Source organism: Lonchura striata, chromosome 30 (assembly GCF_046129695.1).
Source record: "Lonchura striata isolate bLonStr1 chromosome 30, bLonStr1.mat, whole genome shotgun sequence".
Taxonomy (NCBI): Eukaryota; Metazoa; Chordata; class Aves; order Passeriformes; family Estrildidae; genus Lonchura; species Lonchura striata.
In genome coordinates this window covers 3,977,539-4,102,501 of record NC_134632.1, presented here as the reverse complement: position 1 = coordinate 4,102,501, position 124,963 = coordinate 3,977,539, and the positions used below count along the sequence as shown (strand labels likewise).

General features: G+C 56.7%; 7 protein-coding genes across 8 annotated transcripts in view; 5 read left to right on the top strand and 2 right to left on the bottom strand.

The window, feature by feature from the left end:
* Positions 1–3,742: 3,742 nt before the first annotated feature.
* LOC110473425 (green-sensitive opsin) lies at positions 3,743–6,960 on the bottom strand. The gene is made up of 5 exons (XM_021535959.3): positions 6,600–6,960; positions 4,814–4,982; positions 4,377–4,542; positions 4,032–4,271; positions 3,743–3,874 (listed from the first exon to the last, which is right to left on the bottom strand). The coding sequence occupies exons 1-5, from the start codon at positions 6,958–6,960 to the stop codon at positions 3,743–3,745; spliced, it is 1,068 nt and encodes a 355-aa protein (XP_021391634.1).
* An 11,532-nt stretch (positions 6,961–18,492) lies between these two features.
* MLN (motilin) lies at positions 18,493–23,198 on the top strand. Its single transcript, XM_077789020.1, has 5 exons — positions 18,493–18,533; positions 18,948–19,073; positions 20,980–21,102; positions 22,243–22,528; positions 23,122–23,198. Exons 1-5 carry the CDS (start codon positions 18,531–18,533, stop codon positions 23,196–23,198), a joined length of 615 nt encoding a protein of 204 aa, XP_077645146.1. The 5' UTR covers positions 18,493–18,530.
* A 4,812-nt stretch (positions 23,199–28,010) lies between these two features.
* LEMD2 (LEM domain nuclear envelope protein 2) lies at positions 28,011–39,794 on the top strand. The gene is made up of 9 exons (XM_021542648.3): positions 28,011–29,394; positions 30,532–30,572; positions 31,703–31,778; positions 32,991–33,067; positions 33,712–33,791; positions 35,502–35,647; positions 36,569–36,670; positions 36,753–36,855; positions 37,901–39,794. Exons 1-9 carry the CDS (start codon positions 28,029–28,031, stop codon positions 38,049–38,051), a joined length of 2,142 nt encoding a protein of 713 aa, XP_021398323.3. The 5' UTR covers positions 28,011–28,028; the 3' UTR covers positions 38,052–39,794.
* Positions 39,795–42,374: 2,580 nt separating this feature from the next.
* Positions 42,375–56,907, top strand: IP6K3 (inositol hexakisphosphate kinase 3). Its single transcript, XM_021542618.3, has 6 exons — positions 42,375–42,487; positions 46,899–47,231; positions 51,869–52,049; positions 53,465–53,637; positions 54,260–54,435; positions 55,834–56,907. The coding sequence occupies exons 2-6, from the start codon at positions 47,045–47,047 to the stop codon at positions 56,284–56,286; spliced, it is 1,170 nt and encodes a 389-aa protein (XP_021398293.3). The 5' UTR covers positions 42,375–42,487; positions 46,899–47,044; the 3' UTR covers positions 56,287–56,907.
* Positions 56,908–59,119: 2,212 nt separating this feature from the next.
* On the top strand, positions 59,120–62,952 carry UQCC2 (ubiquinol-cytochrome c reductase complex assembly factor 2). The gene is made up of 4 exons (XM_021542617.3): positions 59,120–59,287; positions 61,622–61,696; positions 62,003–62,072; positions 62,775–62,952. Exons 1-4 carry the CDS (start codon positions 59,150–59,152, stop codon positions 62,867–62,869), a joined length of 378 nt encoding a protein of 125 aa, XP_021398292.1. The 5' UTR covers positions 59,120–59,149; the 3' UTR covers positions 62,870–62,952.
* Positions 62,953–63,880: 928 nt separating this feature from the next.
* Positions 63,881–101,384, bottom strand: ITPR3 (inositol 1,4,5-trisphosphate receptor type 3). 2 transcript variants are annotated; one of them, XM_021542647.2, is made up of 58 exons: positions 100,919–101,384; positions 94,980–95,050; positions 91,441–91,562; positions 88,781–88,867; positions 88,495–88,653; positions 88,285–88,383; positions 88,115–88,198; positions 86,937–87,083; positions 86,757–86,852; positions 85,741–85,791; positions 85,145–85,287; positions 84,913–85,012; positions 84,470–84,630; positions 83,665–83,806; positions 83,297–83,458; positions 83,042–83,214; positions 82,837–82,956; positions 82,269–82,451; positions 81,933–82,184; positions 81,562–81,706; positions 81,267–81,414; positions 80,776–80,972; positions 80,518–80,647; positions 80,207–80,264; positions 79,868–80,033; positions 79,563–79,727; positions 79,313–79,381; positions 78,836–78,961; positions 78,584–78,706; positions 78,221–78,421; positions 77,579–77,830; positions 77,358–77,483; positions 77,024–77,149; positions 76,804–76,924; positions 75,955–76,139; positions 75,699–75,847; positions 75,413–75,521; positions 75,181–75,271; positions 74,807–74,976; positions 74,202–74,376; positions 73,928–74,112; positions 73,131–73,331; positions 72,672–72,782; positions 72,239–72,334; positions 71,961–72,062; positions 71,647–71,733; positions 70,966–71,076; positions 70,369–70,561; positions 69,493–69,618; positions 68,903–69,075; positions 68,646–68,810; positions 67,967–68,159; positions 67,533–67,628; positions 67,078–67,202; positions 66,708–66,873; positions 65,642–65,802; positions 65,055–65,216; positions 63,881–64,761 (listed from the first exon to the last, which is right to left on the bottom strand). In XM_021542647.2, exons 1-58 carry the CDS (start codon positions 101,005–101,007, stop codon positions 64,693–64,695), a joined length of 7,995 nt encoding a protein of 2,664 aa, XP_021398322.1. In that variant the 5' UTR covers positions 101,008–101,384; the 3' UTR covers positions 63,881–64,692. The 2 variants fall into 2 exon arrangements, with proteins under 2 accessions (XP_021398322.1, XP_077645204.1); XM_077789078.1 differs by having other exon boundaries at positions 67,078–67,199.
* A 19,873-nt stretch (positions 101,385–121,257) lies between these two features.
* The window catches only part of BAK1 (BCL2 antagonist/killer 1), an 8,000-nt gene continuing 4,294 nt past the window's right edge, over positions 121,258–124,963 (top strand). The window contains exon 1 of the mRNA XM_077789033.1: positions 121,258–121,396. Within this exon, the coding sequence (XP_077645159.1) occupies positions 121,321–121,396 (76 nt within the window). The 5' untranslated portion in view covers positions 121,258–121,320. The remainder of the gene's footprint in view (positions 121,397–124,963) is intronic.

The following is a 124,963-nucleotide window of genomic DNA, read 5'->3' as shown; positions in this document are numbered from 1 at the left end:
CACTGATGGGATAAAAACGGCCTGGGAGAAATCCAGGCAGTGCCATTCCAGCCTGGAGAGATCAGCCCTGGGCAGGATGAGGGTTGTGGGGAACAGCACTGGGCCAGGACCCTGCTTTGTCCCTTTTTGGGGGCTTCTGTCTTGTGGAAATCCAGGGCTTCCCTCTGGCTGCCCTGGGACCCTGGCTGGGGTCAGGAACCCCCTGGACAGAGCCCCCAGAGACACTGGCTGTGATCTCTGCCCATGGAAAAGAGTTTTCAATCTTACAGGATCAATTACCAGCTCTGAGGGTTTGATATAAGTCATAATTAAGTGTGGCACGGGTGCAAAAGTAAAATTTTAGGGTTCTAGATGAGGGGTCCAAAGGGGACAAGCTGGAGGAAATTGGGTGTGCCTTGTCCTTTTTCTCCTTCTTCATGCCCTCCGTGTCTCACTGTGGTGTTGGCATTTTTCTGTTGGTTCAGGCTGGCGACACACTGTCCAACGTAGGTGACAGATATTGGCACGTTATTGTAAATGCAGCCCAGGGAGTTTCTGGTATTTAATGTTTGTCACATCCCACTGAGGGCAGAGCCCCACACGCTGCCCTGCAGGACAGAGCTGGGCAGGGCAGCAGAACATGTGAGAGATCAACAGAATAAACAACCTGGAAACCAGCACAGACCAATTATGGCTTCTGCTTTGGCAGGGGGCTGACAGACAGAGACTTTTACAATCTCAAAATCATCAATACCACGGATTCTGACACTGTCTGTGCCCAGGGCTGTGGGGCAAAGACCAAGCCCACCTCACTGAGATTTCCCCTCATCCCCGTGGATGTTCCCAATCAGGACGTTGTTAACTCCGAGCTGCTTCTCCCCGAGTGCTGCTTGTACAAATGAGAACTGATTTAAAATGAATTGAGCCAATTACTGCAGTTTTCCTAAACCAGCTGACAGCAGTGCTGGGATGAGGGGGAACAGTCCCAGCTGCAGAAAGATGGGAGTCAGACACTGAAATGCCCTTTGGGCTCGAGATTCCAGCTGTCTCCATTCTCTGGAAGGGTCTGGCTGCTTTCCTCAGATTGCATCTGAATTTAGGTGGCAGCAGTGCCAGGCCAGCGGCGCTGGAGCAGCTGGTGGTGCCTGCTCTGAGTGGGTGATGCCAGGATGGTCCCTGCTGGTTGCAAATGCAGTGCCTGGATAAATCCATGTATTTATGGAAAAGAGGAAGGAAAGAACTCCTGGATGATTTTTCAAGGGGAACTTTGGAATAAGATGCTTTCTGCCATGGGAGGGTTGGGTCTGTTGGGCTGGGTGAGGTTTGGGTTTTTGGTTGTTTGGTGGCTGCTGCTCCCCTGCCCCCATGGTTTGAAGAAATCAGTTCTGGGCTTGGATATGGGCTGGGCTTGGGGCTTTGTAGGGAAGGAAAAAAGGCTCCTGGGTTGGGCAGAGTGGCCACGAATCACCCAGTGTCGAAATCTGAGGTATTGATTATCCTGAGATTGTAAAAGTCTCTGTCAGCCTCGCTGCCAAAGCAGAAGCCATAATTGGTCTGTGCTGTTTCCAGGTTGTTTATTCTGTTTATCTCTCACATGTTCTGCTGCCCTGCCCAGCTCTGTCCTGCAGGGCAGCGTGTGGGGCTCTGCCCTCAGTGGGATGTGACAAACATTAAATACCAGAAACTCCCTGGGCTGCATTTACAAGAACGTGCCAATATCTGTCACCTACGTTGGACAGTGTGTCCCCAGCCTGAACCAACAGAAAAATGCCAACACCACAGTGAGACACGGAGGGCATGAAGAAGGAGAAAAAGGACAAGGCACACCCAATTTCCTCCACCTTGTCCCCTTTGGACCCCTCATCTAGAATCCTAAAATTTTACTTTTGCACCCATGCCACACTTAATTATTACTGATATCAAACCCTCAGAGCTGGTAATTGATCCTGTGAGATTGAAAACTCTTTTCCATGGCCAGAGATCACAGCCAGTGTCTCTGGGGGCTCTGTCCAGGGGGTTCCTGAGCCCTGCCAGGGTCCCAGTGCAGCCAGAGGGAAGCTCTGGGTTCTGACAACCCAGCACAGCAGGAGTGGTGTGGGAGCTGCTCCAGGGCAATCCTGGCCAGGAGCCCCGAATTTGGGTGGGTGCAGAGACAGGAGGGTGCCTGGAGAGCAGGGCTGGGGCTGGGGCTGCATCCTTCCCCTCCCAGGCCTGCTCTTTTGGGGCAAAAAGTCCTTCCTATCCCTGCCTTCCCATGCCAGGGATGAGCCTGGGACTGCCCGCTGGTTTTGGTGGCTTTGGACCCAAAAATGAGGAAAAACACCGGAGAGGGGAGGTGTGAGCTGGGCAGGGAGGGGAGGAGGGCGAGGTTCTGGCAGCGATGGCACCGGGATCGCTCTCCAGCAGCTCCTGAATGAATTCACTGACACAGGGAACAACTTCTCCCTGATTCTGCCAATTCTGCCAATTTTTCCCTGATTCTGCCAATTCTGTCACGACGCTGCCTGCAAGGGTCCCGCAGGAAGGGGAGCTTGATCTCTGCGAGAAGCTCTCAGCTGAAGATTTATTTAAGGCTACATGGGGAAATCTTAAATATTAAACTACAAAAGTCCCTGGTTTGGCAGTGAGGGCTGTGCCCTGTGTGTCTCTTTTTGCCTCTAAATACCTCCAGTGCTCCAGCTAACGGGGCTGTCACCCTGTGGGGATGGTGTCACCCACAGATCACCCTTCCCATGGATTTTGGGACAGCTGCAGGCTTGTGTCTCCAAGAGCAGCTCATGTTCCCCCAGCTGGCCACCAGCATCTTGTCCCCACAGCCCAAGAGAAAGGACAATTACTGAGCATCTGTGTTTTTCTCTGTGCTGCTTCTGTTTATTTCTTATTATTTTAAATCCCTACTCCTTGGCTGCAGACATCCTTGTGCTGGCATGAGATTATTTATTTATAAAATATGTACAGGAAAGCGCTCGGGTCCCGGCCCCACCCTCCAAGGTTGGCTGTGCCTGTCCAGCCAGAGCAGAGGTGGAAGGGGAATTTCTCTGCTTCGGAGTGGGGAAGAGAAGGAGAAAGGAAAGGGCTGAGAGAGATAAAGATTTCAAAGGACATGAGCAAATATTTACAGGTTCCAAGACAAAAAAATGTATCTACAGTGTTGTCTTGGGGATAGAGGGAGCCGAGCTGGAAGCGGAGCCGCTCGTGGCTGCGTTTGTTATGTTGATTTATAGAGACTGCAGGAATTGATTCCTGGTGGGAATCCCGGCGGGAGCCTGGCTCCAGAGAGCCCCGGGCTCAGGCCCTGCTGAGGGGCAGGTGGGGCCACCCCAGCCACGGGGTCCTGCTCCTGGGGATTGCCAGAATATTTAGATTTTTGCAAATGAGGCTTGGATGCTCCTGTGATGCTGCTGGGAGCACAGGGAAGGGCGATGCTGGCCAGGAATGGGATTCAGGCAGGAAAAGGTTTGGGGTCCCCACCAACCACTGCTGTTTGAACTCGATGGGGACAGGGAGGGTGTCACCCCCAGAGGTGACGAGCTCCTGGGAGCTGGGGCACGGCCCTGGGCTCCCTGGGCTCGGAGTGGCAGAGCTCCGAGTGCCACGCGTGGGTCCCCGTGGGTGCGTGGGGTGGGGTCTGCACAGCTATGGCAGGACGGGCACAGCTAAATTCCCCTGCAGGGGAGGGGGCCTGGGCACGAGGGAATGGCTGTGGGGCGTCTGTCTGGGTCCCCGAGCTCGAAAGGTCACCCCAGTTCAAACTGTCCGTGCTCTACGCGGGTGATACTTGGCTGGAGGAGACGGAGGAGACCTCGGTCTTGCTCTGGGATACGGTGGAGGAGGTTTCTTCATCCCCAAAGGGGTTCTTGCCGCAGCAGATGGTGGTGATCATGCAGTTACGGAACTGGGGAAGGGAGAGAAATGACAATGGTGGCACTGGGGGGCCAGCAGGGATGTGCTGCAGGCCCAGGAGTCCCTGCATGGACTGAGATCCCTTCTGGGAAGGAGCAACGTGCCCGTGGAGCCCCCAGACGTGCTGCCCAGCCCCGGGGGCGTCTCACCTGTTTGTTCATGAGCACGTAGATGATGGGGTTGTAGAGGGAGGAGCTCTTGGAGAAGAAGGCAGGCACTGCCATCAGCGTGGCCGTGAAGTCGGCGCCCTTGTTGGTGAAGATCCAGAACGCCACCACGGCGTAGGGCGTCCAGGCCAGCATGAAGCCCAGCACCATGAGGATCACCATCCGCGTCACCTCCTTCTCCGCCTTCTGGGTGGTGGCCGACTCCTGCTGCTGGGCAGCTGCCTGTGCACACAGAGGCTGGTGAGGGGCAGCTCCTCACCCCCAGCCCACGTCCCCCATCCTGCCCGAGCCACCCCCCTGTCCCCAGGAGTCCCATCCGGCCGTTACCTCCCGGACTTTGCAAACGAGGCGTCCGTAGGAGAAGAAGATGATGACGACGGGGATGATGAAGTGGATGACGAACATGTAGAGCACGTAGGACTCGTTGTGGAAGTCGGGGTTGTGGGTGTAGTAGTCGGGCCCGCAGGAGCACTGCATCCCCTCCGGGATGTACCTGGCAGGGAGAGAGGTGGGAATCTGCTCCAGGACCCCACTTGGGGGCAACAGGGATGGAATTCCCTGAGGATGGGGGATGCTGGAAGGTGGCACGCGTGGTTTGGGCGCACTCGGGCACGCAGTGTCAGCTTGCTGTGACACTCCCTCCCTCCCACAGGCACAGGACATTCATTTCCCTCCTCCAAGGCCAAGCACTTCCCTGTGGGAGCCACCTGCTCTCCCTGCATGGCCGGAGGGATCCGGGAGCTGCTGGGGATCCTCGGGCTCACCTGGACCAGCCGAAGAGCGGCGGGGCGGCGCAGGAGATGGCCATGACCCAGGTGAAAGCGATGCCCATCAAGGCGTGGCTGGCGGAGAAGCGGAAGTTGCCCATGGGCTTGCAGATGACAATGTAGCGCTCGATGGCCAGGACAACCAGGGACCACAGGGCGACCTGGCCTGCGGGGAGGAGAGGGAGAGCCCACCGAGTGGTCAGTGCCCCTCTGGGCTCCACCTTCCCTTGGTGCTCCCAGAGGAGAGCAGAGGGAGCTGGGATCAGCGTGGGATAAGCAGCATCCTGCTAGAAAACAAGGAATCCTCCACCCGTAACGTGCAGAAGCTCTGGGAGCTGAGGGGATGCTGGGGGCAGAGGGGTTTTAATAATAAATTAAGAATCAAGGGAGTGAATCCCACCTAGGCATGGGGAAACACAATTCCTGGCAATGCTGCCAGATGCCTCCAAACCTGTTGATTCCTTTAAATGTGCATTTCACCAGCCTTCTGCTGGTGCTGGATCAGGGGGAAGTGCGGGGAGGGGGGACTGTGTGGGTGGGAAATGTGCACATGTATTTATGAGGGATAATTAAACTTCAGGGGATTTGGGAGCGTTTAGTCGGTGCTGTAAGCCTGCTAATGCCCCCAGCTGTGATAAGCTGCTGATAACGACACCCTGTGCTGGGATTCGCTGGGGACCTGCTGCTCAAACAGCCGCTGCTTCCCAGCCAACTTCCTTCCCTGGGAACAGGAGCCTCCTCCTCCTCCTCCTCCTCTGAGCTACAAACATTGGGAAGGCAAACTAACGCTGCCCAAGGCTCAGTGAGCAGGGATGGAGCAGACTTTGGGGTCTTCTGATGCCAAACCCAAGCTTTTCCTTGATTCTTGGCTTGGATCAGGACATTCAGCTGTGCCTTTGGCAGAATATCCGTATTTTTAAAATGTGTATTTTCAGAGCAGCTTCACTGTGGGAAATGGCATTGTTTAGGGGAAGGAAAGCAAAGTCCCTGTGGTGGCTCTGGGTGTCTCCAGCAAGGACTGGCGGCTGTCAGATCCATCACGAGGTGTGGCGTGGGCAGGGCTGGCTGCGTGGGCTCCGGCTGCCGAGTGAATTCTCCCCGGTTTTCCGCAGGGCAAAGCGTTGGCAGCACTTGTGTGTGTCCCTGAGAAATGCCTCAAGAAAAATCCCAAGGGCGCCCAAATCTGGTGCAGCTGGGACAGAGCTGAGCTATCCCTGTGGAACCTGAGAACCACCCTGGATCCTCCTCCTGAGCCTTCTCATCTCTCTACGCCTCTAGCTCTTCCGTGGGGTTCCCCTCCTGAGGGATTTCTCCTCCCCTTCTAAACACTGCATTTCCCCAAAAAGGGAAGCCTTTGGGCAAAGGAACAATCATGGAATCGTGAAGGTTGGGAAAAGACCTCTAAGGTGATCAACTCCGAGCCTGTGCTTGGTCCGAGCTGCTTGGTGTTGTTTCGGGAACACGCTGTGGTCATCCTGACAGGTCTCTGGTAACCACCTTGGCATCACACCCCCAGTGACCAGCAGGTCCTGGTGACCTCAGGCTGGACCCTGCGAACAAGGATCCCTTCCCAAACTTCCCTTCCTCGCCACCATGCCATGGAGGCTCCTTGCTATCAAGGTCAAACACGCAGAAATCTCTTTTCCTCCCCTGTTTTAAGCGCAGGGCGAGCGCCACATGAGGGGAAACGATGCTGCACATGCCAACAGTGCCATGAAGAGATGGAACCAGACTCCCAAAGCCCCGGAGAAGAAAGCCCCAAGCCCCCATTCCCATCCCTTACCTCCCAGCGTGGCAAAGAATCCCTCCACGGCGCAGCCGATGGGGCCGAACACGAAGTAGCCGTTCCAGGCGGTGTAGAAGGTGACGGTGAAACCAAAGCAGGCCATGCACAGATCAGCCACCGCCAGGTTGACCAGGATGTAGTTGAGGGGCTGCCGGAGCTTCTTGTGCTTGAAGGTGACCAGGAGGGTGAGGAAGTTGATGGGGAAGCCGGTGGAGATGAGGAAGAAGATGTAGCAGCACACCAGGCGGTATTTCCAGGGCTCGGCCAGGTAGTACTGCGGGTACTCGAAGGGGCTCCGCACCACCCCCGTCTTGTTGGACATAGGCACGTAAAAATTGATCCCCTCCGTCCCGTTCATCCTGCCCTGGCTACGGGAGCTGCTCTGCCGGAGGGGTTTTCTGCAATGAATCGCGTTCCGACCCTGATTAATTAAAAAAGGGAAGCCCCACCCCTCCCAACGCGGAAAGCGCGCAGCGAGAGGATTCCCCTCCAACCCAAAGAGTGAAGGAATTGCAAGGAGCGGCAGAAGTTGAGGGGATGGAGGTGGTGCCCTGCCCTGTGCCGCGCTGGGGGCTGGCGCTGCCACGCCTGGGGTGGTTTTATACCCTCCGGCCTCCTCCAGGGAGGGGGGAGGCTGACGAGGGGCTCGGCTAACTTTGTATGACAAGGCCAACGGGATTGAGAGGGGTTGATGGTTTAAGCACCCTCTAAGCAGCCAGTTGGCCCCAAAACCTGCATTAAAGAGTATTAATTGCCATTAAGTGTTTAATGTTTGGGGGCAGGAAGGGATGGGGTGGGGGGAGCTTGGAAAGAGGGGCAAAGGTGGGAGGAGCAGTGGGGAGTTTGGGAGTGGCCGATGTGTAAATGGGCTGCTCTGGGGTCCACAGTGTGTCACAGGTTTGGGGTGTCCCTGGGTGGCTGAAGGACCCCGTGAGACCACCTGAGGACTGGGGAGTGGCCAGCTCTGCCCCACTGACCTTGGGGAGGTCACTGGGGGAAGACTGGACTGGGCTTTGTGGTCTGAGCTGCTGGCTAGGCTCTGTTTCGGGTGCCTGGTTCAGTGTGGGGGCTGCTGGGGTCTGCATCCCAAATCCAGGCTCTGCTGACACAGCCAAGGGCCTGGAGCTGGGCAAAAGGTAGGAGGGGAAGCCCCTTCCCATCCCACAGGTAATGCAGTTGATAATTTTTTGGTAAATGTAGCATTTTGGGGCAGGGCTCTTGGCTGTGTGACCCTAATCCCACCCCTGGTTGTGCCACAGGGCAAAGGGCAGCAAAAATGTCCTGAGGTCCCTGAAGAGAATGTGGAGAGACCAGCGTAGCCTGGGAGAACCAGAGGGATGGAAGGGAGCTTTTCCCAGCTCCCAGCACGGAATGTGGGAGCTTTTCCCAGGATCCCAGCACAGAATGTGGGAGTTTTTCCCAGGATCCCAGTACAGAGTGTAGAAGCTTTTCCCAGGCTCCCAGCACGAAATGTGGGAGCTTTCCCCAGGATCCCAGCACAGAGTGTGGGAGCTTTTCCCAGGATCCCAGCACAGAGTGTGGGAGCTTTTCCCAGGATCCCAGCACAGAATGTGGGAGCTTTTCCCAGGATCCCAGGACAGAATGTGGGAGTTTTTCCCAGGATCCCAGCACAGAGTGTAGGAGCTTTTCCCAGGATCCCAGCACAGAATGTGGGAGCTTTTCCCAGGATCCCAGGACAGAATGTGGGAGTTTTTCCCAGGATCCCAGCACAGAATGTGGGAGTTTTCCCCAGGATCCCAACACACATGAGCCTGGGAAACCACTCCCAGCAGGGCCAGCACCAATGCTCCATCTCACCCAAGTTCTTCTTCCCCATTTCTTCCTTTTGGGTCATGGGTGCTCCTTCTCCAGGGGAGCTGCCTAAGGCGCCTTAGGGAAGCTCTTCCATTAATCCTGGGGATGTGGGGCGTTAAGGGAGCTGATCGGATAACGAGGTAAGCTGGGCCTCCTCCTCCTCCTCCTCCTCCTCTTCAAGGCACGGCCCATGGAAAAAGTCACCGCTGTCCCGTGGGATGAATGAGGTCTCCTGCACGCCTGGAGCATCTCCGAGCTGGAGGTCGGGAGCGGAAGGCTAAGGGGGAGCTGGGGTGGATGGTGTCCTAATCCCTGATCCGTGGGAGCAGAAGTAGGACGAGGTGCAGGGAACTGGGTCAGGTCAGCCTCAGGTGCCCCGGGAAGAAGGCTCCCCACGGGATGGATGTGCCTCTTGGAATCAGGCACCAAATTCCTGCTCCAGGTCTTCCCTGAGGAGATGAGGGGAAAGTGGAGGAGTCCCATGGCCCTGCTTCTCACAGAGCTTTCCCTGGAGGAATTTCCCGCCTCTTCTGGCCATAGTCAGGCTCCAGATGTAAAAAAATTTGGCACAGAGTTGCAGAATGAGTTGAATATCAAAGGAGATCCCAGAAATTCTAATCCACAAAAACAGCTGTGCATCCATCTCAGTTCCAAGTGTGCACCTCCCAGCTCCCATGGGAGAAAGCAACTCTCTCCAGCTCCAATATTTCACTGTGGTGACCCACCTTCAAAAGAAGAAAGCAAGTCTTCAGCTCCAATATTTCACTTCAAAAACACTTATGCCTCGCTGCCAGTGCCAGCAGAATCCCAAAGCTCTGGTGTTTCTCCAAGGTTTTGCATGTGGACACCACGGGTAGCCCATGGGAAAGTTGTCACCTCCCATCCCTTCCTGGCACCCCTTTGAGGTGTCCTGCCCTCTTCTAAAGTCAAGAGTGGTGCAAAGGAAGCTGTGGGGGGAAGAAGGATGCTGAGTCTGGGTGCTGGGGGAACACTCAGCTGCACTTTTTGGGAGAGGGACCTTTCCTGGCTCAGCAGATCCTCTCCACTCACCCTGGCAGCTGAACGTGGAGGAGATTTGGCTTCATGGGTGGCCCCCAGACACCTTTCAAAGGGACAAGAGAGATTTGAAAGAGGACTGGACTGCACTGAGAGGGTTTCAGCCAACCAGGACCAGGCAAGGCTGAGCCACCTGTGTTTTGTGAGAGCGCTGTCCCCTCCCAGCTGTGTCCCCTGGGGTCACTGCCCCGAGGCTGGTGGATTTAGAGCTCCGGGCAGGTCAGCACAGCCGGAGCAATGGCCAAGGCCTCGAGTAAACCCAGAGCAGGGAAATGACACCGCTGAGGGTGGCTGGTCCCTCCAGGACGTGTCCTGAATGCAACCTCGGCTCCTGTTGCAGCCCTGCCACAGAGATGGCTTTAATTTGCTGTCTCTTAGCAGGGAAAGTTTATGAGCCGCTCTCTCTCCAGGAGAGCTCCCAGTTGTTTTCTGTGCTGACTCTACAGCAGCAGCAAATTCCAGGCCCTGCCTAATGTGGGAGATTTGCTGCTCTGTGTTTGTGCTCAAGAAAAGGCTTTTCGTGCCCCTTGCAGGTTTTCCTGCTTTGAGCTGGGATTGTCTCTCGCTCGTTGTTTGTTGGCGCGCGGCGTGACGGGGCCCTGGGCTGCTCTGGGCTTTCATGTCCTGTGTCAAGCAAGAGATGATAATTATAATCAAATAACCGGCTTGCACAGAGCCGACACGCCTGGTTCACAGGGATCAGCGACAGGCAGAGCTCACACGGAGGAGCTGGGCTCCCCCTTTGTGGTGCCCATCCCCAGCCCTGCTGGGCACAGGAGCCGCTTGCCCGGGGGTGCCCAGGGAACACCTGGCAGAGCAAGGTGGAGGGAAATGCAAAAGCACAACAAATCAGTCATGAAGGGAACACCTGCGCTGAGCTCCTGCTGCTGGGCTGTGCCGGCTGTGAGCACGGCTCTGACTGCACGGCTGAGCTCTCTCCTGTGCTTCTGGCTGGTTTTGTAACCAGTGCTGCCCTGAATCTCCCTCCCGTGGGGGCTCATTCCTCCCCGGTGGGCAGGAAAAGAGGGAGGAATTGCCTCTGGGTGCCCTGGGAAGACCCCGTTTCCCGTATCACATAGCAGCCACCCCGGGCTGCGGCGCTGAGCCGCTTAGGCCGGGCTTGTGAGCTCCCTCACCAGGAAAGGGGTTAAGGCAAGATAAAGCCACAGCGTTATAGAGACCATATGGAGGGGAAGAAAACCCTTTATCCTGTAATTGGATTCGCTCTGCGCTGGAGGTGAGGCTGAGTGGAGCTGACAGGCCGTGATGGGCGAGGCGCTGCCAGCCGCCCGTCCAAAGCAGGATGTGTGTGCACAAACTTGTAGATCAATCCATTAGAGTGGATCAAATAGATTTAAACGTGTGGCAGGGAGAAGGAGGACACTGATGTATTTACAATTGAGTTCACTGGGCTGGCCTTCCCCCAGCAGGGATTACCTGGCCATGGCTGGTGGCTCTGTGGCCGTGCCCTGGAAACCCACTCAGGACAGGGGCTGGGTGTGGATGGGGAGGTGACCTTGCTTTTGTCCTAAAAAATGAGTGCACAGCAGGCTGTCTTTTGTCTTTCAAGCACAAAATTTGAGCTGGAGAGACCCCAGCTCCCGTTTTCCATGCAGGTTCTCCATCTCCATCCTGCTCAGGCTCTCCCCCCAAGGCGTAAAGCAGCTGGGGTGTGGGGAGAGCTCCCCAACGCCAACCTCTTCTCCTGGTATCTGCACTCTCTGTCAGCTCCCAGCCTTTTCTTCCCAGGCTGCAGGAATTTCCTTGGAGAGACAGGCACGCTTTGGGCCCTGTCATTTCCCTGCCAAGGAGCTGAGCAATCCCGGCTCAGCTGCGAACCTGCTCCGCTCCGTGTGGTGCTGTCAACACTTCTCCCTCGGTGACAACCCGGGGCTGTGGCAGAGTGGGCAGGTGTGCAAGACATTCCCCCGGCCCCGCAGCGAGGAGCAGCCGGCACAGCCGGCAGATCCCGGCAGCTCCGGCAGATCCCAAAAGATCCTGGCAGCTCCGGCAGATCCCAGCAGCTCCAGTAGATCCCAGCAGCTCTGGTAGATCCCAACAGATCCCGGCAGCTCCAGCAGATCCCGGCAGTTCTGGTAGATCCCAAAATATCCTGGCAGCTCCAGAAGATCCAGGCAGCTCCGGTCGATCCCAAAAGATCCCGGCAGCTCCAGCAGATCCTGGCAGCTCTGGTAGATCCCAAAAGATCCCGGCAGCTCCAGCAGATCCTGGCAGCTCTGATAGATCCCAAAAGATCCCGGCAGCTCCAGCAGATCCTGGCAGCTCTGATAGATCCTGGCAGATCCCAGCAGATCCAGCAGATCCCGGCAGCTCCGGCAGCGCTCCCGCAGCTGCGCCCAGAGCGAGTCGTGCTCTGCCGGGGTGATGGCAAAAACGCTGCTCTGATCTTCCAGCCTGGCAAACTGGAACCAGTCTGGATTTCGGTGTGGTTTCTGGGCTCTCGGTGGGGTTGGACAGGAGTTACCAGGGCAGTTACCAGGGATCTGTGTCCAGCTCTTCTCCTTTGCCTGACACCGGGCAGGTGCTTGACTGCAAAGTCAGAGGGGCAAAGGAAAGGCTTTTCCCAAATTCCCAAGGGATCCACGTGCATTCACCCCTCCCCACCCTGTAGCGTCCACTGGAGGCTGGCTGAGCAGCCAGGAAAGGGGGTTCAGGCACACAGAAATAATCCAGCTCTTTTATTTTAAATTTGTAAATCTCATTTGAAGTGGAATCCTGTTACTCCCAGGGGCCTTGTTGTGGCTGCTCATGGGCTTCCACAGCGGTGCCGTGAACGTGCTGCTTCGTTTTGTCATAACTGGGTCATTTTATTTTTTTTTTTTTCCCTCTTTCTAATACAAGCCCTTAGTTTTCTCAGTGGAAGTCTGGAGCCTGCTGTGACACGGGCAGCTGGGTTATAATCTTATGGGAATCAGCACAGAGGAAATTTGGGGGTTGCCTGCTTGCTTCCTCTTTCCAGCAGGGCTGTTCCCTGCCGCCTGGCTGGGCTGGCTCCTCGCTCCAACATCCCCAGGAGCAGCCAAACTGGTGTCCCAGCTCCCAGAAGAACCACATCCTGGCAGTGCTCCTCCCTCAGCCAGGAGCAGAGCCCCATTCCTGCCTCCTGCCCCATTCCAAGGCCCCAGCTCTTCTCGGTGGTGGCCGCGTGTCCCGCACCATGATTCGTTCCTCTTGCCATCCCTGCTATAAAGATTTTTAGGGATTTGCTCCAGACCAAACGTGTCCATCCTCTCCCTGTGCCCTTCATCCTGTAATTGGATTCATTTCCTCCATCCAGGCTGGGCTGCTCTCCATCCCTTTATGTAACAGCGCCGCTCTGACCCGCAGCCACTGACACCAGCGCAGGCTTGCTGCACATTGAATCCCATTATTGGCCCTTTTTTTGGGCAGTCCCTGCTCTCTTTTCCCTCTCCCGTGGGATGTGGGCTCTCTCCAGGCTCTGTGTGGCTCGTGCTGCAGCTCCATCCCAGCACGATCCCTCCGAGCTCGTGCAGCTCCCGCTCCAGAGAGCCAAAACCCAACAGCCCCGGGCAGGGGAGCACGGGCGGGGTTGTCTGGAGAAATGATGCATTTTCCCACCCCTTTAATTAATATTTATTCTCCTTAATTCCCAATCTTTACTGTTTAGCCCTCTAAAGCCTTTGTGGTTGAGAGGCTTTCGCTGAGGTTGCTATTCCACGCCTAAGCAAAACATCCACGGATTAAACGGGCATTTTATCAAAAGTGAGCCCTGGGTGGGATCAGGCCTGGCTGCACAGGCCCCGAGGCTCTGCAGATCTTTCTGCTGCTGTCACCATTTTCCATTCTGCTTTTCCCACATCCCAGCTGGGATGGATGTGCTGCTGTTCCTTCTCCCCAGTCTCTCCGGGGATTCCTCACCTGGGAGCTCACTGACCTGCCACACGTGAGTCTCTTTTTCACCCTGAAGCCATCCAGCTCTGCCTCCTTGCTCCTCCCAGGATGAATTGGTGCCTTGAGAGCCACAACCCTTCTCCTCTGTGGCAGATAAATGGCCACTGATTGCTGAGAGGTGCTGGGATGAACGGGGAGACTCCAGTGAGAGCACCAATAAATCCTGGGAATCTGGCATCATCCAGTCTTGGGAAATCTGCTGGCAGCTGGCACTGCTGAGCACAACGATGCTGGACCCCTTCTGTCCCTCTTCTTACTTCTTTATCTCCTTTTATTCTCCTCCCTCAATTATTTTCCCTGGTCTTCTTTCCCTCTCTTCTTTTTTTTCCCCTCTTCTTTCCCCACAATTGTTTTTCCTGCCCATCTTTCCCTCCTTTTTTCTTTCTTTTCCTCCTCTTCTTCCTTCTGCTTGTTTTCCCTGCTCTTCTTTCCCTCTTTTCCCCCCGCCTTCTTTTCTTTCCCCTCAAATGTTTTCCCTGCTCTTCTTCCTCTTTTTTCCCCTCCTTTTTCCCCATCCCAGCACCCCAAAAGGACAGTGGGGTGCCCAGGGACACCACCCAGCCCCATGGGACATCCTTTCCCTGGGTGTGGGGCTGCATTTTGTACCATTCCTAAAAATATTCCTGATCCCTCAAGTGAAAACCGGGTGGCTTGGATTTGAAAACCGAAATGGGAACAGCTGAGCTGCATCCCATCGTGATTTCTCACCTCCTCTCCTTTCTCTCTTCGCTCCTTCCAGATCGGGGAGAGGGTGGCAAAGGAGTGACCAAAAATTAGAGAAACAAGGCAAGGAAACATTTTTCTCCTGTTTATTTCTTTCCTTATTTGAGAGTAGAGAAAGTTTTTATAAGCCCAGACATTTATTTTACTAGAAAAAGGGATTTTTGAAACTGTTTGGGTGTTTTTTTCAGTGACAGAGTGAAATCCAGTGACAGAGGATTGTTATGGGATAGGATGTTTTGGTCAGTGCCTGTCCCCTCCAGCACTTGTAGAGGAGCCAAATCCACCCAGGCTCTGTCCAGAAAATCATTTTCCCTCTCTTTTATTCTTTCATGGAAAACTGAGGCAACAGGCAGAATTTCCCCAGTTTTGGGGTGTGCAGGTCACCTCAGAGCTGGTTTCCAGAAGGGGCTGGGTGTGCTGCTGGCACGGGCAGCTCGTTCTGCCCCTTGTTCCTTGGCACTGCTGCCAGGCCCACTGGACTGCACTCCACTGCCAGTTTCCTGGGAAAACGACTCCCAGTTGTGCCAAACGTTTAACTTTCAGAACGAGCAGAGCTGCACTCAAACCCATCCTGCACATCATGTTTCTGTTGAGCCTCTAACCTCTGCTGCCACTTGGCACCGCAGCCCAAAGGGGAGTTTTGGGAACTGCACGGTGCAAACTGTGCCAGGGATGCAGCAGGATGGAATTTTGGAATTACAGAGCTGGCAGGGAGACCTCCAGCTGGGATTTTTTTTATTTTATTTTCATTTATCCTTGTTTTGCAGCCAGGATGTGCCAAAAGCTGCATTTATGGACTGAGCCAAGCCAGAACCAGGAGATGCCTGTTGCTCCCACCTGCCCCGGCACTTCCAGAGCTGGAGTCAGATCCTTTATTTTCAGCTCCACAATTCCTTCCTGTCAGAGCACTCTTGCATAATTAAGAGGTGAAGCTGGCAAGCTGCATGCAGCTAATACAGATATGATTAATTTTCATCCCTCTGTTTGATTTGGAAGGTTGTCCTTCCCCAGGCAGAAGGCTCCATCCCAGATGGATGGAAAGCTGCCAGCCAGACACGTCTTGGAGGGACAGTGGGACAAGACACGGGAAAGTTTAGTGCTTTGGAAAAGTGACCTTTCTTGGTAACTAATTTGTCACTTCCCAGCACCATCTGCTGACTCGTCAGCTGCATCCATCATAACCATGTGAAGAAAAGGACTGGAAAAGTCGATTAAAATGGGAATCGGATGGGGTTTGTGCAAATTGTTTAGTGAAGGGAGGGGAAAACCCCACACTGGGTGGGTGACATCCTGCCCACCACCCGCAGCCGCGTTCCCAGGGAGGTTTCCAGGGAGCAAAGCTGCTCTGGAGTCTCTGGGAGCTTTCCACTGCCCAGGGGTTGGTAAGCTGGGAGGATGCCCAGGGACCCGGGGAGCAGCTCAATGCTGGACATGAGGTTTTTCAGGAGGGCTCTGTCCCAAATCGAGTGTCACTGACAGCTGGGACAGCAGCAGGTCCCTGGTGTGCCCCTGTCCTATTGACTGGCTGCCGTGGGGCCTGGTGACAAAAGCCATTCCCCGTGACAAATGGAATTCCCAGATGACAAATACCATTCCCAGGTGACAAAAGCCATTCCCGGGTTACAAATGGAATTCCCAGATGACAAATACCATTCCCAGGTGACAAACGCAATTCCTAAGTGACAAATGCCATTCCCAGGTTACAAATGCCATTCCCAGGTGACAAACAGCATTCTCAGGTGACAAATGCCACTCCCAGGTGACAATCGCCATTCCCAGGTAACAAACACCGTTCCTAAGTGACAAACGCCATTCCCAGGTGACAAATGCCATTCCCAAGTTACAAATGCCATTCCCAGGTGACAAATGCCATTCCCAGGTGACCATTGCCATTCCCAGGTGACCATCACCATTCCCAGGTGACAAACGCCATTCCTAAGTGACAAACGCCATTCCTAAGTGACAAACGCCATTCCCAGGTGACAAACACCATTCCGAGGTCACAAATGCTACTCCCAGGTGACAAATAGCATTCCCAGGTAACAATCGCCATTCCCAGGTCACAAATGCTATTCCCAGGTGACAAACGCCATTCCCAGGTGACAAACGCCATTCCCAGGTCACAAATGGAATTCCCAGATGACAAGTGCCATTCCCAGGTGACAAACGCCATTCCCAGGTGACAAACACCATTCCCAGGTCACAAATGGAATTCCCAGATGACAAGTGCCATTCCCAGGTGACAAACGCCATTCCCGGGTGGGCAATCGCCATTCCCCATCTCCCTCCCCAGGCAGGCAATGCTGCTGCTCCCCGCTCTGCCAGCCCACGGAGCCCGTGGATGCAGGAGGATTTCCCAGCTCGTTTTTCCCTCCTGCTCCTCGCCTGGCTGCTCCCAGACTCCCTCAGGAGCAGCACCAGGAGGTGCCTGGCCTGATCCCAAACCCTCTGGCATCAGCTCCTGGCTGATGGTCCCGGGAGAGCTCGGATGAGTTCTTGCACAATTCCCTCCCTCTCTCAGCACCTCGTTTGTCTGGAGAGGGATGACAGTGCAGGATTTGTGTTCCCGAGGGGGATCAGCGTGCCAGGCTCAGCGAGGATGGGAGAAGGAGCCACTTGAACACTCAAAGTGGCAATTTTGATATTATTGTGATTTGCAATTACAGTAGAAAGATAATTGACACAGGTGTCATTGTAGTGCTGGGACATTCACATCCTAAAATCCTTCTCTCGGTGCCTAGAAACACAAGCCAGGAGAGAGGGATTTCTCCAAATTAGAGATGGAGAAACTGAGGCAGCCTCAGCTGTGGGGCCACCAGGAACAGCTGAAGAACCTGGGGAGGGAGAAGAGGGGATCTGCCTGGAAACGAGAAACTCAGAAAACTCCAGTGCAGATAACAACATTCCCTGCCTGGGAAAGCCGTTTCCATGCAGGCCAGGCAGCCGGGCAGGGTCACAGGTGAGTGCCTGCAGTGCCTGGGTGGGTTTATAAAGGGAGGAGAAGCAGCAGGAGCACCCAGGTGTGTCAGGAGGGAGAAGAGCTCCGACCGCCAGTGTCCCGTGGCTGCACTCCCAGGTAGGTCTTGGCACCTCTTGGCCACAGAAGAACCAGCTCAGAGGAGGAGGAAGGAACAAAATCGATGCTGAAACAAGGGGGAAGTTGCTTTTCCCTCATCCCCATCTCAGGAGCACCAATTCCAGCAGCTCCTACCTCCTGTGGGCATCTGGCACTGCCACAGAGCTGTGCCCTCTGAGCATGGGGAGCTGCTCTGAGCAGGCAGAAAATGACTCTCAGACAAGTCCTAGAGCCAGGAATGGCTGGATTTTTTGGGAACAGCTCAGTAGGTGAGTGTCCTGTCCTGTTGCTGTGCCAGCTGCCCACCCCTCCTGCCCCCACACTGGCACTTGGCTGGGTTTTGGGGGGTGAGCAGAGCTGTGTGCCCACAGTGCTGATGCTGAACTCGGGATCCTCCTGCTTTTTTCTTTTCCCTTTGGAGCTGGGAAGCAAATCCACCGAGTGCTCCCTGCCTGGAGAGGTGCTGAGCTGGAGCTCTCAGGGCTGGAATGCAGGTCCTGCTTGCCAAGCAAGGGAGGGCTTTCAGCAGGGACGTTTCTGAGTGGAGAGGTCTGTGTGGGTGTTTTTCTGGGAGAAGAGGGAGACAATCAATTCCCAGTGGGATTAGCCAAGAGGAGATGAAGGAAGTGACTGGGTGTATTTTCTTTGTATTCAGCAGTATTTTATTTATTTATATATTTACTGCAGGGATAGAATAAATGAAAAAGCGCCAAAGATTGATGCTGCTGAGGTTGCATTGCAAGGGCAGAGCCTGAGAATTCCTGCTTGGAGCCCTGCAGGAAACAGGGCTGGGACACCCTGGGACATCCCAGGGCAGGAGGTGGCTCTGCTGGTCCAGTCTGGGTGGGCAGGGGGAGGTGGCACCAGTGCAGTGCCCAGGGAAGGGAGAGGAGAGGATGTGACTGACAGGGGCTATGGAAAGGGAATATTTATTAACTTCCACTGGCCCTTGGTTCAATCCCAGCTGATATTTATGGGAAATCTAATTCAGGAGTCAAATCTAACTTAACAATGTCTTCTCAAGAATGTCCAAACCAAGAGGTTGCTGAAACTAATTAAGGATCCAGCTCCAATCAGGTGAAGAAGTTAAGCTGTAGGACCAGACTTCATTAAGTCTGTCCAGAGAGACTATTTTAATATTTAAAGAGAACATTCAATGTTTACATAAGTCCTTTCCTGATGTGAAGCCATAGTTAGATCACTTCAGAGGTGGTTTTTAAAGCCTTTTATTCCAGGCTCAGAGCCAGGCTGGAAAACGCCTTTCCCATTTCCCTTGGACTCAATGAGGCTTCTTAAAAGATCCAGTCCACCCAGGAAGGTTTCCAATGGTGAGGAAAATCAACCCAAAAATTAAAGAACCGTCTGTGTGAAGGTTTTTCTCTTTGCAGCATCTCTGTCTGCCGTGCTGGCGTTGGGATTGATGGGTTTGTTCTGGATGTGTTCAGGTCTTAAACCAACACAGCTGCAGGGCTGAGGCTCGAGAACTCGGGGAGGTGGAGCAGGGCTGGGCTTGAAATCCCTGGAGATGTTACTCGAGAACAAATCTGTTTACACAAACAGCTTTGAGAAGGGAATTGCCAGTCAAGGCACTTCTATTCTCAGCTCAGGAGCAACTGCAAGAGTAAATATCCCTGAGGTGGGCTGGGGCTGAGCTGGGTTGCAGCTGGTGTGGAGCCAAAGGCGTTTCATGTCAAAGCTCCATCTCCATCTTGCCCTGATGTCTCCTTTCCCGTGTTGTCCAGGCTCTCGGGATGGTTTCGAGGAAGGTGGTGGCCAGTTTGCTGCTGGTGTCCCTGCTGTCCGTGCTGGCTGAGCAGACCCAAGGCTTCATGCCCTTTTTCACCCAGAGCGACTTCCAGAAAATGCAGGTAACCCCTCCGGAATGAATAAATCAGGAAAGGTTTCTCCTGCCCTCATCCCCCAAACTGCAGTGACACTCTGACATCCTTCTCCCAAAATCCACGCCTTTGGGAGGAGGCAGAGGGAATTTTTAAGGTGTGAGGTAGAAAGGAAGAGCCTGGACGCCCCTGCCAAAGGTCTGCCACTCCTGTGGGGGCGTCACCTGCAGCCCCTGCGGGTCCTTTCCCTTTCCTCGGTGCTGGAATTCTTCCAGAGCAGCTGCAGCCTCCCATCAGTTCAGTGATGGCTCTTTTGTTGTAACAAATAATTAACCATCCCCCGGCTGGTTGTCACCTCTGGGACGTGCCGAGAGAACGTTTTTTCCTTTTGAAGTGAAACAAATACCGTTGAAAGGTGTCAGGCAGGCTCAGAGCCGGCAGCTTCTGAAACACAGCCCGGTGAGCTTCCCCCGCACTGCCGAGCCCCTGGATACCGGGAGAAATCCCATTTCCAACACCCACCCCTGGATAACAATTGCTTTTTGTGGGCAGCACAGGCATTCCTCAATGTCCTTGAGGAGGATGGGGACCCACGTGGGCTGTGTTTGTACTCCACAGCCCTTGTAGCTCCGTGTCTGCCAGGGACTGGGGTTTTGGGATGAGCAAAGGGGAAATCTGTCCCCAAAGGCTGTCCCTGCCCCTCCTGTGCTCACACGCTGGGCACTGAGCACGGCCTGTGCCACGTTTGACACGTCCTGCTGTGTCTGTCCTATTCCAAAGCACCTTTGGCTTTTTCCAGAGGGTTCTGAAGGCAACTGAATAAATGGAGATGGGCTGACATTACAGACCTGCAGAACGGCTGGGAAAACGTGACCGCTCTGCACATGCAGGGTTCAATTTCCTCACAGTGCTCCAGCACAGAGCCAGGCCAAGTTCTGTGGGACAGCTGGGGCAGGTCCTGGTGCTGTCAGTCCTGCGGGCAGGTCCCGGTGTTGTCAGCTCCCATGGACAGGTCCCGGTGCTGTCAGTCCCGTGGGCAGGTCCCGGTGCTGTCAGTCCCATGGGCAGGTCCCGGTGTTGTCAGTCCCATGGGCAGGTCCCGGTGCTGTCAGTCCCGTGGGCAGGTCCCGGTGCTGTCAGTCCTGTGGGCAGGTCCCGGTGCTGTCAGTCCCATGGACAGGTCCAGGTGTTGTCAGCTCCCATGGACAGGTCCCGGTGCTGTCAGTCCCGCGGTCAGGTCCCGGTGTTGTCAGTCCCATGGACAGGTCCCAGTGCTGTCAGTCCCATAGACAGGTCCCAGTGTTGTCAGTCCTGCAGGCAGGTCCCGGTGCTGTCAGTCCTGCGGGCAGGTCCCGGTGCTGTCAGTCCCGTGGTCAGGTCCCGGTGCTGTCAGTCCCATGGACAGGTCCCGGTGTTGTCAGTCCCGTGGGCAGGTCCCGGTGCTGTCAGTCCCTGGGCAGGTCCAGGTGCTGTCAGTCCCGTGGACAGGTCCCAGTGTTGTCAGTCCCGTGGACAGGTCCCGGTGCTGTCAGTCCCGTGGACAGGTCCCGGTGTTGTCAGCTCCCGTGGTCAGGTCCCAGTGTTGTCAGTCCCGTGGTCCGGTCCCGGTGTTGTCAGTCCCGTGGACAGGTCCCGGTGCTGTCAGCTCCCACGTCCTGCTGACAGAGTTCCCCCACCACACGTGGCTCCTGTTCACTGCAGACCTTCACACCCTGCCCCATAACCTGACCTGACCTCGCCCGCAGCACTGCTGAATTTCAGTCCCCAAAGGCCACTCAGGTCACAGCTGATGGGCCCTTCCCAGCAGGATTCAGCATCCTGCTGGTTCTGTGCCCAGCACCGTGGGTTCCTGGCTGTTGGGACAGCACAGAGTTTGGGTTTAGGTTTGCTGCAGTCCCAGCATCACCAACTGCCCCCTCTGCTCTCTGCCCCGAAGCTGCAGGAAAAGGAGAGGAACAAGGCAGGGCAGAAGAAATCCCTGAGCTCGCTGCAGCAGCTGGAGGAGGAAGGTTTCTCTGAGCAATCTGGTGTGGATGTCAATGCAGCCAAGACCCTCCAGGTATGTGGAGCCATTTGACTCTGAGAAGCCCACGAGGACGTGCAGGGGACGAGGAGTCCAAGAGGCGTCCTCTGCCAGCCTGCCTGCTTACATCAGAGAGAAGTTTTAGCTCCATCCCAAATTATCTTGGTCGTTCAGCAGCCAGGTCACCCCTGAGACCCAACAGCTTCTCCCTGAGGAAGGTGGGAACGGCTCGAGGTCTCTTTGGCAGGCAGTGAAGCCCAGCCAGGTGCAAGGCAGGAACTCCCAGTTCTGCTTCAGCTCCTGCTTGGTGGCACCTCTGACCCCACAGTTCTCTGCACTGGCAAAGCCTTATTTAAAATCTTGGCCTCGAAGTTTGTACACAGAGCAGAAAATGGGCAATTTGAGGGATTGAAGTGCCAGGCTAAGCCCTCAAAGGCAGACTTAACTGGTGAGCCAAGTCTGAAAATTGTGCTTTGCCACTTGAGCACAGGCAACTTTTTCCAGTGTGGGCAGCCACTCCTGCAGGGAGCTTGGCTGTGCTCTGCCTGCAAAAGGAGGGTGCAGATCCCCCAAAACAGGGACAGATCCCGTGGGACAGGCAGCAGGATCAGCCAGGCTGGAATTTGTCCAAGGCACAGCTTCATGTGCAGCTCCTCCTGCACTCGTGATGCTCCAGCACTCGGTAACAGGATTTAAACAGCAAAATGCCCAGTTCAAAGTGTGAAATACCCAGCACATCCCCACGGCTGGCCAGCACCAGAACAGAGCTCCTTGCTTCAGGCACAGCTGGCTCCGAGTGCAGCAGGCTGGAGCAGGACCACAGCTCGTCCTCAGCTGTTGCTAGGGCAGGAGCTCTGCAGGCTCAGGCTGGAAGGGTCCATGTGCCACACAGTGGAGGATTAGAAGGTTCAGAAATTATTTTCTTTGCAGTCCCTGCTGCCAGGAGGTGCCTTTATCTGGATTTCTGAGCCAGCCCACGGGTTATGCAACAGCACTGTGAACGACTCAAGAGTGTGCCGCCTTCAAAATGTTGCTTTTCCCCATATGAGGCTCATCTTCTTCCCTCCAAACCCTAAACCTTCCACTAATTCGATCCAAGTGGGGTCAAAGCACCCCAACCTCCCCCCCTCTGCTCCCTCACCTTTTTTGTTTTGACTTCTCTGGTTTCCTCCACAGCAGGCCCTTCCTGTCAGAGCTTGGCTTACCCCAAGGCAGCTGGAAAAATACCAAGATGTCCTGGAGAAACTGCTGGCAGAGCTGTTACAGGACACCCCAGATGGTACTGTCAGAGGGTTGATTTCTGCCTTGGGAATTCTGCCTTTCCTTCTTCTCACCAGCTCATCAGCACAGAGATATTTATATTCCCCAGAAGGGTTTTTGTGTCATGTTTGCTCACTTGTGGAGCCCTCAGATCCCAACCGCTCCCGTGTGCACCCTTCTGGGAAGGTTATTCCCTTGTCAGGTGCTGCCTGTGCCCCAGAGCTGGTATTGACTGGAAGCAGCACCACAACCCTTCCCAACAGCTCTGTTTGCCACTTCCCTGCTCCTCCTCCTCCCCAAAAAGTCCTCAGTCTCCAGGGAACAATTTCCAGCAGAGTTTATAACAGCAATGGTACCTGCGAGGCAGCTCAGCATGTGCAGCCAGCTTGGAACACCTCGCTGCCTGCACGGGGGCTTAACACTGACACTTAATTACACTGCAATTTGCTGCAAATCCTCCTTTTCCTTTGGGAGATCGTGTGTGGGAATTGCAGCAGCAAATATCCAGGGGCAGGCTGTTGTGCAGCTCTTCCTGCCTGCAGGATGAGGGATGGTGGGATGGGGCTGTCCCCGTGCCTTTGCCTTTTCTGGGATGTTTAAGCCCAGGAAAGGGGGTCCCACTCTCCCTGTGGGATTGCTCTGCTCTGCCTGTGCTCATCCCAGTTTGCCTCTGAGCTTTCAGCCGGGGAGCTGAGGAGGAGGAAACAACACATAAAGCTCTGGAAAGACTGAATGCCAGATTTAAGGACACTTGTGCTTTTCTCTCTTTTCTATTTAGCTGACTGATATCTGCAGGATCAGAAGCGAAAGCGCTGGAGCTGCTCAAGCTGAAAGACTCCACTTATGTAAATGAAATTTGTCAGAGAGATTAACGAAATCTGAGGTGAGATAATAAATATGCAGCGTAATTAAAAAGTAGGATTTGTGTCTTCTGTCCTGCAAGCTTCTCAAACAGATGGGGAGTGCCCAGTGTGGGAAAGAAGAGACAGGAAAGGCTCCAGGTTTTGGTGAACATCCCTGTTTTCCTGAGCACTGCTCTGAGAGTCCTGTGAGGAGCTGAGGGAGCTGGGCAGGGGCTCAGCCTGGAGCAAAGGAGGCTCAGGGGGAATTTCTGGCTCTGCACAACTCCTGACAGGAGGGGACAGGGATCCAGGGGGATTTGGGATCCAGGGGGATTTGGGATCTCATCTCAGGGAACAGGGACAGGAGGAGAGGGAACAGCCTCAGGCTGTGCTGGGGAGGCTCAGGTTGGACACCAGCAGGAATTTCCTCATGGGAAGGGTTGGAAGGGGCTGCCAGGGGGGTTTGGAGTGCCCATCCCTGGAGGTGGCACCTGGAGGTGGCACTGAGTGTTCAGGGTGGGGATTGGGCACAGCCTGGACTCAATGATCCCACAGGGATTTTCCAACCTCAGGTATTCTGCGATTCTATGAAAGTACGTGGAAAAGCCCAGGAAATCAATCTTTGAGGAGGATTAAGTCTTATCCCTCCATTTTAGCAATGAGGGAAACTGAGGCAAACCTTTACCAGATCTCCTGGCAGAACTGGTGAGACAAGTGGGGGGACCTGGGTGTCCCTAACCCAGTTCCCTGCTCCAGGAGGGTGCTCTGGCACACTCCCACACTGCTGGAGAATGCAGGAGCCCTGATGGGCAGCCCCTCTCTGTACCCAACCCCTCCTGTCAGCCTGGAGCTATAAATCCACCAGCACAGTGAGGAGCAGCTGTGCCAGGCACAGTGTGAGGGAACTCACTCTGCCCTTTCTCCTGCCTTTCAAACACACCCCGAGGTGAAATCCTAATTCCACTTGAACATCCTGCTCTCCATTTCCATACCTTTGGCTTGTCTGAGAGCTACTCCTCTCTGCTGGCAGCAGGAAATCCAACATATGTAAAGTAGGGATGGATGAGATCAATGGTATGTACGTGAATATATCCAATTCCAATCCAATTTTATCCTCTCAACCTAACAGGACTTCTGTTCTCACTGAGCTCATTCCAAGAGCTCTGTTTGTGCTGGAACAACACCCCTCGGAGCACTCTGCCATAAGCAGCCCTGGGGAGAGGAGAAAGCTCCCAATGGGTAATGGAACAGGCAGCGTGCAGTGGATTACAGCTCTAATGTTTGATCCAAAGGCACACTCCTTGTCCAGGGACTGATCAGCTCCGGGAAGCTCCCAGTATTGCTGAGGCAGTGTGAGCTCTGGAAGCTCTGTAATGACTCTGAGTGGGAGGGAGATGGGAAATAACACATTCCATTAGGCTGGGAGTGAGAGCAGTCTGGGCTGCAGGAGCTCCATCTGCACAGGGGCGATATCCATGGAAGAGCTGGCATGGGACTCGCAGGAGGAGCTGTGCCACATTTGGGACATTTACACCAGTGTGCAGCAAGGTCAGAGGCTTGCTGGCTTCAGAGGGCACCTCTTGCCTTGTTACTTCACAGACACCCAAACCTTTACTCCAGGTTTGATTTTGCCACATGGAAACAAAAGAGAATTCCCCCTCGAGGGGTAAACTACCCCCAAACCCCCTCCATAAGCTCCAATGCAGGTCAGAGCTGTCCCCCCAGTGTGCCCTTTCCCCAGCTCCTTCTCTCCCAGGAGAACACCTCCCCTGTGCCACCTAGGAAGGAAGGTTTTCCAATGATGGAAAGAAAGAAAGTGAACATGAGCCTCTTGGATTTGCTCCCTGGACCATTTCCCACTGGGGTGATGGTGGGGCTGACACGGTGGAAAATTCCAGAGGGAGATCCACCAGCAGGACTCTGCTCCTACCCTTGGACCCAGACAAGCTGCATCAGCAAGGGCCAGTCTTGAACCCAGCCATGGATTCTACCAGTGGCTTGTCCCAGTTGTCCCAGTTATAAATGAGCTTGGGATGTAATGGCTGGTTGTGACAGAGACCACAGGAATAATTCCTGTCCTCTCCTGCAGCACCAACTGTGGTGTCCAAACAGGCACCAAAGTACACCTTCAACTTTTGGGAGTAAATTCCTTCCACCATCAGGGACCTGAGCAGGAGAAGCAGAAACGTTTCCACTGGAAAGAGATGGAGGGACCCCAACCAGGCCCCTCCAGGCTGCCCAAGCTCTGGCTTTGGGTAAGAAGGAAGTGGTCTCCAGGTTTCAGGGCAGATCTCCATTTTCCCCTGCCCTGGAAGGTGCTTTGGCAGCCAACAGCACCCAGGTCACACCTGCTGGCAGGCAGGAGGAATCTGCTGCTCCAGAAACCAAACAAGAATTTCATGGTGGGATGAGCAGCCCAATAGCTGGGGAGAAGAGGAGGGAAGGGAATGGAGTCACCTCTGACTTCCTAAGGAACCGGGCAGGCGGCTGAGGGCTCTTGGGTCACACCTGTGCTGTGGCTGTCAGTGACAGGGTGACAAACAGGCACAGCGGGCTCCCAAGAAAGCCCTGACACTTCCCTGGGTGCCATGCGCAGGGCTGTCACCCAAAAGCCACGGCTAAGGAGGTGGCTGGGGACACGGGGTTTCAGCAGCCCATCAGTCAGCGGTGGAAGGGTTCAGCTGCGGGGTTTGGGGTGCAGCCATTCCCTGCTCCGGCACGGATCCCTTCCCAGGGCTCTGCTCACGCCAGCCCTGTCCCCAGGCTGCCAGAACCGGAGCGGGCGTCTGCTCCTCTGGCACAGGAGCCGCTGCCAGCAGCTCTGAGGCAGCTTCTGGGTGCGCAGGGAAGGTGGAGGCTGTCCCCCCGTGCTGTCCCAGCTTCCCACAGCCAGCTCCGGCTGTTTCCAGCCAAGAAACGCTTTTTGCCGAGCCCATCTGCAGCCTCGGCACCGCTTGGTGCTCCCAGAGCCACGAGGATGATGAAGGGGCTGCAAAAATAGAAAATACACTGTCAAATTCAGCATTGGCACTGTGGGCAGGGGATGGGAACAAAGATTGCCCGTGGGGGATATAGGGTCTGACACGTCTGTTCCTGCTGCCTTCCCTGTGGGGGCCAAATGCCTTCCAGGGAAGGCAGAGATTCTCCCATGGGGAGGAAGGCAAGGGGTGGTGGATTTCTCTCCACAAAAAATAGGCACCTGATCCTGCTGAGCTTTGCTGCTGCCAACCTCCTTCTGAGGAGGAATCACAGCTTTTCCCCCATCCTCCAGTTGTCCAACACCAATCCCATGTCCTCCCCTCCAAAGATTGTGCAATGGGGCTGCTGGGCCTGGGGTAATTCCCACGATGGGCAGAGCCACAAGTTGAAAGGATAGGTTTGGGCTTTTGTTGCTGTTTTCTCCAGAAAAAGGTGAGTTCATGTAATTCCAGGTTTGCACCAGCTCAGCCAGCGTGCAGCTGCATGCCCAGGCAGAGCTTCTGCAAAGTGAGAGCTGTGAGCTCACAGGATCTGTGTGATAGGAGCAAATTGGAATTTTTTATTTACTTTAGACCCCTCTCCACATCATGAGCTGGCAGAGGAGCACAGAGGAAGCTCAGCTTAGCGCGTTCACACTTCCCAGCACAGCTGAGTTTGCTCTTTTAATGGGCTCCCTGGCCTCTGCTGAGGATGTATTTGCTGTTGCCAACCTGATGAACAAATCTCAGCATCTCGTTGCTGCTTTCTTGGATAAATTGGGAAGAGTGATGTGAGCTTTGGGGACCTGCTAAGGAGGAGAGTTCCTGAAAGAAGGAATAGGGACAGGACAGGATGCTCATGCTGTGCCAGGGGAAGGTCAGGTTGGACATCAGGAGGAATTTCTCTGTGGAAAGGGCTGTTAGCATTGCTCAGGGAGGTTTGGAGTCCCCATCCCTGGGGTGTCCGAGGAAGTTTGGACATGACACTCAGGTGGAGATTGGTCACAGCTTCGACTTGATGGTGTTGGACGGATTTCTCAGCCTCACTGACTGGGATTCTGTGATTTATGTCGGGAAGAGCTTAGCTCCTTCAGCTTCGTGCTCCTCTGGAGCCTCCTTCTCCCCACAGGTGCCATTCCCAAGGGACCACGGCGTGTCCCCCACGCCAGTGTCACACATCCATCACCAAACCCGCGGCACACAGCCAGCCCTCAGCACCTCCAGCACCGCTGCTCCACTACCTTTCATTAAATTCCAACATGACGCCACCATATTTCAGCCGCTTTCATCGCTTTCTTTAGCGGCGGCAGCAGGAAAAAGCAATTACTGTTCATCACAGCTGTGCCAAAATAAATTTGCAAGTCAACGCTTGGGTTTGCTGTTTTAGGTGTGGGGTGTGGAGAGATCCCCCCTTTCCCGGGAAATATTTCATGGATCTGGATCCTGGTCCTGCCTGAAGTTCTGGCAGAGCTCAGCAACTGGGCAGCGATGATGGAAACGCGTGTGGGGGTGGCAGTGGCTGGGAAAGGGACGTTTTGTAGGAGAATGGCCCTAAAAGTGTTAGAACATGGGGGTGAGCGAAGCGGGACTCACTCCCACACGGGAGCAGCCGCACACAGCGATGGGGGACAACCCCTCGTCGACACCGGCTCGTCCCGCAGATGAAGCAGCTTTCGCCTTTTGCTTTCCCCGTTTTTTCCGTTTTTTCCTGAGGGAGCAGCGCGGAGCGGGAGCGGCTCCCCCAGCACACGGAGCCCGCGCCCCGCTCGCCCTTCCCAACATGGCGCCCGCCCCGCGCCGTTCCCCACACGCCCTCCCCAACATGGCGGCGCCGCCGGCTCCTCCCAAGATGGCGGCGGCGCTTCCCGCCCGCGGGGCGCTTCCGGCGGGGCCTGGCGCGGCCATGGCGGAGCTGACGGACGCGGAGCTCCGCAAGGAGCTGCTGGCGCTCGGCTACCGCCCGGGGCCCATCACCGCCACCACCCGCAAGGTCTACATCAAGAAGCTGGGCTGCCTGCGGGCCGAAGTGGCGGCGGACCGGCGCAGCGGCCGCACCGCGCCGCCCAGCCCCGGCCGCTCCTCCGCCAGGCCGCCGCAGGCCTCGCCCTCGCGGCAGCGCTCCGGCTTCACCGGCGGGGCCGCCCGGGAGAGTGAGGAGGAGGAGGAGGAAGAGGAGGAGGAAGAGGAGGAGGAAGTGGGGCGGCCGCCCACGTCCCGCTGGGGGGCGTCGGGAGAGAGCGGCGGGCAGGCCTGGGGAGACCCGCGGGGGTCCCCGCCGGGCCGGGCCGGAGCCAGCAGGGTTGAGGGCGGCTCCTCCCGGGACAGCCTCGGGAGGCTGAGCCCTTCGGAGCAGTGGGGCACGACTGTGGAGAGAGGTGGCGGTGGGCTGGGAACATCCCTGGCCGGGCACGGGGGGCTCAGTTCGCCCTCGCAGTGGTACACGTCCATAGAGAGGAGCGGCGGCCTCGGGGCGGACAGGGCCGGGGCGTCCCGCTGGGAGACATCCAGAGATGTGGCAGAGGGGCTGGGGGCGACCCTGGATGGGTTTCGGGGCTCCTCACTGCAGTCGGGCGCTTCAGACAGGAGTGGGGGGCTCAGCAGTGGCCTGAGACCCACCCTGGACAGGTTCCGGGGGTCAAACTCCACATCCCAGTGGAGCCCCTCGGCAGAGAGGAGCGGGGGGCTCGGCAGCCGGGCTGACTCGGGCTTGGATGAGGTTGGGGGGCTGAGCTCCACACCCTACTGGGGCTCCTCGGCAGCCTCCAAACCCATTCCCAGAGAGGAGAAATCCAGGAGCCATTGGTGGACATCGGCAGGGGGAATTGGGGCGCAGAGCTCCCGGGCTGCCTGGGACACAGCCGGGGAGAGGAGGGGGCTCTCCTCCGACAGCTGGTGGAGCCGGGAGAGCGAGGTGACCCCCAGCACCCAGTGGGGCTCCTCGGCGGCCCCCGGGAGGTTCAGCAGCCTGTTCAGGAGAGGGAAGGAGGACTCGGCTTCCAGCGTAGAGCGGGACGCGGGCGGCAGGGCTGGGGGGCTGATCCGGCGCTTCCCGTGGCGGGCGGGCAGCGATGGGGGGCACGGAGTGACCCCGCGTGCCGCCCTGCTGCGCTCGGCGCCCCGGCAGCAGCCCGAGCGCAAGGGCAAAGGCCTGGAGTATTACCTGTCCCAGTTCCTCTGCCTCGCCAGCTTGGTGCTGCTGCTGATCTTTCTGGGCATCCTCATGGTGAAGATGGCTGGGTCAGGCTGGTTGGACGGGAGAGAGGAGAGCTGTACGTGCATTGGTTTAATTCTCATTTCAATGTTATTCCTCACCTGTCTGCCTGCTTTCTCTTTATTGCTTCCATTCCCATCACATTTATCATTCTCATTGCCATAACCTGACATCTCTTGTTTCTGTCCCTTTCCCCTGTTCCTGTGGGGACCCTTGTTAGCCATGGGAATCCAAACAAAAGTTTGCTTTTTCCAAACGAGTTTGGCCTTCAGTCCCTCAGAACCATGGGGTTTATGTGGAGTGCCATTCCTGCTGGGCCAAGGATGGATTTTATGGTGTGACACGAGGTCTCCGTAGTACCTGGGGTGTGTTTTTGATGTTCCCTCTGCCAGCACGGCCCTTCCCAGTCTTTGTTCTGTCAAGGGGGAAGTGCAGAGATCAATTCAGCACTTCAGGTGTGGCAGAGTGTGTCTCTCTCTTTTGTGACAAATGAAAAGGAGTTTCCCCAGCAACTGGCTTTTAAGGCAGAGTTCCCCAGCTGGAACAGTTGGAAATGGGGATATTTCAGGCTTTGAGCTGAACAAAGAAGGGTTTGAGGACTGTTTTGGGAAGGTGCTGGTCCTGGGCACACTGTGCCCGTGGTGTGGGCTAGGAAAGCTGCTGCATTCCCAAAGCCAGGGTAAAGCTGCCCATTGTCACTGGTTTGTCCTGTTCCAGCTGTGACAGGAGCTCTGCAGGCAGGAATGTTGCCCAGGTTTGAGTTGTGCCACAGGTGCCAGGAGCTGTTCAAGCCCTGCAGAGCCCAGAGCAGCAATCAGCCCTCCAAGGGGGGGTTCATTTTCCTCCCTGGCTGTGCTGGGATATTTCAGGTGACCCTGGTGGGCAGCAAGAGCCAGCACTGGGGTGCAAAGATCAGCATGAAGCTTCTCCTCAAACAGGAGCTGTTCAAACATCCAGCCCCACTTTTCACCCCCCAGCTGAACACATTCATCAGCTCCATCACTGGTGTGTTCTTCCTCAGGGCTGCTCCCAAAGCAGCTCCTGGAGGGGCTCTTTGCACCTCCAGGTGCTGCCAGGGGGAGATGAACAATAGCAGAACCAGGCTTTAAGTTGAGCCCGCTTTTAAAAAGATAATTATTTTCTTGATCAAAGCTCTTGTTTGCAGACAGCTAACTCACCCTCTTCTCTCTCCTAGTTAATCTCTTGCCTGTGGATTGTGAGAAAAGAACGGATGATGTAAGCATTTATTTATTTTTCCTCAATCTTGTGAGCTCTCACAGAACAGTGATTATTCTAGGTAGTCGATTCTACCCATAACAGTATCACTGTAAAATGATTAGTTCTGTCGTTTTACAGAAAAATTGGGACTTGATGAGATGGAATTAATGGGCCAGATTAAGTTAGGAGTGTGTATGAGACTCTGAATGATAAAAATTTAAATTCCCAATTATGTGAATCAATTTCTTTCTTAACAGTTGTACCAGCAGTGGTATTGGTTTGCAATAAAGCTGTTTTCAGCTTTAACAGTCTAAGATTTAATCCAGCTAATTCCCTGAGCTCCACTGTGCAGTGCCTGCACAGCCCTGCTCCCTCTGTCAGGATGGATTTTGGGAAAAGCTGGGGCTGCTCCATCCCTGGGAGTGCCCAAGGCTGGGTTGGATAGTGGATAAATGGCAACCTGGGATAATGCCAGGTGTCCCTGCCCAGGGGATTGGATGATCTTTTCCAACCCACACCATTCCAGGATTCCATATGCTGGTTTGGATGGGATATTGGGAATAAATCCTTTCCTGGGAGGGTGGGGAGGGGCTGGGATGGAATTCCCAAAGAAGCTGTGGCTGGAATTCCCAGAGAAGCTGTGGCTCCCCATCCCTGGGAATGCCCAAGGCCAGGGCTTGGAGCAGCCTGGGATAGGGGAACGTGTCTGGGATGGAACTGGGTGAACTTTAGAGGTCCCTTCCAATCCAAATACTCCATGATTAGGAGGGAGAAGGTTTCCTGTTGGGTTCTGAGTTCTGGTGTGTGGGAAGTTCTGGAGGTGATGCATCCATCTGTGGTGGGTCCGAGGCTGGTGCTGCAGGCTGGGCTGTGGGTTGGTGGCACTTCCGAGAATCCCAGAATCCCAGACTGGTTTGGACTGGAAGGGACCTTAAAACTCATCCAGGTCCTCTGGGCAGGGACTTCCAGAAGATGCTCAGGATCAGTTGTGCTGGAATGTTCCCCTGCTCAGGAGATTTGGCTGGAGCTGGTGGTGCAGGACTGAGCCAGACTCCAGTGCTGTGGTTCTGCCTGGTGCCTGGAGCTGCACTCCCACTGTCCCCGTGCCAGTGCTGACGTGTGTCCCTGTCCCTGTCTGTGCCCTGCAGTTCTGCCAGGCCAAGCACAAGGATGCGACCATGGCTGTGCTGCACGAGCTCTACAGTTACCTGTCCGTGCAGGCAGGTGAGTGCCAGCACATCCCCACCCCTGCTGAGCCTGCAGGAGCTGCCTCTCCCAGCTCCTGCTCACTTCTGTCCCACTCTGGAGGGGTTTATGGAACAGGCAGTTCCCTCTGAGGAGTTCTGAGGCAGGCAGGGAATAGGAAAACAGGGGAAGGTGGGTTTATTTTTGTTCTGAGTGGTGCTTGGCTAATGCACTCCTGTCACCCTGCCTGGGTGAGTGGGCCTTGTTTGTACTTGAAGTGTTGGAAGATTCAGGTAGGATTGGTTGGGTTTGTTATTCTTTTCTACCAACAGCTTGAAATTGTCATCAGGATAGAGGCAGGAGTGTAAACTGATGTGTTCTTACACATGAAGTGTCCTAAGAAATTGTCATTTCTGCTGAAATGTGGCGGCAGACGTGTGAGTGCCTCTCCTTTTCCTCACCACAGAATGGGACAGGCTCTCTGAGATGAGGAGCTGACCCAGCACAGTCCCTGCTCCAGGAGTAAATCCAGCTCATCACTGTATTTTGGGATGGAGTAGGCTGCTAGAAATCCACTCTTTGAGCAGGGACTTGTTCAGCAAGATTCACAGCAGTGGTAATCAGTACAAGGGTTTCAGTTCCATTTTCTGCATTTCAGACCTCAAGGCTGGAGCCTTTGGATACTGAAGCTGCACAGAATTCCTAAATCTTTTCAAATCTGTCTTTGGATTTCCACCAGATTTACTTAGCACATTTGTTTAGTCAACTCGGTGAGGCAAGATTTAGAGGATTTAGTGCCTCGCCAGCATTTCTCTGCCTGGGTTGGAGGCAGAGCTGTGATTTCAGCTCCTTGGAGGCATTTTGAACACTAATCATTAGCTCCACACCTGATACCTGGTGGCAGCTGTGGTTCTGTGCTCTGCAAGGGGCAGGAGCAATACTCTCCCCCTCATTGTGTGTTCAGCAGCTCTGAAGTGTCAGCTTTGATTGCCCTTATCCAGCAGCAGCTCTGAAGTGAGAGGTTTGATTACCCTTATCCAACCTCTGTGCAGTGGCTGAGCATTTTATTAATAGTCATCTGATCTGCCTGCAGTATAAATCTCACCCTGGAATCATTTTGCTGAGGGCTGGGGCTGATTGGAAAGGAGAGCATTTCTTGGTGTGCGTTCAGAGCCTGGTTCTGAGCTGTTCAAGGGCTTTTTTTTTTTTTTTTTTACAAACATGATTTTTCTGTTTGACTTTTCTTACCAGGTAATTTTGAATGTGGAAACCCTGAGAACCTAAAAAGCAAATGCATTTGGGTTAGTGAGGTGAAGGATCACGTGCTGGTGAGTGGGCTCTGAGCAGCTTTGTTACAACCCAGTGCTTAGTCTCTTATAAAGCAATAAATAATAGACACTAAAACAATTCACCATCCATTTTGCTTCCTCATCCTGCTTTGATTCTCTCCAATATCTCTCACTTCCCCTTTGGCCAGTCCTGTTCTCAGCAGTTCTTTTGAAAATAATTTTCTCCTCCATCTCTGATTCACCCCCTGTAAATCTTAATGGTTTGTTGTTTCACTGGAGCCATCAGTCATGTGCAACCAGAAATTTCCCAGGATTGAGGGCTGGGCAGAAGAAGGATTTTCCTCTGCTGCAGAGTGTCAGGAGACAGACTGCTCTGATCCAGCATTCCATTTCTTTCCTGGTAACCTGTCAGTAAGATTATGTTGTATTTAGTGGTTAGCCCTAACAGTCTGGGATGGTGTTATTTCACAGAGTGCTTCATGCATCATCTACCCAGTCAGAAGATTTTAGGCCAGGCAGATCTTCAGGCTTAGTTCTCCTCCCTCCAGTTTGCAGAATCCTGATAAGAATTAACCTGGGGGCAGCCCCTATGAAATTAATTGCCCCACTGCTGTAATGAAATCATGTTGGTCAGTATTTTAAATGAATGGAGGGCTAATCTCCTTATGGCTTCCTTTGCACAGAATGTAACTGGCAGCTCCTCACAGAAGTTTGAAGCTGCCCTGCACTGGATACTGAACAGCAACAAGGATTTGGGAATTTGGTGAGCAGAAACCCCCTGTGTCAAAGTTAGGGATCTGCTGGTATGAACAGTAGCAGGGATTTGGGATTTGGGTGGGCAGGAGCCCACTGTGCCAAAGCTGGGGATCCGGGTGTTGGCTGGGGTGGAATTCGACAAGGTCAGTGGTGCTCGTTGGGCTGGGATTGGCTGTGGCTGGGCTTGCTGGGCAAATTTCCAAAGGAAAAGTACAGCCCAGGCTGTGGGACACTGTCCAGGGATGTGTTGCAGGTGAGATGGGCCTGGGAGGTCAGGGCTCCCTGTGGCCATCAGTGGTTGTGTTGTGCCTCCTGTGGCGTGGTCCTGGTGTCCTGCCCATGGTCCTGTGCCTGCAGCTCTTCCTTAACTTGCCCAGGTGGTCACTTTTCCCAGAGTCAGCAGCCATCATCACCTTCCTCTAGGAAGCGTGGGCTGCCTCCAGTCTGCTCTGACTCTAAAGCCTTAACAGTTGTTTGCATTTTCACGTTGCTAAATGTGTCTCTGATGAAGTGAATTGCAGCAGTTGTGGTGCTGGGGTTGGTGGGCAAGCTTGTTGGAATTCCCACTGCTCCATTTGCTCTTAAATATTCCTGCAGCTGCTGCTGTGATCCACGGATCAGACAGCATCTGCTGCTTTGATTCCTGGGCTGTGCAAATTCCCAGGACAGGGCACGGCTTCTTTAGGGGCAGGGCTGGATTTGTAGGTGGGCTGGGATGCAGAGTTTTCAAATTTTGTATTTTTATACTCCAGCACTTTTCCAGTCAGAAGCTGTGGTATACAATATCCTCCCACTTTTTATTTTGTTAAATAGCAGCTCTGCTGGCTGGTCCCCAAACTGCTGCACTTCCCCGGAGCCAGCGTGGCAGCATCCCCAAAACCCTGCCCCTGGCATTTTTAGCTACGTGAGATTATTTTTTAGTTGCTAGTCTGAGAGGCAGGACTGAAAATGAGCTTTGCACTGGGTGATTCTGCTGTGTGTTTGAAATATTTCTGTGGAATTTGGGTTGTAAATAAGAACAGGGGGGTGGGATCCAACCGTGTGTGTGCAGCTCCTGCAGAGCCCAGACCTGCCCGAGCTCTCTGCAGTTTGTGAGCTGAGCACCTGTAAATTGAGCAAACCTCTTTGTCTAACGGGCTGTTCATAATTAGGAGCTTAAAAAAGTACAATCCCCTTTGTTCCAGCTCCCCTGGATCTGCTGGCTGTCCTTTGGACCCCTCAGTGCCTGGGCTCTCTGGGAATGGCTCAGCATGGAGCGAGCCTGGGCTTGGGAGCAGCAGCGCTGCAGGGAGGGGAGCTGGGGGCTCTGCAGGGCTCTGTGCTGCTGCTCTGTCGCTCTTGGAGCTGCTCCTGCTCCCAGCCTGGGTCCCCCAGCTCCCACTGCCAGGGCTCTGACTCAGGGAACGTTTCCATGTCCGTGCTGGGAGGTGGGAATCCAATTCCCAGTTGAGAGGGGACCAAACCCTGGCTGAGAGGGGCTGTCAGAGAGGCAGTGCAGGGATGCTCAGCGTGCCAGTGGGAGCTGCAGCCCTGCTGCCTTCCTGGAGCCACATCCATCCCTGGCTAAGCAGCCAGTCCCCAAATGTTCTGGCAGGAGGCTGTTCCTGGGTGTGGGGGCATTTCCTGCAGCCGCAGTCTGCTCGTTCTCCCGGCCTTGATGAAAGACTGCAGTTGCAGCCTGCTCTCTTCAGTGAGTTTTGCTTCCTCTTCCCATCAGGTTGAAAGGCAGGGACCTGTCGGAGCCAGTTTCCAGCGTGGAGGAAGTGTTCTGCCTGGAATCTGCCCACCCCCAGATGGGGCTGGGCTGCCGCTTCCGCCGGGCCGTGGTCACGGCCATCACCAACCTCTTCTTGTTCTTCTGGGGTAAGTGGCTCTTGGGGCTCGGCTGCAGGGATGAAGCCCCTGTGATCACACATTCCTCAGCTACAGGAAACACCTAGCAGAGGTGAAATAAATCTGCTGATGAGTTAATGTCTAATTAACCTTTGTTCTGGCAGCAGAGGAGAGCCACATCCCTCCTCTTGTGCTGTGAGTGCTTAAAAGTTGCTTTAAATCAGGCAGCTGATGAGCTCTCTGGGTTTTCCTCAAGTGCCCATTATTATGGGCTGCAGAATAAGTGTGTTAACTTACCTTAAGGAGTCAATTTTTCTTTTTTTCTTGCTCTAAGCTCCCAAGTCCTCCAGCCTCTTTAATAATGACTTGTAGCATTTCAGGGTTGGAGGTTTTATTGGAATAGTCTGTCACGCCTCAGCTGAGACAGGGGTTTTACCCAGGGAGGTGATAACGAGAGCTGTGTGACTGCAGGAGTTTCTAATCCAACCTGACAGGGAGGGGGTGACAAGGGACAGTTCTGTTTATTGCAGACACTGAAGTTCTACTGGGGGCATTGTAACTGCTAAACCTTCCATACACATCTCCTTCATTTTGGGCTGCCACTGGAGCCCCAGGCTTTATTTCTCTATCCAGCAGCTCTCCAGTGAAACCTGACAGTCTTCCAGAGTGATCCTTGTAGGGGAGGCCTCTGGCAAAGCCTCCTCTGGGATTTGCAGACATGGGGCCCTGTAGTTGTGCTGAGGCTTCCCCACCACCTCATCCCACATCCACAGGTGCTGCAGGGGGGGAGCACCAAGGGGTTTTTGGGGTGCAGCTGCTGTGGGGAACGAAAGGAATCACTGGGATTCAGTTCCAAGCAGGCCTGGGTCACACTGTGAGATCTAAAACAGCATCCAGCAAGCACACAGCAAGCTGCCAGTTCCTGAGTCCCCTTTGTTTTTATTCTCCCAGGTCTGATAACCCTTTGGGGCATCCTGCTCTACCTCCGCTATCGCTGGCGGAAGATGGAGGAGGAGGAGCAAGCCATGTATGACATGGTGAAGAAGATCATAGGTAGGAGCTGTGGGAGCACAGGGGAGCCCTGCTCTGCTCCTGCAGGGTTGAGTTCTCACTGCTGTGTCCTCCTGTCCTCCAGCTGTTGTCCAGGACCACTACAAGGAATGGGAGCGGAATTTGGAGCGTTACCCCTACGTTGGCATCTACCACGTCCGGGACAGCCTGATCCCTCCTCAGAGCAGGTGAGCTGCTCTGGGCACTGCAAGCAGCAGGATGGGATTCAGCACAGCTCCAAAATGCATCCCTGGAGCTGCTCTGCAGGAGGAAGATGGAGCCTTTGGGTTGGGAGAGGCTTGGGCACAGCTCAGGCTGGTGCAGATCAGTGTGGCAGCCCCAGGGTTGTCACTTGTGCAGTGCCACAGTTGTGTTGTCCTTGTTCTGTCCAGCAGTACCTGGGTTTGGTTTGCTTGGACCTGGAGCATCAGGTGTCCTCTGCTTCATCTGCTGGGTGTCTGGTGCTGTCCCCTTTCCCAGCCATCCTACCTGGCTCTCCAGACCAGAGCAATTCCCATGAGCTGAGCAGGATATTGGGGCTCCTCTGCAGTGATTGTGTGCCTGGAAAGAGGCCAGTTGGAGTTGTGCAGCTGGGAAGGGAGCTGGAGTGAGATGATTTGGTTTGGGGCATTCTCAGGTTGGGTTTGGGGCACTCTCAGACAGGAATTGTTGTCAAGGTCGTTGCTGTGTGGGTGGTGGGGCTGAAAGGCTGCAGGGCTGGATCCTCATGTTTTGCTCCTTTTCTGCAGGGTTATTTATTTCTTGTGTTTTGGTTAAATGGAGCTGCTTTGTCCTCCTGTGAAGTGTTAAACATCCTCCCTCTGTATCAGAAACAGGATTCCTTTTCCTACAAGGGATGACTGCAGCTGTTAGAGCCATCCCTGGCTGTGAGATGCTCAGGACAGCTGGATCCAAAGCTGGGGTGAACATTGGGGTGTTCCCCTGGCTGAGATCTCTGTGTGCAGGATGGGGGAGGGTGATTTGCTCAGTGAGTCCCTTTGCAGCACAAATTGAGGCAGAAATTCAGGGCACTGCCAGAGCCTCTCATCTTCCCCCCAGGCAGGATTTGTGTGGCCATGCCCTGGTCTGCAGTCTCTAACCCAGGGTTTGTTTGATGCCCTTTTCTGCCTGCACAGGAAACAGCAGGCAGCCAGATCCACGGGCACACTTGCTGTAGGCACAGAAGCACAACCAGCTTGGGATTCTCATTTATTTTCTCGCTGTTCCTTGCAGGAAGAAGATGAAACGGGTGTGGGAGAGAGCCGTGGATTTCCTGGCCTCCAACGAGTCCAGGATCCAGACAGAATCCCACAGGGTGGCAGGGGAGGACATGCTGGTGTGGAGGTGGACTAAGCCCTCGTACCTGTCGGACTCGGAGCACTGAGGGCAGCAGAGGAGCAGCCCTGGAGCCGGGTGGGACACGGAGCCTGTGCAGCCCTCGGGGCCCTCGCTGCTGCTGGGAGGAGCAGGGCCTGGCCCAGGGTTGCTCTCACTGCTGAAACTCTCCAAACACACACGTTCGGGGCAATACTGGCTTGGAAAGAAGATGGGCTTGAGCTGGTGGGGAGCTGGGATTGCACCAAAATGAGCCTTCCACAGAGACCTGGCTGCCCTGGCAAGCAAACAACCTGCCAAGGATAACTGCACCCCCCTCTCCAGGGCTGGGGGGCTCTGCCAGAGCCTGGGGGTGCAAAATTTGACCTCAATTCTGCAAAGGCCAACTGGTGGCAGAGTCCATCAGGGAATGTACTGAAAGATAACATTTCCCATGGAAACATTAGGGTGGCAGTTGCAGGCGTGTCTTTGCGTTTGTTTTTATCAGTGCAGAGACAGTGAGGAAGCACTCGCTGCTTCCCAGCAAGGAAAATGTTTTGTGCTGGCTTCATCCATCCAAAACTGGGGAGAGGGGGAATTGGGGAAGGTGGGCTTGGAGAGAGGGGGGAGCCTGACGTGCCTTGGTGGTTTGGGCTGGGCTGGGGGTGGTGGAGGAGAGTTTGTGATCCTGTTGCATTTTTAAGTCTGCAGTCTGTGTGCTTTATTATTTTCTGGGGGCGTGGGGGGGAATTTGGGTGGAAAATAAAGGATATAGGAAGCTTCTAAAGGTGTTTTCCTGGGGCTGCTGCCCAGGACTGCTCTGTGGCTGTTACAGAGCAGCTTTGGGAGGGCTCTGAGGGCTCAGTGTTTGTGGCTGAGCTGGGCAGCTGCAGTGTCTGTGTTGGTGTCAGAGCAGGAGGTGCCAGCTCTGGGGCTGGCACTGTTCCTGCAGCCCCCCACGGGTCCCAGGAGCAGCCTGGCTCTGTCCCAGCCCTGCTGCATCCTGTCTCATGTCTGTAATCACTTGGTTGCTTCAGTTTCTGTTCTGTGAAGGAACGTTTCTTTCCCAGGAAATGGCACCAGTGCTCGGCAGAGGAGCTGCTCTGCTCCTCCCAGGGCTCTGCAGCAGCTGCTGGGCCTGCAGGACCCAAATCCTTTGCTGGCCTGGCAGGAGGAGTCACGGAGTGAAGCCAGCAGTGATTTGAGCCCCTGGATGTTGCTCTCCCCGAGGACATCCTGGGGCTGGGTGCTGGGATTGCTCCTGCCCCGGGCCCTGGGTGGCTCAGGGCGCAGCCCTGGGCAGCTGATGCCACCCCAGGTGTGTTCCTTGTGCCTGCTCACCTGGCAGAGCCTGCACCTCTCCCCACGGGGGTGGAGCAGAGCTCTCCAGGAGCAAAACCAGCAGATCTTTCCCGTTAAATGGGGAATATCCTGCATGGAGGTGGCTCTTACCCCAAATTTTTGGGTGTGGGTGTTTGGGCAGGAGACTCAACAGCTCTCTTAGGCAAGGACCAGCTCCTTGCACTGCAATAAATTGGGAATAAAGGCAACTTGATTTTTCCCACATGTATCATCAGTGCTGCCAGAGAAGATCTCTCAAACACCGGTGCCTCTGTTCTTAAACCTTTTTAAACTCTTGGTGGGGTTTGGGTGAGCTTTTTTAACCATCCAGAAGCAAAGAGTCAGGCATTGCTGTCATCCTTTTGTATTAAACCTGGTTTTGTAGAACAAACTTCAATGGCTTGGTGCTGTTTCTATGTTCCATTTAGCTCTGTAAAAAAATCAATATCCAAAATAAATTTATTACCAATAATTTACTACTTTTATTTGTGCTGAGACATCACAGACTGTCCCGAGTGCTTTTGCTTGGATCGAGTCCCAGCTCTCTGGGGTGTGGCAGGAGTGGTTCCCCACCACTGTGACCTCTGTGGAAAGGGGTGACTCAGTTGGGGTGAATTCATCTCCTCCTGTGGCTCTGGGTGCCAGAGGGGATTTCCAGTGGCACAGGAAGGGAGTGGCACCCTGGCCAGCAGGAGCTGCCTCCTCCTGGCTGTGGTTGTTGCTGAGATTTGGGAACAAAGGGGAGGGAATCAGTGCAAGGCTGATTCTCCTCAGGCCCCACATTCCTGGTGCGATGCTTTTATTGAGGAAAGGCTGCTGAATTCCAGCTGGAATCCGTTCCAGGTTAGGAAATGGTGCTGTTTGGAGCCACTCCATGTGCCAGGGGCTGTTGCTGTCTGATGGTGGCTGTGAGTGTCACCCACCGTGTCCCCTGTTCCATCTCCTCTCTCCAGGTGGAGCAGCCCCATTCCATGCCAGACTGGACTGGAATTCTGGCAGTTTTCCTGGGAAAAGCAGGTTGTGCCCCCCTGCCCTGCTCCCCTCCCAGCCCCCACTGCCAACCAGAGCTGCTGAGGGCCTTTTCCCACTTTTTTGCAAAGTAAATTTGTATAATGAACCACATTTCTATAAATAACACCCACTGGAGCTGCTGCACCCCTCCCTGTCAGGGAGGCAAACATGGCCCAGGGAGGCTCTGAAATGAACCCAGCTCTTCATCTTTTCCTTTCCTGCTTCCATTTAGGGCCCTTCCCACGGGATGTTTTTGCTGCTGCTGGCACCAGGGCTGATGCTGCAGGAGTCAGGGCATGGGGCCAGATCTGGAAAGATCCAGGGGAGCTGGGGAGCCAGGCCTTGGCAACCTGGGTCTTCCTTTCATCCGTGTCTTCCATCTCAGCCTCTGCCCTCGCCACCATTCCATCCCTCTGCTCGAGCCTGCTGTCTCCCCTCCAGTTCGTGGGCATTTCCACATCCACCTGAGATAGGGTAAAAATTTAACGGGGTAGAAATCCATTTGGATTTAGGTGAAATGTGCCACCTTGAGCTTGCTAAATGTGCTGCTTAGTCTGGTGACTGCAGCCCTAGCAAAACTACCCCAGCTAAAGAGAAAGAATGCAAATTTCCACACTAAAAGATAAGATAAAAAAGACTCCTCAGACCTTAAAACGGACAGGGCAGAGTGACCCAAGAGTTCTTTCTGTACTTTCTGACAAAAACTGAGTACAAGTGTAACTAGCTATACGTGTAATGCAAAATCAGCAAAATAAATATACCTATTGTGAAATTCTATGCATATAGAAATCAGTAAGGGTAATTCATCCGTGTTTCACACTGATCCTTATCCCCCAGCTGTGAGGTTTTCTTCCCCAGCATTTCCCCCATGGCATCCCTGGGGACCCCAGGCCTGGGCATGGCTGTGCTGAAGTCCTCAAGTTCCTGGGGTGAGCGTGGGCACCGTCCCCTCCTTGTCCTGGGTGCTGCCCAGGCTGGGTGTTCCCTGTGATTCCCTGAAAAACACATGGATCCCATTCCCTGTGATTCCCTGAAAAACGCATGGATCCCATTCCTCGTGATTCCCTGAAAAACGCATGGATCCCATTCCCTGTGATTCCCTGAAAAACGCATGGATCCCATTCCCTGTGATCCCTGAAAAACGCATGGATCCCATTCCCTGTGATTCCCTGAAAAACGCATGGATCCCATTCCCTGTGATCCCTGAAAAACGCATGGATCCCATTCCTTGTGATTCCCTGAAAAACGCATGGATCCCATTCCCTGTGATTCCCTGAAAAACGCATGGATCCCATTCCCTGTGATTCCCTGAAAAACGCATGGATCCCATTCCCTGTGATTCCCTGAAAAACGCATGGATCCCATTCCCTGTGATTCCCTGAAAAACGCATGGATCCCATTCCTTGTGATCCCTGAAAAACGCATGGATCCCATTTGTTGGGGGTGCAGGGGCTGGCAGGAGCCCTTGGCACTGGCTGCGGCGGCAGCGAGGCCTGGGGGGACACGCTGTCCTTGAGCAGTGGCTGCAGGGGACAGCGTGGCCCTGGCAAGAAGCTCCCTGGGACTTTTCCATTCCCATCACAGCTCTCGGCTCTGACGCTTCTCCCTCCCCGTTGGCAGGGCTGCAGCTCTGGATCCACTCATCTCCTGCCCAGCTTCGGACAAACCCTGGCCTTGCCCACACCCTTCCCTTGCCACCAAGGAGGATTTGGTGTCCCCCAGCCCGTGTCACCCCCCTGTGCCTCTCCTCCCCATCTCCCTGGGCCGTTCTTCCCGGTGCTTTGGGAGCTCTGGGAAGCTCCATCCCTCCGCCAGTGTCAGCCCACTGTGCAGGGAGGTGACAAACTCGAGCTGAGGGGGGAGTTCCGTGGAAAGCAGATGGACAAATGCCCAGCTGTTTTCCTGGAGAGCCGATTTCCCAAGGCGGCCGGAGCGCACGGCCGGCTCCTCTCGTTCTGTTCCCTGTCCCGGCCAGGCCGCTCCTGCTGGAATGTCAGCTGGGCATTCCGGGCTCCTGCCAGCGCCGACGCACTCGGGCCATGCCCAAATGTTCCCTCACTGCTGCCTCTGGAGCTGCAGCGAGAGGCAGCGAGGAGCCCGGCCCCGGCAGCGCCCCGAGCTTCCGCAGCCCCCGGCGCTCTCCTGCACCCCCGGGTGAGCTCCCGGGGCAGGGTGGGCACGGCTCTGGAGGTGGCTGGGATGTTGGCAGGGATGGGAGCAGCAGGGACGGCGCTCGGGGCTGCTGGCAATCTCTGCAGTCGCCCTGGAGCTGGTGGCTCTCGGTTCTCCATCGTGCTGGTGGCATGGCTGGAAAGCGTTGGGCTGGGAGGAGGGGAGGGAGGTGCTGTGGAGGGCAGAAAGTGGGCAGGGGGGTGAGGGAACCTGTGCCCTTTTCTGCAGGGTGTGGTGGCACTGGGTCTGTGGTGGCACCGTGCCCGTGGTGCCACTGGGACCCTGGTGGCACTGGGTCTGTGGTGGCACCATGTCCGTAGTGGCACTGGGTCTGTGATGGCACCGGGTTCTGTGCTGGTAGCTGGTCTGTGGTGACACTGGGTCCTTGGTGGCACTGTGCCTGTGGTGGCACTCAGTCTGTGGTGGCACCGTGTCCCTGGTGGCACTGGATCTGTGATGGCACTGGGCTCTGTGGTGGCATCTGGTCTGTGGTGGCACTGGGTTCTCTGGTGTTACTGGGTCCCTTGTGGCACTGTGTCCGTGTTGGCATTGTGCCTGTGGTGGCACTGGGTCCCTGGTGGCACCATGTCCGTGGTGGCACCATGTCCGTGGTGGCACTGGGTCCCTGGTGGCACTGGGTCTGTGGTGACACACAGTCTGTGGTGGCACTGTGCCCGTGGTGGCACTGTGCCCATGGTGGCACTCAGTCTATGGTGGCACTGGGTCTGTGGTGGCACTGGGTCCCTGGTGGCACTGTGCCCGTGGTGACACTGGGTCTGTGGTGACACTGGGTCCCTTGTGGCACTGTGCCTGTGGTGCCACTGTGTCTGTGGTGGCACCGTGTCCCTGGTGGCAGCAGGTCCCAGCTCCGGGGCTCCGGGCAGGGCTGCCTGGCTCCGGGTGAGCTGCAGCCCCGGGAGCTGTGCCCGCACACATCTCAGCCACGTCCTCTTCTTGCCTTTCTATGGAGCGAAGAATCCGCGGGGAACCCGACCTCGGAGCCCTGGGATGCTCCTGGAGCGGGGAGGTGACCACGAGGGGACCCCGAGAGCACCGGGCTGTCACAGAGCTCTGCTTTGTAGAGGGATTTTGCATTTTAACATTCCTGGCTGTTCCTGCCACAAGGACTCAGCTCAGCTGTGCATTCCCATCGGGGGGAGTCGATGGGATGGGATGGGATGGGATGGGATGGGATGGGATGGGATGGGATGGGATGGGATAGGAGTAGGTGCCATTCAAAAATTAGCGAATGGAACCTGCCCAGTTCCTTCTGGCTCGGTTTGGAGTCGGGATGCACAACCCCTTTCACTGAGCCTGCTTTGACACTTGGCCCTGCCTGGGAGCAGGGTGGGAGGTGACGGTGCCAGGGGAGCAGCGCTGTCCCCAGCACTGGGGCAGAACTCACCCAGCTCCAGCCCTGCCAGGAGCAGGGACACCTCCCATGCTTTCTGCAAAGCCCCATCCCCTTCCTGGAGAATGGAATATTTCTCTTCTATGCAGAGGAATGTTCTCCACATCCTCCTTCCCCAACATTTCCTGGCTCACCTCCACCTGCACCACCTGAGCTGCTTTTCCTGTAGCTGGGGAAAAAACACTGACAGATTCTGGTTTTTCTTGGAGGGTCTTGATTTATCTGCAATTCCGTGTATTTTTAGTGACATAAATATCTCCTGGCATTTGCGATACCTTGAGCCAGTGGAAGTGATTTATTTCCAGTGTCTTGTTTCAGGGGAGCTCAGTGTTCACAGGAACATTTATCTGCTCCGAATGGATGAGCAGAAACTCCCAGAAAAGAACCTCCTTCTCCTACTGCAAATCCTGCTCCGAGTTTTGCTTGGGAGAAAACATTCGGGAGCTTTATCAAGCTGTGGATGCTTTTCCCCCAGTTCCCTCTGCAATGCTAAGGTTGCCAGAGCTGTCAGGGGGTTGAGGCAGCTGAGTCTGAGCCTTGGACTGTCTCAGAAGCACGAAAAGGATTTAAGTCGTGTTGTTCCCTGCTCCAAAGAGGTGTTATGACAAATCCGCTTGCTTTTGGCTTTTCTCCTTCTTTTTAAGGATGGAAGGAAAGGGGGGAGGGCAAAGCCACACAAAACAAACCACAACAAACCTGCGGCTCCTGAGGCAGAAAATCCTCTTTTTAAAATGCCACAACTTAACAAAATGCTTTTATTAACGCCCAGGAAAGCTCCGAGGAGCCGCTTTCTTCCCGGCTGGAAAGCGCTCGGCTCGGGGGCCTGGCTTTGTTCCTCCGGGAAAGGTAATTGTAGAGCAGGAATTCCTCTCCGAGGAGGAATAATTGGAGGGGGAAAACCCCACCCTGGCGGGGATAAAGGAGCGTTCGGAGGTGGGAGCGGCTCTTCCCTGCCTTCAGCCCGCTCCATCCCTCCGCTCCAGGTGGGAAACCAAGCAGCGCCTCCGCCGGGTGCTTCTCCCTCGGGGGTTAATCCCAGCAGGAGGGGCAGGCTTGGTTTGAGCATCACAGAATATCCCGAGTTGGGAAGGACCCAGAAGGATCCAACTCCTGAGCTCTGATCCTTCCTGCAGGATGGGGAATGGTCAAAGCCCTTCCCGCAGAGCCCTCGCCCACCGTGGGGAGCTCCAGGTGCCTCCAGGAGCTGCCAGCACCCCTCTGCTGTTCCCTGTGTTATGAATGACAATTTGTCCAAATTAATATGAACAAATAAAATATTTATTTTGCAATCCAATTCTATCTAGGCAGACACAAGGAAAGAACAGAGCCGAGCCCGGGGTCAGCCCTGGGTGTGCCACAAGGAGTCAGCCCCAGCAGAGGTTTCCTCCATGCCCACACCTCCATCCTGGCACAAGCGGTTTTTATAGGGAAAATTCCGCCTGAGGCCAAGATTTCGGCAGTCAGTCTTTTCTTCCATTCAGAGCCCATAGGTTAATAAGATTTTCTTTTTTGGTGATGAGGAAGAACAATTCAGTGTCAGGAGTTGGTGAATCCCTTGATGAAATTTATGGGAATGCTGCATTCACATGGATCTGCCCGAGGATTTCCATGAGATCCATCTCGGGATCTTCCCGAGGATTTCCATGAGATCCATCTCGGGTCCTTCACGTGATGATCAGTTCCTGGAGTCCCTGTATCTCTCCAGATATGGCCCATCCCTGGCCTAGTTGCACCTCCTTACTTGTAAATCAGTTTCCAAAATACACCCGGTCTCGCCGGGGGGGTGGAGGGACTCCTAATCAAAGTGTATACTCCAACAAATATTCAATATCGCATCTATCATATTGGAAATGGTGTGAATTATATCTCCTGCACAGAGCACCTGGCTCCTGCACAAGGAGGGGTGACAGCGCTGCCTGGGTCTCACCTGCCCCGTGGGGCTGCCGGGGGGGCAGCTGCTCACCTGGAGGCTCTCCTGGCAGAACTGGGTCTTGCAAAGGCATCGTTGTCCCTGGCACTGGGGTTCTGCAACCCTCCCCAGGCTGTGCTGAAGCTGGAGCAATCAGGAGAAAGGGCCTCTGCTGCCATGGACCCGTCCTCAAATGATGATTTTAATCTTTTTCTCCCCATCCTGTCCTCAAATGATGATTTTAATCTTTTTCTCCCCATCCTGTCCTCAAATGATGATTTTAATCTTTTTCTCCCCATCCCTGTGAGTCTGGCATGTGCAGTGTCCATCTCTGGTGTGAAGCCAGGCTGCTCCAGCACCAACATCAGCTCCTTTTCGTCATCCTTGGTGCCTGTGGGATTAAATTCCTGATGTCCACGAGCCATCCGTGGGTTTCCTGTGAGGGATGGGGGAAGGAGCAGGTGTTGGTGGCTGCTGCTGGGGATGCACCACGGATGTGCTCCGTGATTTTCCTACACTGCTGCTTTGGAGTTGGGCCTTGCTGCTGTCAGAATCAAGGAGGAATTTCTGGAATCAGGGGTCAGGGTGAAAAGCTGGGTGTGAGCCCTGTGGGTGCTGCTGTGACACATCCACATCCCCCTGGTTGTGTGTGTCACTTTGGGAATGAAATGCTGCTGCTGCTGCTCCGGTGTTCAGTGACAGGGAATGTCCCAGGCTGAGGTTTCTTTGGAAGGTTCAGGAATTGTTGTAGAGCAAGGGAGTGCCTGGGGACTTGCAGGGGCTTTGCAGCAACGCTGCTGTGCAGGGGAAGTCCAAGGGAAGGACTGGGACAGGCTGGGGGTGTTTCACAGCATCGGTGCAGTGTGTTAATCCTGCTGCATCGATGAGGCCACGGCTTTAATTCACAGCTCTTCCGATCTCTGTCTCTTGTCCCCAGCAGATCAAAACTGGGCCTTTCCTGGACTCTGTGTCAGGCTGGGGCTCCCTGCCAGCCCCTGAGCGCTGACAGACTCATCCCACCCAGCTGCTGGGTGACCCTTCTCCTCTAACTCCTTCACCCCTCTGTTTTGCAGATTCCCTTAGCGCAAGGCCAGCGCGGAGGAAAACCCAGCGCGGGGGAAACACCAGAGTGGGTGAAAAGCGGCCCGGCCCTGCCCGTGCCAGGCTGCGTGTCCCAGCTCCGTGTGCTGCTGGAGCCCCCCGGGCTGTGCCTGGCACCATGGTGGGGCAGACTGCGGAGCCCAGGGCCGCCGTGCTCCTGCAGCCCTTCGTGCACCAGGTGGGCGGCCACAGCAGCATGCTGACCTACGACGAGCACACCGTCTGCAAGCCCCTGGTGTCGCAGGAGCTGAGCTTCTACGAGTCCCTGCCCCTGGCCATGAGGCAGTTCACGCCTCAGTACAAAGGTAAGGGGAGCTACAGAGCTCTCAGCTCCCTAAAAAGCATCCCCAGCTGCTGCAGGTGAGGCTTTGCCAGGCACAGAGGGATTTTCCTGCTTGCCCCATCCCTGACTCCCATTCCCAGCTGAATCTCTCGGCCCCTGGAAAGCAGCACTGGGAGAGCAGCACCAGCGTTTTTTAAGACATCCTCCCTCCCTTCTCTTTCTTATTCCTTCAGTATTTCCTGCTTTTACTGCCAGGCTTGTGCTGCTCATAAAGCTCCCGACCCTGGCTTTTGGGGGAGGCGAGAAGCTCGGTTGTCACGTAAAAACTTAAAATATCTCTTGGTCCTTCGGCGTTACAGCAAAGAGCTCAGTCAGCCACGGCTCCAATGTGCTTCCAGCCCAATCTCTCCCTTTCCCAGAAAGTCAGGGGCCTCTGCAGATTTATGGGACAATATTAAAAATATGCTTAAGGGAGAAAAGTTTCCTCGGAGCGGTTTCCTCTGGCAGGAGCTGGGGTTTGGTGCTGCAGCACCGGGCCCTCACTGATAAAACCATTAAACAGTCCCAGTTTAACCAGGCCAGGGGTGCCCTTGTTATTCAAACCTTTGTGTCTTTTCTTCTCCTATTTCAAATCCCAGAGAATTTTATGATGGAGGGTAATTAAATAGCAATTCTCCAATCTGGCATTGGGCTCAGATGTTTATTCCTCTCCTGGCTGTCCCAGCCCTGCTGCCAGGTAATTAAAGAGCTGGAACACTTTCCTGTGAGGATGATGAGGGGGATGATCCTGGTGGCTCCATCCACACGTAGCCACGTAGCTCATCTCTATTTCTGGGCTGTGGGAACAGCCCTGGGACCGTTACATAATGATGACATTCTGTGCAATGGTGACACTGTGCAATGGTGACACCCGTGCAATAACCATGGCATTCTCCACAATGGGGATCAAATATCATTCAAGCCTCACCCCGAGCCCGTGGCTTTTGCTGCTCACCTCGCCCACATCAGGCATTTTGGTGACCTTGGGACTGACTTTTATCCCCTCTGAAGGCCCTGCCGTGTCCCAGTTGAGCTCCCAGCGGGATGCTGGGCTTGTTTTCCAGCCCAGTTGTGCTCAGGCTCCCAGCGCCCCGGGCAGTAGAGATGAATGTGCTTGTAAACACCAAAATAAACCCACGAGGGCAGAGTTACAGAATGAAACCTCCTGAGAGCCTCTGGGATGACTCCAGCGTGGTGACAGCACCCAGAAATACCCTCTGGCTCCTGGCTGGTGGCAGCAGGAGGGGCGCTGGGGTGTCAGTGACACCAAAGGCAGCTCAGACAGGCACCCAAAGCCTTTGGAGAGATGCAGCACAGGAGCAGCTCTGGGGGTTATCTGCCACACACAGGTCACGGCAGGACACCTGCAAACCCCTGTGGGATCCCCCCAGCAAACAAAAAAAAACACATTTCAGGCTGATTTGTAGGTTTTTTGAGAGCTGAATTTCCAGCTGGGAGGAGGGAGAGGATCACATTCCCTTCCAATTTAACGCTCGGTTCTCGCCTTTGAAAATCTCCCCATTAATTTTCATATTAATGGCTGATATTTAACAATTCTTACTTTCACGCTATATATAAGTTTTTTGGGGCCAGCCTGTCAGCACTATGCAAATGAGCACAGCCCTGCTGACTGCAGGCAGGAACTGGGACAGTTTTTAAGGTTATGGTGTTTACAATCAAGGGCTCTGGTTGCCTCCCAGTGACTTTTTTAAATGAAAAATGCTTTGATTTAGGGAAAAGACACGCTGGCGCTTTTTTTTTTTTTTTTTTTTTTTTTTCATGTCTACATCCCCTGAAAATGTGAAGCAGTCATCCAGGCTGAGAGGAGATCTGTTTGCTCTCAGAAATATGGATTTTTTTAAGAATAGGACTCAGGGAAAAGGTAATGCTGGAGCCTGAGCAAGATGGAACTCCCTGAGCTCACCACAGAGGGTTGGGAGGGATGCAAATATTGCTTTTTCCCCTAGTGAAGGTTTGCAGCCCCTCAGCAGAGCAGCCTGGGTAGATCCCCCCCATCTCTGTGTACAGCCAGCCCATTTAACCCAGCCTGTTCACAATAATGCTGATTGTACAGCAGAAGGGACCAGGAATGGCTGTGGGGAGGGAAAAGCATCCAACCCCGAGGTTTTGGGGCGCAGGGCCCGGGGAGGGATGGGCACCCCAGTCCAATGGGGTGGCTGCAGGGACAGTTCAGGTGGGGAAATCCCTGAGGCAGCAGAACCTGGCAGGCGCAGGAGGCAAAGCCTCTGCTCCATGTTTGCTCACTGGAATTGCACTTGAAATGGAGAGGAGGGGCTTTGCACCTTTTTTGGCTTTGGCACCTCTGCCTGGGAGAGCAGGACTGTTTGTGGAGCTGCTGAGATCATCTCCCCACATGCCCAGAACACCCGTGAGGATGCCCTGGGCACAGCTGGATCCAGCCCAGCTCCCCATGCCCCCAGCTGGGCTCTTCCTGCTGGTCCCACTGCCCTGTCCTTGTTCCCTGTCCTTGGTCCCTGTCCTCATTCCCTGTCCTTGGCCCCTGTCCTTGTTCCCTGTCCTTGGACCCTGTCCTTGGTCCCTGTCCTTGGTCCCTGTCCTCATTCCCTGTCCTTGGTCCCTGTCCTCATTCCCTGTCCTTGGCCCTTGTCTTTGGTCCCTGTCCTCGTTCCCTGTCCTCATTCCCTGTCCTTGTTCCCTCTTCTCGTTCCCTGTCCTTGGCCCCTGTCCTTGGCCCCTGTCCTTGGTCCCTCTCCTCGTTCCCTGTCCTCGATCCCTCTCCTTGGTCCCTGTCCTTGGTCCCTGTCCTCTCTGGGAGCTGGCAGCCCCCCAGCCCCAAATCACAGAATGAACCAGGCTGGAACAGAGCTTTGAGATCACCACGAGCTGACCTGACACCTCCTCATCAGCTAAACCACGGCACCGAGTGCCACGTCCAGGGTTTTTTACTCACATCCAGGCACGGTGACTCCGCAGCAGCTCTGGCCACAGAGAGCAGGCACAGACTTCTCCAGGCATTTTCCTGGGGAAGGCTGTGAGAAGATCAGAGAAAAGAATGAGAAACAATTCTTATCTTATCTCCACTTGTTGCACCTGCTTACCGAAGGGTGATTTCTTAATTGGACACTGGATGGTGTTTAGATGGATTAACCAATTACGTCCAAGCTGGATCAGTCTGGCTGTAAGGGTTACTAATTTTCTTAATAATAAATATAGTATAACATAGTATAAGATGATATAATAAACCAATTAATCAATTTTGCAATCATAAAGTCAATGCAAATTATTCCCTACAGTGACACACCACCTCCGTGGGCAGACAACTGCAGTGTCCAGCCACTCTTTCAGCGAATAATTGTTTTTTTTTTTAAATATTTAACCTAAACTTCCCATGGTGCAGCCTCAGGCTGTGCTCTGAGGAGGCTCAGGGAGCCGTGGCAGAGCTGTGGGAGCGGGCTGGCGTTATCAGCCTTTCCCAGAAAGGGCAGAGCCGGCGGCAGTGAGCTCCGTGGCCATTCCTGCGCTGTCACTTGAGACCAGCACACAGCCGGCCCCGTGCCAGGGATGGGCTCGTGTTGGGCTAAATCCGTGCTGGACTGGCTGGCATTTGAACCCTGTGATTCCTGTCAGAGTCAGGGAAAATTGCGATGTTCAAATGCAGAATGGTGTTTTAAGCACTCAGGGTGGAAAAAAATAACCTCCGGTCACAGTCCTGGTCCCTGTCGGGTACAAACATGGATGTGTGACACTCCAGCCCCCCATGGGATATTTAGGAGCTGGTTCTTGGTGCTGGGGGAAGGGCACAACCATGACAATGTGTGGGCAGCGCTGCCAGCCCATGGCCACATCCCTGCCCTGCTCCTGGGGCTCTCCAACTAAAAGAAGCTGTTGGCACGCTGGGTGTCCTTGGAAAACGCCTTGTCCCCAACCCTGTCTTTGCTTCCTGCCAATGAAAAGTGTTTCCAGCCATGTGCTGTCTTTAAAAAGCACTTAAATCCCATGTGACAAATAAGCTGAGAGCTCCTAGGCTTCTCTGGGTCACAGCAGAACTCAGAGGGGTGGGGGACAAAGGAATGTGGGGTTCAGAGGAGGCAGGTTTCAAACTGAGCCTTGAGAGGGGGAGCACTTGAAAATGCTGAGAGTGTTTCCCCAGGTCTCAGCCTAATGATGCTTTATTGGGCTTGAAATCAGAGTGGGATCAGTAAAAGGCCACCAAAACATCAGGTGGTGGCCAGGTGGTGGCCAGGCTGTGAAGGCAAGGTGACCTGGTTTTGAGGAACAGCACGGCAGCCCGGCCTCGCCCGGCCACTCGGGCCACCGACACGCACAGACACCAACGTGGTGGACGGTGAAATGGTGTTTATTATCTTATCTCATGGGGTTAAATAGTCAAGGGGGACTTTGCTACATCAAAGGAAGGAGGTAGGGTCTTCTGGGATTAGTAAGGAGTGGAAAACTACTGGGTTAGGTGGGGTTACATGTCTTGGGGGTAATGGATCACATATTACAGGGTGAGGGGGAAGAGTCTTACTTTCCGTCACATCCCGAGATCTTCCATTCACCTGTCCCTATCTACTGCACCAGGCCTCGGTGATACCCCACGGGCTCATCTCTGTCTCGTTTGTTTTCCCCTCTGTCCAGGCATCGTGTCCGTGCACCTCAAGAAGGACAGCCTGGGCAACCTGACCCTGATTGCGAGCCCTGGCCTGGGCCAGCCGGACGGCTGCGGCCGCCTGGACAGCGCCGGCGGCGACCCCGCCGTCACCCTGTGGCACAGGTGCAAGTGGAGCCACACCCAGGTCACCAAGACCTTCAAAGACAGGTGAGGGTCGGTCACTCCCTGCCACCCTCCTGGCTGGCATCTGCCACGTGGGTGGGGTTGGGATGGGTTGGGATGGGTTTGGGATGGGGTTGGGATGGGTTGGGATGGGGTTGGGATGGGTTGGGATGGGGTTGGGATGGGTTGGGATGGGATGGGATGGGTTGGGATGGGGTTGGGATGGGTTGGGATGGGATGGGATGGGTTTGGTGGTCCAGCTGTGAGTTTAGGGCAAAAGTAGGAGCCACCCAAGGTGAAGAACAGCAGAGCCAAGCCCTGTGTGTGTGGTTCTGCTCTTCCCCAGTTTGGGGACAGAGTGAGGTGGATCTGGGATGTTGTTGCTCAAATATCTGCCTCAAGTTCTGCTCTAAACCCCATTCCTTGGAGCACAGCAGGCTCCAGGAGAGGGAGAACACTCATTGAGCACAGAATGTCCCTTTGCTGGCAGCAGAGGGGCTTCAGTGCCATCCCATCCCATCCCATCCCATCCCATCCCATCCCATCCCATCCCATCCCATCCCAGCCCATCCCATCCCAGCCCAGCCCAGCCCAGCCCATCCCATCCCATCCCATCCCATCCCATCCCATCCCATCCCATCCCATCCCATCCCATCCCATCCCATCCCATCCCATCCCATCCCAGCCCATCCCATCCCATCCCATCCCATCCCATCCCATCCCATCCCAGCCCATCCCATCCCATCCCATCCCATCCCAGCCCATCCCATCCCATCCCATCCCATCCCATCCCAGCCCATCCCATCCCAGCCCAGCCCAGCCCAGCCCAGCCCAGCCCAGCCCAGGGAAGAGCTCTCCCAGGAAGGCCCCCAGTGCTCCCAGCACCTCTGCCTCACAGAGGTTTTCTGCAGGACATCCTTCATCCCAAACTGGCTCAGAGCAGCCCTGGGCCACCTGGGACTGGAGGTGGAATATTCCTGCTGCCTTTGGAGAGATGGGAGTGGTGGAGTTGGGATGAGCAAGACCAAAGAATGACCACCCAAGGAGAACAGATCTTCTCATCAATCTTTCCCTCCCTCCCCTGCTTGGAGCCAGCCCTTCCAAATTGGGAATCATTCCCATTGTTGGAGCATTTGCCTGTGCTGTGCCCATTAGTTGGATAAATAGAGATCCCTGGCAGCTGGGGCTGTGAATGACTTTTTAAGGGAGCCAGCACACTTTAAATTATAATGAAAAAAAAAAAGTATTGGCAGGCAGCAATAGCTGGCTTTCTGAAAATTACTGTTATGGAGTAACAAAGGATCTCTGCAGGTTGGACATGATCAATATGGTTCCTTTGAGAGTCCCTGAAAATCCACCTTATCAAGTTTAAGGCTCTACAGGAAAAAATAAAATGGGGAAGAGAATATTCTCCTCTGGAGCTCATAAACCTGATGTGTCCCTTTGTGTGCTTTGTCTAGCTGCCCTGGGAAGATGCTTTTGAGGACAGACCTTCAGTACCACACAGATTCCCTTCTGGAAGATGCAAATGGGAAGCAGGCAGAAAGGAAGAGCTACAACCCCTGGGGACTGCACTGTCACCGGCAGCACCTGAACCGCATGTCCTCCAAGCACAATGAGAACAAACTTCATCGTATCCTTTCTCCTCTCTCCCCTCCAGCACAGTCCTGGCCACAGATAACAGCTGGGAATCAGTGTAGGGTTTATTGCAGCGGGATGCATCCCCTCCTCTGCACAGACTCTGGGAAAATAGGGAATATTCTCTGTTATCTTCTATAAAAAAATAAAAGAGAAAGAATAAAAAAAAACATTTCCCATAAAGAGTTCTCAGCAGAAGTCAAAGATCCCCTTGGCGTACATTTAAAAACACAACTATACAGGAATTAGCAGCTGCCTCGCCTTTTATTTTCCTATTACACTTCATTACCCACCAGTCATGTGAGTAATAGAGTTTAACAACTTCCCCCACCCACCGGAGCGAGCTCAGCACCTAGGGAAGGTGTCAGAGTGACAGCCCAGGGCTACGGTGTCACTGGAGAATGGAGCTGCCGGGGCTTTAATTGGTAGGGCTGTAGTACAGTAAATTAACTGGAATTGGCAGCAGGAGGCCCATAGCAATGACACGTCGGAGAAATTGGCTGAGAAAGTCTCATTACAGTTGTGAGCTGTTATGGAGAGTGTCAGCAGTTGCTTTGATTTAAGGCCTCTTTCAATTAGAATATAAAAGTCTTGGGTTTGCCTTCACTCGCGCTCAGAGTTTCTCCTGCTGGAGAACGTGGTGTCCAAGTACAGCTATCCCTGCATCCTGGACCTGAAGATGGGCACTCGGCAGCACGGGGATGACGCCTCGGAGGAGAAGAAAGCCCGGCACATCAAGAAGTGTGAGCAGAGCACCTCGGCGTCGCTGGGCGTGCGCATCTGTGGGATGCAGGTAAAGCCTCCATCCCCTCGGGATTTAAGTGCTTTTTGTTGTTGTTGTTGTTGTTGTTGGTTCCCCCCTTGGTTCTTCCCTTGGAAGCAAGCTGGAATCTCCAGGGGTTCTTGGCTGATGTGAATTGAAGCAGTTTTATTCTCTTTTCCCCTCAAAAACGGGCTGTAAAAAGTGGCCACTTGTGGGAATTGTTAAAATCAGAAGGTTTTGGAAAAGCTGCGAAAGACACACCTCAGAAACAGCAGAACTGCTGTTAGAGTTAAGCAGTAGCCTTAAGATTTGTCAGAAGAAAAATTATTTAAGAAGTAGAAATTGGGGACAAATAGAACAATGGTCTGTGTATTAACCCTTGGATAGAATAACTCCCTAACTACAGAAAAGTGTATCTAGCAAAATATTAGGAAGAACCCTCTGATTTTAAGGATTCTCACAGCTGCTCGGCTCTGTGTCCTCTCAGAGAGGGTGTCAAAAGTGGCACATTTAGGGTGACCCTTTCTCTATGCCACTGCCACCCGTGTGAGCAGCTGGAACCCTTCACCCCATCTGAGAAGCTGCTTTTACACACAGATTCCTGCTCAGCTCTTGGCTGCTGCATGGAAAAACCCCAAAGCACCACATTGCCTCACTTGTGCTTTCACTGAGCTGTGAGAGCCAGGGGTTCATTTTGAACTAAATTTCTCCTGCTGGAAATCCCCATCCTTCCTCCTGGAAACCCAAACCACACGTTTCCCTCTCTCATTATTTCTCAAACAGGTTTCAAAACCCTGCCTGAAGAATAATTTGACAGTAATGAGAATAGAATATAAAGCAAAATATATAAAGTCAAACCCCATGTCTTTTTCTGATCTCTGGTATCCTCAAACAGACAGAGTTGAACTTCAGTGGTCATATTGATCCTTGGAGTGGCTACCTAGAACAGAGGCTAGACAGAGTTAAGAGAATAAAGTGGGTATTTATTAAAATTAATAGATACACCTTGGGCAGCCAGAAGCCTCCCAAAGGCTACACCCAAGATAGAAGATGGTCACAAACTTTTCAGACAGATATGAGTTTGGTCTATTTGCATATCAGGGGTTAATTCTCCAATTACAGCTTCAGTTAATCAAGTCATAGACCCTCAGTTTGCTCCTCCCCAACTCACTTTTGTTTATACTTTTCAGGGCCTGAGGCTGTAGGATGTCCTTGGGTTCCAGGCCCGGGGGAATTGTTTTGTCTGACCAAAGTGTGTCAGTGCCAAGTGTTAACTACCAAAGTAGTTATATGAAGTTTAAAGTTATGCACTAATACAGCGCAGGATTTGAAAAATATAGATGCTAAAATCTTTATCTCTAGGGCATCATTTGTGAATCCCTCACAACTCAGGATGATTTTATGGATTATTCCTCTGTTCCCTTCCAGGTTTACCAGGCAGACACGGGTCATTTCTTGTGCAAAGACAAATACTACGGGAGGAAGCTCTCTGCGGAGGGGTTCCGGCAGACGCTGCGGCAGTTCCTGTGCAACGGGAACCAGCTGAGGACCGACCTGCTGGAGCCCATCATCCTGCGCCTCAAGGCCCTGCTGGCGGTGATCAGGAAGCAAAGCTCCTACAGGTTCTACTCCAGCTCCCTCCTCATCATTTACGATGGGCAGGAGCACAAGGAGAGTGCGGATCAACACCTCTCCTTCCCAAAAACTCAGGGCACGAACCCCTCCAGGGTGGATGTGAGGATGATAGACTTTGCCCACACCACCTTCAAAGGCTCCAAAAGCAACCCCAACCCCACCCCGCATGATGGGCCGGACCATGGTTACATTTTTGGCTTGGAGAACCTCATCAAAATCCTTCAGAACCTGTTGGAAGGGAAGTGAGAATTTCTGTGAAACGGCCTGGATTTCCTAATGACTGATAGCCCTGAAAATCCCACCTGGGATCAGCTGTGTGGGACCCTCCGGCCGCTGGATGTGGCACAGAAAAATCGGGAAGTGCTGAAAACTCTCCATGTGTTGTCACTGAACTGAAGCGTGGAAAGCAGAGAGCTGGAAGAATCTGCTCTCTCTGCCATCCAGCAGAAGATATATTTTGCTTTCTGGTTTTACTGCTGTCCTTGATTATTTGTGAGCCAAAGAAAGCATTGCTTGGGAAGAGTCTTAATGATAAACCAGGAGATGCTCGCCCCACAGCCGAGCGGGAGGAGGGGGTTTGAGGCAGGAATGAACAGATGGAGCTTCCCTTTGGAGCTTCCCTTCCTGCTCCTGCTCAGGTGGGAGGGAAAAACACCCTCCAACATTCCCAGTGCCCTGCTCGGGATTCTCTGTGCACGTGTTCAGAGCAAGAGCCGCACCTCACCGAGCTTTAACATCCCTGTGGGGTTATAACAGGGAATTTTCCACGCATTTTCTAGGAGAGAGGCTCCACTGGACTGGAAGTGTGGGAATGAGATGACTCTGTCAGGTATCAGCCACAAAAAGCATTCACATCAAGGGATTTTTGCTTAAAAAAAAAAAAAAAACCAAGAAAAAAAGAAAAAAAAATGTGAGTTTGAGTCAGGGACTGGACGTCAAAGGTCACCCAGAAATTCTTTGATACAAAAACTGTGTGTGTGTGCGTGTGTGTGTGTGTGTGTGTGTGTTTGAAGGAGACAGTAACAAAAGACTCTAAAAAATAATGTTTACAGCTTTTGTGGACAGATTTTATTATTATGATGGAACAAACACAATTCCTTCCTGCATGGTGTGGGAAATCTGAAGGAGAAATCCTTGCACAAGGAATAGAGCTACAGAACTCCACTACTGGGGAGAGGGGATATAAATAAAATTGTGAAAGTAACTCCCACCCTTGTCCATCTCTTTTTCCTTCCCACAGCATCCTTGAGGTGCATTATCCTTTGTTTAAGCCCATCATTTTTTACGAGAGCCGTTATTGCCATGGGTTTAAACACCAGATCCCGAGGGAGACACTTTGCTTGGATTTACAGCAGAAAGCTGGGGAACTGCTGCAATTTATAGCTGGAAAATTTCAGACATCTGGCCCAGTTGTGTGTTTGGTTTGGCCCGGAGTCCACCTGGGAAGACTCTTGTTCACAGTGCTGGGTTATTGCTTGACCACAAACTATATAAAAATAAAAGCCACAAACACCCAATTTTAGTAGGGGTTGAGCCACAGATTGTCCTGGCTCACACCAGAAGTCTGTGATAAGATTTTGTGGATGAGTTTTACAGAGCCACCTGAGCATTCTCAGGGTGCACGGCAGGACACGGGTGGGGTGAGGGATGGATGAGAAGAGTCTGAGCGTGACACCAATGCCAGAGCGCCTCATTGGGCAGCCCCTCGCTCCTCATTGCTGCACAGAAAACAACTTTTGGCCGAAAAATTAGAAAAATCTCCATGTGCCCTCCCTTTTCACCCCTCATACACCTGCACGGTGTGGCTGCCCCATCCCTGGCAGTGTCCTAGGGCAGGTTGGACGGGGCTTGGAGCAACCTGGGATAGCGGGAGGTGTCCTTGCCACGGCAGGGGCTGGGATGAGACGGGATTTAACTAAAACCTTCAACTAAAACCATCGTAAATCCTGTGAGGAGTGGCTGAGGGAGCTGGGAAGGGTCAGGAGCACCAGGAGAAGCAGAGGGAGCCAGGAAGGGTCTGGAGCAGCAGGAAAGGCTGAAAGAAATGGGAAAGGTCTGGAAGAGGATGAATAAGCTGGGAAGGGTCTGGAGCACCAGGAAAAGGGGAAGGAGCCAGGAAGGGTCTGGAGCACCGGGAAAAGGGGAAGGAGCCAGGAAGGGTCTGGAGCACCTGGAAAGGATGAGGGGGCTCGGAAAGATCTGGAGAAGCAGGAGAGGCTGAAGAAGCTGGGAAGGGTCTGGAGTACCAGGAGAGGCGGAGGGAGCCGGGAAAGGGGCTCAGCCGGGAGAAAAGGGGGATCAGGAGGGATCTTCTGGCTCTGCACAACTCCCTGACAAGAGGGAACAGCCGGAGGGGGTCATGCTCTGCTCTCAACGGAAAAACGCCCTCAAGCTGAGCCAGGGGAGGTTCAGGTTGGAACTCCCTCACGGAAAGGGCGGTCAGGCTTTGGAAGGGGTTACGTGGGGCAGTCCCCATCGCCGGAGGTGCAGCGCTCGGCGCCCCGGGCTGCCCTCAGGGCGGACGCCGAGCGCTCCCCGCCCCGCCGCCCCTCAGGGGCTTTTCCCCCTCAGAGGCTTTTCCCCCTTAGAGCCTTTTCCCCCTCAGGGGCTTTTCCCCCTCAGGGGCTTTTCCCCCTCAGAGACTTTTCCCCCTCAAGGGCTTTTCCCCCTCAGGGGCTTTTCCCCCTCAGAGGCTTTTCCCCCTCAGGGGCTTTTCCCCCTCAGGGGCTTTTCCCCCTCAGGGCCTTTTCCCCCTCAGGGGCTTTTCCCCCTCAGAGCCTTTTCCCCCTCAGGGGCTTTTCCCCCTCAGAGCCTTTTCCCCCTCAGAGGCTTTTCCCCCTCAAGTGCTTTTCCCCCTCAGGGGCTTTTCCCCCTCAGAGCCTTTTCCCCCTCAGAGGCTTTTCCCCCTCAAGTGCTTTTCCCCCTCAGGGGCTTTTTTCCCCCTCAGGGGCTTTTCCCCCTCAGGGGCTTTTCCCCCTCAGAGCCTTTTCCCCCTCAGAGGCTTTTCCCCCTCAAGTGCTTTTCCCCCTCAGAGCCTTTTCCCCCTCAGGCGTTCCCGCCCAGCCGCGCCCGCACGTGACCCGGCGGCGGCGCCACGTGACCCGGCGCCATGGCCGCCAGCCGCTACCGGCGCTTCCTGCGGCTCTGCGAGGAATGGCCGGTGGAGGAGACCAAGCAGCAGCGGGACCTGGGCTCGTTCCTGCGGCAGCGGGTGGCACAGGCCTTCCGCGAGGGCGAGAACACGCCGGTGAGGGGAGGCAGGGCGGCACCGCCGCGGCGCCGGCCTGGGAGGGCGCGGGGAGCGGCGCGGCGGTGGCTCTGAGGGAACTCTGAGGGGGATGAGGGGCTCTGAGGGGCTCTGAGGGGGATGAGGGGCTGTGAGGGAGCTCTGAGGGAGCTCTGAGGGGCTCTGATGGAGCTCTGAGAGAGCTCTGAGGGGGATGAGGGGATCTGAGGGGCCAGGGCAGAGCACGGGGCTCGGGGCTCCCTGGTGCTTCACGGGCATCCTGAGCCCCAGGGGTGATGGAGTCCTGCTGCTCCCAGCTCCTCCCGGGCACTCAGCAGCCTTTGGAGAACACATCCCGGGAATACCGGCCACAAGCTTGTGCTTCCATGGGGCAAAGTGTACCTGGGACACATGACTGGTACCCAGGACAGCAGGTTTGTATCCGGGACCACCTGGTTTGTACCCTTGACAGCGGGTTTGTGACCAGGATAACAGGTCTGTGCCTAGGATAAATGGTTTATGCCCAGGACACTGAGTTAGGTACCCAGAATAAATGTTTGTGCCCAGGACACCTGGCTGGTGCTCACGACAGTTTGCACCCAGGACACCTGGTTGGTGCCCTGGACAAATGGACACTGGATTTTGTACCCAGGATAAATGGTTGGTGCCCAGGACACTGGGTTTGGTACCCAGGATAAATGTTTATGCCCAGGACACTGGGTTTGGTACCCAGGACAGTTTGTGACCAGGACACCTGGTTGGTGCCCTGGACAAATGGTTTGTGCTCAGCAGGCCTGGTTGGACCCAGGACAGCTGTTTGATCCTCAGGATAACTGCTCTATGCCCAGTTCTTGCACCCTTTACGCCGTGTTCTTTGGTGAACCCCGTTCCTGTGCTTATGGGAGCGGGGTGCAGGGCTTTGGGAATGTGTCAGCTGTGCTGGAATCCAGTTAATTCCTGTGATCTCCTTACCCCGGGGGTGGGATGATGGGATGCTGCAGCACTGCCTGACACTGATGGAATGCAGCGGTTGTACAATTGAATTCCGCCTCCAGCTGTAATTCTGTTGGAGTTTAGGCTTTGCTGCTGAAATAAATTAGGGAATCCAATGCCTGACTTGGCTGCAGACCTTCCCAGGCATGGAGGTGTTGCTGCAGAATGCAAATGTGCCCTTTCTTAGCATAAAAACATTGTTCCAGAGATGCATTTTCAACCTCAAGGGGCCATTAGAGGCTCCTAATCCTGTACTGGTGACCAGAATAGTCTGCAGCCCACATTTTGGGAAGGGTTTTATTGCTTTTCCATATGCTCAGGACAGCTTAATATGTTGCACCAGTTGGCTCCAAGATCCCAAAGCTGCCACTGATCCTGGAAATCTGAATTGATGCCTGCAGCAGTGGTAGCAATTTGTGTGTAGAGAGGTTGAATGTGCTGGCAGGAGGAGCTTCTAAGAGGGGAACTAGAGCCACAGGGCTTCTTTAGCCATCTAATGGGATGAGATTTGCTGGATTTCCAGGGGAGGGATGGTGTTTGTGCCACCCTTTTAATGGCTGGATCTGCTGGAGCCTTGGCAGGGCCTGTTTGGGCTGCAGGACAGAGGTGGGGATCACCTGCAGGGGGATGTGGCTGTCCCTGTGTCCTCTCTCCTGCAGAGACCTTTTCCTTACTCTTCCTATTTCATCCTGACACCTTTCTCTTGGTGTTATATTTACTCTTGACCTGTTTTAACCATTTGTGGACCAACATTGAGTTCTGGGGTGAGCTGGTCTCAATGTACCACAAAAAAAACCCAAAAAACCCAAAAAAACCCCACACAGACCAAAAAAATTAACAGGGAAAACAGGGAAAACAGCTGAGCAGGGGCTGTTCCAGGCAGACACCAGGGTGAGCTGGATCTTCCAGCTGAAAGAGAAATCCAGTTACCCCTCAAGCTGTTCCTTGTCATTGGTGCTGATTTCCCTAATCAATTACAGGCTATTTTTAGCTCCCTACAGGGAGTCCTGGCACCTTGTCCTGGGTGATTCCCTACCACGAGGCGGGTGACAGAAGCAGCCTCGCAGCAGGAAGGGCCACAGATTTCACAGCACCAGCCAATAACGTTCTCTGAGGCCGAGTATTCACTGCCAGATCTTGCTGATGCAGAGTTTCAGATCCAGTCTGGAAATCTCAGGTGTTGTTATTCCTGCAGCCTGAGCTGGAGAGGAAAAACTTGGAGCAGGACAGCAGATGGACAATATCCAGCAGTGCACTGGGAATTCTGAGCTGCTCCTTCGTGGCCATTGTCCCTTGGAACAAGGAGGATTTTTGCTGTGGAGGTGTAAAACCAGATTTGTGTGACATTTGTGTCCCCTGCAGATCTCTGACCCCGAGGCCTGTGACCAAATGTACGAAAGCTTAGTCAGGATCCACACCAACTTCTACAAAAACAAGGTGAGAGCTGTGGCACTGGCCACTGCCCCTCTCTTTGGAGGGGAGCCACCACCTGCTGCAGGATTCCTGGGAAATGGCAGAATTCCTGGAATGCCTGAGGGACAGCTGAGGGGTGGATGCAGCCGTGCCTGTGGTCACCTAAGGCAGCTGCTGGGTGAACAGGGCAGGCCTGGTTCTTGGTGTGGGTGAACAGAATCCCAGCTGAAAACGCTCTCAGGCTGTGCCAGCTGGTGACACTTGCACCTTTTTCGTGCACTGCAAGTGACTTCTTTGTCTCTCTCCCTCCTTTTGCTGCTCTCCTGGAAGTACCCCCGCCTGAAGGACACCACCTTCACCGGGGTGACAGTGGAGAATTGCAGGACAATCCTGGCCACAGGTACTGCTGCTGGGCTTGCTCTGAGAGGGCAGGGCAGGGGAAAGGGACATTTGGGGTTTTGGGGTGCTCCCTGGCATCCCTCCTCAGCCCCTGGCACTGGAGGGTACCGAGGGGCTGCCTGCAATTCTGTGGAGGAGTTGGATGAGGAGTAAGTTCAGGAATAATTCAGTTCAGGAGTAACTCATTATTTTGGGGTGAAGAATCAATTGGATTTTGCACCGTCAGGAATCACAGATGGTTTGCAAAGGCTCTGTGGGGTCAGCCAGCAGGATCCGTGTGGAAGGAACACATTTGCTACGTCAGCCCAGCACTGAGCTCAGCTTCTCTTTCACCATCTTCCAATTCCCTTCGTGTTCCTTCTGTGCCAGACCTTGGGAAGGAGCGGGTGCCCCACACAGAAATGCTCTCACCACATCCCTTATGAGGGGCAGAGCTGGGAGCCAGAGCAGTTTTGTTCTGCTCCAGTTCCTAACTTTGATTGCAGTGCGTGGAAACTGAGTATCAGTTGTTAGTGATAAGAGACTCCCTGCATTGATTAGAAGGGAAACCAACCTCGCCTCAGGCCTGGAATGAAAATTCATTAAGAAGAAAAGTCAGGAAAGGAAATTAGATGGAAGGCAGAGCTGTTTTAAGAGGGTTTCATTCCTCTGCTTTCCTGCTTATCTTCCTCTGGCCCCATCTCTGTCATTTCTCCTTTTGCAGACATTCTGAAACAGATGGAAGACAGGAAAAAAGGGACGTGGAAAAGACTGCGGGAAAAGTTCTCTGCCAAGAATCCTGAGGAGGACTTGAAGTGAGGGCCCAGCTCTCAGCTTCTCACTGTACATATCCCTGAATCTCTGTGTGTTGCCATGATGAATAAAACCACTTATTCCTCTTAGCAACAGCATTTTTGTTCAGCCCTACCCTGTACATTCTTCATATTTAGTGCCTCCTTTTTTTTTTTCTGCTGAGAATCTGGGGCAGAATTTAACACATCCATGCTGGAGCAATGTAGGGAAGGGAACTTTGTGGTGTCAAACCTGGCCCTTTGTATCTCAAAAAATGGAACAAGCAGGAGCAGCCCGGAGGGAGGTGGTGCAGCTTTAAATGTTCCTGTGAAGGGAACAGAGAGGATGTGAGAACCTCGCTGTGCTTGTGTTTGTGTGTTAGCCCAGGGACCAGGGCAGCACAGGGAGGGAGAACTTTAATCACCACATTTATTTTCCTTCGGAGGAGACAGGGAGGACGGAGGGTGACTTTGCCATGGTGACAGTGGAGCACTGCACGAGTTTAATTGAGATTTTAATCAGCTGCTGCTGGAGGAGCCAGCTCAGTGCAGATTCCCCCCAGCCTGAGGAGAGGGATGTGTGGGTTAGTGCAGAGCTGAGGGTGAAAGCAGCATTAAATGACATGCTGCTAGATGGAGCCATAAACACATTTCAAGTGTTCTGCAACTTCCCTGTTATGGGCTTTTTTATTCCTTTTTAGAGCTTTACTGCTTTCATCAGTGTCTGTTCTTGGGCTTGGGAAGGATGAGTGTCTGGAGCAGAGCTGTGCCAGGGCTCCACAGCACCAACAGCTGCTCTTTTCTATGGGTTTCAGCAGCAATTTCCTGGCAGGCACTGAAAGAATTTGAAACTGCAGCGGGCTGTGGTCCAGAGCTCCAGGAACCAAGGCTGGTGCTCGTGGTGGCTCTTCATGGCAGCGTTTGGCAGGGGATGTGCAACACCTGGAGCTGGGAGCAGCGGGCTGGGGAGCACCTTGGGTGCCAGCCCTGCTTGGGTTCTGTTTGACAGCCCCATCACACACCAGAGGGCACAGGGAGGGGACTTTACCACCTTGAAGTTTTTATTATAACATGATTCTGTATTTAATTTAGTTAAGGCAATTTACACTTCAGTTCTTAAGTAACAACGGTAACAACTAAAAAAACAAAACAACAAAAAAAAAAGGTAGAACATGACACCAGAGATGAAACTAAAACACAGGACACCCCTTCACAGTGAACTCCTGTAAACCTGCACGCTCCTACTACTGCTGCCCAAAGATCCTTGGTCCACAGAAGGCAAAAGATTTTTAGTTCCCACTAGGGCAAGCTCAGCTCCTCATCTGACAACTTAATTAAATTAAATCCACCTCCTTGAGTTCAGCTGCTCTTTACTGCAGCACAGGATGAAGAGAATTCTGGAAATGGAGAGAGGTCAGCGTGGAGCAGGCACAGCAGATAACGAGGGCTGCTTGGCAAATACCCACAGGGACAAGTGGCACTCAGAATAAGTTAAATAGTGCGGCCCTACAGCTACTGACCCCACAGCCGAGGGGCTGGAGCACATGGAGATAAAGATACAACCCTCCACAGTTGCAAAATAAAAGAGTTATTGCAGTGAGGAATGAAAGTCCTGTATGGTTTATCTTCCTACGAGGGTGTTATTAAAACACCTGGGCCCAGGTGTGGGTGGGCTCCGGCCCGTCCCTGCCCCTGGCATTGCTTACAAGCGCTCTAAGGGAGATGCTGCCTGGGAAGCCCTTTCCATGTGGTCCATTGTCCCCAGGCAGTGACAACCCATGCCTGGAGCCCAGGGAGGAGCAGCCTCCTCAGCTGACACAGGTGCAGTCCCTCGGTGGCTGGAGCTGTGTCTCAGTGGTTCATGGAGTTCTGCACATCCACAAACCCCATCCTCTGCCTGCGCTTCCGCTGCTCCGTCATCTGCAATTCCAACAAGGACACGCTGAGGCAATTCTGGGCCCTCCTGCTCTTGGATGTGCTTCCCAAGTGTCTGACTCTGCTGCTTTGAGCCTCTGCCAGCAAAGTCTGAGCTGGTGAGGCACTTCCCAAACCCACGTGTCCCAGGTGTCCCCAGTTCCCCCAACAAAGAGCTGCAGGGGCCCTGTGCTTGTCATTGTGCTGCCTTGGGCAGGACCTGCCTCCCGCTCCCTGCCCTCAGTGGCTATTTCGGGAAGAACAGAGAGTTCCTACAGGGGCTTTCCCATTTCCCATACCTGTTCCTTCAGCTCGTTCAGCTGGGAGGTGAGGTGGGACACGAGCTTCATGGTGGTGTTGAGTTTGTCCTGCAGATTGCGGATCTCGTTCTGCTCCCCTTCCCCTTCATTGCTGACCAGAGACATGGCTCGCATCCGGGGGAACCAGTCCAGGTTCTTGTTCTGGGAATGGGACCACGGACAAGGGGAGTTGGGGTGAGAGGTCAGAGAGGAGGAGGGAAGAGAGAGTTTAACAGGTAACCTCCCTGTGTTGAGGGATTAAAGAAACTCTCTTTGCAAAAATCTGCAATTTTCCCATTTCTAGGCTGATTCATGGGCCCAAGTGCAGAAGTTTTTCTTTCCTTGCTTTCCTTTCCCTCCCTTGCCTAGAAACCCCATTGAAACCCCACTCCCTGCTTGGTTCAACCCTTCAACTCAGAGGACAAACCCTCAAATAAGACCACGTGTTAAAAACCAGCAAAGAACAAACTCGGGCACTGCGCCATTAGCCAGTATTTTGCAAAAGGACTTCCCAGAGCTGTTTTTCCTTGGCCAGCCCCTTGTCCCCGGGGCAGGCAGATTGGGATAGCCAAGGAGGGCACCTGTACCTTGATCATCTGTGCCACGTAGCTCTCGGGGCCGGTGTAGTCGGTCTTGTTCTTCACCCGCACCAGCACGATGAAGTACAGGTAGTTCCACATGTTGTGCTCGTATTTGATGTGCTCCTCAAAGGACACGGTCTTGTTGTCAAACTTGTCCCTTTCCAGCCCTGGGAAAGGCAGGGAAGGGTGGAGGAGGACAGGGAAGAGATGGGGAGGGGAGGAGGTGAGTGAGCAGCAAACACGTGGAAGGAAATTCAGCCCTGTGCATCCCCTCCCAAAGGTGACATTCAAGTGGTTTTAATAATTAGTTGGCATTTAGCACATAAACATCCAAACCAGGAGGCAGCAACCCAGCTGGGGGTTCAGGAGACTTCTCTTTAAAATCACAGAATCAAAGAATCATGGAGTGGTTTGGGTTGGAAGGGATTTTCCACCCCCTTCCACTATCCCAGGTTGTTTCAAGCCCTGTCCAACCTGGCCTTCAACACTTCCAGGGATGGGGCAGCCACAGCTTCTCTGGGCACTCTGTGCCAGGGCTTCACCACCCTTACAGGGAACAATTTCTTCCCATGTCCTGCTGGCTCTGCCTCTGCCCAGTAAAATAAACCCAGAGGATCTTTAGAAGAAAAAGCAGAGAGATTTACTGGGGTTTTTGTTTGTTTGTTTGTTTGTTTTGTGTTTTTTTTTGTTTGTTTGTTTGTTTGGTTTTTTTTTTTTTTTTTCATGCCTACTGCTGACTGAAAAGATTCCAGAGCATTTTGTCTATTATATTTCCCCAGTGATATGCTGCTTTTTTCCCCCCACTGGCCAAGGGAAGGTCTCAGGAGTGAGATGCACAGTGGTAAGAACCCTACAACGTGGGGTTCAGTAGCAGGGTGAGGAACAACTCCTCGAATTTCCCTCCAGCTGATGCCTTGTTTAAACCCTTCCCAGCGCAGTGACCTCCACAATGACCAGTTTCAAGTTTTGCAGTGATAAATAAAAACCAGAATCCAGCTGAAATTCTTTTCGTTCCCCCAGCCTGGGAGAGGAGGAGGAACTTTGGGGCAATTCCTGTATTCCCAGTGCTCACCACAAATAAAACAGGTGGTCTTCAGGATCTCTTCCTTCTTCTGTTTCTCGCTCCTCAGATCAGCAAAGGTGTCAATAATGACCCCAAAGATGAGGTTGAGGACAATGATAATGACAATGAAGAAGAAGAGGAGGTCGTAGACAACTCGAGCAGGGAACAGGGACTCCTGTAATGGATGAGAGGGAGAACTGGGAGTCTTGCAGAGCTCTGCTCCAGCCAGCCCTGTGACACAGCCGTGGCTGAAGCACCAGCGGAGGAGGAGAACGTCAGGGACGGAGCTGGATGTGTTGCAGCTCCCAGGAAGAGGGCCAGCAGTGATTGCAGCAGGGTTTGGCAGAAGAAAGAAGCCCCAGGTGCTGTCCCCACTCACATCCTTGGAGGGTTTCCTCAGGATGTCCCCCACGCCGCCGCCGTTGCGCAGGCCGTGGTTGAGGACGGTGACGATGCACATGAGCAGCGTGTCACAGGCACGTTCCCACTGCTCCGGCTCGGCTGCTGGGGAGAGAGCAGGGCAAGGGCTCGGAGCACAGCCAGGGCACCAGACCCTGGCAGTGACAAGGAGCAGCTGCCTGTTGTGATGTCCCAGCCAGCAGCATCTCGGCAGCTCCTCCAGCAGCCAAACACTCCTGCAGCTCCCACCTCCTTTCTGATTAAATGAATGCACCCCAATATTTTTTTTATGCCAGGGTCAGTGCAAAATTCACAGGCCACTTATGTCTCAGGAAGTGGATTGAGTTTCTGCCTTGGAAAAGGTGGGATTTTCCTCAGCTGGCTGGCAAATCCATGCTGCCACACACAGCTGGCATTTCCACAAGGCTCTCTTACCTTCCAAGGCAGTGGGTGCAGCAGAGCAGCTGATTTTGTCACTGCTGCACGACTCCATGAAAGACTCCATGTTCTTCTGCATCCCCAAGGGATCATCTGCAAGGAAGAGACCCCAGCACTGTGAGAGCAGCACCTCTCCCCAGCAAACCACTGCCCGTGGGCTCCCAGGAAGATGCCAACCTGGGAAAAGGTTGGCATCTCCTTTCTCCTATTTTTAATAGGCCCTGAAGCTTTTTCTCAGAGTTGAGACCCTGACCCTTCATTGGTAGCTCTGTGCCCCCTTCTCTGCCACCACTAACCCCAAACCCTGCTCTGTGCAGCACGAGCACAGGGCTGTCCCAAAAGCAGTGCTCCCAGTGTAAAACCCACCCAGCACACCCTGAGATGTGTCCGGAGGGTCCCACAGTGTCCCCCGACCCCCAGCACCGCCCAACCTTTGGCTTTGCTGTCCGGCAGCCGGTCCACCTCGAGGATGAAGTCATCCTTCAGGAAGAGGAAGCCCACGATGGAGAAGAGGTAGACGAGGATGAGGGCCAGCAGGGCTGTCAGCAGGATGGAGCGCCCGTTCCGCGTCACGCTTTTGATGACGTTAAACAAGGTCTCCTCACGGTAGATCAAGTCAAACAGCTGAAAGGACCCAGGAGCAAAGAAATGCTGCGGGGTGCTTCTCTTGATAATGCCTGGTCTATCTATATCTCCTTTTATCCTGAGATCTTCGATCGCTCAGCAGACCTTGACTAACTTTTCTCACAAAGCCTTTAAGTTTCCCAGCTTACTGAAGGGAAGCAGAGAAGAATGGAGTGACTTATACACAGCAGGAGAGCCAAGAATAGGCCACATGTACCCTGGCTCTGCCCTCAGCAGCTCACGTTGCCTCCCAGCTGACCCAGATAAAGCACACAGCAGATTAGAAGGAGAGATACAGCCCAGGACCAGGAAAGAGACAGCAATAGATACTGTCAGGAGGCAGAAAGCTCAGCCTGTGCAAAGAATAGAGCACAGGGAATTGTTCTCTCTGCAATCAATCAGCCCCTGGGAGGTGTCACAGGAACCTTCCAGCTCCTAAAGCACAGCCAGGCTGCCTGTGCCCCCAAGCACCTGAATTTATCATACCAAGATGCTGTAGAAGAGCTCGTGCACGAAGAGCCCCAGGACGCTGGTCACGATGTAGCCGACGTGGTACAGGAATTCCACATCCATGATCATGGCCTTGTAGCCACGGATGAAGGTGCCTCGGTTGCCCACGAAGCTCACCACGAACACGATCTTGTTGGTCAGCTGGGGACAGCCAGAAACGGGAGGGAGCAGGGTTTGCTGCGCTCTGGGAAGGAGGGACAGCTTCCTGATCCCCCAGCAGCTGCAGAACTCACATTGAGAGCCCCCAGGATGTTGAGGGTGAGCCCGATGCCCAGGTAGTAGATGGAGCGCAGGATCAGGGCCACCAGCAGCGGCCTCACCCCGTAGCGCTTGGTGAACAGGGCCATGATGGAGAAGCAGATCAGGATCCAGAAGAGCAGGGAGATCAGCGGGGAATCCAGCACTCCTGGCAAGAGGAACACGTGGATGCTAAAGGCAGGGGCACTGCTGCTGCCAGGCTGCCCAGCCTCACTAATGAGCTCTTTATCAGAAATGATGGTGCTGCACTGCAGGATTTGTGTTGGTTCAGATGGTTTTTCCTGATACATTTTCTAACATCTTTTATCCGAGAGCTCAGAACCACTGTAGGTGATGGAGGCTACATCCATCACTGCTCCCTACGTTGTACAAACAGGGGAAGGGCAGCCCAGGAGAAAACAGGTTTCCCTGAGAAGGAAGGGGTGGGAGAGCTGGAATCTGAAATCCTGAAATCCTTTATCCAGCAGAAAGGATGTGGGGTTGTAGGAACCCAAGGATCTGCCTTTATCCAGCCCAAGGACCTGCTCCTTCCACCCCGAGGAGCAGCAGGTGCTGGGGCACTTACCCATGGAAGTGGCTTCCACGTAGGGGTAGAAGAAAGCAATGATGATGTTGATGAAGACGGCCAGGTTGAAGGAAATGCTTCCCCAGAGTGTCATTCTGCGGGAGAACCAGTACATCAGCGGCATGCCTGGGGGGAGAGGAGGCAACACACAAACCTCAGCCAGCCTCGTGCCAACCGGGTCCTCCTGGAGCCCCTGTGCCCTCCTGGAGCCCCTGTGCCCTCCCTGCCACCCCAGAGCCCTGTGGGCTCTGCAGCTGCTGCCCCCAGACTGACCCAGCCTCCCACCTCCTTCAAACCATTCCTGAAGTGTTTTGGAAGCATTCCTGCTCATCTCTTAGGAGTGCACCTTCCAAGTGGCTCTGCTCACATTCCTTGGTTTCCCAGCCCTCTGCAAACCCACTCTAAGACCCTGGATTCAGGTTGGTTCTGTCCTCCCTCACAGCTCCTTCACTATTCCTCAGCTGCATCCCAGTAGCCATACTCATTTCCTGGGATTTACAGCCAGGATTTCCACCCTGGAAGCCCCTGAGCAGGTCTGCAGGGAGCAGAGAAACAGGTTTTATTTCCCGTGTGCAGCTACAAGCCTCTGGCTTAGGGGAAGGCAACTGAAAGGGCTTTCCAGGGAAAACACCTCAGCTGGAATCCCAGGGGAGGTGAGCAAGGTGCCCCTCAGCCTGTGCAGAAACTGCCCTGAGAGCAGAGAGGAGCCCCATGGCTGGGCTTTTAACCCTCACTCCCTGCACTCTGCAGGTGTGGGGTGCTCTGCAGAGCTCGGGCAGCTCAGCACAGCCATTCCCAGGTGGGAATTCTTGCAGCCCTTTCCCTGCAGGAACATCTCCCGGATTCCCAGCAGGGGAGGCTCTGCCTTGCTCTTACTGCGCAGCTTCTTCTGCCACTCCATCTCGTTGTGCAGGAAGGAGGACTGGTCGAAGAAGTCGCTGACTTTGCTGCCCTGCTCGTCCTGCTCCGTGGTGGTGAAGAGCCTGTACTTGGTCTCCTTGGTGAGGAACTCGCAGATCCCAGGCACAGGGAAGATGATCTGCTCCATGCTCCGGTCCAGCCGCACGATCTGCGGGAAGCAGAGCCCTCAGATCCTGCCCTGCTGTGGTTTTTTCCTCCTTCCCAGATCCAGCTGTGCCTTCCCCTCCTCCTTCCCGCTCCACAGGGCCCAAATATTGTCAGCCACTCTCTTTAAAGTTTCCAAAGCGCCCTGAGCAGAGGCAGCCCTGGCTGGGCTAAGTGGGACTGTGGGAATGGGGGATCCATGCCAAGGATGAGGCTGCTGGATCAGCTGCATCCCACTGCTGCTGGGAGAGAAGGGAAGGGTCCAGGGGGCTGCTGATCCCTCAGTTGCTGGAGCTAATGGGGGTGGGAAGAGGGGACAGCTCCCGGTGCCAGATAATCAGATGTGAGGTATCTGGAGCCAGGTGGGATTCATGGAGCAGGGGTGGGCTGGAAATGCAACAGCCTTGCCTCAATCTGGGACGTGTGCTTCTCGTAATAAGCCAGCGGATCCTCCTCTTCCTCCTGCACTGGGGCCGTTGACTTCAGCATCTGCGACAGCTGCTTGTTGTTCAGGCTGAGCTGGATGGGGAGAGGGAAAGGGAGAGGATGAGGATCCAGCCAGAAGCTGGATCCGACTGTTCCCACAACGTGCCTCAACATCTCCCGCAGCTGATGAGGTTTTCAGGGAAAAGCAAATGAATTAAAGCTTCCAAGAGGGGTGCGAGTGCTCCCTGCAGTGACATACAATCGATTCGCTGCAATAATTACATCCAAGTGCTGCTAATCCACAAATTACAAACCAGTGCTCACAAAACCCCCGGGGAAATCACATTCCTGCTGAATCTTGTCGGGTACCTGGGCAAGGAACGGCAGCAAAGGACTTGGCCCTTCCCTTCTGAAGGGAAGGGGGGCAGTGGGTAAGGGCAGGACCCCCCCAGAGCCACCAGCCTGTGTCACCCCACAGCAGGGCACACACACCTTTGGGCTTCTACCTCTGGCTAAAAGGGCATTTAGGTGTCTCTCCCTCTTTAATCCCCTGGAGAACACCAAAATCCATCAAATCCTCAGCAACAAAGCCCAGGTGAGCTCTGCAAGAGCTTTTTACAGCGTTGGCTCAGAGCAGCTTGTGGGGGCTGTGCCTCTCCATACCATGGATGAGATTCCCTCCTCCTCCTCCTCCTGGATTCGCTTCACCGGCTTCAGGAGCTGCTGCAGGGACTTGTTGTGTCGGGAGAGCTGGGAGGGGACAGGGATGGTGACAGTGAGCACAGGGTGGCAGGCAGCCACCAGCAGCACCACACAGGGGGTGCAGGGTGGCCAGCAAGCCATGGCTGCTCCCCACAGCCAAGGGCACACTTGGCTCCCTAGGGAGGCCAGTCTGGCTGAAGGAAATGTGCACAATTATGGGGGAAAAAGTGCAAGCTGTGAGCACAACCTGGCAGGATGCTTTTACAGCTCCCTACCTGCAGCGCCAGGATATAAATGTTGTGTCCGACTTCCCGGGGGGAAACCTCGGCGTTCTCACACTCCTCCTCCTGCAGGTAGGCTTTCTTAATCACATCCACCTGCAAGGCAGCACAGGGCACTGAGCTCCTCCCCACGCCCTGCTTCATCCTCCAACCAGGATTTGGGCAGCAGGAGCAGCGGTGGGGCAGGGGAGGCAGAATCTGCAGCATGAGCCAGGGCAGAGGATGTCCAGCTGTGGGCTGGGGGCTCAGTGGGACATTCCCAGTTCCCTCACCAGTTCCTGGGGACGGAGGCTGATGAGGATCCGCTCGGCGTTTTCGCTGTCGTGCCTGCTCTCCATGAGGGCCAGGAGGAGTTTGGAGGCATTGTCCTGGTGAGGAGAAGCCCTTGGTGAGGGGAGCCGTGCCCTGCCACTGCCCAGGGCTTTGGGGTGGGCAGAATTATCCTGTGCCCCCGCCAACTCCCTTGTGCCAGGGACATCTGAGCGTGGTGGAGATGCCCCAGCCCTGCCCCACCGAGCCCATCTGCTCCCACACCCGAGGGTCTGACACAGGCAGGGTCCCCTCTCCAGTGCCACCCTCACCCCACAGCACAGCCCGTGACCCTGCCAGTGAGTCCTTGCAGTGACACGCGTGGTGACACATGCAGTGACACACCCAGTGACACACAGACACGTCCCCACCACCCCAGCCCAGGCCTCGGGGCACCTTCAGCTGCAGGACCAGGTCCATCCGGTACTTGCAGAGGGGGCTGATGTCGTTCAGGATCAGGGCTGTGATGATGTCGATCCCGTTGGACTCGTGGGTCACGATGCAGCTCTGGGGTGGTCGGGCAGTGTGTTATCCCTCAGATCCTGCCAGTCCTCCCAGCCCCACCCTCCAGCACAGCCCTGGTCTGAAACACTGCCCTGCCCGCAGCCCTGGGCCCCCAGACTCCCCTCTCCCTGCAAAGGGCCCCGTTCACACCACTGAATTATTTACCCCCCATCTGCATCACCCCATTTTGCAGCCAAGCAGCAGCTGGTGACCTGTGCAGGAGCCCTGTGACCTCTGCTGCCCACGTTCTGCTCCTGCTCACACTCTGAGCCCAAAACCTGTCCCTGCTTCGCCCACATCCCCCCAGAAGCCGCCCTGGTCTGGGACGAGGTTTGGGGAATGTCCCCGGACCTGGTTCTCGTGGCAGGGCCCCTGGCAGTACTCGGTCAGGGTCTCCAGGGTCTGGGTGATGAGAGCCACGTTGTACTCGTTGATGTAGAGGCCGAGCAGCCCCAGCCCGCCCGTGGTGCTGCCACACATGATGTCCAGGAACTGCAGCGTCTCACACACCAGGTTGTAGTTGGTTTTGTTGTTCTGGCACCGCAGGAAGTTCTGTGGAGCAGAGCCCAGCAGTGGGGTCCTGATCCCTCTCTCCCCACACCCCTCCAGCCGCAGTTTGAGGGACATTTGGGCTGGGATTGCCCCTGCAACCTACGGACCTCAGTCCCACAGCCAGTCCTGCCACAAACTCCTCCCACAGCCCCAAGCTGGACGGTGCACTGTGGGACTCAGGTTCAGTCAAAGAGAGAAACCAGAGTTTCTAGCCAGGCAGAAGCCTGGGAAAGAGCTGGAGAAGGATGTAAATAATTCTTTATCCCTCTTGTTTTTCACCTTGTTTATAGTTAAGTTCTATCACTGTGTGTCAAGCACTGTACACCAATGGAGTGCATTGTTTTCACTCCAGGACCAATGGACTTGGTCCTCATGAAGTTCTGTATAAAAGAGCAGGGTATTTTGAATAAACCAGAGTTTTACTCTCAGCAGCCTTCTGAGTCGAGTCTATTCATTCCTGTCCTGCCTCAACAGCGACAGTGCACTGATGGGGAAACTGAGGCACAGAGCTGCTGGGTGCCACAGCATTCAGGGCGCCAAAAACTGGGGCAGATCCCAACCTTCCCCCAGCCCAGCCCCGGAGCCCCAGCAGCAACCTGCAGGTCGCGGTTGTGGTTCTCGCAGAGCAGCTGCAGGAAGCGCAGGATGGGCTCCATGATCAGCACCGTCACCCCCATCTCGTTGTTCTGGCCCTGCTCCCCGGGGTCGTGGCCCTTGCGGAAGCCCACGGCCATCGGGTACCGCGTGGGGGTGCCGGGCAGCAGGAAGGTGTCTCCTCGTCCTGGAGGCAATTGTCCCCTCGTCAGTTCTCAGGCTGTCACCCAGCCGTGCTGGCCCTGCCGAGGGGACGAGGGGACACAGCCCCTGTACCTTTGGTGCCAGGCTCTGGCTCGTCCTTGTCCTCGCGGGGCTTGTTCCCGATGTCGCTCATGTTCACCGACACCGTGGACTTGGTCTCCTGCTGAGCCTTCTTCATCCGGTCGTGCAGAACCTTGAAGAACTTCTCAGACTTCTTGTCGCTCGTCATGAGGTTGTAAAAGGATTTCTGGTGAAAGGACACTCGTTCAGGTCCCCACCACGGGGTTCAAAGTGTCCCTGCCTGTCCCTCCGGGCAGCAGCCTCAGCACTGCAGACATTGCCCAGCATAACCTGCTTTTTGCTGGAGCCCCTCTGGGATTTGCACACACCATTTTTCAGCTTCCCTGTGACAAAGGGTTTGGGATAACCCTGGTCCCCCACCAGTGCTGCAGCCCTCAGCCATTTTAGGAATTCCCAGCAGAGGGCATCAGCAGAGCTCCAGAAACAACCTGGAACCACCTGCTCCTCCCACAGCCCCCAGCCTTTCATCCAGCCCTGGAGCTGGGGAACTCAAATCACCAGATTTCAGCACAAACAAGGGGTGTTTTGGCCAAACCCACTGCCCGGGGCTGAGCACTGCACCCCCACGCCGACCCCTGCCCAATCCCCCTCAGCACCTGGATCTCGGTGTTGCCTCCATCCAGCAGGCGGATGGCCAGCAGGATGCTCTCCTGGAAGATCTTCTCGTTCTTGGTGTTCATGATGAGGTCAGCCACCAACTTGGTGGCCCCTTCGCGGTCCAGCCGGCACTGGACAGCGGCGATGGCCGACCAGTCCTGGTCCTGGCCTGCGTGAGAGGACAGGAGGGGTGTGATGCTGTGCCAGCACTGAGCCAGCACAGCTCCACCACTGCTGGGGCACCTCAGTGCCATCCCTTCACCTCCCCAAATCCTCTGTGGAGGTGGAGACATGGCAACCAGCCACACACCTGCTCCCATCCCTGTTTGGGAGATGGGAATTTGAGGGGAAGGGGTGGCAGAGGGGCACTCACCTCCCCCAGCAGCATCCCCCATCTCCCCCTTGGAGCTGGACCTCTTGTTCTGCAGGTAATTGTTCATGAGCATTTTCCGCAGCAGGTTGCCCTGTCGAGGCAAGCAAATGTCACCAGTGTCCCCACGCCAAGGCTGGGGCCAGGGCAGAACCAGCTGAGCACCCCTGGGTGCCCAGGGTGGGCTCTGCCAGCCTGGGAGTGGGGCTGGAGGGACACAGATCACGGTGCTCACCCTCTCTCCATACTTGTTCCTCTTCACCAGCATCTGCTGCAGCGTCCTCAGCACCTTGATGCAGAGCTTCTCCTCTGTCTCCATGAGGTCCTTGGTGTGCTGCACCAGCCTGGCACAGCAAAGCCATCGTCACACAGCCAGGATGGACCCAGGGATCCCTGAAGGAGCCACCCCACCGCCCCTCCAGGCTGCAGGCACGCAGGGATGCACAGCCCACCCGGGATGAGGGTCCCAAACCCTGCCCAGCACCCCCAGCACCCCCAGGGTGGTCCCAAACCAGCCTCACTTGGACAGGAACCCCCCGCTCTCGCATCGCTGGAACGCCTCCGTCCCCTCCATGAAGAGCAGCTCTGGGCGGTGCAGGACATCCACCAGCACGGACAGCTCGGCCTCCACCAGCGGCTTCAGGCGATCCTCCAGGGCGCTGATGATGTCCTGCAAGCCACAGCACCCCCCTTCAGAGCCAGGGGACACACGGGACAGGGACCCCGCAAGGCCAGCGCCCTCCTGCCACCCGAGCCCTGCCACGCCCTGCCCGGTACCTGCAGCTTCTCGATGATGTTCTTGTAGTCCCACTGGTTGGGCGTGGTGGACACGCGGGGGAAGGAGCGTGTGGCCGCCTTGTAGCTCGAGGTGTTCCTCTGCACCGTGCTGGTGGAGCTGCTGTTGAGCAGGGAGCTCACGTGGGCGTCCAGGTCCATGGGCAGCGCGATGGAGCGGCTCTTGGCTGCGGGACACAGGGATGGGGTTGGCACAGCCACCACCCAGCTGGGTCCCACCACCCTGTCTGGGCACCTCTTTGCCAGCGTTCACCTCATTTGCAGCAGAGATTTGGGGTAAATACATGAGAAAACTCCTCCAGGCCAATATGGGCTGGAGTGTTCCCACACATCCCAACACCCACAGCCCCACGGAGGTGGAAACTGGTGCCAGCCCCAGTTTTTGGTTGGGAAAGCCCAGTGTGAGGAGGCTGCAAGCACCCTGCTTGGAATTCCAAAGGGAAATCCCCACCCAGAGCCCAGCCACCAGCAATCCTTTCCACGGTGACTCAGTGCTAACAGCCCTCAGCCTGAGCCAGGCAGCTGCACACCGAGGGCAAGGTCCTGGCCAGGGAAAACCACTGTCAGTGTTGGCTTTGTGGCCAGGGACACACCAGGGAGCTCCCAGCCAAGCCCAGGCTCTGCTTATCCCCACGTTACCTTGGGCGTGCTGAGATGAAGCTCAAAAAGAAGCAGATCCCAGAGCTGAATGTCCCAACCCCAGCTGGCAGCCCCTCACCGTGGTGTCCTGCCACCCCCACAGGAGGGACAGGCTGTCCTGCTCGCTGCTGGGCAGAGACAGCCCGGGGTGGCCCTGTCCCCTGCCCCCTGGGCACAGCAGTGGCTCCTTACCGACCATGGCCAGCGTGCGGATGCAGGACTCCACCGAGCTCTTGTGCTGCTGCTGCAGCCACGGACACTCCAGCAGCCTCATGGTGGACTGGAGAAGCTGCACCACGATGGTCTGGTGGGTCTGGAGGAGACAGGAGTGTCAGCACGCGCATCCAAACCGTGTTTTGGGGGCCTGGCTGAGGCGCTGTGCTCCCCCTGCCACCCTGGCCAGCCTCGTCACCTGCAGCGAGGTGCTGTTCTCCGAGAAGGGCGAGCTGAAGAAGGCGTTGATGGTGTCCAGCACCACTGTCAGCACGTACTTCTCCAGCGTGGCGTCCGGCAGGCGCTTCTCCCGCTTCTTGCACATCTGTGGGGACAGGGAGGACACTGATGGCACCAGGGACAACTCGTGTCTGCCCAGAGGCTGCTGGCACCACCCTGAGCTGAGGGACGTGGCTATATGAGGTCCCTCATGTGTATCCTGCAGGAGGCTTCAAGGGAGCCTTGGGGACACCACCCTGTCCCCATCCAAGCCACCACTGCTGCGTCCCTCCCACCCAACCCTCCCCACGCACCTGGGCCATGTCCAGGGTGAAGTTCTCAAAGAGGGTCCAGATGTGGTTGCTGGTGTAGATCTCCTTCATCTCCACCTCCGTGTCCACGTAGCAGTGGTTGACAAAGTTCACATAGGCCATCTTCACCTGTCAGAGAGGGGGAAAGGGGCAGGGACAATCAGGGGACAGTCAGGGGACAATCAGTGCAGAGGCCCAGTGTCCTCCTGGCTGCCACCCCGCACCTCCGTGATGCAGTCCTCGTGTGTCACCACCCGCACCACGTCCTCCAGGGGCAGCAGGGACGTGCACTTGATCTCGGTGTAGACGTTCTTGCCCTCGGCGCAGGCAGCCAGCAGGTCCACCAGGGAGATGTGGTACATCAGGGGGCTGTTCTCCTCCACCCCATCCCTGGCCGCCGTCATCATCTCCAGCAGGGTGGCCAGCGAAGCCTTGTCGTTGTAGAAAACCACCACGTCGTCCCCGGCGTTGGTGAGCTGCAGGGAAGGGTCAGTGCCCAGTGCTCAGGGATCACCACTCCAAAAAAGGAAGGTCAGAAGCCTCCAAGGCCAATGGTGTCCCCTCTGCAGTGGGGGATAAGCAGCAGTGGCTGGCAAAGGGGACAGGGATTTGTGTTTACAGAGAAAACCAGGCATTTGCAGTGCAATCAAAAACTGTGGGACTCCCAAATTGACTCGTGGACTTTGCACTGAGCCCCTGGAGATGGCTGGTGGCCACTCAAGATGGCCACCAACACTGGGGCTGGCTGGTTCCAGGAGGATCCAGCATGGCTGGAAGGCTCTTCTCAAGGAAGAAGCCAACAGTGCAGGTTCCCAGAGCCTTGTCCTGCTTCCTCCCCACTCCTGCCCCACAGGAGAGGTCCTCACCTCTGTCATGATCATGTCCTGGCACTTCTTGACGTACTTGCCCTCGGCCTTGATGATGGTGTGCAGGAAGTCGAGGTACTGGACGTGGCGGCCGTGGGTGGCCACGCAGTGGATGAAGTGCTGCGGCACCGTCTCGTTGATCTCCGAGCACAGCTGGTAGTTGTTGAGGAAGATGTGCTGCATCGTCTCTGCCTCCAGCAGCTGGGGACAAGGGGCAGAGTGAGGTCAGGGGGCTGCAGGAGCTGTCCCCAGCTCCTGCCCTGCCTGCTGTCTCCTCCTGGCTCTTCCATCCTGTTCTCCCAGCCCCAGGAGTGGTGCCAAATTCCCTCCCTGTGCTGCTGCCCCTCCGTGTCCTCTCCTTACCCCCGGAGTCAGGAACAGGTTGAGGTGTTTGTGCAGCAGGGCCTGGTTCTCCTGGTTGCCAGCACAAAACTTCTGCAGGAACTGGTGGGTGAACTTGAGGATCTCCATCATCTTGGCATCCCCCTGAGGAGGGGACAGAGGAGAAACACGTGAAGCTGAGAGGGATGGGAGTGGCAGGAGGCCACTCAGGGGGGTCCCTGCGTGCCCCCTTTGCCCTGGGCACTCAGGACCAGTTGGTTTCTGTCCACCCACCTTCTCATAGGGGATCTGCAGCAGGTCCAGCATCACTTTGTGGGCGTCCATGTTCTTCAGCAGGCGCTGCTGCTTCTTGCGCACCTGCTCCCCCACCCCACACATCTTGTTCAGCCTCTCCAGGATCTGGGGACAGAGGGACCACGGCGGGCAGGGGCTGAGCCTGGAGCCCCTCAGGATGGTCACCAGCACTGGGGCTGCTTTGCGTTCCAGGTGTTCCCTCCGTAATGCCAGGTGTTCCCTGCTTTGCTCACCAATCTCAACCCCTCTCAGGGATCCTCCATGCACAGCTGTCACCCACCCAGTCCCCTCCAGTCCCCTCAGTGCAGGGATGTGACAGCTTTTCCCTGTGCTGAGCTGGCAGGAGCAAGCCAGGCTTGGACTTGTTTCTCCTGAAGCACAGCAGAACATGGAAATCCCCCCCAGGATTTCAGCCCTTTCCTTCCTGCTGGTGCACCAGGGTTTGGTCTCACTCACCCCCTTCACTATCTGGTAGTTCTCGCTGCTCTTCTCTCCTGGAGCAATGACCTCCTCGTCGGCACCGTGCTGCAGGGGACACGGCAGCACTGGGGTCACACCTGCCCCTCCACCCACACCCCACAGGACCCTCTGGAGCCTCCCCATCGAGCCCATCGAGAGGCATCAGGTGTTGGATTAATGTGAGCTGCTCCCCTGCCTGCCACTCCTTCCCCACCCTGGATCCCAGGATCTTGCTCAGGGCTCTCACCTCCTTCTTCTCCTTCTTGTTCCCCTCCCCTGTGCTGTCCCCTTTGGTGCTGCCCTTCTTGTCCACCCACAGCTCCGATTTCTCCACCATCGTGCGGAGTTTGTCCAGCTCCGACTTGATCACCTTGTAGTTCTCCACATCCTGGGCTGAGATCAGGAGCTGGACCTGCAGCGACATTCCCAGGGGTTTCCAGTTTGGGGCACAAATCCCACTCCCAGATCTCCCTCCCAAGAAAAGGCCAGGATCCACGCCACGTCCCCCACCCACAGCCAGGCGTGGGATGCTCCAGGTCCCTTCAGCATCACCTGTTTGAAGGTGTGCAGGACCTCCTGCCTCTGGCTGAAGTGCTTGAAGAGGAGCTGCAGGGAGCCGGAGATGAGTGGGGGGTAGTCGTGCATGGTCAGGTGGATCAGCACCCGCAGGAACATCCTCCCTCCCTCGTCATCCACCTCCAACATGCTGCTCGACTTCCTGGAGCGGGATGGAGGCGCTGGGTGTTAACCCAGAGCTCAGGGGCTGATGGGGACAGCTTTAGAGCCTTTAGAGGCTCACCCTGCTCATCACCTGCAGCTCCCAGACTGGGCAGGGTGGGCAGAAGGGGAAGGGCTCTATGGCCAGGGGAGCTGTGGGGGGCAGGGACTCACCCCACACCAAACATGGCCTCGGCGTGTTCCCCGATCCGGTCCAGGTTCATGGCTGCGGCTGCAGGGAGAGGAAGGGAGTGACAAGGGTGGACAATGCCAGCCCTGTGTCTTGGCAGGAACCCACAGGAACCAACCCAGCTCCCTGATCCTGTTCCCACCAAAACACAGACTCCATCCCTCCCTGTCTCCTGCCAGCAGCAGCTGCTGGAGATGGCACTTCTGCTGGAGATGTCACCTCTGCCACCTGTGTCCTCCCAGCCCCTGGGGATGGCTGAGCTGGGGGTGTACCAGGAGCAAAGTGGGAGAGTTACTTGTGGAGTCAAAGGCTGGAGCTGTCCCATCGGCTGCACTGTCCTGCATGGGGTAAACCTCCACAAACTCCTTCTTGAAGACAGAGAGCAGGTAGGAGATCCTGTAGTCCAGCCGCACGTTCAGGATGAACTGGAGGCCGCAGGGAAGGAGAAACCAGAAGTGACTGAGTGCCCTCTTCACACCAACTGTGCCCCTGCTTGAGAAAATCACGTTACACACCCCCGTCCCACCGGTCCCACCGCTCCTTTGGCTCCAACCTGCAAGATCTCCAGGATCTTCAGCTTGGTCTCCATCACCACAATGTTCTCGTTCTCAATGCTCCTGCCTCTGTCCACTTGCTCCGGGGCAGAGCCGGTGCTGAGGCTGGGGGGGCTGAAGATGGACTGTTTCCTGCTCAGCACCATGGTGGACATCATCTGCCCCACGCCCTGGATCGACCTCCGCACGTTCTTCCCTGCAGAGGCAGCCACAGTTAGCGTGGGTGGAGAGGGAGGTGGCAGAGGACCAAGGGAGGACCCACTTGGACTGGAAAATGCCCTAGACTAAATCAGAGAACGAGCAGAAGGCACCGAATATTTCTTTTGACACGGGCAAGGGCTCACCACCCCACGTCCTACTGCACACCCAGCCCCATCAGCAAGCCAGTGTCTGGTTCTCTTGCCAGAAAAACTGGAAAGCACTGGACAGACCACAGAAAACATTGGGCAGACTGTGGAAAACACCTCCCTGGCCATGGACAGGGACTCACCTGTCACCTCATCATTGTAGACTGCCTGCATCATCAGCTGAGGGTTCTGGACGCAGTCGATGATGCCCAGCAGGGTCCGTGTCAGGCGCAGCAGCTCGCTGAAGCTGTAGAAGCCGAAGTAGATGAGGTTGTGGGCAAGGCTGACGACCTGGGGAAGGACAAGGCAGCTCCAGACCTTGCCCTGCTCAGGGCTGAGCAGGAGAATCCATGGTGGGAGACAGGGACATTGGACAGCAGCAGCAGCCAGACCGTGCCACACCCTGCAAGGTTCTGGCGACACCAGCAGTGCCCGCACCTCGAAGGTGAGCTTGTTCTTCTCCTCGTTGGCGAAGGGCACGGCCTCGCTCACCACGTTGTTGAGATAGTCCTCCACAAACTCCATGGTGCTGGCAAACTTGTTCTTCTTGTCATCACGCGAGACGTTGAGGTTGGAGTCGTAGCTGCAAGGGGACACATCGGGGTGAGCTGGGGACAGCGGGTGTCCTCGCACCCAGCTGGCAGGAGCGCTGCCTGAGCCACCATGACCAGCAGTGATGCTGTGACAGATGGAGCCCACTTCCTTCTGAGGGCTCAAACCCACCCAGGTCACTCCACAAACTCCCTGCATCTGCCACCCCTGGTCCTGCCCTGTCCCTCAGAGCCATGCCGAGCCCTGGCGTGTCTCACTCTTTGATGGTGATGGCTGTGGGGATCTCCGTCCAGAGCCGTGCAAACTTCACGGGCATCACCAGCTCCTGGGGGTCCCTGTCCACGTGCACGTGCAGCATGAGGTGGCAGAAGGAGGCGCGCAGGTCGAAGGGCAGCATCTCATCTGCCATGCACAGGAAGATCAGGTCCACCCCCAGCTGCTGGGAGATCTCCTTGATGGCCAGGTACTGGCGGTCCAGGCACATGCGGGCAAAGAGCTTCAGCTGGTACCTGCCCAGGGGTGAGGGGGAGAGGGAGTGAGGCCGTGCAACCCTCACAGCCTCACCTGGAGAGGAGGTGCCACAGGAGCATCACCTGTAGTAGCTGAGGACGTTCTCGTCGTGGGCATTGCCAGCCCGGGCCTCCTGCGCCAGCTGCCGGATGCTTTTCTCGTGGTGGTCGTTGTTCTTGTCCGTCCAGGTGAGCCAGACCTCCTCCTCCAGGTACTCGATGCTCAGGTACTCGTGGGTCTGGGACGTCTCCTTCACTGGCCTCAGCCTGGGACAGGAAAGGGGAAATCTGGAGATGCTCCCATGGATGGAGGGGCTGCACCTCAAGAGGTGATGGAGCTTCAGCGGGACCAGGCCCATGCTGTAGTGGGTTTCTTGTAGGGTGGGAAGGAGGTGTAAGGGTTGGATTTACCTTCTCATTATCCTGCTCTGATTTATTTAAGAATAAACTTAATTCATATCCCTAACTAGAGTCTGTTTTGCCTGTGGCTGTATTTGATGAGTGATTTCTCCTGGTTCTTATCCCAACCAATGAACCCTTCGATAAATTTTCTCTCCTCAGTCTGGCTGCAGAGTGAGAGCCTTTGGTGGGCGCCTGACAACCAACCCACGACAAACCCCTGATGTGGCAAACCTCTCCCTCAGCCACTCACTCGGTTTTGATGAGGATGTCGCTGTTCTTCGAGTCCAGCACGCACTTGCAGATCAGCTCCTGGGTGACGGGGATGGCGATGTGGTTGGACACGCAGAGATCCGAGAGATAATCCAAAAACCTGCCGGGGAGAGGCAGCTCTGCTGTGAGAGGGGGGCTCCCCGTGGCTCCCCTTCCCCTCTCACCCCGCAGGGCCCCCCACGCACCGTGGCTCGCGGTTCTTGCGCACCAGGCTGACGAAGGTCTCCACCTCGGTCTTGGTGATGTGCTTCTCCAGCAGCTTGCGGTTGTTGTGCAGCAGGGCCGTGATGGTGTCCTCGGCCAGGATGTCGTAGCCGATCTGGGACTGCATCATCCCGAACTGCTTGGCAATGTGCTCCTGCAGCGGGCACAGAGGGGCTGTGAGCGATGTCCCCCTGCCCCCCGAGGCCCCACGGGGACGGGGAGTCACCCCCTGGCACCTGGTTCTTGCGGTAATCCTCCTGGGAGTGCCGGAGCACGCGGTAGCACAGGCGGAACATGTATTGGTAGGGAGCGTTCTTCTGGTCCGACAGCTCTTCCAGCCTCACCAGGGGCCCTTCCCCGCCCTTGTCCTTGAAAGGGGCCTTCAGGATGCCAAAGATCTGCCCAAAAGCAGAGTTCAGGGCTGTGTCCTGCTCCACACCAGCCCCCTGTGCATGGCTGGGCACCATGGCATGAGCTGGAGGCCAGATCCTCCTCCATGGTGTTTTCCATCCCTCTGGTCCCCAGAGTGGCCCTGAGCAGGACAGGACATGTCCACAGGACACGTCCCAGCCTTGCTGGGATGCAGGGCCCCAGGGCCACCCACCTGCTTCAGGATGTTCTGCTCCCGCATCAGCTTCTGCCGCTCCCGGTTGGGCTTGGTCACCACAATGTCCAGCACGTTCTGGCCGTTGTTGGGGACATCACTGACAAAAAACACCAAGTCCTCCAGCAGCTGGATCACAAACCTGTGAAGGGACATGGGGTGAGTGGGCTGGGGGCTGCTCACCTGCCCAGACTCAGAGGCAATCACCTGCAGCAATGCTGGTGGGTTTTGGGGACCAAAGAACCTCAGGAACCTGCCAGGGGAGCTGCTGGCCCATCCTGCACTCCCTGATGGAGCTCAGTGGCTGGATCTGCAGCCCCTATGGTTCCCATATGTGCCAGGGTGAAGGTCTGGGGGGCTTTGCTTGTGGCTTACACCAGGGATTCTGCATTTAACACCACTGTCCCCCTGGTCACCCCTATGGTCACCCCCGTGGGCCAGGCTGGCGGGGCGGAAGCCGCTCGCTCTGTCCCACAGGGATCTGTGTTTGCTCAGGAAGCACCAAGAACCCACCCACCTAAAAATAATACAGTGACTAAGGCGGCTGCCCCTATCGTGGGGCCATCTCCCAGCCCCTCGGATATTTTTCTGGGATATTTTTCTAGGATATTTTTCTAGGAGGGGCCAGAGCGGGGCTGTGCCGTTATCTGGTTTCCTCGCCAGGCTTCTGGGAGAAGCAGGCGTGGATTGGGGCTGTGGGCAGGGAAGCGAGGGCAGCACTGGCACCAGCAGCAGGCAGAGGCCCCGTCCTGCTGGGGAGCCCTTGGAGGAGCCCAGCACGGCCCCATCTCCCAGGGGCTTTTACCTCCGGTCGTTCTGGCTGAGGAAACCCTCGTTCATCTTCTCCACCACGCTGGCCAGCATGGAGCTGGCGTCGTTGGCAAAGTCCAGGTCCCGGATCTCAGACACGGGCACGGAGACGATGGCGAAAGCTTCTTTGTCCTCTTTGGTGGGGCACGTGCCCAGCTGGGAAGCAGCAGAGAAGCAGCATCACACAGACAGGGCCATGCCAGGCGTGTCCCCACCATCTGCCACCGCCCCTGCTGACATCAGTGACCCAGCTTGTCCCCATCAGAGCGGCTGGGGTGGGCTCTGGCTGACTGGAGTGGGCTCCAGGCTGGTGTCCAGCCACCCCTTTGGATCACCCAGGGTGTTTCAGTCTCTAGGTGCTGTGAGGGAAGGAGCAGCCTTGGAGCTCTCGGGGAACAGGGAGCAGCCCCAGGGAGAGAGGAGGGAGCGGGGCCGTACCATGAGGCGGATGGGCCTCTCCTCATCGATGTCGATGGGCACGTTGGTGCTCTGGATCCAGGTGTTGGTGCAGAGGTGGCGCAGCCTCACGTAGGAGTTCCTGCCAACAGCACAACATCAGCTGAGTGACCCCCCCAGAGTGTCCTGGCAAGTGACCCTCACGGGGACACGCCAGCACTGCCCTTCCTCCAGCACTCGGCCTCCTCCCCTCGTCCCGGCCCCGCTGCCGTACCGTGGCACGAAGGAATCCGTCTTCTGCAGCGTGGTGGGGTCCAGCTCGAAGAGGGAGGCGATGTCGTTGCCGTGGGGCACGGCCACCAGCCGGTACTTGATCTTCTCCCCGGTGTTCCTGCGGCTGGCACGGCTGCTGCCCCCCTGCACGGTGGGGAGGGGGTCTCTGAGCCCGGCTCGGGGGTCCCCTGTGCCCACGGCATCGGGGGGACGCAGCAGAAGCTTTGCTGGGGCAGAACCTCGCACGAGCGGAGCACAAGCGGCATGGGTGCACCTGAGCTACGAGCCCCCCCCCGACCCACACCTCACCAACAGCACAGAAAAACCCCCCTGAACATCCAGCTCCCTCATCTGCCAAGTGTTTCCCTGCGGCCTGGGGAGCCAACATGCACTGGGACCCCTCTGAGAGGTTTTGGCAGGGCTCTCTCACGGGTGGGACACTGCTCTAAGTGCAGGGCAGGGGATGCTGGGCTGGCACCATGGGACAAACTCGGCTCTAGTCCCCTCAGAGGGCTCTGTTTTGGGGCATTTCTCTGCTTTCAGGGCATGGCTGAGAGCTGGCGTGGTTGGGGCAGCGGCAGCAGCGGTTCTGCTCACCGTGGGCGCTGCTTTGGGCTCAGCCACGTCTCCTTTATAACTTGGGTTTTCCTGAAAAGTTAAAGAGGGAGATGAAAAGCAGCTGTCAGTCCTCCTGCTCGGTCCCTCCAAACCCCTGGGGATGGTGTGTGATCCCTGCTCCTGCCTTCCCTGAACACGGAGAGGGAAACATGCCCGGCTGGGGCTGGAGGATGTGACCTGTGCCCAGTGCACAGTATCCCAGCCCTGGGAGGAGGATGGGGGAGCCCAGGGGAGCAGACCTGGGCTCTGTGTGGCACCAAGAACTCCCTGAAGGCTCCAGGCTGAGCTCCCAGTGAGCAGCACCAGCCCAGGATGGGCTCAGTCTGAGATCTTTGGTCTTCAAGTGTTAGCAGAGAGTCTTTGGGTTTAAAGCACCCATTTCAGAGCCCCAGCATTTGCCATTTTCCATCCTGCAGTGATGGAAGGGTCCTGGGAGCTGGGGAGCATCCCCAGGATGTCCCTGCTGCCCTGACAGTGCCAGGCACACCCCAGTATCCAAGTGCAGCAACTCCTTTGTGCCTCGACCAGGAGACCTTGAGCTGGCCTTAAAAGGGAGCAGAAAAACCTGGCAGATGGAGCCTCCAGACCCAGATTTTGCCCTCTGCCAGGCGAGGACAGTGGGATGAGTCACGTCCCATTTCCACCTCACTGGGCTGTGCCAGTCAGTCCCTTGGCATGGGGTGAGCACAGAAATGCCCCAGCCACCCCCTCCTGTGCCCCTGGGCCAGGAAAGGAGCCAAGCCCAGCCATCTGAGCAAGAAAACCCCTCCGCTGGGGGATTTCAGGGGGAAGGTTTGGTCCTAAACCAGGGAAATGATGGTGGTGGTCAGGTGTCAACGTCTCCTGCCAGCAAGGAGTCACAGGGGCTCGCAGAGCAAACCAGAGAGGACCAGAGGAAACAGTGGGCATCACTCCTTGCCTGAGGTGGGCACTGCCTTTGCCAGGGGTGCCACAGCCCCAGGGCACCTTCTTGCACCCCTCTGCCACCCCCTTACCTCTGCTGCCAGGTAGTTGCCCGTGGCGAGGTGCTTGAAGCGGTACAAGCCATTCCAGTGCCCGGCTCCCCCTCGGCACGGGTCGTGGTGAACCACCTGGGAGAGGCAGGGCAGAGCTCAGCCACAGCACAGGAGGGACTGGGAGGTCTCCAGACACCCCCTCAGACCCTCCCTGCTCACCTCCACCTCCCACAGGGCGTTGGAGCTGGTGGCCGAGGTGGCTGACTGGCGCAGGGTGGTGCGGAGGAAGACGTGCAGCTTGCCCTTGTACTCGTCACAGGTGAGGAACTTCTCCTGCTCAGCGTGGAACAGCCTCACCACATCCCCCTGCACCGGGACACAGGGGTCAGGCTCAAAGAATCCTGGAGTCTTTCAGGTTGGAAAAGACCTCCAGGATCATTAAGTCAAATCTTTCATCACCATGCCCATTAAACTGTATCCTGAAGTGTGTGTCTACTCATTTTGGAGCCCTCCCAGGGAAGGTGACTGTCCTGGAGAGGCTGTTCCCATGTTTAACCCCAGTCAGTGGGGAAATTTCTCCATGACTCTCCTGCAATGCATCTCCTCTTGTGACCCCTTGTGCTGCAAAGGGGACGGGATTCCTCCTGGACTCAGCTCCCAGCTGCATGGCAGGGCTGTGGAACCCTGGGGACCACAGGACACTGTCACCTCTTCCCATCCAACCTCCTGGAGCTCTGCTAAAACCTGCCTCAGGCAGCTGAAATGCTCCTCTGAGCCCAGGAGACAGGACACAGGCACCCTGCACTGCCATCACTCCCTTTATCCATGCAGTGACCCTCTGCTTCCACTCCCAGGGGATGAGTGGATGTGAATCCATCACTTTCCACCCCTGGGCTCTGCCCCTGGACATGTTTGAGGCATTAACACCCCGGGAAGGAGGATGTGGGAAGCTGGGATAAGCACAGTGCCTGGGGATGAAGGGCTGTAAGATCCTAACAATCCACATCCATCCAGCTGCTTCCTGGAGGGCCTCAGCCCCGAACAATAGCTCAGCAGGGAAAGTTCCTTTCCCAGGCAACAGCCACCCTGCTGCAGGGCTGAGCAGCTGGAATTGTCCTCACACAAGAAGCCACCGCTGGCACTGCGTGGGGTTGTCCCCAAAAGTCAATTTAACACCCTGAGGTCAGTAATTTGTGCCCTCAGCTCCCTGCTGCCAGCAGATCCTAAAATATCCCACTCCGCCTCGCTGTGCTGTTCTCCAGGTGATGAATTCGAGCAGGAATTACAGCCCTCAAGGCAGGAGCTCTTTTCTGCCCTTGTCACGGAGCCAGGTGGCTGCTCACACGTCCTGTCCCCCAGAGCCTGCCGGGTCCATGCAGCCAAAGCTCCTTCCTTACCCCCTTCAGCACTTCCTCCATGTGGTCGCAGAACTGCATGAACAGGTTGATTTTCCAGCTGGTGTTACAATTGACCGAGTTCACCTACAGAGCAAGAGAGCGTGGTCACGACCCCAAGACAAAGGAAAAAAAGGGAAAAAGAAGGGAAAAAAAACCAGCCCCTCCTGTACCTCCTTGCAGCCAGCATTGTCAGCCAGCTCGTAGTTGCTGGCGTGCAGCGGCTGCCCGGCGTTCACGGGGTTCAGGATCACTTTGTCTCCCACGACTACCTGGGGAGCAAAATGGGAAAAGGAGAGCAAGGATGAGACCCGGTGTGGAGCCGAGCCCAGGCACAGAGCTCTTTGCACATCCCTCCAGGGACTGCTGGGCCCCACGCTCACGTTGTCCCCGTTGCTCCTGAGCTTCCAGAAGGGTTGGATGAAGAGCCAGGAGCCCTCGTTGCCGGTGGCATCCAGGGTCACCCGCATGGCGTTTTTCTCCAGCAGCGCCGGCAGCCGCTTGTTCACCGTCAGGTACTTGTTGCTCTTCATGTGCAGCAGCTGGAGGAGCCAAGGGTGGGAGAGATGAGAAGTGCAGCCCTCAGAGCACCACCAGCCCCTTCCCAGATGTGCTGGATCCGTGCTGGATCCGTGCTGGATCCGTGCTGGGTCTGTGCTGTCCCCATACCTGGATGACGCTCCCATACTTCACCACGTCCCCGTGCACCTTCTTGTTCTCCGTCTCATTCTGCTTCTGCTCCATCTGGGCCGCGTGCTGCTCCAAAAGGAGAAGAGCTGAAGGTGGAGCAGCACCCTCCTCCCTCCCCAGGGGCAAATCCCAGCAGGGTCACTCACAGCCTTGGCTTTGGGAAGGATGGGACGGGCTGGGATCAGGGTCAGCATCCCTCTGTGCCCCGGGGCCACAGCAGGGAGCATCCAAGAGCTCAGCCCAGGGCCGAGGTGTGGCCTTGACAGCCCTAGGAAGGCCATGAGGGCTTTAAATTGAGGGCTTTAAAAACTAGGACATGGAAAAAATGGCACCAAAATTCCCCCAGGACAGCAGGTTTTGGGATAACACCCAACAAGGATGCTGGGCTCAGGCTGGGGATGGGGGTACAACACCCAAAATAGGGGATGTGGGCACTGGCAGCACCAAAACCAAGCAGCCAAAGGCAGCGTGCCAGCGGTGCCGTGCCCAGAGATGGAGCAGGCCTGGACGTGCTGCTGCAGGATGTGTCCCCAGGAGTGAAGGCTCAGCAGCCCCTCTCCAAAACCACAGAGATTTTCCATGCACTGGCCCTGGCAGTCGGAGCAGTGACGGGATGTTGACACATGTGGAGCGAGGCAGGAACTCGCTCCCACAGCAAATCTGGGAATGGCGAGGGAGCGCCGACAGCCCTGGCGCCAGGCTGGGCATGGCCCGGGCAGCTCCAGCCCAGGGCTCCCCCAAAACTGAGATGGGAAGATGGGAAGCAGTGAGAGATGGAGCTGAGAGAGCCTCTGCCCTTTCCCAGCCTTCTCTCAGCCCTTCCACCTGAGGGCACAGGAACTGGGAAACATCTGGAATCACGGCTTGGCACTGGGAGGGAGGATGGGACTGCAGGTCCTGAGTGCCCAAGGAGGTGAGGGCTGCTTGGTACCCACAGAGCTCTGAGTGCCACTGGGAGTCACCCTCCATCCCCACAGGGCTCTGGGTGCCACCTGGAGTCACCCTCACCACCCTGCAGTGGTGGCTGCTGCCATCAGGAGAACAAACCCGCTCCAAGAAATCCCGCAGTGATGCTGCTCTGGGAGTTTAACAACAACTCCATAGAGCAGCAGGGCTCTGAAGGGAGATCCAGCACCTCGGGATATCCTAAATCTCCCTCCAGATCTGAGCCACCAGCCAGGGGGGCTGGCAGTGGCAGCTGGCTGCCCCAAGCACTCAAGTTCCCGGGGCTGATGTCCCCACACTGTCCCTTGGATGGGGAGGGTCTGTCCCCAATCAGGGATGCCCACAGAGGATTGGGGAGGACTGGGAAACATCAGCAGAGGGTCTGGAAAGCCCCCCAGCCTGTCTGAGCTGCTTTGGGCCAAGAAAATACAGAGTTCAAACCACTGAAACACAGCAGCGAGGGGCACGAGCTCAGGAAGGCAACCTCGGGCATGGCAGGCAGGGCTCCCCCACTCCAGCCCTGGCTGCTCCTGCCTCAGGAGATCATCTCCGTGGGCTGGGGGATGCTCTCAGCCTGTGCTGACGAGGGCCAGGCTGCAGCCCGGTGCCTGCAGAGCTCGGCAGGGCTGGGCTGAGCTCCGGCCACGAAGGGAAGCACCGGGAGCAGCAGAAAGGAGCCAGGAAATGGCAGAATCTCTTCAAGACGAGCCCTAAACAAGGTGCAATCAATCAGGCTCAGAAATGAGCCTCTGGGGCCACTCGTGGCCAGGACAGCTGTGAGGTTACAAGCCCAGCTGAAGGGAGCAGGAAAATGGGGGTTCTGTGTGCCAGTGACCGCGCAGGGCTGGGCACGGAGCAGGCACTGACCCTGTCCTGGCACCTCCAGGGCAGGACACCCTGTCCTGGCACTGCTCAGCACCCCCTGCCCGAGGCAGAGCTGGGGATGGCGGGGCTGGGGCTGGGCTCCAGGCCCGATGAGATGATTTAGTGAAATCTCTCCCCAGCCTCGGTTTTATGAATCATCGGCGGGGCCTCGCCAGCTGCCTGAGGCCGTTGTGCAATGTTTGATGTGGGCCCTGGCCAAGGCTGGGGGAAGCCAACGGGAGCCTTTCCCTTCCCCAGCCCTTTGGAACACGTTCTGGAAGCAGGGCTCCCTCCTGCATGGCTGTCCCGGGGTGCTGAGGGGTGTCCTGAGGTGATGAGGGGTGTCCTGAGGTGCTGAAAGGTGTTCCGGGGTGCCCTGAGTGTCCTGAAATGCTGAGGGGTGTCCTGGGGTGTCCTGAGGTGCTGAGGGGTGTCCTGAGGTGCTGAAAGGTGTTCCGGGGTGCTTTGAGTGTCCTGAAATGCTGAGGGGTGTCCTGGGGTGTCCTGAGGTGCTGAGGGGTGTCCTGAGGTGCTGAAAGGTGTTCCGGGGTGTCCTGAGGTGTCCTGAAATGCTGAGGGGTGTCCTGAGGTGTCCTGAGGTGCCCTGGGGTGCCCCAGGGTGCAGGGCTGTGCTCACAGAGCTCCTCTGCCACAGCACCTCCACACAAGAAGCATCAGGAGGGTGACACAGCAATGACTGGTGGGGGACAAGGGGGAGAACATGGCTGGAAATCCCTTCTCATCCCAAACCAGCATCAGCAGAGGTCTGGATGCCATCACCCAGGCAGCTCGTGGGCACTGCCAGCTCTGGCTGCCTCGCTCCTGCTCACCTGGAGCTTCTGCAGCAGCACCACGTCGGCGATCTTGTCCTTGTCCTGCTTGGTTTGCTTGGCCTTCCAGTACTGCTTCTGGGCAGAGTAGCGGTTCATGGGACACACTTTGAAGAGGCAATCTGGGAACAAGAGCAGAGCCTGATGAGGCTGCAGCAGCCACCAGGGTGTCCCCAGCGGGGCCAATGTCACCGAGGGGCAGGGACACTCCTGGGATGGACCGTGGTCCCCCCATCAGCGAGGGAGGCACGGCGGGGACTGGTGGAGGTCACGTCAGCGTGTGCTGGCTGCTGGGCCGGCTTTAAATCAGGATAAATAATGAGTCCAGGAATTACTGCACTTCTTGGACTCGTGATTAGAAGTGTTCCCATCGGAAATGGCTGTGCCGGTTGGGAAGGAAAGCTTCAGGGGGGAGAAGGAGCTCTGACGGAGCCCAGCTGCACCAAAGTAGGAGAGGATCCTGGTGGGAAGGATCCAGGAGGGAGTCTGGGACACCATCGGCCACCTCCACGTCCCTTGTCACCCACGGGACACCCTGAGCCTGCAGAAGGTGTGGAAGGAGCCTGTGATGGCCGTGCCATCGGGACACACGTGTCCATCCCTCCCTGACCTGGATCACCAGCACTGGATGCTGCGAGCGCCCGCTCCCCAGATCTCCGTGTCAGCAGCTCTATTTCAAGATCCTGAAGGATGCACAAGATGCATCCCAGCTCCTCCAAACCCTGCACTGCAGATTGCCCCGACTGGCCTGTTTTCCCCCAGGATGGTGGGCGGGAAGTGCAGACAACCACGGCCAGGCTTTGGGAACTGAAGCAGGAGAGCAGATGTCTGGAGACAACGAGGCCCTCGCATCTCCCAACCCCCTTCCTGAGCTGGAAGCAGCACAGGGCGAGGGCAGGAAGGGCTCTGCAGCCTGAATCGCCCTAATTATGCCTGAAATAGCAGCCCAGAAAGTTCAGACACAAAAAACAAAATTAAAAAAAAAAAACAAAAACAAAACAAAAAAAACCCAACCGAGTCCCTTCCCTGGCTGGCGGCGGGCCCGAGCGTGTATTTATTTACCTGGGAGTGCCGCTGGGGCAGCGCCGAGAGCGGTTCTCACCGGCCGGGGCCGCTGGGGCAGGGCCAGGTTTCACATCTCGTTTCCCCAGCCCCGTTTGCCCGCGGCACATCCCGTGCCAAGCAGCCGGAGCAGCCGGCGGGGCCGGGGCAGCGGCCGTGAGCCGCCCCCGAGCACCTGCACGGGGCTCCAGAAATGGGAAATGAACGGGAACCATTAATGGGAGGTGAAAGAACCCAGCACAGCCACTCTGAAATGGCCGCGAGTCCCCTGTAAAGCCGAGCCCTGCTTTGCAAGGAGGGAAACTGAGGCACGGCGGGGGTTGGCGTGCAGAAAATCTCCAGCTCAGCTTGTCTTGGGAGCAGGAGGTTTTTGGCAGCTGGGCTAAAGCACCGCCAGATTTCTGAAAATGGGTTGGGATGGAAGAGGGGAGGTGAAGGAAATGTCTGCACTTGCAGTGCCCAGAGTGAACAGCTCGGAGGGTGATGTGGGGCCGACCTGCCAGGACCCAGAGTGGCTTTGGGGGCAAAACTTCCCACACAGAGAGGCCTGGGGGGCAAAAATTCAATCCAGAGAGGCCTGAGGGGTAAAATTTCCATCCAGAGAGGCCTGAGGGGCAAAACTTCCACCCAGAGTGACTCTGGGGGGCAAAACCTCAACCTGGAGTGACCTGGGGGGCAAAACTTCCACCCAGAGGCCTGAGGGGCAAAACTTCCACCCAAGGTGGCTTTGCAGGAAAAACTTCCCATCCAGAGAGGCCTGAGGGGGAAAATTTCCACACAGAGAGGCCTGGGGGGCAAAATCTCCTACCCAGAAAGGCCTGGGGGGCAAAACCTCTGACCCAGAGTGGCTCTGAGGGCAAAACTTCCACCCAGAGAGGCCTGGGGGACAAAACTTCCATCTAGAGAGGCTTTGAGGGCAAAACTTCCACCCAGCATAGGTTTGGGGGCAAAACTTCCCATCTAGAGAGGTCTGAGGGGCAAAAATTCCATCTAGAGAGGCTTTGAGGGCAAAACTTCCACCCAGCATGGCTTTGGGGGCAAAACTTCCCATCCAGAGAGGTCTGAGGGGCAAAACTTCCATGCAGAGAGGCCTGGGGGGCAAAATCTCCATCCAGTGTGGCTTTGGGGGCAAAACTTTCCACACAGAGAACCCTGGAGGGCAAAACTTCGACCCAGAGAGGCCTGAGGGGAAAAATCTACTCAATGTGGGTTTGGGTGCAAAAGTTCCACCCAACGTGGCTTTAGGGGCAAAACTTCCCATCCAGAGAGGCCTGGAAGGCAAACCTTCCACCCAGAGAGGCTTTGAGGAGCAAAATCTGCAGGTGACAGGGACAGCAGTGGCACCGCTGAGGGTGGAAGCTTTTCCTGACGTGCCTGAACCGGGCTGGGAGAGCCTCGGCGGGAGGAGAAACCGCAAGAAATAAAAAGCAAATAACTGAGAGGTGTCGAGCGTGTCTCCAACAGGAGCAGCTCCCAGGTGGATTCTGGCATTTCCAAAGAACCTTTCGGAGCTGCCCTCGGCGGGAGGGTCCCGTTTTCCCAGCGGGAAGCCCCGGCATGACCCGTGTGCGCTTCAGGATAGGGCAGGGTCCGGCCGCAGGATGTGGGGACGGCGACAGAGCACGAAAATCCCCCGCAGCCTCTGGGCCAGCAGCCCCAGCCCGTTGTTTCCATGTTTCCACCTTGCTGCGGGCGATGGCTATCGAGCAGGGAGAGCTCTACCTTTCCGGCCATTAAAACAAACAGCTGGATATCCTGATAGCGAGAGCAGGGCTGAGCCCAAAAACCTGCGCCTGGAAAAGAGATTCCAGCCACGTGCATGGCCGGGCAGGGGGACGGGGAGGATGCTGAGCATCCAGCCCTGGCTGGAATCTGGGGATGGAGCTGCTGGGGGATGCTGGAGATGCTGGATGGGTGGTTAATTAGATTAGTGAATAAATTAATGGTAATAATGTCCGTGGAGAGCCAGATCACTGCTTGGTGGGATCCTGAGAGAGTGGAATTGGTGTCTTGAGACATTTTGGGGTGTGGGGGGAAAGGAGGGTGGTCAGGGGGATGGGTGCTGTTAAAGCCACCCTGAGAAAATGTGGAGGCACAAGGCAGAGTGGAGAATGGATATTTAAAAATTCTTATTTAAAAGAAGAGATAAAATGACAACAGAGGGGGATGAAAGGAGCAGCTGCCCTAAACCAACTTCCCAGTCATGGGTTTGGGGAGATTTCCCAGCTCTCTGCTCCCTGGTTGTGTCATCCAGGCACTCAAATCCTGCCGGGATAGGGCTTTTCCCTGAGTGTGGAGCACCCTGAGCACATGGGGTGGACCATGCCAGCACCTCCCAAGTGGGTGCAGCGCAGGGCAGAGCTGTGCCCCCATGCCATGCCATGCCATGCCATGCCATGCCATGCCTGCTGTGGATGCTCAGGACCAGAACTGGCCCCGATGCTGCTCGCAGAGTGATGGAGCTGCCCCAGCCTCACCTCGGAACTTCTTGGGGGGATTGTCCAGGTCTCCGGCTGCCGGCTCCACCACGCACCGATCATCCACCAGCCTGAGGGGGACAAAAATTGAGAGCGGGGTCAGGAACAGGAGGGCTAAGTGTGCAGAGTGGTTGTGCCACCATCACCTGGCCCAGAGTGACAAATCCAAAGCTGCACCTCCCATTTCCCACCTGTTTCTCGCCCATAAATATTTTTTTAGGAGCTGAATCCCCCTTCCCTCGGTTCCCACTGCTTCCCTGGGTGTTTTCCACACCACTGCCTCAGGCACACAGGGCTGGTACAGCAGTGAAGGACCAGGGAGGGTTTGTGGCAGTCACTCCAGGCCCTTTTACAGTGCCCTGTGCCACAGGGGACCCTGCCCTGCCCAGCTCTACTCCCTGCACACAGAGCTCTGTTATGGCACCCTCAATCCAGCAAAAATGGATTTGAATTTCAGCTCTATTCACCAGTTCTCCTTCCCTGGCTGGGAACTCTTCCCACGGGGACACGGAGGGTGCAGGTGCTGTGCATGGAGGTGGCAGGGCACCCCCAAACCCAGTTATTAATTATTATCTGATCAGAGCTGCAGGCTCTGCCCATCAGATCAAGGCTCCGTGTCTGCTCCCTGCCCACCTCTGTTTTCCCAGCGTTGAGCAAAACCCTTGAGGCTTGGCCTTGGGTGCTGAGAGCTGATTTTGGGGTGGGTGGGACGTTGTTTTTCCGAATTAGGGAGAACAGCAAAGCAGAGCCCGGCAGGGGGATCAGAGGGGCGAGCATCGCCCGAGGGGCTCCCTGTGCTGGGAGCCCGGTGCGGGGCTCCCGAGGGAACCGGGAGCTCCAGCAGGACAGGCTGTACCCGCTCGCCCGCTTTCCCCAGCCCCGGGAAGCCGGAGCAGCAGGAGAAACTCTGCTCCTGCCCGGGAGAGCCAGAGGGAAGCGTGCCGGAGGATGCGGGAATGGCCCGCAGCGCTGCCATCCATGGGGACAGCTCTGTCCCGGGCACACCAGGGCACGGACAGCCCGGAGCAGCAAAGGCAAAGCGGAGCCTGCGCTGTCCCCGCCGTCCCCGAGGGACTCTCGGTGTCCCCAGCAAAGCAAACACCCCGAAAATCGCTGGAGATGGACGCGCTGCTCTGCAAAGGGCTAAAACCCAAAAGATCCATCCCACCCGCAGGTCCGGCCTCCCTCCCTGAGCCCAGCCGCTCTCTGGAGGAGGGGAGAATTCCTTTCGCTCGCCCAGAGGAATTTGGCCTCGGTGCTGATGGATGGGGACCCCGGGGAGCCCGGAGCTGCCGTGTCCTTGCGGAGGAGGCGTGGGCTGGCACCGGGCTCTGGCACCCCTGTGCTCCTCACGGCTCCCCGGGGCCGGGGAGAGCAGCCTCACATTGCACATGAAGAGAAAAGCAATTTGCCCGGTGGCAGCTTCAAAACCATTAGCACAGACCTGGAAGGTTGGAAAAACCCCAAACCCACGAGCTGTGGCCAGACAGGGCAGCCTGGGCTTTGCAAACCAGGGGGTTTGGGGCTGTTCAAACACCTTTTCCTTGGGTCGTGACAGCAGGGAAGTAGGCAGGGACATTCCCAGGTTCTTGCAGAGCCTTGGGAGGGCAGGGAACGAGGGAAAGGGGAAAAACCAGAGCGGCTGCAGCACCACAGGGGACATGCAGCCCAGCCCTGGTGTCACTCGGGGGCAGTTTTGATTTCTGTTCTGTTATTTTGATGGGAGACAGGGCAGAACAAACCCTTGGGATGTGCCTTGGAGCAAAAACCACCGAGGGCTGAGGACACCAATCCACGGGTGGGGCTCAGGGAGTGAAACCCTGACCCTCAGCACATCCCCAGCTCCCATCAGTGCCCACGGAGGCAGAAAGGCTCGATTGATTTGGGCACTTTAAACCCCCAAATCCTCCACTCTTATTGCTGGAGGTCTCTGAGGAAGGGCCTGACCTGCCGGGTTTATTTTCAGCACTGAAGAAAAGAGCAGGAGAGCCTCTCACTCCTCTTGGCCCTGCTGCAGCCCTGCCCTGTGCCTGGCATCCCCGCTCCACCGGGCAGGATTACAGACAGTGACCTGCCAGCCTTGAAGTCTTAATTAGTTAACGATCTCAAGGCACTTTCAGCATCTGTAATCCCAGGATTACGCGCTCGGCAGGAACACGAAGCGTTCTTTTTATTAAACTGATACTCTGGGCAAACATTCCTCGGTTAAAAATTTCCTAAAAATATTAAAAAAACAGGGATTCTGACAGAGTGGACATGAGTCACCTGGGAGGCTGCTGGGGCCGGGACATGCTCCCGCTAAAAACCGGCATTCCCGCGGTGGGATGGGCCGGGGAAGCTCCCCAAAGAGCGGCGGGGATGTGCGAGGGCACCTTTTAATGGCAAACCGGTGTCCAAGCAGCGGGAGGAGGATCCTGAGCGAGGCAGAAGGCGGGATGCAGCCATGGAATGTCATTTTGCCATTCCAAATTCCCCCTCCCCGGGAGCAGGAGGATCCAGCGCTGGTGAGCCCCTCAAGGCGCGGGCGAGCATCTGGCCGGCTCTTAGCCCCGGGCTTCCAGCGGGGCTTCCTGGTGCTTCCGAACCCCGAGCACAGAGTGATTCCATGGCCCGGGGCCAGCGCGTTTGGCCTCTTGCGAGGCAGAGCCTTCGCCGAGGTCAGGAGAGAAGGAGCTCGTCCAAAATCCGGAGCAGTCGGACCCTCCCAACCCCTCTCCGGGGACAGCCCCCAGCTGGAGCCCGCTGGGCTGGGCAGAAACTTTCCTCAGATGTGGCACAGAAACTTTCCTCAGATGTGGCACAGAAAGTTCCCCCAGATGTGGCACAGACGATGCCAAGGGGCAGTTCAGGCATGCCGGGGTCCAGGGAGCTCTGGGAGAAGGGAAACCCCAGTAGAGCCAGGAGAGCCCCAATACAAAGCCCAGCAAAGCCCGAGGTGAGGAAGAGGAGGAAGAGGAGGAGGAGGAGGGTAATGAGTGCTCGTTGTTGGCCGTGGAGCCAGACCAGCCCCTCTGGCACCCGCAGGATGGGCACTGCCCCAGGGACCAGAGAGTAAAGGGAGTGGGGCAGCCACAAAAATGCAGCTTTTTGGTGCTGTCCCGGTGCCAGGAGGGCTTGGACTCCTCCTCCCTCCTCCTCCTCCTCCTCTCGGCAGGGACGGGTTCATCCTGACCCGGCGGAGATAGAGTTACCCTTTAACCAGTGCATCTCCCCGAGCTGCTCCACCCCGAAATCCACCTGCAACCACAGGTACAGGTGTTATTTCACCTGCAACAGCCACCCGGCACCCAGCTGGGTTTGTCACCGACCCTTCCCCTCTGCCAGTGCCTGTTCGGAGCCCCTGAAGGGTTCTAGGAGCCTGGCAGGGATGCGGCAGCACAAAATCCTCCAGGGCAACTCCCCACATCCCCAAAACCACTTCTGGCCACTCCAATCAGCCCATCCCGTGCCCCAGCCCCGCAAGGGTCACCGTGACCAGCCCTGAGCCCGGTTCTCCCTTCCCAGGGCACTGCTTTGGGCTGACTCGAGCATTTGGGCTGGTTTGGGTATTTTGGCTCGGCATTTTCCCCCCTCCGAGCCCAGCCTGAGCTCCACACCCGGCCCGGGATGTTTTTCCTGCTCAGGAGCAAACGCCCACTGCAAAGAGGGGGTGACAGGGAGAGATTGGAGGAGCAGAGGAGCCTCAGGTGGGGGCTGCAGGGCTCCCCTCACCTCTGCCCCACACCCCGGAGACCCCCGGGGCTGCTCCACAGGGCGCTGGCACAGGGATGTCACAGCAGCCACCCTTAACGTGACACTGGTGATCAACACCTGGGGACACTCCGTAAAGAGAGGATCCCGCTGCAGACCCCAGGCGATCCCACAGCCCGGAGCCAGCCCCTCCACAAGGAAGGATGTCAGGAAAGCTTCCTGAGGGCGCCCGCGTGGGCTGGCAGAGCTGTTTGCCTTGCAAATGAGCTAAGGAAGGTCCCTGTGGCAGGAGAGCACTCTCGGTGAGTCACCTGGTCCCTTATCGCAGGAGTGATTTAAGGTGCGGTTGGGTCTCCCATGTCGCAGGGCACCAGGGAAAACAATTTTAGGAGGGAGGGGAGAAAGAACCTGCAGGAAGCAGAAGGCTGGGAAAGTGGGGCTGCCCAGCAGAGGATGTGTTGGGCCAGGAAGAAGAGGCTCCCCAGGCAAGCCCTGCTCTTCAGCTGCTTCTGAGGAAGTCTGGGAAAACACCTGGCAAAAAGGGGGATGTGAGGGCCAGAGCTGCAAAGGGATCAGAGCTCTGAAAAATCCACATTTTTCTAACTGAGCTACTGGGACGTGTTCTGGGGGCAACAACGAGTGCTGCTCCCTGCAGAGCCTCCTGCAGAGCCCATTTCCAAGAGGTTGGAGGAGTGCTCAGCACCCCCTGCCTGGCACAGCTCTGGCACTGGGGCAGCTCCAAGGAGACCTCTCCAAAAGCACCCGTGGGGTGCAGGGAGGGCTGGCTCAGCCAGGCTGCACCGGCAGGACCTGCTGCCCGGCACTGTGGCTGCACACACGGGGATTCTGGGCACTTCTGCACCCCATTTCTGAGCAGCCAGGTGGAGGGAGCCCCGGTGGGCAGCAGCCCGGTGCCACGCGTGCCCGGGGGTGGGTGAGGGGACGCGTGTGGGCGCAGGTATGTGCGGCTCCGCTTCGGCACAGGCATGTGGGAGCAAGTGCATTCAGCGCAGATTATAGAGCCGGGCAGCTCCTGCCCCAGGAATCCCATCCAAGTCAGCATTCCTGCCTGAGCTCAGCCTCTCCTACACGCAGCAGCGTGGGGCAGGAGCTGGCACGGCCCCACATGCCACTCGCCCGGGGCTGCGGGCACGCTTTGGCATCCTGAGTCAGGGCAAGGAAAAACCCACCCGTGCCCCAGGGCGGCCCTGTCGGAGCCCTCCCTGTCACCCCCCTGTCCCTGTGCCACCGGGCAAACATTCCCGGTGGGAGCAGAGGGGCATCGCTGGCCTGGCTGTGCCCAGCGGCGGCTCCGGCCGCACCCTTGGCTTGCAGGGACACGGGACAGGTCCCCAGGCTGGGCAGAGATCCCCCGGCCCGTTCTGCCACGTCCAGGGAGCTGCCTCAGCCCGGAGCTGGCACTGCCCTGTCCCTCAGCCCCTGGCAGCACTTGGTAGCCACGGGCAGCCCGACTTGGTGACCCTGCAGCAATTCCCGCTGACCACCGGCTGTGTGCGACACTGAGGGGACAGCGGCAGCCGCCACTGCCTGTCCCCGGCCCCGCTGGGCAGGGCTGGGGGCACAGAATGCCCAGGAAGGGCCCCGGCTGGCCGAGCTGTCACCCCCAAGTGTCCCCGTCCTCGTCCCACCGACCCCTGGCGCTGCTCAAACCCATCTCATCCGCCAGCCCCTGAGCGGGGGAAGCAGCTTCTGGCCAGGGGAATGGGGGCTGAGGGTCCCTGCAGGGCTACATCCAGCCCCTGGCAGCAGCGGGAGCCGGGGACAGCCCGGGGACAGCCCGGGACAGCCCGGGGACAGCTCGGGGACAGCCCGGGAACAGCCCGGGAACAGCCCGGGAACAGCCCGGGACAGCTCGGGGACAGCCCGGGGACAGCCCGGGAACAGCCCGGGACAGCCCGGGGACAGCCCGGGGACAGCTCGGGGACAGCCCGGGCACAGCCCGGGAACAGCCCGGGGACAGCCCGGGACAGCTCGGGAACAGCCCGGGACAGCCCGGGAACAGCCCGGGGACAGCTCGGGAACAGCCCGGGAACAGCCCGGGGACAGCTCGGGGACAGCTCGGGGACAGCCCGGCACAGCCTGTCCCCCTGCCCGGCTCCTCTCCCCGTCCCTGCTGAGCTCCCGGCGCTTCCCGGCTCCTTTTCCCACCGCGCTCGGGCTCAGCTGCCCCGTCCCGTCCCGTCCATCCCGGAATCACCGCGGGGCGGCCCCGGGAGCCCCTCGCTCACCCCAAGGTGCTGATGAAGCCATTGACGGAGCCCTCGGCGTACAGGGAGACGATGTCCCCGATGTGCAGGAAACTCGACATCTCATTCATGGTTTCCCTGACCCGGCGCGGCGCCGCTTCCTCCTGCAGTCACCTTCCCGGGCCGAAATCCAGCATGGGCGAGCGGAGCCGGGGGGGTCCCTGCTCCGGGGGGCGCGGAGGGGTCTCTGCTCCGCGGGGGGACGGTCCCAGCCCGGCTCCTGCCGCCAGCAGCACCGGCAGCGGGACGGGAGCGGAGCCGCACGCACAAGTTTTACATGTGCCGGGCAGGAAGGCAGCCGGGCAGGGAGGGAGGAGGAAGACGAGGAGGAGGAGGAGGAGGAAGAGGAGGAGGGGGCGGGGGATGAAGCTCAGCTAAGGGTCCGCATGGGCTCTGTCCGTCTGGCCGTGCCCCGTCCCGCACAGCTGCGCTACCTGCGGCCAATGCGGCGGGATCAGGAAGTCCCGCCGGCAGCAGCGTGCGGGGAGGGGACCCGGGGCCGCCCGGGACGGGGGGGGGACACCGGAGGCCCCACCCCCGCCCCCGCCTCCCGTCGGGGGGGGCGCGGGCTGCGCGCCCCGGTGCCCGCGGGCAGACCCGGCTGCGCTGCCCGGGCTCGGCTGCGCGGCCCCCGGCCCGGCACGAAACCTCCTCTGGCCGCTCTGAGCCAAGCACGGAGCCCCCAGCCCGGGGGTCTCGACCGCGGCTCCCCCGCTTGGAACGGCCCCGGGTCCCCGGGGGTCGCGGGGAGCCCCCGCGCACCGTCCGCAGCCGCCGGCGACAGCGAGCGGGCACTGCCCGGGCTCAGCGGGCACAGCGGGCACTGCCCGGGCTCAGCGGGCTCAGCGGGCACTGCCCGGGCTCAGCGGGCACAGCGGGCACTGCCCGGGCTCAGCGGGCACTGCCCGGGCTCAGCGGGCACAGCGGGCACTGCCGCGGCTCCGGCCCCGTCCCGCACGGCCCCTCGTGTGCCGTCCCCTTGGTGCAGCCCCTCTCAGGTGGCACCTGTCCCTATCCCTGTCCCTGTCCCTGTCCCTATCCCTATCTCTGTCCCTGTCCCCATCCCTGTCCCTGTCCCTATCCCTGTCCCTATCCCTATCCCTATCCCTGTCCCTATCCCTATCCCTGTCCCCATCCCTGTCCCTGTCCCTATCCCTATCCCTATCCCTGTCCCTGTCCCTGTCCCTGTCCCTGTCCCTGTCCCTGTCCCTGTCCCTGTCCCTATCCCTGTCCCTGTCCCTGTCCCTGTCCCATCCCTGTCCCTGTCCCTGTCCCTGTCCCTGTCCCTGTCCCTGTCCCCATCCCTGTCCCTATCCCTATCCCTGTCCCTGTCCCTGTCCCTATCCCTGTCCCTGTCCCTGTCCCTGTCCCTGTCCCTATCCCTGTCCCTGTCCCTGTCCCTGTCCCTGTCCCCATCCCTGTCCCTATCCCTATCCCTGTCCCTGTCCCTGTCCCTATCCCTGTCCCTGTCCCTGTCCCTGTCCCTATCCCTATCCCTGTCCCTGTCCCTGTCCCTATCCCTGTCCCTGTCCCTGTCCCTGTCCCTGTCCCTGTCCCTATCCCTGTCCCCATCCCTATCCCTATCCCTGTCCCCATCCCTATCCCTGTCCCTATCCCTGTCCCTATCCCTATCCCTGTCCCTGTCCCTATCTCTGTCCCTGTTCCCGTCCCCGTCCCCTCGGCCGGAGCATTCCCGGCTCCCGCACCGCCCCCGCAGCAGGGAGAGCCCCAGGTGAGGCCGAGGCGGCTCTCGGTGGATTTTCCTGCCCCAGGTGGCTCCTGCAGCTCGGCGCTCCCAGCTCGCACCTGCTCTGCCTCTCACCAGCGCTGTCCCCGCAGCGCTGCCAGACCCTGCCCGTCCCCACCGCGGGGACAGCCCGACCCCGGGAGCGGCACAGGGCTCAGCCAGCACCCAAAAGGTCACCTCCAACCCCTCCATCACCACCAGGAGCTGTGGGCAGGAAGGAGAGACCCTCACGCCCTCCTCCAGAGCCCACCCCGTCCCTGCAGTCCTTTGAGGAGCCTTCCCAACACCTCCAGACTGGGCCAGCTGCTCTGGGCTCCCAAATTAACACTGGTGGGAAAGGACCACGTCCTCAGAGCATCTTCTGGACAGCACAAGCGACCCAGTTTTTCACTTTTAATTAAAACTTGCCTGCTGTAAAAACAATATTGGGAGAGGGAAAAAAAAAAAAAAAAAGCAGCATGATGCTTTTCTCATTTATTTCCCTCCTGTCCTCTTTTCTCGCAAACAAACACAGGTTTCGGGAATATAAACCTTGCCCTAAATAGTGATTTTTTTTTTTCTTTCCACTAGGAAACGGACAGGTCCCCTGGCAGAACAAAGGGAAAAAAAAATTAGTGCAATTCCTCTGGGGGGGAGATGCGAATTCAGGTCCATCAGGATTAGCTGCATTTTCAGCACAGGACAAATTTAGAAGCCTTTATCTCAGGGCAACAGAGGGGGAAAAGAGAAGATCATGAGAAAAAAAAAAAAAAAAAAAACAACAAAAACTCACTGCTTTTAGAAGCAAATGAAGGTTTCACAACAGGAGCTCAAGGAAACCCCAAGGAACCAAAGTCCCAAACTTCACACCCGGATCAGCCGCTCTGAGCACAGACACGAGCGGTGCCTCAGCTGAGGGGCACACCAGTGCCACCAGCCTCACTGGGCATGGCTGGGCAAGGAAAACCTTCTGGGAGTGTAAAAAACCCCGTGGCACTAAATAAACTGGCACCTGGCCTGGTTTCTGCCTCCCAGGAGGACTGGGAACAGAGAGATGGAGCTTCTGGAAACCTCCATCCCACCCATGGCACCACCAGGGTGCTGACAGTGCCCAGCCAGGCACTGAACGTCCCAGCTCAGCTGAGGAACCCAAAATATTCCAGGGGTGTCACCCTGCCCACTCTGAACCCTGGGAATGGTGACACAACATCCCCAAATCTGCCCTGGATGGAGCTGGGATGGAGGAAACCCTCCTCATCCCCCAGCTCTGGGGCATGGCAGCTCTGTCCTTGTGGGGGGCACAAAGAGGGACCCCCAACACCCTGGGGTTGGTGACAGCTCTGTCCTTGTGGGGGGCACAAACAGGGACCCCCAGCAGGTCACCAAGGTTTGTCCCCACAGGAGCAGCAGCACGGGCAGGTGGCTTTAAGGACAGAGAAATTAATTTTCCCCAGGGCTCAGCGGATCTCAGCTGCCCTCAGCGTGGCTGTGCCCACACCGAGCCATCCCCCTGCCCACCCTGGGTGTCCCCAACTCTGCACAGGGTCCCTCGATGCTCCCAGCCTGAGGGGACACTCCGTGCGTGGGCTCAGAGCCCGTGGGGAGCTGCCAAAGCCTGCAGTGCTCAGGTGAGGGGGAGCCCTGGCCACAGGGATGCTCCTGGTGGTCACCTCACCATGCCAGCGCTGGCCCAGGCCCCGGGGAGACAGAGGAGTTAAAAATAAGAACGTTTCCTTCCTTCACCCCTACTTTAAGCCGTGTGATAAATAAAAACTGGGAGTTTCTGCCTCCCGGAGAGGAAGCGGCTGTGAGGAGGCCGCCAGTGAGTCAGGCCAGCAGAAATCATCCCTATTCCTGAGCACAGCCTCCATCCCATCCCTGGCAGGGCCGGGAGCCACATTCCTTTCTCATGCTGAAATTGCTCCTCTGAAGGAGCTGCAGGGTCCCCTCCCTGCCCCAGGCCCCCGCCCTGCCCGCGGGATGCTCCCTTGGCAAAGCTCCCCTTACCTGCCCACCCTTCCCACGGGGAGGCTGGCAGGGAGCGCTCCCTGCAGTTCCTGCACTGGGATGGGGTGGGATGCCCAGAACAGATCACCGGGGTCGTATCCTCGCCCCCAAAGCTCCACAGGATCCCGCGTGGAGCTCAGCTTTGTGAGGATGCCCTGGGAGCCAGCAGGAGGGGATGGAGCAGGTGTGGTGCCACTGCCCAAACACCTTCCCAGCCCTGCCAGGGCCCCCTCCGGCTTCTGGTCCCCTCGGGAATCCCAAATCAAGGCAGGCAACTCAAGGGTGAAACCACTTGGAAGAAGAAGAAGGCGAAAAATAACTGTGGCTGCCTTTGTCTGGGGAGGAGGGAGGGAGACACTCGGTCCCTTGTGCCAGGCACTGAGAGGGCTCTGCTGAGGGTCAGGCAGAGGAGGGGGGTTCTCAGGCCAGGAGAGGAATTTGTCCCCTCGTCTGGTGACTCTGGGGGCAGCAGGGGGGTCAGGGAGCACCCAGAGGCAGCACAAAGCCTGTGTGGAGCCTTTCACGCTGCTGCCCCGTCCTCCCATCCCAGAGAGAAGCAGCGTCAGGGCTGGGATGGATGAAACCAGGGCTGACCCCAAGCCAAAAAAAAAAAAAAAAAAAGGGTTGTTTCACTCCCATTTCTCCTGAGTGAGGATTTCAGAGCGCAGAGCAGCTCCCACTGAACAAAGCCGCTCCTTTGGCGCAGAAAATCCACAGGGATGAGGGTGAGACCCCAAATCTGAGCTGCGAACCCAAACCTCCCCCCGCAGCAGCCGCTGGAAAGGCGCCCCAAGGTCTGCGGGGAAGGGCTGAGCCCCCTCGGGTGATTTCACTGCCGGAGGAGACGGGAGCAGCTCCCTCCTGCCTGTGCCACCCGTGGCCGGCCGGCTGCGGCGGCTGTGCCGGGGCTCCCGCGGGAGCAGCCGCGCTCCCCTGAAATAGCATCTCAGGCTGGATGACTTTGGCCCACATCCTCAAAGGTGGTGAGGCTCCGGGTTACCTCGGAGCACCCCAACCCCCCCCACACACACCCACAGCGGGGGCAGGAGGAGGCTGGGAAGGAGGAGATGCTCGGGGCGACCTCGTGGGTCGGGAGAGGGAAAAGCGGAGCAATTCCTAGAGGAATATGGGGTCAATTCCTCAAACGCCACGTTTCTCCATGCCCAGCTTGCTGTCCACCCGTCCAAACCCATCCTGCTCCGAGCAGGAGCTGAGAAAAAGGGAAGAACCCCCCCACACACACTCCTTTCCTCCCACTCTCCCTCCTGGGAAGGGTTAAACGGCGCTGGCGTGGAAGACACTTTGTACTTGGATTTAAAAATACAGCCAAAGCCCCGGTGGCCCAGCGCCATGCAAGGCACAGGTATATTTCCACACTCGAGCCAATAACCTTCCCCGAGGGAAATTTAGGCTTTTTATGATTAAAAGGGGAAAAAATAATAGTGGGGAATTAAATATAGTACAGAGAGCGAGAACAATTAGCAGTTGCTCTTGGCGACACCGGGCCAAGTTTGGGACAAGCGCCGCGGTTGTGTGGGAGCGGCGGGGTTGGGGACAGCCAGCGGGTGACACGGGACTGGGCTGTGGCAGGGAGGGATGCTCAGACCTTGCCAGGTGGCCCTCGGGAGCCCCCGCTCGCCCCAGACCCCTGGGAGGAGCCACACCTCGTGGGCAGGGCTTTTTCTTCCCTTGGCTTTATCGAAAGCAAATGGAAGTGTTTGCACAGGCTTGTAACTCCCCTAATAAGCAAACACGGGTTAATTGGGGGGTGGAGCAGCGGCTGGGGCTGCCAGCTGTACCCTCAGCCCAGGCCAGGATGGCAGGATGGGTGAGGGAAGAGCCCTGTTCCTCATTTCCCATCCCTTCGTCAGCTGCACAAGAGGTTTTGCACTGCCCAGCCCTCCTGGCTCGCTGGCCACCCCTGCCCTGCACCTCAGGTGTGCAGCCACCTTCAAAATCCTCCAAAGCTGTGCCCCAAATCCGCTGCTTTTTTGCCCATTGCAGCTGTGCCCATGTGGGAACAGCACTGGCTCAGCCCCACACAATTTATATCCCAGGAAAAGCCTCCTTTATTCACCCAAGGCACATCAGGGCAGGACCCAGGCCAGGCTGGTCCCAGCAGGGTTTGGAGCAGCCTGGAAGGTGCCAATGGCAGGAGGTGGAATGGGATGAGCTTTGAGGTCCCTGTCACCCCAAACCTGCCTGGGATTCTGTGACAAATGAGCAAATTTCCCAAGCAGCCCCGAGCAGTGCTGGGATCGGATCCCACAGCGTGCCCAGCCCCTGAAGAACCCCAAAGGGCTCCACCACGGCCAGGCACAGCCTCTCCTCCCAGCAGCAGAGGGGCTGCCAGGCCACGCCGCGTTTCCTCTGCTCCCAAGTGGGCCACGCCGGGCCTCTCATGTGGCCTGTGGTCAGCACACAGCCGTGAATGAAGGCACATCTTATCAGAGCCTGGCAGGAAATGCGCCGGGGCACGCAGCCCGCCGTGCCCTGCCAGCCCCGGGGCACGCTCAGCTCCAGCCCAGCCTGAGCTGGCCTTTGGGGGTGCCTGCCAGGCAGATTTGAAGCGGGGGGGTACAACAGGGAAGCTCCTCTTAGGGGTGGTCTGCTCTGAAAGGACCCATGGGAATGTCACAGAGAGAAAGGACAGAGCCAGCCCTGTCCTGGCTCCGTTTCTCCCAGCACAATCCCACGTAAAATGGCTGAGCTGTGGTTTCTCCCCTCCTCCCCGGCATTTTAAGGCAAGTTAGTGCCAATCAGCCTAATTACAGCCCTCGCTGAGCAAACCACAGCCTTGCCTTCCTTCCTGCTGAGCGATGGGCTGGGAAGCCAGTGGCCCATGGCCTGTGCCTCCCTGGCCGGGCCAGGACACCACCCCTGTCACATTGTCCCCGAGGGGCAGGGGGACGGGTGGAGGTTGCTCCCCTCGGTGCTCACACCCTGCCTGGGCTCCTCCAGGTAACAACGTCAGGAACGGGGCTGCCAGCTTGGAGCACGGCTGTTCCTGCTTGGATGGCACCGGAGATGCTCGGGGCAAAGCTGGAAGGGACCCCGTGCCCTGCTGGACCCCCATCCCAGCACAGCCAGGAGTGCCCTGGGCACCCTGCACATCCTGCTGGGAGAGGATCATGGATGGGTTGGGTTGGGTTGGGAGGATCCTAAATCCCATCCCGTTCCACCCTTGCCATGGGCAGGAACAGCTTCCACCATTCCCAGGCTGCTGCAAGCTGGCCTTGGGCACTCCCAGGGATCCAGAGACAGCCACAGCTTCCCTGGGCACCTGTGCCAGGGCCTGCCCACCCTCACAGCCAGGAATTCCTTGCATATTATTCCTTCTGTGCACATATTCCATCACTTTAAACCGGGGACTGAGTGTGGGGTAGCAGAGCCTCATCAGACGTGTTTCCACCCTCGGGGACAGCGGCTGTCCCTCCCAGCTGAGGGAAATCCTCACTCCCAAATCCAGATGAGGGAAATCCTCACTCCCAAACCCAGGGAATCCTGACTCCTAAACCAAGGTGAGAAAAATCCTCACTCCCAAGCCAAGGTGAAAAAAATCCTCGCTCTGAAGCCGAGGTGAAAAAAATCCTTGCTCCTAAACCTAGGTGAGAGAAATCCTCACTCCCAAACCTAGGGAATCCTCACTCACAGACCCAGATGAGGGAAATCCTCACTCCTAAACCCAGGAAATCCTGAGTCCCAAACCCAGATGAGGAAAATCCTCACTCCCAAACCCTGATGAGGGAAATCCTCACTCCCAAACCCTGATGAGGAAAATTCTCACTCCTAAACCCAGGAAATCCTGAGTCCCAAACCCAGGTGAGAAAAACCCTCACTCCCAAGCCCGGCTGCTGGAAATCCTGACTCCCAAGCCCACCCCATGATGCTGGAGGGTGAGGACAGGCTGGTTGCAAACCCCATCAGGGTGGATAAACCCTCCCAGCGTGCCCAAACCCTGCTGGGGAGGAAACAACCCAAGGAGCCCCGGGAAAGATGGGCAAAATCCAGGCTGGCAATATCTGATTTCAAGGCGGCACGGGGATGCGGGGTGCGATCCCAGCCGGACATCTCCTCCTCGGGATGAGTCACCCGGTGCCAGGGCGGTTCTCCGGCAGCGCGGAGCAGGGCGCTGGGCGAAGCCGCCATCCCTGTTGGCCGGAGAGGGAAGAGTTAGTCACGCCGGGCTGAGTCACGGCAGCCGGGACGAGGGACCGAGGGACAGCGCGGGGCGGGAGCGACTCTTGATGGGCTCCGCATGTAAATCGGTCCCGAGCTCGTGGCGATGCCACAAACCGGGACAGGCACGGGCGGAGGGGAAACAGCCAGAGCTGGGCGGAATTTACAGCTGGGAAAGGAAAAAAGGGAACCGCACAAGGGCTTTGTTTTGCGGGGTTTTAAGAATTATAGGTGACATTACGGTGTGTTTCACACCCCACCAGCAGACCCCAAAGCTGTTTGCTGTGCTGAGCAGGGCTGGATGTGTGGATGAAGCAGCTGGGGATGGCCCATCCCTGGAAATATTCCAGGAGAGGTTGGATAGACCTTAATGATCTCCCAGTTCCATCCATCCTCTGCCATGGGCCTGGACATCTTCCACCAGTCCAGCTTGCTCCAAGCCCTGTCCAACCTCCCCTGGAGTAATTCCAGAGATGAAATAGGTGCATCTGGATCCTACAAAAGGGTTCAAGTCATTCCCAAATGTAAAGCAGGAATGATATCTGCCTGGAAAAGCAGCCCCGGCTCTCACTGCAGCCATGGCAGAGCTGCTCAGCCCATGACAGGAGAATTTCCTACCCACGGCTCCTCGGCCGCCTGTGCCAGAGCTTGAATCATTTCTGTCTTCGAGGCAGAGAGTCAGAGGATTTCCTTGAAAATAGAGCCTTTGTTTGGCAAATATTTCTCCCATCTGCTCCGGAGCTGTGAGTGCCCTTTGTTGGTTTGATGATGGTCCCTTCCTCAGCCAGGGCAGTGCCAGTGGCACAGAGGGGACCCTGTGGCCTGTCTGAGCTGCCAGGGCAGGGAGGAACTGCTGCCTGTGTCAGAGCCCGGGTTTGGTGTGTCAGAAATACCAGGCTACATCCTTAGCGGTTTAGAATTTGGGGCACAGATCGTGGAGCTGTTCCGTGCTTTTAGAGCACCTGAAAAAAAAAAAAACCAAAAAACTGATCTGAAGTTGGAGGCGACCGCCTGGAGCCTCCCGGCCCCATCATCCTACAAATGGGTCATAATAAAAAATAAATTAGTGTGAGTCCACAGAAGGCAGCAGAGCTCTATCGTTTTCGCAGGCTGAGGATCTTAATGAATATTTTATTTAAAATATTCTCCTCTGCTGGCTCGGATCACTGGAATATCCGAGTGGCTCACATTTGTAATGCAACTTTACAGCAGCTTCATGAGCCCCGTGAATCTCAGCCTGGACGTTATTCCAGGCCTTTCTTTCCCTCCATGCTGGTGCAGCATCCTGCACGGAGGAGGCCACGAGCAGGACTTTGTGGAGGTGCAGCAGGAGCAGGACAAGCCCGAGTGACTCAGGGCGAGGAGCAGGGTGATGGAAATGGGATCCAGCCATCCCACCAGCCCATCCACCTCCACAGCTGGGACAGCTCTCCAGTGCTGGATCCCGGTTTTCCATCGGCGCAGGGGAAGCCAGCGAGGCTGGCAGAGGCTTTTCGTCACGCACGGGCCATGTTTGTAAACTGCTGCCCTAAAATACTGCCAGCAGGATGTGGCAGCACCTCGTGCAGCTGTGCCAGGGTGACAAGTGACCTCAGAGGGCACAACAGCCCGCTTCCCACGGGGACAATGAACATGGTGACACCGTGGAAAGGCCCGGCTGTCCCTGCCAGGCTCCTCTCGGCAGATGACACCAGCAGCTTCCCTCAGAGGTGCCCAGACCCCGCCAGGAGCTGCCCTGCAGTGACTCAGCCGGGTCAAACCCTTCCTCCCGACGCCTCCGCCGTGTCTGACACTTGCCCTGGCAGAGGCTGAGTGCTAATAATAACCCCCACATCTGCTCCAGCTTCGGGAAATCTCGAGCGGTTTTGCACAGCCTGGAGTCTATTTGGAGCTCAAGGCTTCTAAGGATGTGTCAAGGACGGAGAGTTTTGGTACCCGGGAAGGCATCAGGAGAAGGGGTTGTTGCCATGACAGCTCAGCTAAACCACACCAGCAGGAAAACAACGATGGCTGCATGAATTTGCCCCTGTCAGGGTCCGGATTAAACACCCTGGGGGTGACCAGGGCGTGCATCTCTCTCACAGCCCTGGGTTCAGGCAGTTTGGGTGCTTCATCCCCGTGCTGTGACGTTCCCCAGGGATGGGCAGGAGCACGAGGCGGCTGGGAGAGCATCCAGGCGTCACCAAACTCCGTCCCACACCTGGAGCAGGTGCCCAAGGCTGGGCAGGGAGCAGGAGAGGCCCCGGGACGGCTCCAAAGCAGCGCTGGGGCGCTCCGGGGGAAGCTCGGGAGCGCTGGAGCGTGGAGCGAAGCCTTTGTCCCGGCTGGGTGTGCCCTTCCTGGCATACAATTCCCAGATTAGCCCGGGCGGCGCTGCCAGCAGCTCCTCCGGCCCGTGACCGGCGCTGGGAACGCTCTGAGGGCTGGGAATGGCCTGGGAATGCTCTGAGGGCCAGGAATGCTCTGAGGGATGGGAATGCTCTCAGATCTGGGAATGCTGTGAGGGCTGGGAATGGTCTGGGAATGCTGTGAAGGCTGGAAATGGTCTGGGAATGCTGTGAGGGCTGGGAATGCTGTGAGGGCTGGGAATGCTGTGAGGGCTGGGAATGGCCTGGGAATGCTGTGAAGGCTGGAAATGGTCTGGGAATGCTGTGAGGGATGGGAATGCTCTGAGGGCTGGGAATGGTCTGGGAATGCTCTGAGAGCTGGGAATGGTCTGGGAATGCTGTGAGGGCTGGGAATGCTGTGAGGGATGGGAATGCTCTCAGATCTGGGAATGCTGTGAGGACTGGGAGTGCTCTAAGGGCTGGAAATGCTCTGAGGGCTGGGAATGGCCTGGGAATGCTCTGAGGCCTAGGAATAGTCTGGTAATGCTGTGAGGGCTGGGAATGGTCTGGGAATGCTCTCAGGGCTGGGAATAGTCTGGGAATGTTGTGAGGCCTAGGAATGCTCTAACGGCTGGAAATGCTGTGAGGGCTGGGAATGGCCTGGGAATGCTCTCAGGGCTGGGAATGCTCTGAGGGCTGGGAATATTCTGGGAATGCTCTGAGGGCCGGGAATATTCTGGGAATGCTCTCAGGTCACCGCTTCCAGCGCCCGGCACTGCCCGGCCAGGCCAGGGCATGGCTGGGGATGGATGTGGGGACAGGGACGCTCCTGCTGCACCCCAGGGAAGGTGAAGGGACATCTCATAAAGGTTTGGATCAGGAGGGACCCTAAACACCTCTGCCATGGGCAGGGACATCTTCCACTATCCCAGGTTGCTCCAAACTCCGTCCAGCCTGGCCATGGACACTTCCAGGGGTGAAGCAGCCACAGGGACAGGAGCCAGCCCCTCTCACAAACCTCTGCAAGCTTTAACCCCTTGGGCTGGAGATCGCCCCCAGCCAAAATGATCCCACTGATCTTTTCGCAGTGTGGGAGGGGATAGATGCCTCTTCTTACCACGAAATTAATGAATAAAGCCCTTAAAAGCCACAGGGAATAAATAATATAAAAGCTGGGGGGAGGAAGGTTGGGAAAGGAGGAAAAATAATTCAACACAGAGCTGTTTAATAAAGAAAAGGGAATAATCAAGAGGGAGAAGTGAGAACATCTTAGTCACACTAAACGCCTCATCTTAAAAAGAAAAAATATCCAGGCCGTGGCAGTCGAGGTGGGGGGAGACTCAAGGGTCCTTCCCCAGGAAGGGGAAAGGGGAAAGCAAAGAGGAAAATGAAGTTTTTTCATTAAGCCAAGGGAAAAGAAGAGACAAGATCTGGAGCCAGGCCTGGGGTGGGGAACGAGGCAGCAGCACCGACCCCAGCTCGGGGGATGAACGTCGGGAGCCACTGCCCGTGTCGTTGGATCTGGGCAGGGATGGGAATTAGACTGGATCTAGGCAGGGATGGGAATTAGGCTGGATCTAGGCAGGGATGGGAATTAGGCTGGATCTAGGCAGGGATGGGAATTAGGCTGGATCTAGGCAGGGATGGGAATTAGGCTGGATCTGGGCAGGGAATGCCTGGCACTGACTGGCACCATTTCCCCAGCCCTGGCTCCCATGCCCCAGACCTGACCCACAGTGGGCATGGGGCAGCCCTGGAATGCCCAGGGATGCCCAGGGATGCCCAGGGATGCTGGGACAAGCTGGACCCCAGCATTTTCCAGATGGAACCACGCCAGGCGTGTCCCTGCTTCTCTCTGTGAGTGCGGATCTGTTCCCCACAGACACCCCCCTGGCTGAAAGGAGCCTCTGTGCGGCTCAGGGGCGGAGGGTTCACACGGAGGAGCACCGCCGGAACTCGGGGCGCTCTTCCAAAAGCCTGCCCTGCCCACGCACTGCCCAGCTGGGAGGCTGCGGGGCGGGCACGGATGGGGAAGAGCTCGGTGAAACTCCTGGAGACCCCGGGCTCTGCTTCCCGGTGTTATTGGGATCTTCCCAGCGCTGGATGCAGCTGGAGAACGCGTCTGCTCCTTGCGGGAGGGAGAAGCCGGGAGCTGAGGTGCCCCCAGGTGCCCCCAGGTGCTCCCAGGTGCAGATGCCTGGCGGGCAGTGAGGGCACCGAGCCCCTTCCCCAGCTCCAGGCGGCTCTTCCTGTGCCCGGAGTGAAGGAATTCGTTTTTCCCTCTCTCCCGTGCTGCTGGCTGAGGGCAGCCAGGCTCGGGAATTCCCCACCGGAATGGAGGCTTTCCTCAGCCAGCGGGCTGATCCTGCCCAAAGCCTCTCTCAGTTTGAAATTTAGAAGCGTTTACAAGTCCGGCAGTGACCCATGAGGTGCTTTGGAGGGGAGGATGTGCTGTGCAACCCCGCCGCAGGAGAGGGGAAACTGAGGCAGGGAGTGCTGGTCCAACCTTCTCTCAGGAGAGACTCCAAACTGGGCTCGACTGAAACGTGCTGGGTTTGTCTGCAGGAGGCCCCAGCTTTTCTGAAAGGGATTTATGGACCTGGCACTGCCGTTTTAAGCACGTTGGCCCAGGTGGTGCCACAACGAGGTGGCAGAAAAGCAGCTGTGACCAGGGCACACCATGGTGACAACACAGCTCCCACAGAGATGTCCCAGGTCACAGCTCCAGTGGTGCTTTCCCCTCCCAGACTCACCTCAGCCATTTCCAGAGGCTCCACCTGCTCCCAGCTGTGCCCAGCTTCTCCCAAAGCAGCCAAAAGCTTCTGCTGCTCCATCCACCCTCAGGAAACCTCGGGGAGAGAGAGAGAGAGACCCGTCAGACCAGGCAGGGTGAGGAAAAGCACGTTGGGGTGGCATTCCCAGCTGGAATTCCCGCCACCACACCCTGCAGGACCTCCCGAGCTTGTCCCAAGGATCTTTCAGGATCTTTCCCGAGGATCTGGGAGCCTTTCCAAGCTGCTGAGCCTCAGGACTCACCCCCAGCACAGGATGCCTTGGATCTCCTACCTGAGTGGATTTTTCAGCCCTCCCACAGCCTCTCCCTCTTCCCGTGTTTGTACAGCAGATTATCAAAGGGGGATTTGTGAGGAATTTTGTCCTAACCAGCCTGGCAGCTCTTCCAACACTTGGGAAACACGAGCTGGCTGTGCTGGCTGCTCTGGACTCCCAAACCCAGCGTGATTAAGCAGCTCCAGGAGCTGTTACAGGAGCCAGACCTGGATCTGGTGGGGGTTTCAATCAATTTGATGAATCTGTGTGTGAGAAGCGCTTTGCTTTGCCCGAATCCTCATGTTCTGTGCTCCTGCAGAGCCCAGAGGCAGCACAAGGTGCCACCCCGGCGTGGGGACACAGGTGGGACCAGGGAAAGGTGCCCTGTCCCCCTCGGGACCCCCAGAGGGCACCGGGAGGAAACTCTGGCACAAACCTGACCAACCACAGGGGTTTGCTGGGTGGGGTTTTTACCATTCTGGGATTTGCTGAAGGTGCAGGAGGTGAATCCAGCCACCCAAAAAAAACCTTGGAAAACCCCTTTGACCCGTCCGTCGCTGTCCCATCGTGCTGTCCCCGCTGGCCCTGGCCCGGAGCCGGAGCCAGCGGTGTCTGCGTCTCCCAGCCGGGTTAGCCCGGCTCAGCTCAGCTCGCTGGGAAGTCGGAGAGTGCCACCTGGTGCTCCGAGGAGATTCAGATCCACAGAATCCTCGCATGGCTTGGATTGGAATGGACCTTAAAGCTCCTCCAGAGGCACCACTGCCATGGGCAGGGACACCTTCCACTGTCCCAGGCTGCTCCAGCCTGGCCTTGGGCACTGCCAGGGATCCAGGGGCAGCCACAGCTTCTCTGGGCACCCTGTGCCAGGGCCTGCCCGCCCTCACAGGGAGGAATTCCTGCTGAAATCCTGTCTAGCCCTGCCCCTGGCAGTTAATTTCTCTCCTGGCTCAGCTCCTGAGCAGCAGCACATCCCAGGGGTTTGCAGGGCCCTCTGCAGCCCCTCTCAGGAGCGGCTCCTCCCTTCCCATCCCACTGCCCAGGGCAGGAGCCTGCAGTGCAACCAGGAGTGGGAAGAGATGATGTCAGTGCTGACAGAGTGGCTGTGCCCAGCAGCTCCCTTCTGATGGAACCGACACCAGCAGAGTGTCAGTTCTGGGAGAAAACCTTTCCCTGTGCCCCCCACCCACGCAGTTTCATCACCCAGAGCTCCTGGAATGCTCCGTGGCACGGGGCAGATGCCCCCTGGCACCGATGGGCCAGGCAGTCCCAAAAGCCAAGGGCTGCCCGCTGCTGACCAGCAGCACCCCAAGGTTATTCCCTCCTCAGCTGGGAAGGGCCATGGAGGGATGGAAGAACCTCCAGGGCACCCCAGGGGGGCACAGCCTCTAACAGGGCGGAGCTGGGATCAGTTTTGCTCATGGTTCTCCACCCTTACACCTTTTTTCCCAAGGTCTGGGGGCACTGGGACCCTCCTCAGCAGCATCCCCCACTCTCCCCATCCTCTCACCCACCTTGTCTGAAACCCTTCGCTGTCTGCTCGTGCTCCAGAGCCTCTTCCCCGGGGACACCTCTGCTTTTGGGGGCCCTGCACCTTTATCTGCTGATCGAAACAAGCCCAAAAAACCCCCCAATGACTTGCCCAAGATGTCACCTCCCCTCCCTCGTGTGGGAATTGAACTTCCCTCAGGAGCGGCTGAGAGAGGATCCCGTGCCAGCTCCAGATATTCCAAAGCCGAGGGACCCATTCTGGGCATGTTGGACACTGAATTTGGAGGGTGCCTCAGCCTCCCACACCTCCTGGGTGCTTTCCATGTCCACTCATTCCTCAGGGCTCCTCCCCCAAGCACCAGGCAACCCTCGAGTCAAGGGTGAGGGGGGATTTCCCTTCTCTCTGAGCCCTCCCCTCACCTTCCAGGAGCTGCTGCTTCTCCCACTCAGCATCAGAGCCCACGGAAAGCGTTGGCTCAGGGCTGGCACCACCTTCCCCATGGGCACCCGGAGCTGGTGGGGGCCCATCCCTGTGGGATGCAGCACCGGGGGGTGAGAGCAAGGGGAAGGCTCAGGGAGATGAAACCTCCTCCATCCATCCTGGCAGTGGCTCCTGCCACTCCTGTCACCGCCGTGTCACCCTGCCAGGGCGAACTGCAGGACCTGCTGATCCCTCAGCTCCCTCAGCCCCTCATCACGTTCCCAGTGCTGTTTTCCCAGGGCTGCAGCCTCGGGCAGGGTTTCCCCACGGTGTCCGGGTGGCTGCAGTGACATGGAACAAAGCTGCTCAGGATCCCTGGGAGGAAGGCACAGCCTGGTGGGCACAGCCCCCACGAGCTGATTCCTTGCTCCATGATGATCTTCCTTCCCTGAAGGACAGCCAAGTGGGAATCCTTTTTTTCTCCCTCCCAGCAGCTGTTTTGCACTGTCAGTACAGCCCCACCCTCAGCAGGGTGTCCAGGCCAGTCCCCAAACCTCCGAGGGAGCCAGAGCAGGACCCTCTGCAGCCAGGGGCCGGTTTTCCCTGGAAAAGCTCAGCCAGTGAGCCAAGAATTCCAAAACCCCTGGCTGCGGTGCAGAGGAGGTCCCGTGGGGGTCTCAGAGCGCTCCTGCCATGGGGCACAGAGGTGATGTGATATCAGTGATATCAGCACTCAGGCTCTGCCCAGCCCCAAAGCTCTGCTGCTTATCTGGCATTTTCCAGCCCCAGCAAGGCCCTGGCAGTGGCCCAAGGAGCGAGGAGAGGAAAAGCAGCTGGGGCAGATTGCTGAGCCCTCCAGGGCTGAATCTCTCCCGCGCTCTCCTCGAGCTGCTGGGATTGCCCCAAAATCCCCACGGATTTCGAATTCCCAAAGGCACTCGGTGGGAGCCGCCTCTGCCACCGGGGACTGTGGTTTTTTCCCTTGGACCGATACAAGTTTCCCTCCCAGGAGCCAGAAACTCTCAAATCGTTACTTTAACCAGGCTCTCAGCCGGGGAACCTGGCAGAGGGCGAATTTAAGGTGCAGCCATAGGGAAAAGCTCCCAAAACCGCTGGAGAAGCCAAGGAGGAGCCGAGGATCTCCGGGAGGCTGCGGGGGCGGCACGGGGTGTGCGGTGCCAACCCCGCACCCGGCACCCCCCGATCCTCTTCATAGTCCCCTGAACCCCCCAAAAAGGAGGACCCCCAAGAACTCCCCAAAAAGGAGGAGCCCCAAGAACCCCCCAAAAAGCCGCCGGTGCTCGGCGCTGCCCCACGCCGGGGTTGGTGCCTCTAGAGGGAGCTGAACCCTGCGCGGCTCTATCTATGGTCAGCGCGCTTGGGTTTCTGCTTTCTGCTTGATTTTTTTTTTTTTTTTTTTTCCTCCTTTTCTTTTTCCCTCCTCCTCCTTCTCCTCGCGCTTCCTTTGGCCGCGCCGCGCTGCGGGCGGGACGCAGGAAGGGAGCGGCCGGAGGGATGGAGCGGATCCCGGCAGGGATGCGGTAGCTCCCGGGATATCCCGACCCGCTGCACCCCGCCGGGACGCGGTGAGTGCCGAGGGCAGCCCCGTTTCTTCCCCCTGCCCGGACTCTCCTGGGATGGGTTATCCCTGTTTTCCGGGACTCTCCTGGGATGGGTTATCCCTGTTTTCCGGGCCGGGATGGGCAGGGATGGAGCGGCAGCCGCGGGGTGCGGGGGTCCGGGGGTGCGGGAGGGGTGACAGGGACAAAGTGCGCCCTGGCTCCTCAGGGGACGCGTTTGGGTGCGGGAAACTCCCGGGCCAGGGCTGGAGGTGCCGCTCCGGGCGGTCGCTGCCCCAAAAAGGGAATTTACCCGCCCCAAAAAGGGAATTTCCCCTCTTTTAACCGTATTTTCTTCAGCCGGGCTTTTTACGCCGCGGTGGTGACAGTGCCCGCGCAAGGCCCGGAGTGCTCAGGGGAGGGGACATCGGTGGGCAGAGCTGTCCCCGCTGGGGAACGGGTGACACCCGTGCCGCCACTCCCGGGCTGTGGCCGGGCACGGGCACGGCGCGTGTGGCTGCGCTGGCCCCGCCGGGGACCGCGGCCACGGGCGCGGCTTGGGGGGCGACCTGGGCTGGGTGGATGCTGGGGGTCGTGTGCCCACCCTGGGGCCCTGCTGGGTGGGCAAACCCCCAACTGGGCAACCCCTGAACTGGGCAACCCCTGAACTGGGCAACCCCCAAAACGAGCACCCACCGAACTGGGCAACCCCTGAACTGGGTAACCCCCAAACTGGGCACCCACCGAACTGGGCACCCCCCAAACTGTGCAACCCCCAAACTGTGCAACCCCTGAACTGGGCACCCACCGAACTGGGCACCCCCCAAACTGTGCAACCCCTGAACTGGGCGCCCCCCGAACTGGGAACCCCCCAAACTGGTCACCCACCGAACTGGGAACCCCCCAAACTGGTCACCCACCGAACTGGGCACCCCCCAAACTGGTCACCCACCGAACTGGGCACCCCCCAAACTGGTCCTGGCCCCGCTGGCCGCGCGGGTTTGGGGTCAGGGATCCTGCGGGATCTCTGGCCCGGGAGGAATCGCTGCCAAAGGCTCGTCCCAGGGGATGCCCCATCGATTTCCTGGCATTCACAACATGTCAGGGGGTGATTCCAGAGCCCGTGGCCGGGATATGGGATTGCAGCTGCTTTTAACCCCTTGCAGCCTCCTCCAGGACCCTCGTAGGGTGGATGAGACCGTGCAGTTCCCCTGAGCCCTGACTCAAATCTTGGAGGGTTTTCATTTCCTGCAGCCCCGGGCTGTCTCTGGGTGTTCGGGTGTCACCTCCTCCTTCACACCCTTCCCTGTTCCTGTAACAAAGGTGGAATGGGGAAGATGGGAAGCAGGAGGAGCACGAGCAGCAGCTCTGGAACGCAGGGAGGATGGTCCGAGGCACTCTGAGCCCTGCAGAGAAAGGGAGATTTTGGGAGAATGGGCACTTGGGGACGGCAGAGGGTGGGGACAGCAGTGATAGGGCTGCAGCGTCATGTGTCACCGTGAAGATGGTGAAAACAGCGCTGCCAGGCCGCAGAAGGAAACCGAAAACAAAAGTTCCCGCAGGGTTCAAAACGAAATTCAAGTGGAAAATCATGAGTCATCTTCCTCTGGGTTTCTGTGCTACCAAGTCCTTGCTCCTGATTGCTCTCACTCACAGGCCGAGCTGGAAAAGCTCCAGAGGCTCCTGAGCTCTTTGCTGGGTGCACCCACACCCTGCCCAGCATCCTGTGCCACCTGAGCAGTGGCACCGTGGGGTACAGAGGAAATCCCCACTGTTTCCACAGCTCCAAGGAGCTGCTCCCAGCTTGGGAACGGCTCTGAGTCCTCCCAGTGCAGGTGGGCTCAGGCATGGCCTGGGTTGGGCAGAGGATGAAGCACAGGAGGCTCCTCAGTGGAGGAGGGGATGGACACCATCCAAGGGATGGACACCATCCAAGGGATCTGCACCATCCCAGGGATCTGCACCATCCCAGGGGATCTGCACCATCCCAGGGATCTGCACCATCCCAGGGGATCTGCACCATCCCAGGAGATCTGCACCATCCCAGGGGATCTGCACCATCCCAGGAGATCTGAACCATCCCAGGAGATCTGCACCATCCCAGGAGATCTGCACCATCCCAGGGGATCTGCACCATCCCAGGAGATCTGAGCCATCCCAGGGGATCTGAGCCATCCCAGGAGATCTGCACCATCCCAGGGGATCTGAGCCATCCCAGGAGATCTGCACCATCCCAGGGGATCTGAGCCATCCCAGGGGATCTGCACCATCCCAGGGGATCTGAGCCATCCCAGGGGATCTGCACCATCCCAGGGATCTGCACCATCCCAGGGGATCGGAACCATCCCAGGGGATCGGAACCATCCCAGGGGATCGGAACCATCCCAGGGATCTGCACCATCCCAGGGGATTGGAACCATCCCAGAGGATCTGCATCACCCCAGGACAGGGAATTCTGTGATTCTGAGAGCCAGGAGAGGCAGCTCTGGAGCTGATCTGGGCAAGTGGCCAGCAGCTCTCCCCAGGGATTAGCCCCTGGCCCCAGCTGATGATCCTCACTGCGTTCTCAGCTCTTCCTTGGATGGGGGTGTTTGAGTTTGGGGAGGAAGGGGGAAATCCTGTCCTCCCATCCTCGGAGCGTAGGAAAAACCAGCATTTCCATCCTGGTCAGCAGGCTCAGGCCCTGAGTTCAGCTGTGCAGGACCTCGTGGTTTTCCAAGCTTTGCACTTCCAGGTCCCATCCCTTGGAAAATGGGCTGTACTTCCTGTCTCCCATTTCTTTTCCTTCTGAGCAATCTCCAGTGTGATGCCACGAGCTTGAACCACCTTGTGCACTTCTCTCATACCCATGGGTGGTTATTTATCCCTAGCCCAGCTCTTCCTTTATTTTTGCCCAGGATGCAATTTAAATTTCGGGGTGTCAGGAATTGTGTTTCATCCGTGAGTTCAGGCTTGGTGCAAATCAGGAAAGGCCCCAGCTCAGCCCTGCTGAAGTGTGGGCTGGGAATGTGCTCTGGAATGTCAGACAGCAGCCAGGAGCTGCCCTGATCCCGTTAATCCTGACAGGAACTTTGTGGCCTCGAGGAGCTCTGATGAGCCCTGAACTGCAGGTTTAGGATACCTATGAGCTTCAGGGAAAAGATGAGCTTTGTGTTTTGTTCTCATTTAATTTTCTTATTTTCTGAGAGGGGAAATGTAAAGAACAAGGGGAGTCAGAGGAAACGAGTGCTGGAGAAAATCAGGGCCCATCTCGTGTGGTCGCAGCCGGGGAGTCCCGGAGTGCTGGAATTTTTGTTACAGCTTTTTATGAACCTCTGTGGTCTGGGCTGAGGAGAAGCTGGTGCAGCCCACAGGTCTCTTTGAAGCAGGAAGGAAGTCTGTTAGCATGAGTGTGAGATGCGAGGTCCTTTCTGTGATGAGATCCTCGGAGAGGGTGAACCCAGCCGGGTGGGAGTGGAGCCGGTGTCCTCACTAGGTAGGGAAGGAGCGTGCCCCGAGGGAGGAGCCAGCCCTGGCAGAGATAAAAGCACAGGGCTCTGATCCTCGGGCTCTGAGGGACCACAGAGCTCCACCACTCACCATCTCCATCACCCTTCCAGGTGAAGCTGCCATTCCCAAAGCTCTCTGCAATGGCCTCGGGGAATGAGGGGGACCCTCCGCAGGATCAGGGGCGCCGGGGGAGCCAAAGGCACAGGCTCAGCGCAGGTAAAGGGTTCTGGGGTGCTCAGGGGAGGGAGCAGCCTCAAACCTTTGCTTGTTTATTCATTCCCCGGCTGTGTTCCTTTGGCAAGATGGGATTTCCTGTCTCCAGGGCTTTTTGCAAGCCTGGGGTAAGGAGCTGGATTGAACTGGGAGGCGCTCGGTGCTTTTGGGACATGAGCGTCCTGGTCTAGAGGGAGGCGTCCCTGGGTGGAACAGGGTTTGAGGTTCTTTTCCATCCAAAATAATCAAGGATTGTGGGCTTGGCATTGGATGGGCAGCAAGGTGGGATTGAAGCAGGGAGAGAGAACAAAGTGCTGGGAGCTGCCTGGTGTCGAGTATTTCCTTCCCTGAGCACGAGAGAGCAGGAGGTGCTCGGGGTTTGAATCACAGAGGAAACCACAGATCTCAGGAAGTCTGGGTGGCTTTGGGGTGACATCAGGTCCCGTGTGCCCTGGCAGGGCAGTGGTGGCGAACTGGGAGCAGGGTCAGTGTCCCCCTGCGAGCCCAGCCCAGCCCTGCTCTGGTCAGTGGGTGAAACTGGGAATGGGAAAAGCTCTCGGCTCATCCCAGCAGAGGAAAGGTGGGACACGGGGACTCTGGTGCTGCTGGCCAGGCGGGGAGGGCAAACCAGCTGAGTCAGCTCTGTCAACACCCGGAGCTGCTCGGGGCTGGTGGAGCTCAGCCCAGCTCAGGGCTCGGCCCTGCAATGGCATTTCGGCTCTGCTGCTGCCTGGGCTCCTCTCTCAGTGCCAGACCCTGAGGCTGCACCGGAAGGAAAATACCCCGTCCTTGCCATGCCGGAGTCCAGGAGGTACAAAAGTCCACAGACAGGAGCAGTTTGCTGATTTCCTGTTGAGGCCAGCGAAAACCAGTGAGAAATCAGTAAGAAATGAGGTGAAAACCAGTGAGAAATCAGTGTGAAAACAAGTCAGAAATCAGTAAGAAATGAGGTGAAAACCAGTAAGAAATCAGTAAAAAATGATGTGAAAATCAGTGAGAAATCAGTGTGAAAACAAATAAGAAATCAGTAAGAAATGAGGTAAAAACCAGTAAGAAATCAGTAAGAAATTAGGTGAAAACCAGTAAGAAATCGGTGTGAAAACCAGTAAGAAATGAGTAAGAAATGAGGTGAAAGCCAATAAGAAATCAGGCCCTGAGCTCTGAACATGCTGGGTCACAGTCCCAGGTCCTGTTTTCTCAGACTCATACTGGCAGCCCCAGCATTCCCGTGCTTCCCAAAATTCAGGGTGGATCAGGAGGAATTGCCTCTCTGGAATTTGGAGGGGCAGAAGCCCGGTGGGCCCCAGCGAGAGCAGGGACATGCACTGTGAGACCGAGGGCTGGAAAGAGGCTTTGTCCCAGGGGCTGAGCCTGGATTTCATCTGGGACTCTGCTTCCCTGCCTTTGGATGCAGCAGAGATTTCTCTCCTGCTCAGGGATTCGCTTGGGCATCGTTGGGATCAAACCCAAACCCAGCTGCCCATCCCACACTCAAATTGCAGCTGCAGTGAGGTGGAGCTGGGCTTCCCTGGGGGCAGAAATCTCCAGAGGCTGCTTCTGCTTCCTGGGGCTGTCTTCTTTTTCCAGGTTGGAATGTCCCAGTCTGCTGGGCTCCGAGGGATGGGGCCAGGTTTCAGCAGTCCCTGTCACTGCCTGGAGTGGTTTTTTGGGGCTGACGGAGATTTTTGGCCAGAGCTGCCAGTTTTTCCCCACAGCACGGCTGCTCCTGGGAGATGGGAGCAGTGAGAAATGAAGGATCTCAGGGAGAAATGCAAGTGTTGAAGGTTTGGGGCTCTCTGGATCCGGGCAGTGCTGTGGATGCAGGGTGTGGATCCCAAAGCTGAGTGAGCTGGGGGTGGAGGGAGCAGCCACGGAGCAAACATGGAGCAGTTCCTTCCTTCCAGAGATCCCTGAGCAGCTCCAAACCTCCCGTTGGCACTGCTGCCACTGGGAACCCACCAAGCAAACCCTGACCCAAATCCCTTGGGAGGGAGAGATTCCAAGCCAATCCCAGTGGGGGTGGCAGCCGTGGGAAGGGGGGATGTGTCCTCCTGTTGTGGTGTTACTAAAAACAGCTCCAGGGATTATTTTAGGGCAGAGATTTCCTCTTGTGTCTGGCTGAGTGTTTGCCCTCCTCTCCCTGAAACTCTGACTCAGTTGATTTCGTTTTCTGATTCTCTCTGGAGTGTCACCAACTCCAGTTCCTGGAAGGTGAAGGATTTGTTTGTCACCAAACAAACCCGTGTCTGAAAACAGAAAGCAACCCCTGGAAAGTGACAGCAGCTTTCCCTTCAGCTCTGCTGGTGAAACCTGAGCTCAGCAGATCCAGGACAGGGAGGTGGGAGCAGCTGGAAAAGCCCGTGAGGAGGATTTGGTGTGATCTGGGGGCTTGGGGATGGGGTCTGTGGGGCAGCACTGCCAGCACAGCTGTGCCCTCACTTCCCAGCAGGAAGATCTCAGGTTGGAAATGCAGATTCTGGAGAGCTGCGTGGCCAAATCTGCATTTCTGGGATGGTGGGACAGGTTTGGCTGCTGTGGAGCTGCTGAACGCTGAGGACAGGGTGGTCCCCCAAACCCACAGTCCTGCAGGACCCCCACTCGTGCCCCTCCTGTACCTGGGCAGTGGCTGGGTGCTCTGTGAGAGGAGCTGAGCTCTCATCCTGCCCCTCTGCTCCTGATCCCAACAAAATTTTATCTTGGGAAAGAAACGGGGAAGAGCGATGCTCCTGGTCCCTGTGGGAGCCACTGGCCCTCTCCAGGTGCTTCTGGAGCTGCTGAAACCGAGCTCTAATCCAGGACATCCATGGGGACTTGCCCTGGAGCCACGGAATGTGTGAAGAGGGATGACACTGAGGGGTTCCTGCTGCAGGGAGCTGGTCCTGGCCGTGTCCCTGAGCAGTGTGGGGACAGGGACACGTGTGTGGGTCTGGAGAAGGTTCTGTGGGGATGTGTGTGGGTCTGGAGATGGTTCTGTGGGTTTGGAGATGTTTATGAGGGGACAGGGCCGCATGTGTGGGTCTGGAGAGCATTTTGTGGGGACACGTGTGGCTCTGCAGAAGGTTGTGTGGGAACAGGGCCGAGTGTAGGTCTGGAGATGGTTCTGTGGGTGTAGGGACACCTGTGTGGGTCTGGAGAAGGTTATATGGAGACAAGGACAAGTGTGTGAGTCTGGGGAGGGTTGTGAGGGTTTGGAGATGTTTATGTGGGCACAGGGACATGTGTGGGTCTGGAGAGGCTTATGAGGGTACAGAGACACATGTGTGGGTCTGGAGAAGGTTTTGTGAAGACAAGGACCAATGTGTGGGTCTGGAGAGGGTTGTGTGGGAACAGGAACATTTGTTTAGGTCTGGAGATGGTTCTATGGGTGCAGAGACACGTGTGTGGGTCTGGAGAAGGTCATATGGAGACAAGGACAATGTGTGGATCTGGGGAGGGTTGTGAGGGTTTGGAGATGTTTATGTGGGCACAGGGACGTGTGCAGGTCTGGAGAGGGTTCTGTGGGGATATGTGTGGGTCTGGAGAAGGTTGTGTGGAGACAAGGACCAATGTGTGGGTCTGGAGAGGGTTGTG

Excerpts from the sequence above, each read along its gene's own strand:
- LOC110473425 (XM_021535959.3), bottom strand. The coding sequence starts at position 6,960 with ATGAACGGGACGGAGGGGATCAATTTTTACGTGCCTATGTCCAACAAG. Across the intron at positions 4,272-4,376 it reads TCGTTTGCAAAGTCCGGGAG|GCAGCTGCCCAGCAGCAGGA; the intron begins GTAACGGCCGGA and ends CTGTGTGCACAG. Across the intron at positions 3,875-4,031 it reads ACGTGCTCATGAACAAACAG|TTCCGTAACTGCATGATCAC; the intron begins GTGAGACGCCCC and ends TCCCTTCCCCAG.
- MLN (XM_077789020.1), top strand. Across the intron at positions 19,074-20,979 it reads GCGACTTCCAGAAAATGCAG|CTGCAGGAAAAGGAGAGGAA; the intron begins GTAACCCCTCCG and ends TCTGCCCCGAAG. Across the intron at positions 21,103-22,242 it reads ATGCAGCCAAGACCCTCCAG|CAGGCCCTTCCTGTCAGAGC; the intron begins GTATGTGGAGCC and ends TTTCCTCCACAG.
- LEMD2 (XM_021542648.3), top strand. The coding sequence starts at position 28,029 with ATGGCGGAGCTGACGGACGCGGAGCTCCGCAAGGAGCTGCTGGCGCTC. Across the intron at positions 31,779-32,990 it reads TTACCTGTCCGTGCAGGCAG|GTAATTTTGAATGTGGAAAC; the intron begins GTGAGTGCCAGC and ends TTTTCTTACCAG. Across the intron at positions 36,856-37,900 it reads CTGATCCCTCCTCAGAGCAG|GAAGAAGATGAAACGGGTGT; the intron begins GTGAGCTGCTCT and ends TGTTCCTTGCAG.
- IP6K3 (XM_021542618.3), top strand. The coding sequence starts at position 47,045 with ATGGTGGGGCAGACTGCGGAGCCCAGGGCCGCCGTGCTCCTGCAGCCC. Across the intron at positions 53,638-54,259 it reads CAATGAGAACAAACTTCATC|AGTTTCTCCTGCTGGAGAAC; the intron begins GTATCCTTTCTC and ends ACTCGCGCTCAG. Across the intron at positions 54,436-55,833 it reads TGCGCATCTGTGGGATGCAG|GTTTACCAGGCAGACACGGG; the intron begins GTAAAGCCTCCA and ends GTTCCCTTCCAG.
- UQCC2 (XM_021542617.3), top strand. The coding sequence starts at position 59,150 with ATGGCCGCCAGCCGCTACCGGCGCTTCCTGCGGCTCTGCGAGGAATGG. Across the intron at positions 59,288-61,621 it reads GCGAGGGCGAGAACACGCCG|ATCTCTGACCCCGAGGCCTG; the intron begins GTGAGGGGAGGC and ends TGTCCCCTGCAG. Across the intron at positions 61,697-62,002 it reads CCAACTTCTACAAAAACAAG|TACCCCCGCCTGAAGGACAC; the intron begins GTGAGAGCTGTG and ends CTCTCCTGGAAG.
- ITPR3 (XM_021542647.2), bottom strand. The coding sequence starts at position 101,007 with ATGAATGAGATGTCGAGTTTCCTGCACATCGGGGACATCGTCTCCCTG. Across the intron at positions 83,807-84,469 it reads CTCAGCCAGAACGACCGGAG|GTTTGTGATCCAGCTGCTGG; the intron begins GTAAAAGCCCCT and ends GTCCCTTCACAG. Across the intron at positions 74,977-75,180 it reads GGGGGATGCTGCTGGGGGAG|GCCAGGACCAGGACTGGTCG; the intron begins GTGAGTGCCCCT and ends CCTCTCACGCAG.